At 40.5% G+C, this 144179-nt stretch overlaps 5 protein-coding genes across 5 annotated transcripts in view; 4 read left to right on the top strand and 1 right to left on the bottom strand.

Annotated features, from left to right (window-relative positions):
* Window positions 1-2550, top strand: part of ttc39a (tetratricopeptide repeat domain 39A) — a gene marked incomplete at both ends in the record, with an annotated part of 28980 nt that extends 26430 nt beyond the window's left edge. The window contains 5 exons of the mRNA XM_083888694.1: window positions 107-227; window positions 702-813; window positions 1341-1455; window positions 1718-1834; window positions 2436-2550. Of these exons, the coding sequence (XP_083744820.1) occupies window positions 107-227; window positions 702-813; window positions 1341-1455; window positions 1718-1834; window positions 2436-2550 (580 nt within the window). The remainder of the gene's footprint in view (window positions 1-106; window positions 228-701; window positions 814-1340; window positions 1456-1717; window positions 1835-2435) is intronic.
* A 2853-nt stretch (window positions 2551-5403) lies between these two features.
* On the top strand, window positions 5404-20406 carry rnf11b (ring finger protein 11b). Its single transcript, XM_083887524.1, has 3 exons — window positions 5404-6090; window positions 16334-16503; window positions 19006-20406. The coding sequence occupies exons 1-3, from the start codon at window positions 5968-5970 to the stop codon at window positions 19175-19177; spliced, it is 465 nt and encodes a 154-aa protein (XP_083743650.1). The 5' UTR covers window positions 5404-5967; the 3' UTR covers window positions 19178-20406.
* A 9569-nt stretch (window positions 20407-29975) lies between these two features.
* Window positions 29976-31947, bottom strand: cdkn2c (cyclin-dependent kinase inhibitor 2C (p18, inhibits CDK4); the record flags this gene model as incomplete). Its single annotated transcript, XM_083888197.1, has 2 exons — window positions 29976-30329; window positions 31816-31947. The coding sequence occupies 2 exons, from the start codon at window positions 31945-31947 to the stop codon at window positions 29976-29978; spliced, it is 486 nt and encodes a 161-aa protein (XP_083744323.1).
* Window positions 31948-42185: 10238 nt separating this feature from the next.
* faf1 (Fas (TNFRSF6) associated factor 1) lies at window positions 42186-99495 on the top strand. The gene is made up of 19 exons (XM_083888641.1): window positions 42186-42465; window positions 45057-45125; window positions 46693-46739; window positions 48944-49209; window positions 49301-49392; window positions 50765-50856; window positions 57559-57664; window positions 63038-63124; window positions 72435-72530; window positions 72633-72756; window positions 73161-73224; window positions 73316-73397; window positions 78001-78155; window positions 82793-82929; window positions 83015-83103; window positions 86303-86383; window positions 87077-87154; window positions 90867-91082; window positions 98564-99495. The coding sequence occupies exons 1-19, from the start codon at window positions 42406-42408 to the stop codon at window positions 98645-98647; spliced, it is 2025 nt and encodes a 674-aa protein (XP_083744767.1). The 5' UTR covers window positions 42186-42405; the 3' UTR covers window positions 98648-99495.
* Window positions 99496-114208: 14713 nt separating this feature from the next.
* On the top strand, window positions 114209-115962 carry dmrta2 (DMRT-like family A2; the record flags this gene model as incomplete). Its single annotated transcript, XM_083888094.1, has 2 exons — window positions 114209-114674; window positions 115073-115962. The coding sequence occupies 2 exons, from the start codon at window positions 114209-114211 to the stop codon at window positions 115960-115962; spliced, it is 1356 nt and encodes a 451-aa protein (XP_083744220.1).
* Window positions 115963-144179: the final 28217 nt, after the last annotated feature.

The raw sequence follows: 144179 nt of genomic DNA, 5'->3' as shown, positions 1-144179 counted from the left end.
CTATACAAGTATTTTTTTTATTGATTATTGCTGATGCACATGTGCTCCAGTTATTCAAAATGAATGTCAGTCATGTGTTTGAATTGACTGGTTTTTTACATTTCAGGCAAGTTCCAGGACTAAAGCAGAAAATAGCTGGCAAGTCTTTACCAACGGAGAAGTTTGCTATCAGGAAAGCCCGTCGCTACCTCGTAGAAAACCCCATTCCTCTCCCTGCTCCTCCACTGGTCAGTCCTGGATGCTTAGGATAATGTTGTTTTTCATGCATCTTTTAGAGTTTGGCACATTAATTCTATTTTAGAAACCTATTTTAGAAACATCAGAATGTTGTTGTTTGTCTTGCCCTGTATAAGAAACTCTGCAGGCTGCCCTATAATTCCAAAGGGACCAGTAAATGACCATACTGTACCGGTCTGACCAGTACATGCAAATTACTAGACATTTGGAAGAAAAAAGCAGAGGTGTGAAGAGTTTAGATGCAAAGGAAGGGGAAAAAAACAGGAAGTAATGCAACAACTGCCATCAAAGCCATTTAAAACCACCCGTTCTTGTCGTGGTTGGTGGTTCTGTCTGTAAAAATGATTCAGTGAAGTTTGGAGAACTCTATCTTTGATACAGACTTGGTGTGACAAGAATAAACGTTGTTCAAGACAAACAACAAATAAAGCTGAGGTTTGTAACTGACTGTTTTTGTTTTTCAGGAGATGATGTACATATGGAATGGCTATACAGTCATTGGAAAACACAGAGAGCTGACAGAGGACATGCTGAAAACACTGGATGAGGCACAGGCTAAACTCGACAACAGCCAGAGTATGTATATACACTCCTTATATCCTTTATTTAACCAGGTAAAGTGTCATACACCTATGTACATATTTCATTAAAAAACAGACGTTTGCAGCTAGAATAGTCGTTTACCACATTAACAATGTATAGAGTGTATTTCTGATTCATTTAATGTTATATTCATTGACAAAAAGTGTCTTTTGTTCAAAAAATAAGGACATTTCTAAGTGACCCAACACTTTTGCACAGCAGTTCAACAATTAAAAAAATAAAAAGATGCACAATATTAAGAACAACTTGAGAGAGGCCACCAATAATTTGTTGTGTCACAGAATAGCACGAGTCGGTGCTCGGGTTCTATTTGCGGCTCTATCTTTAAGAGCATTTGCATTCAGCAAGAGTCCTTTAAATATGATATAAATGTTAACTAATGTGCTAAATCTATGAATCTCTGAGAATTATGTATTTACTGCATATGATTATTTCTCAAGAAAAATCTGATTTACTGCACTTTAAACTGCATATTTACTCCTAACTGTGGTGTTTGTTAGGGACTGAGTTCACCATAGATGATCAGTGCCTGCTGAGTCTGCTGAAGGGACTGTGTCTCAAACACCTGGGACACCAGGAGGAGGCTGAACACTACTTCACCCTTGTGCTCTGCAAGTAAGCCTCTCTCTGCTACACACACACACACACACACACACACACACACACACAGAGCCCGAGAGACAACTACAGCCAGTATATAAATACACAATCCACCCATAAAAAAACAGACGTGCTCTATTTTCTTGCAGTGTGCCTTAAACAATTAGCCTGACCATATTCCTGTGCATCGTCTGATGAATGAAGACAGTTTTGTGTTAGATTGTTGATACTGTCCACGCTCAGTCATGTGACCACTGTGCTTTGACATCATCTGCAGTGAGACTCAGATCAAATATGACCACTACCTGGTTCCTAATGCTCTGCTGGAGCATGGTCTGCTATGTCTGGAGCAAGGCAGGAACAGTGAAGCTGTCAAACTACTAGAATCAGCAAAGTAAGTTTTCACACAGTATACATACACGTAGTGTACTTTGTGATGTGTTATCATTCTGACATTGTTTTATTCAGCTATGTCACACCTTTTGTGTTTGTAGCTTTCTATAAATCTTACAGTGTCATCATGTCTTGAAAATGTATGAATCCCATGAATTCCTTATGTGTTTTCCTGCTGAACATAAACCAAAGAGAAAAGGTAATGCAGATAAGATAAGAGAGTCCTTTATTTGTCCCACAGTAAAGATAATAAATAATAACCATGCATTAACAAGAAAAGTACAATATAAAAAGATATTAACACTATATAAAAAAGTTAAAGTTAAATAGCATAGAATGTATAGTGTACATAATAGATAATTTCCAGAATATATATAGTATGGATTAGATATTTACATTATAGACAGAGATTGAGCATGGGAAGCATGGGTCTTGTGTTTAACCTTGTATAAGAATAGGCAAACCAAGGAAGAACAGGACAGGACACAACATTTGCATTACCCTCTCTGCTTTGTTTTTGTAATTCTTCATTGTGAACGTGTAAAATAAGAACTTTATTAAGGTTGGTGTGACTGTAAGTGTCTCATCTTGTTCCGTTTCAGGCAAAATTACAAAAACTACTCGATGGAATCTCGGACACACTTCCGTATTCAGGCTGCTCTGCTCAAGGCCAAGGGCAATGGGGAGAACGACAACCAAGTTGCTTCCAGCCCATAACAGGCAGAGGAGGGCACGCTAGAGCAGAGACGGCCTTCTCCTTTTTGCAGTCTCTTGCAAACACTTAGCCCCGCCCCAGCCAGGCCACCAGATCAGGCGGGCGATTTGTTTCTTCATCAGGAGGACATTCTTATTTTTATCAAGAGTGCCAACTCTTCAGACGACTGCAGCTCTATGTGGCCCTCACTGGCTTAGCTGGGTTGGTATGGCTCTCTTCCAGAGCTGACTTACGATGACATTCATTTCCTCATGTGATTTGAAATAGAGACAAGTTGAGAAATGTGCCTATATTTTAAGAAACATTGCTTCTAGCAGGCTTATTTGTCCAGCAAAGTGTGGCCACCCATCAGGGAGGCACTAGGGTAGAAAACACACTGTGTAGAAGGCCGTAAATAGCACCCCAGGATAACAAATGTGCCCAGTTCAGGTCACTGGATGTGGACCTGATGAAGCCAGTGTCCCAGTCAACCCTCTGTAAATGACTGACACTAACTCCACTCAACCAGCAGCATCATGTGGCGTTGGTTGTTACCGAGCGCTCCCACTTATTTTAATTTAACTTAACTTAACTTAATTTAAATTAATGATTATACTATAAACATGACTTGAATAAATTGGAGATGACACATAATTATAAGTTGATAATAAGAAATAATCACCTTGACACTTCAAATTATCCACATTCTTTGAGAAATATGAGACTATTTTGCACTGTGTCCTTAGATATAAATTCTGAACGTTGGATTAATGTTTTTAACACTAAATTATATGTGGTCTCTCGTAGAAAGAGCACATTTTATTCTTCAAAGTTTTGTGAAACACTGAAAAACAAACAAACGAACCAACAACAATCTAATGGGACACTTTCTTTCCGTCTACTTTTGAAGACTTGATCAACGGTACAAGCCTGCTGTATTTATGGTTCTTGCAGAAAGCTTTGTAAATCAGCAAGCCATGCAAACTCTCCATGGTCAAATAACGCCTATCAGACTTGAAGTGAGAGTTGTTCTTTATATTTATATTCTGTAAAATGTCAACTTGTACACATATTGTCCTGTTTTGAGAGGACAGATGAATGTGTCTTTTAGAAAGGCAGACTTCCTCCTTTTCTCCTCCTGGTGTGTGGGACGGGCTCCAGCAGTACTTGAGCTTGAACAAATAGGCCATTCACAGCGAGCAGCGAAGGACTGCATGCTTGTCTGCCTGTTGCATCCTTAGTGGGTGAAGACTGAAGACGCTCTGGATGGCAAACGACCACAGTCTTCCTGCTTTGTGAACATCATCTGCTGCTCATGTATCTGTCATGCTAGAAAACTTGAACGTTATAACCACAATCCTGTGTCAAATAATAATAATAATAATAATAATAATCTGTATACGAACAACTACTTGTGATGAGAGAGAACTGCTGATTTATCCATGAGTAGAGTAACATGTGGGATTCAAGAGAGTGAATGGGCATCAGTTTCTATACTTTTAATGGTGGAGGACGTGTAATCTTTTCACAGTTATGACAACAGTCGTCTCTGTAATATTCAAATGATAAATCATTGTTTGTTTTCCAGTTATTAATTCAGTTTTTCTGAAAGTTTTTCAGTTTTTCTCCCTTTACCCAAAAAAGATATTAACCAAATTTACTGGGAAAGATGCTGACAATCAGCAAATTACACTGGGTACAGCTACTACTGAGCAGAGTGACATTCCTGTACATACTGGATGTTTCTATTGTAATTTAACATTAAATGATAGTAAGCAACTAAAAAAAAACATATCTCCATTTTGTTGTCATGTCTTTTTTTGTTATTTGTGCACAACATACAGAAGCACTAAAATAATTTTTTTATGGGGGAATGGGGAACATGGTTAATATTTCATGTGTGACTTGCTATTTTGCTTGCAAACTCACAGTCATAGGAGTCATCATGATCTCATGATTTATAATGATCCTATTTAAGATTCTTGTTTTTTACGTGTCCACTAATATATATGTAACCTTAATAACCTGTTTGTGTAACATTATGCTTTTTTTTTTAGAATTAGTATCGTTTACATAAATACACACACCAGTGAGAGTGAATTTGACCTCTGCATTTAAACCCTTTCTGGGTTTTGAACCAGGGACCCTTCAGTTATGAGCTCGATCCATTTCCGCTCTAAGAATAGTAACATTTACATGTTTCCACCATATCTGTAAGCAAGAAGATGTTTACACATATGGAGATTCATGTGCATTTCTTCCAACATCCAGAAGAAGTACAAATGTTATATGAAATAAATATGAATATACATATTTGTGAACATCTTCTAAAAGCTTACAGATACAGACCAAATGAAGGAGGAATCTGGAGTGTAGGCACCAATGCTATTATAATGTAATGTATACTTTAAAGATTTTAAAGCATTTTTGACGATTATTATTATTATATCATTTTGTTGAGGATAATCATGACATGACATTTTCGCAGTGTCCTGTGCACACTTGCAGTAAATAATAACCTGCTTTTAGATCACATCCTATGTTTACCTTTCAAAGTGACATTATTCCCAGGACATCAGAGACGTGTTGCATACAAACGTGGTCTCATTCACAGGAAATGAAGTCATCATATACGGTTGATAGGAAAGCCAATGGCAGCCAGAGAGGACAATCTTCACCACAGACAGAACATTACATTGACAAAAACAAGAATGACATTTGAACCAATCGACAAGAAAAAAGAGTAATTGGTCGTGTACTGTTTGTAGGCCAGCGCTGGAAATAGCTAAACTGGTCAAAAATTACAATTCACAGCCTCGATTTATCGATTTTATCTCTATGTTTATGTTTTAGCAGAAGGATAACGTGATCACGAATCTGATTGGCTGTTGGTCGGAGGATCCCGGACCTCATGAAAGCTGTGTAGCTGTCTGGTGGGGGCGGGGGCTAGGTATTGCTACGTTATTAGCTTTTGTCGTTGTTGGGCAGCTGGAAAGTCCCTGACAGCAGCAGCAGTAGAAGAAGAAGAAGAGGAGTGTACAGTCTACGGCTTCTTTTGTCATTTCTGAAGACATATAGACATTTTCCTCGATTGGCTGTCCCCGTGGACTGAAAACCTTGCAAGTTAGTTTCAGTTGTGTTATTTTCCATTTTGCTACACGAGTGTTAGATGCTCCCCTGCGAGTGCTAGCTTGCGTTAGCAGGCTAGCTCTTTGTGTGGCTAGCTGCTAGGTGAGGGATGTCTTGTTGTTGTTGAGTCGAGCTGCCCTCCCGTCGTCAGGGAGAGGAGATTCATCATCGGCGGTGTGTGGAAATGAAAACACATCCTCGACGCCTTCTCGGTTACTGACATTATCCGAAAAGTGGACCGTGAAATCCGCTGCAGGTGAAGCGACAGAAGAGCGAGAAAGAGGGGGATAGTTTGACCGAAGAGGAAGGAGATGGGAAACTGTCTGAAGTCTCCGACCTCGGATGATATTTCTTTGCTACATGAATCTCAGTCAGACCGGGCCAGCTACGGAGACGGTGCTGACCCAGACCAGGAACCACCACCCCCCTACCAGGTAACTTTAACCAACTGTTAACGGCAGCAGTCTGTGACCACTGACCACCACGACTCTATTTATATCTACATGTAACGATATGACATCGCGATAAACAAGTCCAGGTAAGATATGTATTGCGATTTTGTGATAGTAATAGGGGTGAGCATTTATTTGATTTCAAATCAATAACACTGTTTGATGCAACATGATTAGCAAATATCACATTTTAGACGATTTTTCACAAACACAGACAGTTGTCTGTCTTTAGAGAATGCTCAAGGATGACAACTAAATGAGAACCAGAGCATGACATGGCTCTGACATTTGGATTCAGCGAACTGTAACCAAGCACATTCAGTGCAAACCATCTACAACAAATATTTTGTGCTGGTCTGCACATGAAAACTGAAAATCTCTCAGTGACATCATAGAGACAAGGCACTTCGAAGTTCTTATTTGTCAGTCAAATACCTGAGCAGATGTGAATCCATGTTTATGTTGCTACAAATATGTCATGTTTGGGATACAGTGGAGTAGATATGGAATAATAATATATGATGCAAATGTGAATAATCCTTCCGTTGTATCAATAAAGTCTTTGACAGTTGTCAGTTTTAGAGAGTGTTCCTGGATGAGCACTAACTAACAGATGGCTCCACCCATTTTCATATAACAAACCCAAAAAGTACACAGTATATGTTTTGTGATTATAACTGTACGTTTGTGAATCTCAGTTTTTTTGGTCAGGATAATTGTGATTCATGACATTGCATTTCTTTCCCTATTCGTCCCATGTCTAGTTACAACAAACATCAGCTGTTTACAGATCCAGCATCACCTTTGGCCAGCAATCCAGTCCATTGACCTCATCCCTTCATGGCTTTGACACTAATCCTCTTTGTTATATCCGTAGGTCCTTATTGTGCCTGGCATTTCCCTCCAGACATTATAAAATGTTTGTCCTGTTATACACAGTGAAATTGTTTGACATCCGGTTGTTATCGTTCATGAAAATCTCAACTTCCATTGTCACGTCACCACTTTTACTAAAACTGCTTGCTGTAACTCAAAACATTTCCAAAACAAAGAAGTTCCTTTCCTAGTCTGACTCTGAAAAACTGGTCCATGCGTGTATTTCCATCAGTACTAGTATGCACACTTTTAACTGGCTGCTGGCACTGAACAGAATTGATTTCAAAGTATCACGGCTCGATTACTGAGTACAGAAATATTCGGAGAATGAAAACCAAATCAGAAGAAGGTGCCCTTAATCATTGGGGATCATTTTAAAAACATAAACTGTCATTGCTTACAATTCTCTATCAAAAAGGGAGTGATGTTGTTTTCTCAGGTGCTTCCCTGACTGATCTCATCCAGGGCAGAAACTTTGTCTGGTGTCCTTATTTCCTCGATGAGACCACACACAAACAGACCATGTCATGTTGTAACTGTAAATATAATTCATGGTGTTATGGCTCTCGCTGTGTGTTTATGAGGCCGCTGGTATGTGTTATGCAAGGTCCTGGCAGCGAGTTTGCTTGTTACTAGGTTAAGCCAAGCCTTATCTGTAGATTTAAGATACTGATGCTTTTAAATTAATGTGAAACCAGACGTAATCTCAGGGCTAGGGGTGATGGGAGGTCGATACAGTGAAATATCACAATATTTCGCTGGACAATATTACATCACATTTGAGACACCAAGTACCGATTTTTTTACCTAATTTTTTAAATGACGTAACAAATAAACATACATTGTTATTTATTAGCATGGTGGGCCACGTCATTAGTCAGTCAAATACCTGAGCAGACTTGGTCCTCGACATGAATCCATGTCTAGATTGCTACAAATCTGTCATAGTTGGGATACAGCGGTGTGTAATTAGGTCAAAGCAGCCATTTTTTAGTCTCATAGAGGCGATACGGAATAATAAATGAAGCAAATGTTAATAATAGTTCCTTTGTGTTGCAGCACAACATGGTTAACTAACTGGTTAACGCCTGTTTATAAAGAGCTCTTTTAGACTTGCCAGAGCTTTTCTCCCTGGTGACCACACTAATCAGCACCTTCACCAGTCTGAGACCACTGCACACCTTTTTTATGTGCTTCCAGTTTGGCTTCACAGTTTTGGGAGCGACGTGGCGCTAAGCACTCCGCTATATGTTTTGATTGAACCTGAGAGTGTTCATTAAAGCTATCACTATGGAGCTGGGTCATGCTGGGTCAATGCCAGGATGCTTACTGTGACTGCATCTCTGTCCTTCATATCAGGGAGTCGCTACAGTGTAATCCAAAACAAAGACAATAAGCTCCAGCTGTGGTCAAGTTACAGAAAATTAATACTGAAGGTTGGTAATTCTACCTTGGTATTCTTATTTATTTATTTTCTCCAAGCCATTACTGCATATGGAAGGAAAACAAATATAAATAAGTCATAATAATTAACATTACATCATTTAAAATTATTATTAAGTTATATTAATGGAATGATGGAGATATATCACATAGTCTGTAGCTGAGGATTTATTTGGACATTGCATGGGATTGACTTTATCGATTCATACATGCATCCAACGTTGATCACAACACCAACATATGGAGGCAAACAACCATTAGTGGTCACATTCACACCTCTAATGACTCATCTGGCGGCATAATTAATCATCGCTGTAAAAACGAATAAGCTAACTCGCAACATGTGCCCCAGTCTCACTGGAAAACCTTGCAACTTATCCCTGACTAACTGTGAGACACTAGGGAGGAGGCAAATGAGACTGTCCTGATCGCTAATGTCCGCAGATATTGTTTAGAGATTGTCCTGCTTTATATTTCAGTTTCTGAGTTTCTTTGTTATGAGAACAAAATGTCTACTTTTTAAAAAATAATTTGCCATTAATTAAATCATTTTGACCTATTTAATAATAATAAAAAAGGCAAATACCTTTCCTGATTAGTCGGCCCAACTGGTACCTCTATTTTGTTAGTCTGACTAAAACTGACTTTTAAATACATGAAGACTTGTAACTAACTTGGGTGAAGTCCAGACTTGTACATTTTTGGACTGGTGAGGAGAATAAGTTTCTACTTAAGTAATTCAATATTTTTGAAATTGGAAAGTAGATTGACTTAAAATAGCACTTGATATGGTACCAGCTGGTACCCACCTTCCATTGTTTTGGTCTGTGGTGAAATACCAATACTAACTGGGGCATGATGTGTTAGACGTAGTAGTGGCTGACACACTTCTTATAATGAATCAATTCCTCTATAGCTATTGTCCTGTAGCAGTATTTTACCCTTAAGTGAAGTTAATTTGTGATGTTTGCTGAGCTCAACAATGAGCTCCTCCCATATTGATCCTCCACCCACATTACATTCCACCTTGTATTGTACACTGCACTGAGGGGTTCTTGGGATGCCACAGTCTGCGGTGAATCAGAGGGTGGTTTCCAGCATCTGGCTGGGTGTATCCGCTGTCTGGCTTTACTCCGTGACACAATTACATTGTAAAGAATATAGTCATACATATATACGACTTTCAGGAGTTTCACCTCATATTTCTCATGTGCTGTCTAATTTATGTATAAACTAAAATATATGTAATTTATTTGTCAAATTCCATTTCTTGTGAAATTAATATGATGGAATTATGTTAATGTGTCGGATGTGCAGTCCACATTAGAAGTCTAGGGGGGGAAATTTGGTGGAGGACTGTAAACCTGTGAGGGGGGTACCTTTGTGTTTTTTTGCTTGTGTGTGTAGATTTGTGTGTTACAGTATGTGCTGCTTTCAGCAGGTTGTGTGGCGATTTGGAAAGCAGCTGGTGAAACGAGTGCTGACTCATCGCTGTGGGACTGGGCTTTGGGAGGTCGTGGGAGGGGGTGTGTGTTTGGTCCCGTTTAGTTTGACACAAATACTCTCATGCTGCTGTTACATTTTTGGTCGGCATTGACTTTGAAAGACTCACAGTGGTCATGTGAGTTTGCGCATAGCTGATCTTGGTCTTTCTTAATCCACTTTCCTGTGTCTTTTGTTAATGTTACTTAAGCGTGAAAAAAAGAGGCCTACATTGTTAAAGAAATAAAAAAGAGAAGAAGCAACTGCTTCTGTATTCCAAAATGAGACCAAGCCTCCATGGGTTTAGTAGGCCAGGGGGTAAACACCAGATGACGATCATATTAGTCTGTCAACCAACTGCATTGCAGTCAAGATGTGAAGGTTTGCAGTCAGTGCTTTTGCTTTGTGCTCAGCCAGCTTAGTCAAATAAAATGGTATGTTTATTTTGATGTTTGTGTGTAATTAGCGGTCAGAAGGGTTTTCCTATCATCGTAAGAACAGGAACTGTATTGTTGTATTTTCTCTTCAGAGGTATTCTCAAAATCACATTTAGAAATGTTTGCCACTGTTGTCTGTGCATTCATATTCATCCTCACCTTTCCTATTAGAAACACATGTCCTAATAGTAACGGACACATTGAGGGTGGGGGAGGGGTGGATGTTGCTCTTGAGTGCTCACTACAGGTGTCTGGTTCACACAGTTGAACTCTTATCTTCCTCTGACTGATCAAAAGTGCCAAGAGGGTTTTATCATTATTAGTGAACGTGAAAGACGTTAAAGGTCAAGTGTGTAAAATGTTGGGAAACATTTTTTACTTGAAATTAAGCTTATTACAAGTGTACAATCACCTGAATGTATGAGTTAATGTTTTTTTATTACCCATGAGTGAGCCTGTATATTTATTAAGGCTACATCTACTTGCTTATTTTGATAGTTGGCTAGTCATTGATTATTGAAACGATAAAAAACAACTCGTCACTATTAGCTGTCACCTTTTATCTGAAATTCTGATGTCTGTTTGAACATCGTATGGGAAAGTTCAGACTCTATTCCAAACTGCCTCTCTCCTTTGGAAGAGGACATCCATAACTGTACTTCCAATATTTAAAACACAACTCAAAACCAGCTTTTCATAACCGCTTTTAATGTATGGCGTATGTCTCACTTTTGTACGTTTATTTTCACATTTTGCAGAGGGCGCTGTGAGCACAGCTTGTCCTGCATTCGTGACCTATATGCTTATCTGAAGAAGACATAATTTCGCAGACAATCACAACTCCAAATCAGTGGCTGGCAGTCTGACAACGTCATGCAGAGTATCGGCTCAGCCTGCTAGGAACCTCGCCTGAGCAGGTACTAAAGAAAGTACCAGGTCCCAGATACTGATCACTAATGGAAAAGCAAAAAAGAAAATGCTGTGCCAAGGCGAGTTGAGTTGTGCCGGGACCATGTAGTGGAAAAGCAGCTTAATACACTGGACCTTTAAGAGTCTCTTTATATATATATATATATATATATGGTAAAGACTATTATTATTGGTCGATATGTCTTAGGTTCAATTAGCTTAAATTGAATACATATACTACTATATACTACTTAGCTTATGGCTGCTGGTTACGTTGAATAATGTACTTTTTTAAAAAGTACATTTTCCTCTTCAGATGTTATTATGTTCAAGCACCACTAGGAAGGCTTTGTGTGATCTCTGTCTGAAATGTGTGCAGGTGACGACAGGTCTTGTTCAGAGGTTTCGTTACTCGGCGTCCAGAGAGCTTAGATTTCAGTTCCTACAAACGCCTCATGTTTCCAGTATGTGCTAAGGTTGCACACAAGGTACAGCCGCATTTGGCAAGTAGACATTTCACCTTTTCCACTGGGTGTGTTTGAGGATAGATTTTTTCAAAAAAGCAATTAGGTCATAAGAGAAATGTCCAGTCATCCTACGGTGTGTCTGCAGGCTCTTTTCCACACACACACATTAGCTCTGAAATGATGTGGCTGCTCTGGTATGTCGGTGTCATGTCAGCACAGACGGCAGCTGTGGCTCACATTGTTTTCCTGCCTCAGCAGTCTGCCAGCTCAGGACTAATTTTATAAACGCTTATGTCATGGGTCAAGAAGGAACAAAGCAGTCATGTCCCCAGACCACACAAGCATGAGACGGATTACATTCTTGCATATAATATACTGTATTTTCATTTTAAATACAAGGTGACTCACTCTCTCATAAGGTGAGATTAAACTTAAACTAATGCAGTGCCCGTAGGAAGTATGTAATCCTACAGTGAGGCCTATGCACTTATCCATACAATTAGACATGGGGTGGAGCTCCTCTGAAACTTGTCCCCTTGGAAACAGTGAAGTGCTGCGATACACGTCCTACTTAGTTTAATTAAAAAATCTTCAACTGTCGAGCTATTTGGACTAAGGTAAACTGTCGGGTTAGGCTATAACACGCATAATACATTAACAAACATTGTTTGTTACCAGTAGGCTATTTTCTACAATATCGCAGGATATTTCACCAATATGAAGAAAGCAGTAGGCTATTCCCGACATGTAGAACCCCAACCCTAACACCCACTCACGGTAAAACTATGTTTTGTCTCAGTAAAATCCTCATCAGTCCTTAAAGTTATGAGCTTGTACACGACGTCTGTACAACAAACACATATTAATCCTGACGGTCCCCTTGCCTGGTGTAGCGTGATAAATCAGCGAAAATTAAAATGACCTTTTAATTTAGATAAGATAAAAATCTTAGGTCGATCTGAAGTAGACGGACACAAAATGGGCACAATCTACAGTAATTTGTATAAAACAGTAGACTCAAAGGACAACCCGAATCTGTCAGTGTTTCCCTTTGGTGAGACAAAACCAACCAAAATTCTATCATTTAGTATACAGACAATTCAATTTAATCTCCAGGCTAAAAACGTTGCATGAATCACATGCTAGTCATTTCCTCATTCAGTTAGTCTGAAGGCTGTAGTCGGCATGCACAAGAAGTGGGCTTTGTAGTGGAAGTGGTATGAGAAGTCAATTGTGTGATTGTTCGGGAATTCACAAATGTGAAGAAGTGAAGGAGGAGTCTCCAAACATCCAGTAGTCACTCAGTACATTTACATGAAGTTAGTCCGACTTAAACCGGCTTCTTAAAATACATGTGAACATGTTGGTCCAGCTGAAACTGTCGAAGATGGACGAACACACCCAGATGATGTGGTTGGGAGTTGAATTACTTCTTCATGTTTACACTCACTCAGACTCAAATTCGCCTACACGCTCTGTGCATGCTCATACTACCCACCCCTGGGCTTTGACCTAGAAATAATAGAAGCCATTGTATACAAGAAGAAGAAGAAAATAAAAGTGAGAAAAATGGCAACATCCAGGGTACTACTACTACTAGGAATGGCAGATCCTGTGTGTGAATGTTAAAAACCAGCACCTTGCATGGATAAACGCTGAACAAGTAATGTTACTTATGAAAGGGGAAAATCTGTGTGGCTCTAACTCACTGACTCTCCTTCTCAGGACCACGTGGTCAGTTCTCATAAATAACAGGCATCAGGCTGTGGGGAGAATCGAGGCTGCTATTGAACTTGTGGGCAGAGAGTGCCTCCATATTTCATTTTCCCACTCCTCTTTCCCCTGAAGTTCAATCAATTAGTGTTGGATGATTGAAGACAGAGGTGAAATGCCTCCCCACTCCTACTATTTGTCTTTCTTTCACTTTCTCCATTTGTATCTCTGCTCTCATTCCTGCGTCTGATCTTCCACTCCCTCCCCTCTCCCCTTGAGTAGCCCTGGCCTGGCAGGCTGACAGTCTGTGCTGCTGCCGTGTGCCAGGGTCAGTAGCCGACAGCGTGCTTGGCAGAAGAAACCGAGCTCTGTACTTGAGCTCGGCAATGCACCGCCCTGCAACCTCCATGCCCCGCTAGTTGCCCTTTAACCCCTGCGTCCTCTCTCTCTCTCTCTGTGCCTCACACTCCATCTCTATGACTGTGGTCGTTCTGGTCAGTCTGAGGTCACTTTAACAAACAGTTGTCGCAAACCCAGCTGACACAGTATGAAAGCAGGGAGATGGCATATGATCATAACACTTCTGACCACTGTCTGTTCACCATTCTGACCTGCTTTTAGACTGTCTGTAGCTTGTATCCCTGCCTTGCTGCATCTTTATCCTCCTGACTTGGGTAAAAGGGGTGTGGCAGCTGAGCAGCAGACTGCCTCCTCTGCCACTGTTCTGCTGACTCATGGCTTAAAATGCTTAAAATGTGAATCCTCCAGGATTTTTAATGCAAATTAGGAATAGTTTAGGCATAAGCCATACTCCAAAGAATCTGCTTTTATACAAGCATTTCAACTCCGTATGAGAAGTAATCCATACTAAAAATGGATATCATGGTACACTAGGCACGTGGGTGGTGGAGTAAAAAGGTAGCCGTTTCCCTCCTCTGTAGTTTAAATTTCAAAAAGTTGTCTTAATACTAAGAAACGTTAAATAAACACAGGTATTTTTGTCATTGGAGCAATGAGCACAGTCGAGGTGATAATGCAGGTAACTGCATTATCATTTCCAAGGGTGTCTGTTTGTGCCCATCCAGACTAAACCAGAGAACCTGGAGAAAACCCACGCACATGCAAAAATCTTGTCGAAAGAAAAATAAATATTTTTTTCACTGAATTTAATGTGGAATTTAGTTACTCGGCCTCATTCGCAAAGAAAAAGCTTGTACTTCCTTTCCCTTCCTCTGATCTGGCTGCTCTTGACGTAGACGCGTCTACGTGAAGCGTGGGCTCATCGAAACAGAGAAACCGTTGGAGTGACTGTATGGGGCTGTACAAGAATAGAGGGAAGACTAAGGAAGGAAGTGGATGAGGTGCAAGCACAGTCATAAACCACAAATTGAGAGAGAGCTGAGTGAATAGAGAGGAGAAAAAATTTTATCAGAAAATCAGGAAATAAAAGCATGTCTACAGTTAGTTGTTTTAAGTTGAAAGCCTTCATTTGTACTCACTGCAGCTAACTATCTCCTTGATAACTCTTTACTCCCTCAAACAGTTACAGTGTCTTTAGTTTTCTGTTTCCTCTCATATACAACACTCACATTTCAGAGGCTGAATTTAGTCATTACTTGCTTGAAAAATTACCTTTTGGGCTGCTTATGATTATTCGATTATTAATCGACTGTTAAATTAAATGTGAAAGACTTTTGGTCATTGTTTAATCAATTAGTGGGTTTTTTAATAATTAAAACAAGTTTCTCTGATTATTCAGCTTCTTCAATGTGAATATTTTCCGGTTTCTTTGCTCCATATAACAAAGAAATCAAGTACTTGAATAGTGGTGAACAAAATCGCCAGATTAATCCATAACGAAAACAATCGTTAGTTGAAGCCATAAATTGCACCCTGCACTTTTAATAGATTCTCAGTATGAATTCTTTGTCTAAATGTTGTGTGCTAGATTTTTTTTAACAATCTTAAAATTGTACTGGATTTTTTTTAATGCTGTATTTAGATTTTATTTATTGATGCAAATACAGTCTGATACTGAAACCCTGTCACTCACTCACTTTTTATTTGATGTTACTTTCAATACACCTCTGACTTTCTGTGTTGTGTGATGACAGATGACAAATGATGTGCAGGCGTTGGCTGCTTTAAAGTTCCGTACATGCCAGTGTTCACTTTCCCCTCTTTGTTTGAGGAGTGTTGGATTAAAACACTAAGGAGGTGCTGGGATGAAAGTGTGTTCATGACAAGCGTTCAGAGATTTGTCCGTGTACGTCCTTCGTGACACTTAAACTCTACACGTGATGAATTCATGCCTTTCTCTCTTTTTGTTCTTGCAGTTTTCAGCCAAACCAGGCTGTAAATGTAAAATAAAGAGGCCATGTGTGCCGCTGCTACACCAGCAGATGGACCAAGCTGTGGGGAAACACTCCCACCTACTGTTTGATGTCATAATCCTGCAACAAAGGAGCAAATATTGTCAACTTGTAATTCATCATTGATTACAGCAGTCGATCACTAATATTTTAGCTGTAATAATTTTTTATGGTATGAAACCGAGGAGGGATACAAACATTAATTCCTGCCTTTGGAGATATTATAGTATTAAAATTAAGATTACTTTTTCAGCCAACAGAACATGACTTTTCACCGTAATCAAAGCCTGGCTCGACTTCCACCGAAAGTGCTTCGAAAAACATGTTCTGTTTTTGTTAACACAATATACAAGTAGGGTAATTAAGACTGGAGGGAGTCTCATTTAATACTAAAATACTACATTTGTTTTCCCTAAATGCTGACATGTTAGAGCAGCAGACGGTCTGGACAAAGGAGAGGTTTTTTTAAGTACTTGGAAAAACTGGCAATCGATTGATTGTGACTTCTTTTTCTGACTTCCTGCAGGAGCAGATCCATGTACCCGTTTATCACCCGACGCCAAGCCAAGCCAGACTGGCCACTCAGCTGACAGAGGAGGAGCAGGTTCGCATCGCCCAGCGCATTGGACTCATCCAGCACCTTCCAAAGGGCGTGTATGACCTCGGGCAGGATGGCTCTGAAAAGAAGATTAGAGAGTGAGTGAAAGCCCTTCGGGTGATCAGAATAATCAGAGGATGTAATCTTTTTATACTGAACTAGTGCAGTGCCCGTAGGAAGTATGTATTCCTATAATGGGAGCTGAAAAAGATTTTTCAGTTATGGTAATGCATAATAAGGAATGTCAATGCTAACATAAAACAACCTGTGCAACCTCATTAGGCACAACGCACATTTTCGTTTTTGATTAGCATCAGTGTAGCTAGCTGAAAACAGCTACAAAACAGCTAGCTATGTTAGCGTAACACATTATGTTAGCCCTACGCTAATGCTAATCGTAGCCTCGCTAGCTTACCTTTGGAAACAGGTTTGCGAAGTTAGCCGCAAAGTAGTACCTGCCGTATTGGTGAATGGACACCTTGTCGTTTCAGTAGAACACCATGTTCTGCGTTGAACCATGTAAAAAAAATTCTCACCCACTGTGAGCACAGCCTCTTCACTCCCACCTCCCTGCTCCAGACAGCGTAGCTGCTGCTGATGAGCTGCTGCCTGCCTGGTGTAGCGTGATTAAATCAGCGAAAGTGCAGCATGATAAATCAACGAAAATTTAAATTCCTCCAAAAAATGTGAAAATCAATCTAACCCATCGGGTCATGCTCAACCCATATCCAAAGTCTTAGGGCGATCTGACAATGTGCCTGTCACAGACAGACACAAATTGCTTTATAGATAGATAATACTTCACTGTGGACGTCTGTGTTTTAGCAGGGTTTTGAAAATCTCATCGACACTTTGCCCTTGATGTCATTTTCATGTTTCACTTTCTTCTCTTTAAGTCCTGTGACGGTGGAATTAGACTACGATGGTGGGGTAACTTGATTGTTTAAATTACAGGACATTGCTCTGATGACATCTATTTTCATTTTAAATCATTTCCTGGTAAAAGAAAAAAGAAAAAAAAACTATCAGTTTGCAGCATTTCCCACAGACCAGCCCACAAAAATATGGAACTATTAGAAAAAATTTTTTAGCTATTACAAATCTAAAACTTCTAAAGTACCAAGATGCTGCTTGTAGGAGGAAATGAACATGTATATCCTTCTTCGAGTTATTGTTTGTTTGTTTGAGAGAGAGAGAGAGAGAGAGAGAGAGAGAGAGAGAGAGAGAGAGAGAGAGAGAGAGAGAGAGAGAGAGAGAGAGAGAGAGAGAGAGAGAGAGAGAGAGAGAGAGAGAGAGAGAGAGAGAGAGAGGAGAGAGAGAGGAGAGAGAGAGAGAGAGAGAGAGAGAGAGAAGAAAAAACAGAATACATGTTTTTAAATCACGCTGAACAAAGAAATGACAGAATCAGTTTGTGGCGGTCAGTGTTGATTCTGTGCGGCGTGCACCACACAATGATTTATGTATGAGACGTCCTTACACTCCATATCAGAAATAATCACGGCCCGTTCTAACATGTCTAGTATTTTACCCAGTGCTGAGTGGTAAACCGGTTCATACTGGAAACTTTTTTTTTTTTTTTTTTTTCATGATGAAGACGTGACTGTGGTAGTAATTGCAGCAATGAGCACTTTACTTTCGTTTTGTCACTCCTGCATGGCTCAAATTTGGTTACTTTTCCTTTTAAAAATGATCATTGTGTCAATGAAAAAATGACATTTTTATAAAACAGTGCGTTTTGTATGTAAAATCTTCACATTGTCAGGCCCTCTTTAAATAAAAGTTGTGACAGCCCGGATGTATGCAGTTATATACACACACAAGTACATGTGAGTTTTTCATGACAAGGGGACATTGACTTACATTCATTTCCTGGCGACTTACTCTATTTAACCATAATTACTACTAGCCTAATCCTAACCCTGACCATAACCCTACCCTCAACCTAACCTTTTTTGTCCCTACAAGGAAGCCAAGTTCCCATAATGTGACTGTGTAAACTGTTTTACATCCCCACAACATTAGTAATACATTGGGCAATACATTGGGCACACTCAATATTGTTGCGCCTTCTCTTCAGCTCCTTCTTTGTTCAACCACACTCACATAAACACACACCCAACTGGGCATCCCCCTCACTTGAGCACTCACTCATGCTCATGCATAAAAACTGACTGTTGAAAAATACCCTGATATAAGTTTTTGGTCATGTCGCCCAAAAACTTTAATCTCACCTGGTTTACCATGTTTACCAAAGTTAACAGGAGGCTGATTCTGTCATCTGCAGTTGTTTACTTAGGGTTTTGTTTTTATTAAACTTTTTTTCCTGAGACAATGAGGTGAAAGCCAAACTGAAAGTTAACAGCGCCCCCCCCCCCCCTCCCAAATATCTCAATAGTTGACCGTCCATAACCCTCATAAGACGCATCTACTAACAGCATGAGTAATGTTATGTTTAACTTGCACAGCCTTATGTCCAACATTTTATTATGAATGAAAATACAACCTTTCAAAATGGCTTCATATGAACCCAAAAGGCTTATGTATGAAATAATGACCATGATAATAACCTGTGTGTCTGTGTTTCTGTGTGTCTTCTGCAGATGCGTCATCTGTATGATGGACTTTGTGTACGGAGACCCTATCCGGTTCCTGCCCTGCATGCACATCTACCACATGGACTGTATAGATGACTGGCTGATGAGGTCCTTCACCTGCCCCTCCTGCATGGAGCCTGTGGACGCTGCACTGCTTTCCTCCTATGAGACCAACTGACATGCGCACGCACACAAACGCACACACGCACACACACACACACACATATACAGTATGCACACTGTATCCTGGATTAGTAAGGGGGGTGCTATTAACGCTGTGTTCATGTAAAGAATCTATGGTGGTCTATCATGTTTGAGCATCTGTGCACATGGGCATGTGCTGTTTTTGTGAATGTGTGCATATACATACGTTCCTTAGTTGGCCTGCTGGACAGGTTTTATTAAAAAAAAAGAAAAGAAAATAGAAAAAGGACTGATGGAATGAACCGAGCGTTGGTGTTTAGGATGAGCAAGTAAAGGAGCTAAAGACTAATGTTTACAAAGGGCCTGCGTGCGATAAAATATGTCCTAAAGGAAGCGGAGGGGAATGGACGAGGGATAACTGGTAAGATTAGGAAACCTCTTCAGAAATCTGCTTTTATAAATGTGAATAGACATGCAAGCGTGCCCAGTAACCCACTTCCTGTAATATCATTGAAAAATGAACTGTGACAGACTGCAGGAGGAAAGGCGTGAACGACTGCTATTCTGAAGACTTAATTAGCGTCACGATCTGCCAGGCTCTTGTTGCAGAGTCAAAACCTGCTGCAAAGACATGCTACAGACATGAAGATATGTGGTTTTAAAGACTGCTAGATGTGGACATGAGATCAGATGGAATCACAGCACCAGAGCCTCCAACTGTTTGTCTCTCTGTACAGCTCTCTCTCTCTCTTTCTCATGAGAAAATTAAGATAGTTCGGTGGTTTGATCGATTGTCCAGTGGCTTTGTGAAATCTGTTGTGTGTTCTGTCAGTTAGCATAAGGGCTCAGTTGAACCAGTGTTTACTAACGACACAGACGTGTTTGAGGCTAAGCAGAATACAGCGATGTGCTTTAGTCACTAATGTGTTGGATATCTGACGAACTTTCCCAGATTATTGACCAAAGCATGACGAGACCAATTAACAGATCATTAATAGAAAATCAGATATATTTGCACTTCTTAATCAGACTTGTGTCAAGAGTTGACCATTATGCATTCAGTAATTATGTACAAGTGAGTTGTTGTGTGACCTGTTTGACCTACATTTTCACTCTCGTTGCAAAGACGTGTTTCAGGAGTGGATGCATAATTTATTATCGGTGTCATTAAGCAAACTACTGAATTAACTCCAATGTCTGTGCCCCTGTTGCTGTCCGAAATCATGTAACTTCGTGGACACGTCGAGGACAAAATTAAAAATATACACAAGGTTGGACTCATTTAGTGTGTTTGCACATACACTATAGAAGTATCACTTCATTCTGCTCTGTTTCAAAAAATAAATAAAATGGTGCATCAAACCGTTTCAAAAGTCCAACAGTTAATAAAGTAAACACCCACAGGGAAAATAGTCGGCAGTAAATGTGACTTGTGACTTAGCGCGTTTATCAACCTGATGTAGTCGGAATCATCTTTTAAACACGTAAAACTGAGGCTTCAGTCTTCATTTATCTCCTCGCCCGGCCGATGAAAGCACAAAGAAATACAAATGTTCTGTTTTACTTTCCTTCACGCGGCTGACTGTGGCCTGCAGGTGAGTGGGTGAGTGAGAATCGATGTTGAATCATGGGCTCCAGGTACTGCAGCTTCCCCCCACAGTTCAAAAACATGCAGATTAGATTGGATTTAGTAGTGAATGGTTGTTCATCTCTGTATATGTTTGCCCAGTGATGTCTTGTTCAGGGCGTTCCCTGCCTTTAGAGCCGTACGTCAGCTGGGGTTGGCTCCAGCCCCTCTGTGACCCTCATGCGGAGGATAGACGCGGTAGAAAATTGATGGATGTTGACTCATTTAAAGGTCTGGTGTGTAAGAATTTGTGATATCTAATGGTGGCAATGATATGGGGGACTCCTCTGCTAACCCTTTAATTTCCCAAGTTTGCCAGGGACCCACAGTGGCCTCTGCACACCAGAAAGGATGCTGTTTGGGCTGCTGTGGTAAGATGTAAATAATTCAAATTAAATAAATTGAATAAATTATTAAAATTAAATTATTGCACAGTGTTTGGTTGCAAGGGTTAACCATTTTTTTTTTTTTAATCTAAATGTCATTTTTAAACGGTGCAAACTCAGCAAATGGTAAAGGCTACAGTAGATTATTCAGTGTTCTATGCCAGTGTTTCCCAATCTTGGTCCTCGGACACACACTGCCCTATATGATGTGGGTGTCGGAGGACCAGTTCTACGCTAATTTAAAAAAGGTTTAATGAATAAATAAATGAATGTTTTTGATGTTAACATTTGAAATCTATAACATGACAGTGAACAAAATCTATTTACAGTTGCGAATTAACCACAGGTTTTTGTAATCTTGGATCGAGCTGCAGACACTGAGGCCTGATTTGTTTGAACACTGGTAAAGATGGACATGGGGTCACTGGTTGCAGAGTTCTAATGAACAGAAAACAAAACTGTGTGAAACAATAGAACAGCCAACGCGGCAGGCCTTTACACGACAATGATGAGTTTGAAAGTGCTGCAGTCGATTAGAGCCAGATGTGAAAGATCGGGGCTGTGGAGTCACATTTGAGTCATGCTTGTGCTCTTCCTCAAGCATTGTTACTAACTGGGAGACCTTTGAGTTACTCTCTTCCTGTGCTGAGCTCACTCTTCTTAGAGATGAGACATTTCTCATGTTCTATCAGCAGTAATATGTGACAGCTCTGCATCACCAGATCTTAGAGAGACGTATTTGTTAAAAAATAAAATGCGTGTTAATGCTCTTTAGGGTGTTTTTTTGTTTGTTTTTAATGTTTTCTTTGTTTGAAAGTGAAAGTTTTTTCTCATGTGAGTGGGCTACATTTGTGATTGGATCCTTTTGTAAGCATAAATATACATATGATATGTAGCTACTGCAGCAAACAATAATAAATAGACATATCAGCAGATAATAGTGAGTTTGATTTGCTCCCTGTGTGGACACTAAAATGTCTAACTGTTATTATTATTATTATAATACCTGTACCAAATATATAGCTTCAGTAATAATTAGGCTATTCTGACATGTCCTATATTAGACATTATCATTTCACTGATATATTAATTGCTAATTTCTTCGTTATCATGGCTTTGAATTCAAACAGTGTCATATTTATAAACGCTGCACGAGCACTCTGCCCTTACTCCTTCACCCATTTTCCAACTCCATGCTATATACATCTGAATGCTAATTAGTGCTAACTTGAATGCTAATAGTGCTGGGCCGTTAGCGCCGTTAATGTTAACGCATGACGTTTTTTTTTTCATGACGACTGACCGGGAAAAGACACGTGTCATGACGTCATGTTTACGTGACTCCAGATTGTTAAAATGAGGCTTGGAGGTAACGCTAACGTAACGTTTTTTTGAGTCCAGGCACCGTTTACCAGTTAGCTGCGTTAGCTTTAGCGCGCTTCACAAATAACCAGCGTACCTGTGTACTGCGTATGTGTGCCTCTGTTTTTAAACATTAGCTTTAGTTTATTGATCCATTTTAACAATCACACGGTCAGTCGTCATGGAAACGCGTTAACGGTGCTCCCAGCACTCGTTGAAACATTACCAGGTGATGTGTATTTGTGTAATGAGGGAGGGTGTGGCCTAAAGTCATCAGCATCCTATATGAAGGTGTGCATAATTATCAGGCAGCGCCTTTACCTCAGACAAAATGGGCCACAGTCAAACAGTTTGTTGTAAATAGTCAACAAGGTCAACAAGAGACGTGTGGAGAAAACTGCTAAAGACTTCGGTGAAGCTACCAGGAACTTGTTAACCTCTAGTGGTGTTGTATTCCAGCAATGGAACCTAGCCGAACGTTACGAGGCGTCAGTGTTTTTGCTTTGCTTAGTCAGCTCTTGTGTTAGTTTATGTTTAAAGTCACGTTAAGTTCATGTCACATTTGGTGTTGGGTTTGATTTTCACTTCCCCTTTTATTTTTGGTAAACGTTCATGTCTTCCTGTCGCGCTGTCACTTCATCTGCTTTGACGCACTTCCCATAATTCCCTCATGCACTTCACCTGGTGATCCTTAAGTATTCACTCGCACCTGCCCTTGATTCCCTCTTCCCTATCTAGTGTTCCCAGTCCCTCAGTCATGTGCCAGTGTGTCGTTTATGCTTCAAGAGTAAATGTTGTGTCTCGTCTGGCTCGCTCATTTTTTAATCTTTATTAGCCCAGTGCTAATATTGTTTTATATTTTCAACTTCGAAGACGAAGAGCTCCTGTGGCTTTGTTTGGTTCTTTTTGAAAGAGAAACAAAGAAAAGCTTGGTCTTGCCTCCTGTCTCGTGCATTTGGATCCAAGCAGAGTATTCACCTCCCTAACACTGAAGTGTCCAGAAGTGAGGAAAACTGAAACACGAGCACCACTCAACAAGACTCATGAGACTGGCCAAGAAATGGACAGACCAGATGTTTGGATCACTAATGGACGTCAGGCTCAGCAAAGTGGAGGTGGGCAACTGTTCAGGTATGAACTGCCATTATTAAGGATGAAGTGGTTGGAGCTTTTGAGGGGTAAATGTGGACTTCAAATCAACTTCCAAATCTTCTGTCAGTTTTTAGATGATGCTTTCTTCAAGCAAATTGTACAGGGAAAAAAAGTCCACCTCATTCAAGGAGGCCATGATTTGTATGCAGGCCATTGATCCATCACATGCATCCAAGTGCATCCAGGAAATGCCTTAAAGGTGACAGAATATTAACATGGCCATGAGATTTACAGTGAGGTAAGACAATAAATAAACCTCTTTGTACAGCATTTGGGAGGCAGTGACATAATGGAATAGTACAATTGTAAACACTTTTTTTGAGTGAATTTTGAGTTTTTATTCTTATTCTAATCAATAATATTTAGTTGCATAATACTTCTTTGCACTAATAATTGTGTACAATTGTCTACTGAGAAAGAATGTGTCTACTTGTATTTGTATACACTGGATGAAATATTCAGGTCAACAGTAAAATGAATCCTCAGGGTTAATTAGTTGTGTGTGTGTGGTTTAATATTCATTTTCTTATTTTCATGTTAGGTTTTTATCAAACTAGTGCAGTGCCTGTAGGAAGTATGCGTTCCTATAGTGGGAGTGAAGAAGATTTTTCAGTTATAGCCAAATTATTTTTGAGTTGATTGAAACAGCAGCAGTACACCACTGCAGCTGCAGTACACCAGCTCTTCCAGCGGGTTTGCGCTGCTGCTGTTTCCCTGCTGTAGCTGCTGATGTAGCGGTAGAGGCTGTATGTTATGTGTTTATACTTTTCAGTATAACACCATATTCTGCGTTGAACCGTGTGAAAATGTCTCACCCACCATGAGGACATGAAGCAAATGCTCTGAAACGCACACAAAAAGGACAAAGCACAGGGTTCATTGCTGAATTTTATTTATGCTTGTGAGCCTTTATATCCACATTAAGAAGCAGCTGTGATAGAAAGTGAAGAGATGGCATTGTTTTTGTATTACTCGGTTGACATTTTCCATAGACTAGACCAGAGGTGTCAAACTCATTTTCACTGAGGGCCACATCAGCATAATGGTCACCCTCAAAGGGCCAGATGTAACTGTCTTACTGAATAAAGGTAACTAAATGTAACCAAATATAATGTAAAGTAAGGTAACTACTCTGTAACATATTGATAAATAACTTTCTGTATTTACTTTGCGGGTGACGCAATCGCCATGCATTGTGGGAAAAGTAGTTTATGGTCAACGCGCGCCTTAAAGCAGACCTATTTTAACCCAGATTTTTTAAGACCAATTAATCACTCGTGGGCCACATACAATGACGTGGCGGGTCACATCTGGCCCCCGGCCTTGAGTTTGACACATGTGGACTAGACCAAATGTAGTCTTTTGAGATGAATTAGTACTTTTTCCACCTTCATTTAAGTGGTGCTCTTGTTTTACTTTTTTTTCACATTGAACAGGAGCAGAAAAACAAAGAAAGGCCTTTTTTTAAGGATACAGTTAGTAGCTTTTGTAACTTTTTAGATGAATGAAAACAAACTGGGGCCTCATCAGAAGTCTGTACGTCATCTCAAAGATCATTATTGTGGGTTAGGGTTAGTTCAGTCCATCTCTGTATCAAGTGGACAAACATTCGATCACCATTTAGTTTAGTTTTTCAGTGAATTTCTACACAGTGGTCAGTGAGGGAGAATGAGACGCTGAGAATATTAGATGTTCTCCATTCTCATCCGTGTCAGACTGAAGTATGTCAGCTGCTCAGTGTGGCTTTTGAAAAAGGAAGCACTCGACTTTTGTTTTCTCAACCAGTGTTGCCACTGAGGATGGATTTTAAAAAGCCATGTTGAATAGCCTGCACCACTCTGTGTCTGTTCTTGATCACTTGTTTGTCTCCAGATGAAAATATAGATTAGTGTGTAAAGGTCAACTCAAAATCATAAAAAATAAGGGGGATTTTAGATGAAAAAAGGACCAGTGTATATAAAAACGAGAGAGAGCAGAAAGCAGGAAACAATGAAACTCGAGTCTTTTTCTTCTCTTTTTCCTCCTCCTCTCTATATCCTCGAATCTGCAAGAGAGGAATCAAAAATGAAGAAATAAATAAGTGCAAACATACAACATGAAAAGAAATGTACAAAACATGCCACTCACACATCTACTGTATAGAAGAAACAGGATTGACATTTTATGAAGCAAAGCAGTGCAGTGCTTTGTTTTACAATATAATAAAATGAACCATAATGTGGGGTTTGCCTTTAAAGAGAGTAACACAGTTTAAATAAATGCATACATGTCATATTAGACCAACTTGAAAGCTCTGAAACTAAGATGGGATCATTTACATTGTTACAGCAAAGACAGTAAAGATAAAGATAATAAACAAACATTACCCAACAATATATTACAGAAAGATATTAACACTAAGAATATAAAAAGTGAGTTAAAATAGAATGTGTAATAGTTGCAGAATATGGACTTGATATTTACAGTATAAACAAAGGTTTGACATGGGAAATTATAAAAGTATAATATTGCATCAATGCAAATGTACAGTGTGTCGCACGTGGAAGGGAAGAACGAGGAGTCTGGTTATGTGTGGTAGTAGAGCGCGTGTTTTAATCTTTTTTTTTTAATGAATAACGGCATGAATTCCTATTTAAATGTGCCACAGACACTAAATTATATGCGCTATAATAATATATAAGCACCACAAACGGCCGCTCACAGTACAATGGCCCTTTGTTCACATTCAGTTCAGTTTATTGTCCCAAAAAGTAAACATGTCTTAATGTACACACGGACAGCACAAGATACACAAGGCCACACGACAAGGAGGTAACTGGTAAATATTTAATATAATATTACACGCGCAGAAACACGAGTCTCTGCGTCAAAGCTGTGCATGACAGAAATGTTAATGTGCGAACGTCAGCAGTTAATTCACTCACGCACACACACACACACACACACACACACACACACACACACACACACACACACACACAGGAGAGGACGAGCTCATGAAAGCGAAAAATGAAACTGCGGCCTTTTTGGTTCCGCAAACACACACACACGTTTTAATCACATTGTGTACACAGTGTGTACTCAAGATATTAAAAAAACAAGCAGAAGTAAAAACGCGCGTGCACACACACACACGTACACACACACGTACACGTACACACACACACACACACACACACACACACAAACAATAACATAATAAAGACGTTATTTTTATTGACACCACAACGTCATTTATAAATAATTAAAATATCATTGGCTGCGCGTGCGAGGAGAGTTTCTGTGACTTTCTGAAGAAAAAATGGAGGCCCAGACACTCGGAAACGGATCTAGACAGAATCTGAATAATAAAATAAAACATTTGATTGAATATAACTCATAAGTTATTACCATTAAAATGTGTTGCTTCTTCAGGACATTATCTGGCAGCTGGTTTAGAGATAAGAATTGAATGAATTGGTTGGGGTTCGAGCGAGAAGTGTGTGTGTGTGTGTGTGTGTGTGTGTGTGTGTGTGTGTGTGTGTGTGTGTGTGTGTGTGTGTGTGTGTGGGTGTGTGTGTGTGTGTGTGTCAGTAGCCTGTCTGCATCAGGCCGCGGCCTCAACCAGAGGGCTGCCGTGTGCAGGGCAGGATTATAAGCTTATTGTCAGTTTTCCTGTGTCAAAAACGTTGTTGCGCATAAGTTAATAATAAATTCAACTTTGTCCCCAATGAAATGCCCGCAGTTTTCATTTGATGAGCGCAATTTCCTCTGTAGACACTTTATATAGCGTTAGTTGTGTGTGAGTAGTTGGTTCTGCTGGATTCTGCGCGTCCTTTGTTTACAGCTCGGTGGGTCACAGCTGAGATGGCCCTGTGTGTGCCATGGTGCAGGCGCGCGTACAGCGCACACTTCAGCTTCCGCAGTGAGGCCTTCTCTTCTCTTTGGCTGATTTGAAGCAAGGGCGGGCACTGCACAGGTCTGAGCTGCTATAGGCTAACGTGAACTCATCCACGGACTGTTGGCTTTTAACAGCAAGGGTCACAGAGAAGTTTACGCACGTGGAGCGTACAGCGTCATTCTTCTTTAAGAAATGAGCGGTGAGTTGAATTAATTTTTTTTATTCTGAGTGGAATTGATAATTCCAGTTTACATATTGTTTGAATTATAGTGGACTTTCTGTAATGTGTAACTGGCGATACGTGTGTGGTTGTGTGTTGTTTCGATCCTGAGGATTTTCTATATTGTGAGATTTTGAACACTGCCAATTGATGGTGCTATTGATATGATAATATCAATGGCATTGGCATTGTCAACAGTACTGTGGTCCCCTTTCTAACTTACTGCTGTGTTGTATTGTGAGGGTATGAGAGTAATATGTGGTATTTCTGGATTGCATTATAAGATTTTCCTGCATGACCCCACCAGAATGTCCAAACCAAAATCGCCCCTGGTGTGTGTAGTCGTTGACTTGATGACTGAATGATTGGTTGACTAAAGCCACGCCTTCTGATCCATTTTCCATTACTGTGTGTTTATTTCCTGACTCTGTCAAATGGAAAGTAGCACTGAGTGTGACTATAATCTATATAGAAACATGAAAGTATACCACGCGTTCATAGAATATTTTTATGATGACTGACGTATAGTATTATAATCATCACCATGACACCCAGGCTGACCTGATTGGAGCTGACACACTAAGCGCTATAATGTAAAGTCATACATAAAAGGCATCAAAACAAGTTACAAAACCAAACTAATCGTTGTTTATTTATTATAAATCTACATTATTAAACATTGTTTCCTGATTTTAAAAATCTGCTCTCAACGACCATTACTACAACGTTTATTTTTAGTGATTCATATTTTAATGGGGAATTTCAATGAACATTTAAGACAAACTAACACAAAAAAACATAAATGAGGTAAAGAAAATATAAATAAATGGCAAAGAAGTGGCATAGAAAAAAAAACGCAAATATAAATAAAATGAACAACACAAAAACCACAGCCTGCAGCTGGTAGAAAATGCAGCTTCTCAGTGTGTATGTGTTTCTTTAGAGGTTACAAACAAGCAGGTACGGAAATGTACTCATTTTAAAGCAGGGGTCTCAAACTCAAATGACCAATGCGCATCTATTGTGGTCAATAGAGGGGGCCGGTGTAGAGTGAACAAAAAGTTCAACTGTTCACAATATTGCATCACGATATCACACGTATACGTAGTACTACTATTTATGATGCAAAATTAATGTATTAATATCAAAAGACATTTATTTTACATTACAATAATAATAGTGTGGACAACTGTAATTCAAATTCCTACCAGGAGCCGTTTCGGCCACGGCCATTCGTGGCTCGGGCCTAACAAGTGTATTTATATATGTAACTGAATGTTGTATATGATACATTTTATAATGGGATATTTATGACCAAATGTCTTATTATTACTCTTATAAAACATTGCTAGCAAACATATAATATAGAATATAATATATTCTATCACCTCACTGGCAGCTGTGCCTCAGCCACACACTGAGGCGGGGGGCATGTAATCAATTGGGGGGACCGCGTGTGGCCCCTGGGCCGCCAGTTTGAGACTCCTGTTTTAAAGGTACAGTGCTTGTACCCTGATAGGTTGAGCTGAGTAGTTAAGCGTCTGCGTATTCTGAGTCATATAGCCTACTGCGTATGTCACGCTCATAAATAACATGGAACATGGAATAACATGACTCACGGCCAAGAATGCTATCGTAAGATGTAAAGTAAATATTAGAATACACACACTTTGTTTCTGATTCGGGCAACTTTATTTATCACTGGAGGTTTGAGTCCATTCAGAGTGATTCATTAAAAGGTCATTTACAGTGACCTCTGTCACAGACCAAATGTGATGAAGGCTGTTCATCACATTTTTTTAACGCCCTTTCGGTGTGATCTTTGACGAAGCTCCACAGAATATACATTACAAGAGTGAAGTTGTTGACCGTGTCTAACCGTGACAGTGACCGCGCGCTTCCTCAGGTCAATCATTCATTCTGTCGCTTCCACTGGTCAAGATGATCCCTCACGGTTTTCAGATACTTTTCACACATTGTTATGCATTTGGTGAAATAAAGTGGACTAGTATTATATTGTATATAATCGCATTGGCGCCTGGATTCGGTTGTATGTTTGCTTTGTTAAAAATGGTTTTTATTATTCTGCAGAGGCCCATGGCCTGAAGGGCCTTTGGGTCTTTTTCTTAGATGTAAATATTATATTATGTAGTGGGGAGAAAACAGCTATATGTATATAAATGATAGTCTACTCACGTGCAGAGCTCAGATATACTCGTCGATGTACGTGGCTGTGTCCAAATCCCCGTAGAAGAGCGCCTCCTCTGCGGCGGTGCGTCCCTTGTTGTTGCGGGCGTGCGGGATCTCCGTGTGTCCGATCAGCAGTTGCACCACCCTCAGACGACCCTCTGAGGCGGCCAGGTGCAGCGGCAGGTTACCGTCAACGTCCACCAGGTTCGGATTCGCTCCGTGGTCGAGCAGCAAGCGCACGGCAACGAACCACCCATCGCGCGCCGCGTCGTGGATGGCGGTGAGGCCAAGGACCGGGTCGCGCACGTCGGGGTCTGCACCCGCATCGAGAAGAGCCTGAATCACGCTGTCGCAGCCCAACTTAGCCACCTGCACGTGGGACAATGATTTACAGCAGTTAGTAAACATGTCACTGGTATTAATTCACTGTAATAATATTATCAATAATAATAATCTACATCTGTCAATCAATTACACCATTATACATGTATACGCATTATTTGTAACAATTTACACCACACATTTGTGTTTTATTGTGAAATAACTATACGTGTGGTAATTATAGAAAAACCTAATCAGTTAAATGCACCTTTTAAACATGAACATACCGTTAAAACACTAAACTATTACCGTGGAATTAAAATTATATTTCAGTGTAGCAGTTGCAGTTAACAGTCGTAGTTTTACTGTAATTTACTATAAAATGATTCAGTGAAACACTGAAAAAAATGCAGCATCTGCAGCTCCATAAGTAAAAATCCACACAGTAATAGAAAAAAAATAAATGATTTCCGCCTCTCAGATTACACCAGACTATGAAATAGGGATTAAAAACAATATCCAGAAATGAATAAATTGCTGTAATATGATTTATCTCTGCACCAGACACTGTAAGAAGATTGTTATTACTAAATGATTACATGTGGTGATAATGGTAGTAATAATAGTAATAATAATAATAATAATAACGTGTTATTACTTGAATTGGCCTTCATCTAAGGGCACAGCAGCAGCAGACAGCTCTGCATATGTCCACCATTTCCTGACATACCACCATTTGCTATCCTGCCTGTCTTCACATTTCACACAAAATGTCCTTGCAGCCTTCTATTTTCTTTATCAGAACAGCAATAACATCAGCTCATAATTTTATCCTCCTAAGAATTTCTCTTGATCAAAAGCAAAATCTAAGATGGAACCAAACCACAATCTGAAGCTAAAGAGAAACTAAAGAGGGAAAAAACATCTTAGGTTTCATTAAAAAAAAATCAAATTCACGTTTATAATAATTAACATAATATGTTTAATAGCACTAATAACTTTATATTGCGCCTAAAACAAAGATTACAACATGATTTGGCAACAAGGCAGAAACAAAGAAAAAGTCAGAGGCAGACTAACCACACAGCAGAGACAGCAGAATACAGGATCGATTAAAAAAAAGAAGAAAAAGCAAGAAATTGTATTATTACATGTTTATGACACTTTTACACGGAATTATCAAATATACATTTACACTCGAACCTATTGTTTTGCTGAGTAAATGTCTCCATCCAGAGAGTACACTTACATCAGCTATGCCACATGGGCAAACTTCCTCTCTGAAACCTGTCCCCACATTTCTTTATATGAAAACTACTTACATGTCATAAACAACATTGAATGGATATAGCACTTATGATGAACCCATATATCATATATCATCAAACATAGGATCCATAAATATATTATTATTAGTATTACTATATACAAATACTTATTAATAGTATTATTACATACCAATGGTGCACAAAAAGTTGCACTACAAACATCAGGAACGAAACAAACTAAACATTTTTGTGACTTGGACACCAACCTGCAGTGGAGTTCTCCCAAATGAGTTCAGTCCATTGACATCTGCTCCATTTTGCAGTAAAAGCAAGAGTTGACGGAGGTTTCCATTGACAGCAGCAGAGCAGAGTCTGTCAGAGAGTGGCACCTGAGCCATTCTTCACAACAGATAAAGATAATAATGCAGACAAAATGTCGTTGAAATGTTGAAGCCAAAGAATCTCCTCTTCTTCCTCCTCCTCTCCCTCCTCCCCGGAGAAGGGGAAGCCAACACCTTATTGGGAAGTAGACAAATGGCAATTCCTTTTTGCAGATAAAACAGAAAGAAAGAAAGATACGCATAATACGTGGCTATTTCCCTGCTGTTTGATTTCATATAAATAAAAAGTAAATCATGTCTTGAGAATTAGTTAGCATCAAACTGGAGATGAAGAGTGAATAAGCATGTATTTATAGCACGTCCTTATGTTGTTTTTTTCTTATATAAAGAGGACACGTGCAAGTGTAATCTATGTAGCCGGTGTTTAAATGCATATGGATTCATATTTGACTCCAAAAAAAAAAAAATCCCCAACAACAATCCACAAGACACCGTCCTCTATGTGAGATTCAAATCATAACAGTAGGTCAGCAGGTGACACACGGAGTTCGACGCGGAAATGACAAAAACACAGACAAATTCGATGGATTTCGATCGATGAACTGGCGATGAATGTGCGCAAAATGTCAAAGTGATTACATTATTACATTACATGTCATTTAGCAGCGTTTTCATCCAAAGGAGCAGGGAGCAGCCGAGCTACGCCATCAAAGTGATGTGCGCTTCATTCATTGTCACTTCCCGCTCACTCCCGCTCAAAAACAACAAGCCAAAAGCATATGATATGATGAAAAACGTGCGTTGACTCTTAACCCAATCTAAGTGGCGCTCAGGCAGACGAGATCAGACCGTTTCATTTCCACACGTAGCCCTAACCACTGCTGCTGCTGCTGCTGCTGTGTCCGGCTACATGAAGCCGGCGTGTCCTGCTGATGTTGGTCCTCATCACGTCTTTGTTCTCTGTGATAATCCAGACAGCAGCAAGATCGCAGTGTAATCCCCCTCGAGCTCATTTGGGAGGAAGAAAGTGCAGCTGTAAAAGACACACGCGTGTTCGCTCTCATAGCTCAGCGGTGGTGTATTCAAATTATATTTGAAATACATGATGGGGCGGGACGCCGTGTCAACGTAGCTTTGTGAGTGGAAAACAACAAAAAAGATATACAACACGTGACGCTGTGACACCGCTGTCAACTGTCATGAAAGGTAAACGTCCAAATTTAGACCGGATGAGATGACTGTACAATAACACTGTGCCTGAAATTGATTCATCAAATATTTCACTCTGGAAATTGCAGTCAAAGAGCAAGAGGGACTTTTTTTGTGTGTGGCGTCGTCCTCATTTTGACTCGTCTTTCCTCATGTCGCCCCCAGTGGCTAAACTGGGCCAGTGCGTGCGTGAGGATATAAAAAGCCCTCATTGATGGAACACAGATAACTAGGGCAAAAAGTGATAATAAGGCTCAATCCTCCTTCTTCTCCCCAGTGGAGTTGGAGATATTGATGAATGCACATGAAAGTGAGCATATACACTCAACAAAAATATAAACACATGAAGAAAAACTTTTAGTTATTGTTATGTGACAAAACAGAGTAACTATCCAAAAATAACAGTACAACTTCAATAAAGTGGCTTTAATTTGCGAGCATTAGGATCAATTTCAAAACAAAAGTCCTGGAGAAATGGCAGGAAGAACACAATGGAGGTCGATGATCCAAATTCACCATTAGCCTCACACAGAGCGGACATCACCAGGTTGTCGATCGTGGCCCGGAATGATCGTGGAATGATGCACATTCAGTTGTGTTGCTGTAACCAATTTGGGTCGGCAGAAGAAGGACGACAAGCATTCTGCAGTTTCCACAGCTTTTAATTTTATTCCAACCTGCGGACAACAGTCCTGTACAAAATGGTGTCACAACAACACATCCAAAGGAAACTACAGAAACAAACTGTATAATGTCAAATGTATAGAGAGTGCCATCCTGTGGCCAAACAAAAACATACAGCATTCGCCATGTTTAAAACTTGTAAAAAGAAAAGAAAACGGATCCTCCCAGTGGCATTGGCAGCAGTTAGTGGCACCTCACTGGCAGTCCGTGACAGCCTGAGACAACTTCTGATCTTTCTGTGGCATTTACTCAGTGTTCAGAAATGCCTCCTTTGACTCGCTGCCAATAAACGCGGGGGCCACATTTGTTGTTACGACAGTCACTTCCGCCATGGATCATGATGAATACAAAATAAAAGTATTAGGGAAAAATCAACTACTTGTTTACTTATTTTAGTGTACAAAGTTTTACACGATTTCTCTGTGTTTTGTACTTCTTAATATTATATAAATATACATTCATATCTGTTCCATAGCGCAAATGTGAATGTAAAATAGTATACATACTGTACAATTCTAATTCTTATATTTAGTATTTCCCTGTGTTTATATTATTCTTATCCTTTGTTACCTTGAGCAATGACAGAGTGACAATGGACACTGACAGTGTTGGAAATATTACTAATACAAAATACAATTATGAAATATTTTAACATAACAGTTGCTATGCAGTGCCAAAGCCTGCCAGTATTATTAATGACAATACCGATGATATTCAATGAACATAAAGAGGAAAATTGTACTTGATACAACTTGGTATTCAACAGTATCTAGTTATATTATGTAGGTTGGAGGAAGTCAAGCTTTTACAAAGACACCTTGTGGTCGGCTCTGGCATTCTGTGGCACTGCAAAGCAACTGTTACTTTAAAATATTTTCATAATTGTATTTTGTATTAGTTATATTTCCAACACTGTCAGTGTCCATTGTCACTCTGTCACTGCTTAAGGTACCAAAGGATAAGAATAATATAAACACAGGGAAATAAACGTTATATAAGAATAGTACAATATGTACACCATTTCACATTCATATTTACGCTATGGAACAGATATTCATGTATATTTATATAATATTAAGAAGTACTAAACAGAGAAATCGTGCAAAACCATGTACACTAAAATAAGTAAACAAGTAGTTGATTTTTCCCTAATACTTTTATTTTATATTCATCATGATCCATGGCGGAAGTGACGTAGTAACAACAATGTGTTGTGTTTATTGGCAGCGAGTCAAGGGAGGCGTTTCTGAACACCCAGCGGGTGTCAGGAAATGCCACGGAAAGGCCAGAAGTCGACTCAGGCTGTCACGGACTGCCAGTGAGGTACCGCTACCTGCGGTGCTGCTGGAGAAAACCACAAACCTGCGGACGACAGTCGTGTACAAAATGATGTCATCCGTCCTTTTTTTGGCTCACGCCTAAACATACAGAACAGAACTCGTTACACACACGTACGCACACACACACAACTACAGTCTCCGTACGTAACTTACAACGGGGCAGCCGAATGGCGCCAATATTTGTGACATAAAACAGTATCGGAAACACTAAAAACTAGCGAACACAAGTAATGAACATATTTACATTGCCCGTGCATGTTTTCCTTCACACATTTAATTACTTTAAACCACATTTACATGAAAATGAACGGCGGAAACTCGCGCCCGAACTCACCCTCTGCCTATTTTTGTGAGAGGAAGAAGGGAGGAGCTACAGAAATGTGAAAGACTACGGGAGCTCAGGAGGGACTAAAGGAAAGCAAAATGTTCTCTCACAGGTAAAAGGAAAATAAAACTATTTAAAGGAACATATATATATAATATATATGTGTATATATATGTATTGGGTTGCACAGGGGCAACTGAAGATGAAATATATAAATGTAGTTCAAAGAGAACTACTAAAACAAAATTTTAATATAATAGTCTCTCCATGATCAAGTCCTCCTTTGTCAAAATGATAAAGGAAAAGTGTACACTTGTAAAAATGTAAACAAAATGGTGTCTCCAACTTGAGAACTAAAGTGTGAAAAAGGTAAAAGTTCACATTTTTGGAAACAAAAAATAAAACTCTACAAAAACGCTACTTGTATGACTTCTTTTCAGTAACTTGCTAAACCCTATATGATCTTGAACATGTACGTTTATAAAGGGGTAATACCTCAAAGCAAATGTGTGTCATGAAAAACATTTTTATTCTGCTAAATTAAATGTAAGCACAAGTCAATGTCTTGACCTTATTCTGTACTTGGATAAAGATATACTAAGTATTACACTGTAAATAATTTCTGTGAATTTACGGCAGAATTTCAACAGTATTAAGGTGTTGAATAAACAGTGCTTTACTGTTAATATTACAGAACATCAGTGAAATTACAGCTCATTTACTGTTTTTTTTTTTAACAGAACTCTAATGTATTCCTATTTTACAGCACTTTACCGCTAAAGTGTATTAGATAACAGTATCATTCATTATTTTTGGTATTCTGGGAAGAGCATTGCCTGAGCTACACATGTGAAGCTATTTACCTGCCATTCCTGATCCATCTCCATCTTATTAATCATTTGGTGAGTAGCAACTTTATTTTATTGATTCATATTACATGTTATATTATTGTTTGATTAGATTAGTTTTGATACGTTTTGTTTGCATTGATGATTACAGCATATGCACATGTGAGAATGATTTTGGTTAGCAGCGAGCTAAATTTTCAAAGTAGTCAAACAACACAAGGTGACACGATCCCACTTTCACCACACAAACCTTCAACATTATTTATTATTATTGTTATTATTTGGTTTTCCCTGCTGCTCCATGTTCTCTCTCCCTCTCTCTCTGCAGGAGGCGTGGCCAGCCTACTTTCTGTGAAGACGCTGGTGATCAGCTCCACCTGTGCGGCTCCGCCCCAGCTGCTCCTGATGAGCAATCAACTGCCTTCTTAAGCCGGAGCCACCTGTTCACCAGCGTCAGATCGTTGTTTGCTACCAAGTGGTATAGTCGCTAATCTGTCTTTGTAAATCATTCAATTCCAACTTCCTGGTCTTACCTTACTTGTCCTCAGGTCACCACGTCTCCTGCTACCCGAGAGACCCGGATTTCTGTCAGCGACTTCCACCTTTCTCCTGGTTTTGCCGTCGCTCGACTCCACCGTCGTCTACTCACCTCCTGCTCCACAAGTGGCGCGGATTCCTCGTCAGCGACTCCCTCCTTGCTCCTGGGACTCGTTCGCTTGACTCTGCTGTCGTCGTCCCTCCTCACCTACTCCAGCGACATCTTCAACTCTCTCCAAAACACCAACTCAGAGTGAGTCTGTTCCGAGACGGAACCTGCACAACGAACTCAGACACTCGCTCTGCTCCAACTGACCTCACTCGGCTCAGCAATACCACTGATACATTCGCCTATTGCATTATTATTTCAAACCTGTAAATAAATATATTCTTATCCATTTACACTCTCTCGTTGTCTGTCTCCTCCCGGGTCATAATTACAACTGTCGGTTCTTTATTAAGAACCTTATCATTACGATCTGACCAAACATGGACCCGGCAGACAGCCCGTTATGATCGGCTGCCATGAGAACTTGTTATCTGAAGTAGCTACCACTGTTCGCGAGCTCGCGCTAACCTAGCTTCGTTTGTACTACAATCACCAACCAGTCAGCCATCGGCTAACGCTACACCTAGCCTAGCGGTTACTTCCGCTCCCATTACTCCCTCGCTCCCATTACTCCCTCTGTTTCTCGTGAACCATACGTTCCTATGCTAAAGTCGCATCATCATCATACTCATTCATCTGCAGTCACTTTTAACGTCTTCTCCAGTGACTTACGAAGGGTCTTCGATCATTCTTTTCAAAGTAACAACGCCGCAACCAGACTTATCAACCTCAAACAAGCAAATTCTTCGTATCCGAGCAGCTGAGAGCGGCTGGAACGACCCTGCGCTGAGAGCTATTTTCTTCCGTAACCTAAACAAAGAGATTAAAGACGAACTAGATACTTGTGACGAAACTCTCTCTCTCAAATCACTCATAGACCTAGCTATCTGCCTGGATAACAGACTCTGAGAGAGGAGACGCGAGAAAAGATGTTCCTCACTCTCACCAACTGTCACCTCCAAACATCCACCCGCTCGTTTCTAACCCACAGTCTCACCATCCACTACACTCCACACTAGCTCAGAACTTATGCAGCTGGGCCGGGCTCGCCTCACTCCATCGGAGAGACAACACCGACTGAAGGCTGGTGCCTGTGTCTACTGCGGACTTCCCAGTCATCTCCTTGCATGTCCTGTCCGCCCAAAAGACTAAGCAGCAGATGCAGGAATGCTGGTGAGCGGAGCCATGTCCTGCTCCTCTCCAAAGAGAATCACGCTGGCTGGTCAGATTCTCTGGGCGCAACAGTCCATCTCCCTCTCCTGCCTCATAGACTCTGGTGCCGACGAGTCATTCATCCACCAGCGAGTCGCCGTCCAGGCAGGCATTCCCACCGTCCTTCTCCCCAAGCCGAAGATCATCTCGGACCTGGACGGCAGAACCCTGGCCGAAGTGAGTCACCGAACCGAGTCCATCACCCTCATCTTATCTGGTAACCACTGTGAAACCCTCCAGCTGTTCCTCATCCCCTCCTCCTCGGCTCCAGTCGTACAGGGGTTGCCGTGGCTGGCACACCACAATCCCCAGTTTGACTGGGCCAATGGACCGGGCAGTGTCTTCACTCTGGTCGTCCCGGTCCACTCTCCCCAACAGAGACTGCTGCTGAGCCTCCTAACCTCTCTGAGGTCCCTCTCGATTACCACGATCTCACTGAGGTGTTTTCAAAGGACCACGCACTCTCTCTACCACCTCATCGTCCCTACGACTGTGGCTTGCTTCCCGGGGCCACTCTTCCATCCAGAAGACTCTATAATCTCTCCCGCACTGAACGACAGATCATGGAAGACTACCTAAACAAATCCCTGGCTGCTGGCCTCATCCCTCCCTCCTCCTCTCCAGTCGGTGCTGGGTTCTTTTTTGTGCAAAAGAAGGACGGATCCCTCGACTATAGAGGGCTGAATTAGATCACGGTCAGGAACCGGTACGCCCAGGCCTGTTGCGACAAGGCAGGCAAATCAAGCCCCAAACTCACTGTCAAAGTGCATTGGGGCAAATGGATAATTTCCTGAATTTAAAAAAATCGTTAAAGTTATTCCTTAAGAGGTTTGCAAATATTTTCAACGGATCCTTGTTCAGGGCGATGCCGACTATTATGATGGTAAATTTCAAGTCATTCTGAGGTACTTTTTGTTTTTGAGAAGAAAGTCAGCTCACTGTGCACCCGAGGCAAATTGATTGTAACGGCAGACTATAGATGTCTGTGTTGATAGATAGTTTGAAATAAAACCAAACTTGCAATTTGAAGGATTTATGTCTCAGCAGCAGCAGCAGCAGCGCGTCATACTTCCGGCAGCGGCGGACTGATTCCGCTGCCGGAAGTATAGTGCTGAGAAAGTAGTCCCTCAAAAATTCATGCGATGCAACGCAGATATTTACATCGATAGTCTGCCGTTACAATCGATTTGCCTCGGGTGCACTGTGGAGTCGGTATGAGTGTTTTTAATGCCATGCTAACTTGTATCATTTAATAGATTATTGAAATATACAAATAATACAAGCTAAATAGTCATTTAAGTGTGAAAGTATCAGTATCAGTGTCAGTTTACACTGTATTTTTCATTTACAGGGCAAAACTGTAAATTTCAGTGACGGTAAAAAGATTTTTACAGTAACATAATGGCAACCCAACTGCCAGTTCTTTACAGGAATACTTCTAACAGTGTAGTATTAATGTGTCTTAGACTTTTGTTTATACTTTTCAATACAAGCCAAGTATACTTCACTATACTATCCTGAAGTATATAAAATATAGTATATAAAAAGTAAATTTCAAGTATATTGCCTCAGTTTCAGTATAAGTATACTCGTAGTACACTTGAATAAATTACTTTTTGCTAAGGGAGTATCTGTGCATCGACATCAACTGGCTCTTCAAGAAAAGACCATAATGTCTTCCACTGCCTTCAGTCTGCAGGCTTCAACTGAAGAGCAGGGGAAACTCAGAGTTAGTTGAAAAAAACCTGCTAGCGAGCAGGTTAGGTTCACGGAGTATGTTGCCAGTAACTGAAAAACCAGTTTCCCTCATCTCAGGGTTAACTAAGTCAGAGTTTTCACTAAACCTGATTTCTGAAATGGGCCCCAGGTAGAGTGGCAGGAGTGCAGGGCCGGCCCTATGCATTTTGCTGCCTCTAGGTGAGATTGGGATTAGATCATGTAAATTTGACATGTCACTCTCTCTATTTCTTTTTTCTGTCTTAACTATTATTATATTATTGGGTATGTTCATTTGTTCATTTCGAAGTAAGGCACCCATATATATGTATAGATTCAAAGAGTTTTATTGTCATTCCATGGATGGATGGATAATCATAATATCTGCATATTTTTTACAGTCATCCAGCACCCCTCCAGTAGATGGTGCCCTAGGCAACTGCCTATGGCCTACGCTGAGACAAAATAAACCTATCAACTATATGAATAATGTTCACAGGTCAAGTATTTTTTTTTATGGCTTTTTATGTTATGTTATGAGCGAGTGTTTAATTTTAGACAGTAAAGGCAGTAAAGATTTCCTGTAGCAGTCCTTATGATAGCAAAACTGCAAGAGTCTGTTTATCAGAATCAGCTTTATTGGCCATGTATGAGGACACATACAAGGAATTTGATTCCGTTTTTTCTTTGCATGCCGTACAATAAACATAACATAACTTGACAAACATTCAACTTAAAAGAACAAGGACAACAAAGAATAATACATTAAGAAATGAGTGACGTAAGAGTGAATATGGAAATAGTTCAAGCAGATTGTGTCTGGGGTGTGATGGGATGTTATTATTGTTCTTCATTTGTATATAATCATCTCTTTCAAAATGCAAATACACCGCCTGTTTGGTTTGCCAAGATGGTGAACTCCTAAAGCTTTGCAATAAACATATATAAACAGGTGATCTCAGGCTACAAAACCCAAATTGTATAATTGTAAAGCAATTATACACTCATAGAAATGTACTTATGGGCTGCTCTGTGTTCAATTGCTGCTAAAAGACCCTCATTTACCTTTATGAACAGCAAATGTATAGGCTATTGCTTTCAATTTTGGGGTTGGTTGGCATGCAGGTTTAGTCTAATATGATGCACTTTCTCCCCTGGGACCTCCTATTTCTACGCCTGTGGACAATATTGCAGTAAACCAGAAGTTGTGAGGATGCGTGTGGATAGATGTTAGATTAATATTTGTTACTCTGACCTACGCATACACTTTTCTTTTGGCCCACAGACCAGGTTTATCCAGTCCTACAAGGACAATAAAATAAAACAAAATTTGCTGCTGTTTGCGTGCAGCAGGATATTTATTGATTTTAAAGTGTAATCACAGAAGGTGCAATGTCTCACATTATATATGCACTTACTTCTGCACAATTATGTACAGACTTTCCATTTCTTTCCTTTCTTTTAATTGCATAGTTTATTTTCTTTATTTTCTCTGTGGACAGTAAAGGAAGAATTTCATTGTACAGAAAAACATGTTTCTTGACTGTAAATATGACAATAAATGCTTTGAATCTTGAATATCTATATGAAGAAAACAATGGGAGCTCTTCATTACAGATGAGGATGTGTGTGTTAAGGACTCACTACTGTTTGTTACAGGTTTTCTCATTTCATTATAGCTTTTGACATTTAAACATGTACATGTTGTGATGCATGTTGCATACAGTATTAGGGGTGGTGGGTTGAACTTGAATGAAAGATTGGTTAAAATAAAATGCCCAATGCTTTATTTCTCTACTTTGCCTATACCACTCGTCGTGTTTTTACCCGGCATAATGACAATAAAGGCTATTCTATTCTATTCGTCAGCATGGCCCTCTGAAGAAAAGTGTTGCCCACCCCTTTCAAAATAACAACACCAATAAAACTTGTATGACAAAATATTAATTATGAATGTAGATCTTTATTCTGGAAGGTAGCACATTTACATGATTAAGACTTGCCTTTATGTTATGTGTCCTTTTATCTCATATCGTCCGTTTCATAATCAGTTTTAACCTGCTCTTGTGTGACAGCTAGAAGTCAGCACATCCATTTATAGTGTTCCTATTGTTATTATTATTTCACCTTCATATTTAGAATTCTGAATTATGTGACTTTACTTTGTTCTTTATAGGTGCCTTTGTACTTATTTTTTGTGTGTCCTGTTTTTGGTTAAATTGTACAGTGGACTTTTTACTCTCCATTCCATCCTCTTCGGCTTTGAGTTGTTACGACACCTCTTTACGACAGCCGTAAAGCTGGATCTAGCTGACAATAATGATACGAGATAACTGAACAGTGTAACATTACTTTACAGAGTTTTGTCCATCTGAAGCCGACAAACCTCGACACGATTTAACACATTTAAATTGCCAACTTCTCAGCCGTCGCCACGTGAAGGCAACGCGTTGTATTCGTGTTCAGTGTCTCTCTGTGAGGAGAGAAAGCAACGAGTGCCAGTGGAAGAAGAATTGCTTTTAGCCAGTCATTGCCATGGCCTCCATAAGCGGCGACAGCAACATGGACAGAGAGATGATTCTGGCCGACTTTCAGGTGCGTCTCTTTTGTGTGTCCAACGTGTAATGTGTAGTTGTTGTTGATATAGTGTCCGGTGTTGTGAAGTGACCACGGGCGACTTGTCAACAACAGTTCACGCGACCTGACCGCAGTCGTAAACAGTAGAGCTGAGCTCTCTGTGGCTAGCACGCAGAGCTAACTGACTGACTGACAGCTTGCTAACAGTCTCAACGCAGTTTTTTAGCCAAAGCTCGAGAACTACAGAAAGCTTGTTTAGTGTGGTCACTGAAAACGGAGCAGTTGTCTGTGGCCTCACAGGTTTACATAATGTACCTGCATGACAACTATCAGTGTTCCAGTAGGCGAATAAAGAGAGCGACGGAGCTCATGTTAACCCTCAGCTTATTTATATGTAGCCTGTCAGTATTTTTAATCCACGCTTCAAACCGTTTCTGTCCAAAAAACAGCAGATTCATAAGCCGTTTGTTACGCAGAGCGTTTGTTTTGACTACTGAGGTGTACCTACACTTTGCTCTGTTGTATGTTTGGCTTTTAATTATTATAATCTCATGTATTGAGAAAATATCTCCTCATTATGGGTTTAGATTCATCTGACATTTGGTTGGATTTACTTGGCTTTAGGGCTGAACGATTTCAGCTTTTTGTCACCGTTTTCAATGTGGTATTACCTTGTTTTGAATGTAAACTCAATACTTAGTCAATTGTCTTTGAATAAACAATGGGAACTGTTTTCAGTATGTAATAAATTAAAAACAAATGCTTGGTGAATCTACACAAAATACCAACAACAATCTATGTATGTAATCAATCTATGTACTGTACTACAATGATACATTAATTGTTCATGTTGTACATTATTTAAAAATTGGGGTGGCACATTCATAAATAGAACAATTAAACTGGGATCTTGTTGTTTAGCTCTACTAGACATTTTAGCATGTACATGATTTTTGAACCCTGCCTTAATAATCATTTAAAGTGCCCCTGCATTTGCATGCATCGTATCGTCTGTCTTGTGATTTCTGTCTCGTGTTGAATTATGTTAATGTTTTTATGATGATGATGATGTCTGGCTGCAGTCAGTTTTCTTCCACTGGGATGATGCTGCCCTATCTTCCTGTTCAGCTTAGTTCCTTTGGATAATAGGATGAGAGAGGATGTGGCATTAATTTCAATGAGGACAGGACACAGTATAATTTAATTTAATCAGTCCCTTCAACACATCCACTCAATCATTGAGTCATCAAAACTTTCGAACGCCAGTACATAGAGCTAAAACTTTGTCAAGTTCACACTTAAACTGGAACAATTTCACACCACTTCTAAAGAAGGCACTATATTTTTTAAGATGTGTCGAAGGAAACAATATTTATTAAGCTGACATTTACACAGGTAGCACAATTGTGATGGTTAAAGTAGCAGTCAGTCTTTTAGGTGAGCCACCCACTGTACATTTTTACTGAAGCTACCTACATTGAATTTTGTAAGGACAAAGACTTAAGACAACAAAAGTCATTTTTGTACACACAGAAGTAAAAATATCACTGTACTTTGAACGATATAGATTGTACAAAGGCAAATGTAAACTTCCAAACAATCACAGTAAAGACATTATCTATAGTTTGAATTAGCAATCCTGACCCCTGGACAACAGTATGACATGCATACAAGGAGATTTCTGTTTTTTTTTTTGCTGGTCTTCATACTTCAGGAAAACAGGAACAAGTATCAAGAAAAATGCCACTTACCCAGTCTCTGTATCCTTTATCATCTATATAATATCATCTATCAGCTATAATACCAGCTGGCACTGTTAGCATAGCAGGTGCTTGCATCTAAAACTGTCTTAAACTGCATATTGTCTCATTTCCCTGCTTTTCAAATTATGCAGTCTCCATTCATTCAGACAGTTACATAATGCTTTTTTTTACTTTGGGTCCTCTACCTGAATTTAAAGTCTTCTGTAACATAGCATAAAAGTTAGAATTGGTATGTCTTGGATTATGTTTACTTCCACCATTCCACATTTCACATGTGTTAAACAGATTGTCTGGCCTGTCTTGGTCAAGGTGTATTTTTCTGTTCCTAAATGTTATCATCATGTCTTTAGAGATTTGGACATTGGAAACAGCCAGAGTGACATTATCCCAGCCCTGCAGTGACCCGACATCTTCAATTTTCTGATAAACTTTCCCTCATCCTATTTCATAGAATGCTAACACATTCCCAGCATGTAAAATAAACAAGATGTTCAAGTTAATTAGGGTTGGTTTCTGTACCTGATATGAAGTGATCACTATACAAGCAGCATCTGATGACAGGACTGTGTGACGTCAGCTACCAGAGCTCCAAAGCTTGGTGGTTTCCCTCTCTCCTAACATCTTGGTTCAATCTGAGGTCATTGCTGGCTTTCTTTTGATTAAGACAACATTGAAAGATCATGACTCTTGTCCTTTGGACTACAGCCATTTTTTTATTATTGGTTTCTTTTGTCTGTTTTGTATTTATTTATGTAAATCATGTTTCATATATCTAACTTCAGCAGGGTCTGATGCTGTGCATTCCAGTCTTGTAATCCCTCTCCCTTTTGTTTTTTTCTTTCACAGGCATGCACTGGAATTGACAACATAGCAGAGGCAATCACCCTGTTAGAGCTTAATAACTGGGATTTAGTGGTAAGTTTGTTATCTGTAGGCTCTGGACTTTGCTATTTAACGGACAGGTTTGGTCTATTTAGAATGAATTTGAAGAGTTTAAGTTCAAGAGGGAATAACAAACACACGATTGGCCAAATGTATTCCTTTATTTTAGCATACAGCGCGTCTTCTGCAGTGACTGTGAGAAAGAAGGGGCATCTTTGAGAAAGAATGTTATGTCAAGTTTGTATGAAGTCTGCATGAGTCTGGAAAACACTGAGCCCTTTACTGTGAAGTGAATACTGGAAGGGGTCAGTTTATATTTAGATTGATGTTGGCAGGCAGCAGCGGTCCTGGCAGTGGTGGGACAGATGGAGGGGTCTGGACTCACCACACCTGCAGTAGTTTTTGTAAACATTCAAAACAAAAGTGTGTGTGTGTGTAACCAAGATAATGATGTACAAAATGAAAACCTCAATAGAGCACGCGTGCACTCCTGCCATACACTACATTGATACATTGATGGTCAATGGAAACAATGAAAACACACTGTTTAATAGGTATAAGTAAGTAGTAAATACACAGGTGTACAAGTGGCTTCACACACTTAAATTCTTACATCAAAATGAACATATGAAACTTGAATTTTTACCAATACATTGGTCTGTGTTTGGTATGTGATAAACACTATCACATACCAGGCCCATAGTGTGCAAAGATAATGACTGGTTGCTGCATTAGAAGTCAGCCGGCCCAGCCCTAACATGTTTCTTGGAACTATCTGTGGTGGCTTTGTCAATTATTTAAATATTTCTGGCCAATTCCTGCAGGATGACACGTTGCATTATTGTGGTATCATTGGATACGGAGTATGAACTCTTCATCTGTCAGGTTGCATGGGTTAATATTAGTTGCTCACATTTGTGTTTTGCCTTTGCAAATTTCCTTTATTCCATACAAAAATAAAAGGTTAAAAAGATTAGAGCAGCTCATAACACTGCACTCTGTTTGCTTGTGTAGCATCGAAGAGTGGAGAGTCTAATGTCCGTTCAGACGAAATTTCAGTGCAAAGCTGACTGTGCTTTCTGTCGTGTTTGTTCTTTCAGCTCAGTGTTTTGTTTTTTTTCTCCGATCTTTCACTCGATTTTACCTCAGGCTCTGTTGCATTTTGATAGGCTTGGGTTGAAGCCTCTTAGCCATCAAATATCATATATTCTCTTTGTCAGTCTCACGAATAAGATGTTACACAATCACCCAGTATACAAACAGTAAAAAACAAATATTACAGGTTAGGTTCCACACAGACTGGCTTATTTATTTGGGTAACAGTGTTCCTACATTGTCAAAAGTATTTAATTAAGTTAACATTTGACCCAATTTATATTTTTTCTATTGTTGTGGAAAAAAACATTTGATAATTTAGGACCACTAATTTTGACATGAAGTATATGCAGCAAATTTAGGACATATAGGAGTTCATGTCATTTTAATAGCACATGATGGACAGTAGGTTGGTATGTTCACACTTCAGAAGGATCTGAACACAAAAAGCTTGACCAAATGGCAATAAATTGTGATGTCATGATTTACTTTTGCTTTTTCACAGGCAGCCATCAATGGAGTGATACCACAGGAGAATGGGATCTTACAAAGGTAATAACTACTGCTGTCAAACGCTGACTGTACATCAAAGAAAATGTATCACCTGATATTTCAACAGCTAATGAATACAAGTTGTCATCATATATATTATTTGTGTCTTTTTCTTTGTATTTAAATGCTGTGTTGTTCTTTATGTCGTCATGTGATGTGGAAGAAGTAGAAGATAATTTTTCCATAGACATCTGAGGAGTATTTGCTTGACCTACTGTAAGAGACACCCGTGTCCATCTTTTACAGCTTCCAAAGAATAAATTAAATGTGACGCCAAAGGCTGATGGTATTTCAAGTAATGCAGGCAATTTTATTGTTTGTTTTATTCAGTCAAAGTAACCAAAAGTGGGTATCGTGTGTTTACTTGAATAGGACTGAAAAAAAATGTAGTAACACTAACTTAGATGCAACTGAGTGTGAGGTTAACACTACTGCTCAGTTTTATTATGCTGCTGTTTACGAGAGAAACAATATAAAAGACACTGCAACTGAAAGGAAACTTTCTGGCAAGTGTTGAGTTGTACACAGTTTCTGAATAGATGTGGTTTCTTTAAGAGGCTTTTTTCCCTCCACTGTCCTTCAACGGTTAGTTGAAACTGAAATTAATGCAGCAAGCTGATCTTAACCCACTGGAAGTGGCTGCTTAACTGCTTTATTTTGTGTACACACTTGTGTGCATGTTTGCACATGTATGCACTTTTGTGTGGTGCAGGCCCTTTGGCCATGAGAATATTGCTGGCCTTTTTTTAAGCACAAACATTGGTATGAATGAAGGCTGGCTGGCAGGATAAGTAGCAGCCAGCGCATTTTCTAAGTTGCTGGCACTGGCGTGGGTAGGCTGGCGTTACCCAGTAAACAGACTGATGAAGTGACCTGAATTTGGGCCAGTTGGAGGCTATGCCAGTGCTCATTTAAAATGCATCCCCCTTTCCCTTTGCCCCCTCTGTAGGAAGCTGAAAATTAAGAGGAGCTCACCTTGATAAAAAAAATTAACCAGAAGTCAAAACATCAACTTTTTAGACAGAATATAAAAGCTGAATCCTCTATTGATCTCCATGGTCAAGAGACATTGCCTGTGAGGTAAGGGCTCAGCAGTTTAAGCTCCATGACCACACAAGAGAGCACTGCCATCGAAAAGTAGGGCAGCAGGATTTAGACCCAAGCAGCATCAACGGACAGTCTTAACGGCCTTCAATGTTACCATGCCAACTTTAGGTGAACATGGACTCAGGATCCCTTTTACTTGCTTATGAAAGCTCTTGCCTTATAATTCAGATGGAATTAAGAATCCTCTTGGTACACTGCTGTGTTTTTCCTGTGCTTTTCTTTTTGTTTTTTTTATTTTGGAAATAAAAATGTGCCTCGACGTAACCTTTCATATTTGAATATAAGGCCTTCCTCTCCATTCATTGTGACATGGTTCTAATGTTTTCTGTTTTGTCAACTGTCATAGTGCTTTATTTACTCTTTCAATGGCAAATACATCTGCAGTTAAGGGCCTTTGCTTTTTCTACCTTGTCAAGCTTTCATATGGTTTACAGATGGTTTTGTGTCACCAAACTGGATTAATGTGTGTTTTTGCATCAATTAACCTATAAAAATAAAAATCAGCATAGACTATTATACTATTTGAAGATAAATAAAGTCTTAACCTGAACTTATTATACTACTACTAACTACTTGGAAGTGTGTTTGTTACTGGAGTGGCTGGTGGAGGAAACTGTTATAGTGTGCAACCCCTCTTTGGTTGGATTACGGTCCCACCCATTGGCCCAGTGTGTATATGAGGGGTTTTGCTGCTGTTGACGGTCGACCTACGCCTCAGGACAGTGGCCTCTGTTAGGTAGCAGGCCAAATGAAATAGAGCCTTTGTTAAAACTGCTGACTCTGGCAGCCAGCGCTTGCATGACATTCGCTGCTCACACTTCAAGTAACAAAGGGCACACTTTGTTCATGATCAGCAGACAAAAAGGCATGGTTTAGTCGTGTTGTATGACATGGGGTCATACACTGAGCAAATATTAAAGAGAAAATGAAACCGGGGAGGATGAGAGGGAACACATTTATTTTTCAGACTTTTTTCTCTATTGCTTTTTCTGATCTTTTGTTTTGTCTACCATCATCTATTTCCTTTACAATGCTCAATGAAATAGTGTACCTTATTTCTTATTTCTTATTTCTTATTCTCTCACACTTCTGTACAGTAACTTTTCCAGTGAGGCGAGCCAGGCCAGCGTATATGGACCTCTTAGCCAATCAGAAGCAGCCGATGCAGCGGCAGGCGGTGCGGTCCCTCCCCCCTCCTCTTCATCTTCATCCTCCTCTCCCCCATCATCCTCGACTTCAGCGTTTTGCCCCGTCAACCCCACCTCCCGCCTCGTTGTAGAGCGGCAACCCCGGATGCTCAACTTCAGGGTGGAGTACCGACAGCGCACTGTAGAGCTGGTACTGGAGGAAGGCAGCACAGTTGGTGAGCCACATGCAAATGCACACGCTGATTGACTTACACTGTATTAAGATGCATGATACACGATGCATAACTGCATGACTTTGATTTACAGGAGAAATCAAACAAATCCTCTTGACAGAGCTTGGGGTTCCAGTGTCCAAAATGCAGCTGAAGGGATGGAAGAGTGGAGATGTGTCTGATAGCGTGAGTTAAGCAACCATAAAAATGTTTTACAAACAAACGAACAGGCAAGTTGATCTGTAGTCTTCTGACTTCTGCCTGTGTCAGCTTTAGTCAAGACATACTTAAGCATTACATACACACATTACATATGCCAAGGCAGCAGATTATTGCACACTGCTGAGGATCTCGGATGAGTTGAACTCATTGACAGCTTGCTAATATATAAGATCAATGATCACAGAATTTGACAGACATAAAAACAAAAGGTTGGTAGTGCCCTAAGACGTTTTTGTGGGAACAATTACCATCCTCTTAGATATGAGTGTAAATGATCTGAACTATCAGTACATACATATGGTACATATTCTTTCTTTCACACTACCATCCTAAACATCCACAAGAGTCTTCTTATACCATTGTAGCCATGAGGAAATCACAGCTACAATTAAATTTAGTAATACTGGGGGTGTTCCTGAAAACAAAGTGACCAATAACTCACAACTCAATAATCAAGTGATGCAGAGCAAAAACCTCCACTCCAAATCCTCTCACAGTGTCGTGTGAACACATATTATTAAGGGATGGACATGAATATAGAGTTGTTATATGATTCTTAAGAAGTCAGAGTCATTTAATGTGACTATTAGTGATTATATCAAGAGAATGAAGGCATCGACAAATCCTGAGTCCTTCCAGTGACTGTGGAATAGCATTTTTGCTTGTAATAGTAAACCTTAATATTAATTCCTTCAATAATGTATAGTACTGTGCCAAAGTGTTAGCCTCCATTAGATTTGTTGTTTTTGCAATGCTAGAATGACAATACAGTATAATTATTTCACAATCACATTATTGGAACACAGAACACGTATGCAGGTTTTTTTAGTTTTTTTTTTTTAGAAAACACAGCTTCCAGATTAAGGTGTGAAGTATTAAGTGTGATCTACCTGTACACTTGAACAATATCATGACCCTGAATTGGTAAAACATGCATTTGTCAAAGTGTTTCATGTTGACAAGTAGGTATTTTACGCCAGGTTTATTCAAGATATGGTTGAGCATTATATGCACATGTTGTATGAGTTAAACATGGACATGGACAGCTCGCTAATATAGAAGACCGACTTTCAATAACATCGTTTTCATACAGACAGAAACACATCAAAGCTGGTGGTGCCCTGAGACTCTTGCGTAGTACTTATCCACAGCTCTCTGTTTAATATTTTTATTGGTGTGTTTATAGGAATAACAATGGCACTTACAGGACACATTGGTGTTGGCATTAATTTAGACATAGTCTGTGTAGAATGACTAAACTGACCACATAAACATAATAGATAAGAGAAATAAAAAGTGTATGTATATATGTTTTTTTTGTCGTGTGTGATATCAGACGGTGCTGAGAAGTTTACACCTGCCCAAGAACAACAGCCTGTATGTCCTCACCCCAGACATCGCTCCCACTGCCAGCACCAGCAAAAACAGGTATTTAATCCATTTTTTAAAAAAAATTTTTACTCTAAAACCTCCCCTCTTTCTGTTTTGGTGCACAAAACATACACTAAAGAATATTACTGGCGCTGACATGGGTGTAGTGTGCAACACTGAACACCAGGTGGCAGTCTATATCAAGGTTTATTATACTAGCTGCCTGAAGAATCCAACCAGCACATCCCAGTTTCATTGATATATTAAGAGACATTTGACCTGCTGCTGCATACTCATTTTCTCACATCCATTGTGACATTTTGAGAGAAGTGTCTTCTGGCACAATCTCTGTGTGTTGTGTAAATAGTAATTTTCTTTCCCTACTTTTTTATTATCTATAAGATTGACATTGTTGCTGGCTGCAGTTTCTTTTCCATCTTAACGCTCAGAGAGCATGTATAAGATATCCACACTTCATATTATTTGTTCTTCTCTTTATTTTAAACCCATCCATCTGTCACATTAATGATGGGAGCCAGTATCAATAGAGATTTGTTGAATAAAACTTAATTAAGCCAGCTTTCGTTCGCCGTCCAGAGGTTGTTCTGTTCATCTCGGTGAGTGCGTGGCAGTATTAGCAACCTTTCTTTGTGAAATGTCAGGCAGCTCGGTGTCAAGTCATAGCAGTAATACAATCGCAGGTGGCAGCTGAATGCGCAAGTGTCCTTTCATCAGTGTCAGGTAAACATTATTCAAAGAAGTCATATTCCTCCCTTATTTCAGCAGCTTATTGTCAGATAACCTGGAACCTTTTTAGTTTTTAATTCAAGATAAGGGCACTGGACATGTAAAACTCAATAAATATTTTATATGAGGGTCTGTAATTCTGTGCATGGGGATTGAGAGAGAGAAATAGAGAGAGACTGTGCCACTCCAGAAAATAAAGGAATAGCTCATGTTTTTAAATTCTTCTCATTATTAATCACGACTGATGGAGTGTTATCCATGACTGAAAAACAAATCAACAGAGAACAAGTAGGTTTTAAAATCAGAGTCTTAAAAATATATTAATTTTGTAGATGGTAATTTTATTTATATACATTTACTTTCATTAGATGTTAGTTAGAAAAAGACACTAATTAGAGCCTTGAATATATATAATAATAATGATAATAATATCAGATATTTTTAAAGAAAATCAAAGGGAAAAACTCCAGTGTCTTTACTTAACTTGGTAGCCAGCAACGTAATTTGTTAAAAAGACAGCTCTCCATTTAGATTCTGACAATTTTAACAAAATTATGAAATTTTAAGTGTAATGAAATAGCTCATTATTGTACTGTCTTACTGGTCCTTTCAAGTTATTTATAGTCTCACACATAATGGCCCAAGTTTGTTTGTTGACAATCGATTATAAGTAAAAATTACACTGTAGCTCTCCCCACATTTCCCTCTGTTAGCAGCCAAACAAGCATCCACATGTCACCAGCACACTTGTAAAAGAAGTCATTTGGCAGTTTGCTGCTTTGTCAGCTAGTTTTGCTAAGTGGTAGTTATATTGTGTTGGCAGCTAATGACCCACATGTCCCCAGTCTTCCCTTCCTCACTCTCATTTCTCTCCCTCTCCCTGTCTTTTCCTGGTCTTCTCACCCTCTCACTAACTGCTGTGTCTTTTTAGCAGCACCGTTGCCATTTCACCAAGTGTCATCGATATCATTTTGGGTGTCAGGAGCTCATTATTTTGTGTCAGCTATTTTGGTGGAGGACAGTTGGGGCTGAATGGAGTGGGTGGGCTCTAGTGTATGTGCACATGCATTTGTGTATAAATGTGTGTGTGTAAGGTGACCTTGCTATCATACAGGGAGAGGATAGGTGACAGATCACAGATTGTTCGGAGGGGGGGGCAGGGGGTTAGCCCCATGTTGCGGGACTAGGCAAGCTGTTAGTCTGCAGAAGAAAATAAAGTGTGGTCACACCGTATATCTGCAGCACATGAAATTAACAATGCAGTGTGCGCACAATTGTTGCAGTAGGCGGAGATATTACCAGAACATTCCTCAATCTAAAGTTTTCAAGTAGGTTTAGCTCTCATTCTCACTGTCACAGCCACTCGAGGTGCGAGGGCTAAATCTGGTCTTTCCTGTCCCTGAGGTTAATGTATTTTGTAGATTGTATAGGTTAAATAATCAACAATTATACAAAAATATTATATTATGATGAAATGAATGATCTTATTTAATATCACTGCCAACAACTGTAATCACGACAAATGCTAGCCAAAATGAAAGTCATTACTTGGTTTGCATGTGACAGATTTAAAAAAAGATAGTTCTATGCACTTGTCAGGGTTATTTACCAGGGGTTAGACCAGGGTTAACACAATTTTTAACAGCTTGCATGACATGATTGTAACTCATTGACGTAGAATGTTGCTTTATCTTCAGACGGTATAGGGATACAGTTTGGTGTTTATACTGTAGGTAAAATGATTGGAATATCACTGTAATTATGTGTTATGATACCAATATTATCTTCTATTGTAGGAGAAATGTTTGTATTTTCTTACTGTTTTTCAAAATAAAAATGTTTTATGGCTACTAATGTTATTCCCTAAAAATGTAGCCAATGTTCTTGGGTAATCTTAAATGATTCCTTTTGAATTAGGTTAATGAAACTACAACTATACGACCTGAACTTAAATTGCAAATGTGCGCTTGTAGCCTGAGACACATAACTGATTTATTTGCTTCAAAGTGTTGCTGAGTAAAAATGCAAATGTCCCATAAATAGTCAGATCCCTAGCAATTACTTTGACGGGCTTGGCTCTCGCAACACACACAGACACACACACACACACCCACACACTCCGAAAAGACTGATTAAATACTGCTGAATTGTCATTACGATCCTGCTAAGTAAACTTCTCCTAGTTTTCTTGTTTGATTAGAAATAAATCTTCAGGCTTTGGGAGATTTTTGTTTGAGCACCAATCGATCTCAGGTAGTTATTTAGTTAGAGCTGTGATGTGCAGTTGGCACGTCAGTAGTAAAGAAGGTTTTTCTACGTGGTTATGTTGATGACTGACTGTGAATACAGGCGGGTGACGAGGAGGAGCTAATCTCCTGCATAAATGATGAAGGCCTGATGAATATTTCAATGGAACTGGTTTTCTCCCCCGTTTATTCTCAGCTCCAGCTCTCGGCAAGCATGTTTGTCAATGAAAGGTTATTTTAATTTGAACTCTCAAAGAAATTTCAAATTGCAAAAAAATATTCATTAGGTTTTGTGTGTTTTTATCGCAGCCTCCTGTCCCCCTCCACATCTCCCTCTGTGTGTCAGCTATGCTGTAGCAGATACACAGATGCTTGAGGGAGCTAGCCATCAGGCTAGCTAAAGCATCCCTAGTGGGGAGTATCTAATGGTTAGCATGCTAATTAACTTTGGGGACAAGATGGCAGACCAAAACCGAGCTGATCGTTTTCACATCCTCCTGCTTTGTTGTGGATGCAAAATGTGGAGGAGGTAAGGTGTGTGTGTGCGTGCTTCATGACCTCCTCTGCAGGTGCAAGGTGATCACGTTAGCATGTACGCTCTTGGTCAGTGTGTTTTCATGGGTGTACTTGTGTCTCTTAGCAGTTGTAACACGCATTACCTTAATGAGTATGCATGAATGTGTGATATTATTGTGAGGTGTGACAGTGTGTGTGTGGGCCTGTGTGTATGGGTATTTGTGTTTTAAAGGCATGTCACATTATGTGTGCACATGCGTCTCTCTGTCTGGCAGTGCTAGTTTAATAAGAGTCTGCTCTGTGCCATGGGGACTCACTGCTTAGACGAAAGGCTTACCTCAGAATGAAACCAATCTGTTTAGCCTGCTCTCCTCCCCTGCTAAACGCTCCATTTTCTCTGTCCATAAAGTTAAATGACATTTTCCTTCTCGCACCTTTATGCCATGTCAAGTACCTCTAGAGATGTTCTCGGCCGACCTTGGTGTCACTGTGTGTGAGAAAGAGACCTCTAAAGGCAGAAGCAAACACTGAGACATCCACATTTCAACCCTATACCGCTTGAGGGACATGGTTTTATCAGAAGACGGCAGGTTTGACAACATTAATGGTGAAAGCAGCCTAAACAAAATGATATTACACTCAAAGTATGGGTGTTGTGCTTATATGTGAAATACCATGCCTCTCCACGTGATCTGATTTTTCAAAGTAAATCTCCCAACACATCGAATGGCTTGTGGGTCTACCATAAATGACTGATAAGATCTTCCTTCTTTGCTTGATAGGACAGAGTAACACTTCCACACAGTTTACCCTCTATCTCTGTCTATTTAGGAGTCTTGCTGCCTGCCAGCAGTAGCTCGGGACTGTGTCCAAACATAATCATGATATTAGCTAGATCCTTATTTATGTGTCCCTACCCCTTCCACTTCTCCTCTCTCTCTCTCTCATTCTCTCACTCTCACACAAACAAGCACACACATCTCTCTCAACCTTCTGCTCAGCCCTATTACATATGCATCCATCCTTCCCACTCCACACATTTTCCAATCTTCCCCAGTTAGCTACAACAAACATTACATTTACATATTGATTTCGCAGTTTTAGTCAATGTAAATATGCTGTCATTACAGTAAATTTGAGCTTCTGTTAACATAAGCTCGTCCAGATCTGCACAGATTAAGGGTGTGATTGCATAATTAATGTGTGTGCTACATATTAATTCCAACATCCCTCTCCTTCTCTCAATTCTTCCTCCTCTCCTTGGGTTCTGAGCCCTGATTAAGTGGCTGCTTCGGCCCTTAAGCCTCCCATTGATATTCAGCCTCACAGACCCAGCGTTTGCTCAAAACGCTACTTAACCTCACAGCTTATAGTAAATGAAGCTTCCAAAAGTTTATTCTCCCACCTCCTCCCTTGTACGTGAAGCACATAAAGTATCGATGTTTGCATCAGTCACAGACATTGTCACTGTCACTGTGGTAAGATACAGAACCACTATGAAACCAGTCTAGAAACTCTGCCCCCTAAGGCCTCTCGGACAGGTCACGTCTCTGTGACTCGAGCTGCTGTCAGACATATGCATGAGTTCTGGGGATTCTGCCGAGATTGTGCCAAAGGGCTGTAAGTGTGAATGCAATTTCTGCGGAATTTGCTTAAGACATTCTTGGGAGATTCTCCTGCCAACTCCCAAGTAAAATCTCTGGTTAATGTCCACAAGACAGAGTGGATTATTAGCCTTTTTTGGGTAAATGGAGTGGAAAGGTGGGGAGAGTGTTCTAAAACATTTGTTATGATTGATCAGGCTGGTCAAATCATTGATTTAGGTGGCCGTTGAGACATTATGATATGTTATTTTGGCTTTATTTTGTGTTCATTTTTGTGTGATGTATCAGGGATCTAATCAGTTTTGATTGCTATACATTTTTCATCATGTTTCAAATAATGCAGATAGAGGAATATAGTTTCAGACCATACATCCTATATATCTGTAGGTTTCTCATACATGCCTGCAAATATAATGTCTATGAACATGTAATAATCATACAGACATTATTCTTATGTCAGTTATATAATACAGCAGTATTCCACAGTAAGCACTGATATCACTGAAACCTGTTAGAGACTGTTTTGTTTTTGTGGTCCTAGATAAAACACGCGAGGCTGACTTCCTCACTCATTGGGACTTGACAAAATGCTAAATTCCTGGAATTGTTGTCTCGCGGAGCTCCGCTTTGTCCATTAAACACGCGACGGTGCTGGCGAGGGCAACAGTATCTGAAAACCGGAAGTCTGTGAAAAGTTCTATTCTTGGCTCCACAGTGCAGCACAGAGTTCTACACAAACTTTCAGCCTCAGAGGATTTATCTGTCCAATGGATACATGATATATATGATGGCAATGTGCCTGCTCGAGCGTGCAAACGATCACCTTTCCAAATGCTAACTGCTGTTAGCTCCCAGTAGCCTGTATGTCATTTCCTGTCCCTTAAATTTCATTTTACTTTTTTTTCTTTTTTTATAAAAAAAGATACGACTAAATAGAGCGTTCTGAAAAGGGCTGTTTTGGCAAGGTGATTGAACTGCTGTGGTGCTTTATCCTTATGGTATTTTGACCAAAGCATGTCACAGACATGTTCATTAGGATACCAGGGAACTATGTAGATTAACTTGGAAAAATAGGATGTAATGTGGGACCTTTAAATTTAATCAAGTTTTCCAACAGGTTTCAAAAACAAGTGGGAACGTAACTGTGGAATCATTAAAAAAAAAAAAAAAAAAAAAAAGTCAATGCTATCAAATTATACGGATGTGGCCAGTTGGCTCTAGCGCTGAACAATACCGTATGTCACAGTTAGATCTGCTTGTTAGCTAAAGCAGACTGATGGACTCCATGCTTTCAGTGTGCAGGTGGTCATAGCTGTGGTAGCCTGCTGTGCTGAGCACAGCTCTGGCCAGGCTTGTTAAGACATAACCAGTGATGTGGGCGATTTGCCCCCTGAGGAGGCACCCACCTCCCTGTGGGCCAGCAGGCTGCCACTAGTTGACAAGTTTCAGCTTGCCCTTTACTTGACTCAGTCGCTCATAGTGATAATGTTTGTTTGTCTTTCTCCCCTCTTTTTTTCTGCTGTGCAATTATTCTACCTCTCCTCTTAAAAATGTAGTTTCCTGCATCACTTCCCAGCATTTTCTTTTTTGTCTGTGTTTATCTGTGTTTCTCACCGTTTCATTTTTCTAATTTCTCTTCCATTTAGTGCTCTTCAAGATTCGTTAAACCAGAACTTCCTGCTGGTCATCAGCCACCGTGAGGCCCAGAGGGACTACAGCCTCAACTTCCCCGGCTCCAGAACCATACAAGAAGTATGACACCCACATGCACGTAGACACTCGCTGAGATGAGAAAGCTCTTAGTAACTCACCCTCAGACTCTCATATACATAATATTATTGTACCTGATTCTGGTCTCCAATAAAACAGCTTTCATTCCATTTGCCAAACATTGCTAGTCTATCTCAGCCATCGATTCATTATTCATCACAAATGATCACATTTCCGAGCACATAATTACTCTCACAGCTGCAGTCTGGTATAACCCCCTCTTTTTCTTCCCACTCTGCCTACACTGCGTCTTTCTTCCCCTCTCTCAGCAGTCTCAGCGGTCCAGGAGGCGGCTTAAATAACTGAACATTGTTTGATCTAGGCATGCAGGAGCAATGGAAAGAGACAGAGTCTATTCATTTTCCTCATCTGAAACTAAACAGTAGATTTGGCAGCCTGTGAAATATTTATAGTTTCTTGTACTTGACCCATTGTGAAACCACTGCACCTCTCTGTTTGTTGGTTTGTGCTATTACAGCTGCAAATGCAAGACTGATTTAGACCAAGGTGTGCTTGCTTGCCTATGGAGATAAGTCAGCATGTGTATATGTTAATGTGAGTTCAAATCAGCAGTACAGACAAACACACACAGGGGTATAACTGGCCTGTACTGCACCCACCCACCCACCCCCCAAGCAGAGGGAGACCTGAGCAGGCATCATTTATTATTCACAGTGGGTTGCCTGCTATCACAGGTGAGAGGAAATGAGCTCCCATAAGACTGATCAGAGCCAGTCTTGATTTAAAGTAATCATCACTTCCACCAAATACCATATATTGGATTGTAATTGTGTGTGCATTTTAATACCCTTTAGTTTGGTTAACCTTTATGCTCTCCATGTCTTACATTGACTACAATGTATTTACTATCGAGCCCCACTGAAAGGTCTTTTGCTCATCACTGCCACTGTGGCTTGGCCCTGGATCCTCGATGTAGGTGAAGATTACACTAATAATAATAATCAGCCTACTGGCAGGGCTTGTAATTGTGCTAATTGAACAGATTAGTGCAACCAACATCTGAACCAGAGGAGGTAGTTCGCCTCCCTGGTCTCAGCCTCTCCTCCCTCACTTTTTCTCCTCCCATCATCTCTCCCCTTTTCTCTAACTCTCCTCTCAGGCAGATGGTTTTGATGAGCGCCCACTGTGAACCTTAAGTGTTTCTGCTGGGATTACAAACACTGGGGAGGGGTCCCCGCAGTGTGGGAGGGGGGAACCGTGGACTCAGAAAAGAGGCAAAGGACTGTCGGCTTGGTGGGGGTGCTGTAAGAGTACATAGTGGATAGTGAAGGGACAATGTGGGCTTAAACAGGCCTCCATGTTGTGGTCTTTTCCTTACACATGCTTGTCTTTAGGCATCTCAAGGCCCCCTGCAGTGAAAATGAGGCCCAGAACTTTAACCTGCATAGATCTAGACTCTGTTTGCCCCATGTTGATCAAGCGCTCTTTATATTTACTCTTTCGCTAGGGAGCTGGCTTGTTTCCTTCTTTATTGCTGTCATAGGTGAGGAAATGATGCATCGTTAAATCACATGTCCAGACATGCAGGGGCTGTTTGAGATGGTTTAGTAGCCAGCGTGAGCTACAGGAGCAAGTTTAATTACTACAGTCTATTGGGTCATCATCAGTGACCTCAGTGATGTGACACTGGAATAACTTATGCTGTTGATTGTAAATGAGTCGGACCTCTACTTGAGATAAAAACACAAAAATGAGGGTAGTCGTGTATTTTTCTCATCATAAGAAGATTGAAGAGTGCAACAAAGAAGTAACACCATATTCGGCCCGTCTGACTCCCCTTTCTCCTCATACTGTGTCCACTCACAGACACATATGGACTCCACTACAGAGCGCCTTTTTCTCCCCATTCTCCCCTTTGTCTTAGATGAAGACTAGCCGATGGTCCCTGCTTGTGCATATCAATAGGGAAAGAGTCCTATCTTCTTGTTTGTCTTTGCCAAAGGCTCTGGCTTTGCCTTGTGGCTCTCGGAGAACGGCCCCTACCCCTCCCATTCGATCCGTTCATTCTCCATCTCTCTCTCCCAGCATACCCTCTCTATCTTCTTTCTTTTCCATCTCTCGAGCACAGGGGTGTGTAGACTCTGATTGGCATTACCAGACAAGAGTGTGAGGGTTAGTTGCTGGCTAGCTTCTCAGCTAAGCTGGAGAGCAAATGTTTGCCAGGGAAGTAGAGGGTAGAATAGGGACGGCTTCTGGGTCCTGAGCTGTCCGTGACCAGACCAGTTGTCCTAGGGATTTCCCTCCTTTACTGCCCCCCAGGGCTGGGCCCGGGCCCCATCCCTGCTCCGCAGCTGGGAAACGTATATAGGAACCAAATGCAGGCAGAGCTGAGAAAAAGAAGGCTCGATCGAAAAAGGAATGAAAGAAAGGCATCTGGTGCCTAGGGGAGACGATACGAAAAAGAGTGAGGGAGCTTGTGACTGTTAACTGGAAACCTTTCCTCTCCTTTGATTTGCTTCCAGCCAGGGATTACAGGCAATTGGCGTTTACAATGATTGGATCATTAATTTTGCTGTGAGGTGTATTGCCAGCAGCTGAGCTTCACAGCCAGTCTTGCTAATGTAGTGTATAAGTGGCTCTTACACCTCTGCCTCATCTCTGCTGCACGTCCAGCAGCAAACAACTCAGCAATGCTGCATTTGTCAGTGCGAGAGTTTTACTTGAATAATCTTCTCCTCTGTTTGAGTTACTTCTGTTACACTTAAACCTCTTTGTGTACATGTCAGGTTATTTGATATTTTAAATGAGCTACTGGAGCCACCATTAGTATGATATTCTGCTTATTGAACTACACAATCCAGTATAATACATTAAAGTACAGCTCAAATTATTTAGTCACATATTATTTAGCAGGTGATTGTACATAGGAATTTGCCATGTACAATTTATTACTTGGTGTTAAGGATAAAAATATAGTTTTAATTTGTTGCAGTGTCACTTCATATCATGGCTGTTTTGGCAGACAGGGGGCAGCATGAGACAGTACTGTTGTCTCTTGTGTTTTCTGCTGTGTCCAACACATGCAGTGCTTTGTAGCTGAGAACCACAGAAAAGTGTTTGGCTACCTGGAATCTTCAGTCGCGTGCAAGCCATTGCGTTAACCTGCTGTTGGGTTTCTACATATTATGCATTTGCTTTTCTTTTCTTTTATTTTTATTTTTATTTTTATTTTTATTTACAAGGAGAGAGCAGTGTAAAGAAAAATGTCAGATGGGTTTGGTGGGCAGGCCTGCTGTGTTTCTGTATTCTATGGTCAGATCGGGTTGTCTCCTCTGCCAGGTGTGTTTTGCTGTCCGTCTCCTCTCTCCTCCTCCACCACATCTCTCACCTCAACTCTCCCTGTGGTTGGCGTTCGTTTGTTGTTTCTCTGATGCTGCTTTAACCTCTGACTGCAGCCTCTTCATTACTAGTGTTAATGCCTCTCCTTTCCTCCCTTTTTCCCCTCTATTCATCGACCGGCCAGCCGGTCACTCAAATCCCTGTAGTCCGGCTGGTCAAACATAGATATTACACTCTGTAATAACACTGGCCACCCTCTCTGACCCCAGACTGCTATCATGGCCATAGCTTCTCTTCATAAGGATAGGTACCCGAGCAGTGAGTTGTGGGATTTACGATGGAAAGACAAAGGATGGACTGAACCACTCATTTATTATTGTTCTTTTATTTTTTTTTCCCTCAGCTTGTTTGTACTACAGATTGCTTTGCTGTGCTGTGCTGTGCTGGAGCCAACACTAAACCAGTGAAGAGGATGATTAGTTTCTTGAGAGATGTGTAACTTGGATAAAATATATACAGTTGATAGTGGATGAATTCAGATTTAAGTATTCCATCCTGTGTCTGTGCTCTCAGAAACTTACACCAGTACATATGCACATGCAAATTGTCAGAATATGTAAGTGTCAAGGTGCCCAAGCAAATTGTGCTCCATGGTTCAGTGTTTTGCAACCTCTTTCCTGCTTTGCCTGACATTGGCTTTGACTTAGTGTTTGCACCGTTCTTTATGTTTCCACCTCCATGATCAGTAGCTCTGCATACCCAAGGATCCATCTCTCCTCAGTGCTTTTTACAAAGACAGGATTTGACCTGTGTGTTTGGAGGGATCTTTGATCCACAATAGATAGTTTTCTCAGCATTTGTGTCCAGCCCTGCAGGCTTGAAGGGCGGGATCCTGACGAACAAATGGATAGAATTCATGGCCGCCAGCGCTCAGACGCCGACATGGCTTTGATCAGCTTCAGCAGGCGCACATCAGGCTGGCGTTAGGGCTTTAAACCAACAGCCCACTGGACGGTGCAACACAGGGACTCTGCAGGACAGGCTGCTAAACTGTTTAAAAGCAAGGAATGTTATTAAATGACGCAAATGGAGCATCCGCACGTGAATAGGAGAAGAGAAATACTGTTCATTTCAGAGCGTGGGGTTGTTGTTGCTGGGCATTAGCTGTGGCATCTGAAGAATTTTGATAACAATGGCTGTCTCTTTTTTTTTGTATTTATTTTTCTACTCCATTCTCTTCTTTTGACTCATCTCCTCCTTAATTCTTTGGGGTTATCATCATGCTGCTTAGTAAAGAGTTATTTGATTGTAAATTTGTATTTTCCACTATGAGTATAATATTTTTTTTACTTAGAAAGGAAAGAGAGTAGTTTGTTGCTATTTGTTATTTTATTTTACCCTTAAAGTGACATAATGCAGGATGTCAGCCTTCAAATAATATCTATAAGTTTATTTTGATGATACAAAAACTTGGGTTAATGGCATCTTGGTCTGGATCGCCTGTATTCGCACTATGACACTATTATGTGTAAATTGTTTGTCATATGCATTTAATGTATTTGAGCTTGCTGTGTTATTGAATTTATCTAATTTTCTTGTCCCTCTTATTCATAAATCAAGTGACTGGAACAATGTGCACACAGAAGGTTTTATAAGCCGGGTTGAAAAAAAAACTAAACTACACATACTAAAGTACTATTGTCCTTTTGCCGTTTTTTCGGGGGGTTAGTTTTCATTTCTAATATCTTTTAAAAATAAAACAAATCATATTTGTATAAAATGCTATAACACAGGCCACTGTACCTGATCTGAAGACAGCGTTGTTTGTACATTAGCAGTCCTGCTTCAGAGTTCACTGGTATCGTTGCACAACAAATGCACGTTACCCCCAACAAACATTACCGTTTACAAACTGGCGGGACCCTGAGAGCAAGTCCTGCATTGTGTTACTGAAATAATGATGTGACATTTTTTTTAGATTGTCTCTATAGTTATAATTAGTGAATAATGATAATTATTATATTTATTTTAATAAGAAATATTTGATCTTTGCAGGTGAAGAGGAACATTTCAGACCTGACCAACATACCAGTCCGGCATCAACAATGGGAGGGATGGCCTGCATCAGCATCCGATGACTCTGTAAGAGACGCACACATGCATGCACAGAAACCCAATCAAAATTAACACTTATTACCTTGACACAGTTTAAGAGTAAAGTCCCTTCATACTGAACATATTATCATGGATCCAACACTGTGCTCCTATAGATGATTAGTACAGATGAAAAATAATCTATGGTTTACAGTTTGTTAATTTACATTAATTTAATATTTGTAAGAAACATTCAGCGGATACTGTTCCACATGCTGTAGCTGTGCCTTTTGAAATGCATGCCACAGCCATCTGTCAGAATCATGAGAGTAAGATGTTGAAGCTAATTAAGATGTCAAAGACGATTCCCATTCCGTGTCCTCTATCTGTGGACATTAAAGCTCACATCATTGAGTCCCGCTGACCTCTCCCATCACAGGGTCACTCTACTCTGCTATTCAGTCTGCCCACAGTCAAGCTGATCAGAAGTGTCCCTCATACAGAACCTTGAGGAACCTCTGACCCCTTTTGTCTCACCCCGTCTTTGACAGCATATGTGTTCCCATGCTAATTGTATGGGATGGTTTATCATGCTACATCGAGGAGCTGTTGTGTACACATTCTTGCGTTAACCCCAGCTAACGTTTTCCTTTTAGATCTATGTTATTGCTGTTTGGTCGGAGTATTGGTGTTGACTTTGTTTCTTTTTTTTTCTATAAACGAAATCAAAATGTGTTTTGGGTGAATAGTTTGCACTCAGATAGTGCTTGACCACAAGAAAATACAGGTGTACATGCCACAAGACTTGGAGACGATTAATTATAAAACAATCTTCCAAACCACCTCTGAAGATGGCCAAGCACACATTGTGACCAAAAGAAACACAGTTCCCCTCCTCGGGCCCAAAATAATGGATGTTAATTAAACATTATTTAAGTGTTAGTTAATTTTAAGATGAGGCCTAAATCAAGCAAACACAATCATGCAGCTTTACCAGTGACTGCCATCTTTGTTTATACTAATTCTTCTATCTTATTTGTTCGTGTATTGTAATATTTATAAATTTTTTTGGGTCTGTGCAAACAAGAGGAGAGTCCGATAGCTGGAGGAGTCAAACTTAATGTGCACACTGGAGATACGTTAATACCAGGTGTAAATGTAAAACCTGTATATTTTCCAACTGTATAGTTTTAATACTCAGAGTAAAGCTTTTAGGTTTAAGCAAAGAAAGCAAATATTCTGCCGCATCAATGTGCAATAAATTCAAGACATTGTTTTATATTTGTGTTGCGGGCCTGCAAGCTATAGCCGCCAAACAAACATGTATAAAAAAACACAGATAGAAATTTAAAGTTAAGCAAATTATGCATGCAGGGGAGATGAGAAGCCAAAGAAGGCACAAGAAGATTTTTTTGGGTAAGTAAAGATGATCATAATCATACTAAAACAGTGTTAAACAGCAAAGCAAAACCACTTTAACATATGTTTACAAGTTCTAACGCATTACACAGAAATCAAATAAGTGTCTTAAATGTTTGTTTTTGATGTACACGCTGAGTGTAGTGACGTCAGTAGATTTGTAGTTCAGTTACTGGTGATTCGCGATTGTCCTGTGAAACTTAATAACTTTATTCCATTTTTTTAATTGAACAGTGTGTGTTTTCTTTCTTTGACAACAATGAATAGAAATTGTGTTGTGAAGCTTTGAGATAATGAGTTATTCATTTCCTTTACAATCTAAAATAAATTAGGATTTCATATTAAAAAACAACAACAAAACATTTTCGTACACTCAATTAACACTTTATTAGGAATATCTATACAAGTGTGCAGTCAGGCCATGTTACAGCAGGACAGTGCAAAACAAAATCATCAGTACACAGATTGCTGATTTCTTGGGATTTTTTTTTTTTAATCCACAGTTAACTATAGATTTAACTTTATTGAAACTAAAAATGTTCACATTGAGAGCCACCTTGTTGATGAGAGAGTTTAATGGGTGAATTGTCTTGTTGAGAATGGCTAGGATAAATTGTATAACCTGTGGTGAGCAGAAAAGTAGTGTCAGAATGTACAGAACTTAGAAACTTGAGGTGGATGGTCTACAGCAGCAGAAAACTGCCACCATAGTCCAGAGCTTTGCATCACTACTAGGATTTTTCTGCAAAAAGAGGCCCTCTGCAGCATTTGTATGGTGTCCTTTCATGCACAGTAGAGGAACATTTATCATGAAACAAACGACACTCTTTAAAATGGTTTTATAAAACAAATTTGATTTGTTACGTTTACATGTAGTGGCAAATTATTATAATTTTCTTTGAAAACATCAATTTTTTATTTTTTTTGCATCTATAATTTTTTATTGTGAATCTCAGCCAGTTCCCGAGGTAGCCAAGGATATAATAACCACAGATCGTGAACTGGTTGTAGCTCATTGTGACACTATAGGCCCTGGCTAACACACATCTGTAGGGTCTGTGTTTCCTGGATGAGGAGATATTAAAAAAGCACAGAGACAGAAGTGTAATAATGGCCTCCGCTCTAGCCACCACTCTCTTATTGAAACGTCTGAAGGTATTAACAGAGAAAGCCCTGGGCTTGGCTGGCCTAGCATGCGGGTAGGGAGCCAGTATTAGTGTCTAGCTCATTAGCCCAGGCTCATCTCCTGAGGTTTGGGCCAATAAACATGGCAGCCAGAGGCCCCAGATTACACTTAGCTCTGCACACTAGCCCCCTTGCAGTGGAATCGATTACTACTTAGCTTCATTTTTGCCTTACTGCTTGTAATCGAAGTAGTTGCTTGCATTTAACTTTGCTTTTGTATATTTGCACTTCAAATCCACCTGTCTAACTACAACATACTGTTGTCTATGGCTATCTCAACACTCCATTTTGGTAGTGTTGTAAAGGTTCATGTCATTCATGTCAAGATTCTGATGATTAACTTTAAATTGAGAAATAAGTATTTTCAGTCTGACTCCTGAAGCCATTGACTTTATTGTTCCATGTTGGTCACAAGTAGGTCACAGGGACAATGAACAAAAATATAGATTTCCATCATTGTTCTTCTAACGGATCAGCCAATTCAGGATATCACTTCTTGTTATTTGAGTTGTTGTATTGTTAATTAAATAATGTCATGTATTGTTAAACCATAGAAAATCTGTGCATTATAAAGACATTCTCACCTTTCAGGGAAACAAGTGCTTACCTGTTGCATCACCCTCCCTGATGCAGTCCACTCAATGTGTTTCATTGTTTATTGTGCTTTGGATCATTCAGTTGAAATTGGATCAGGTTGGATAATGCTCAAATGAACGACAAATCAGTTTATTCAGAGTACTGTGTAAATGGAGTTACATTAAGGAAGCCGAGCGTAAAAGGAAGTGTAGTAAAAGCAGAATGCAAGAGGAGGTGTTGCTCATTTCTAGGTGACAGATTAAGTTGACCTCAAATATTATTTGTAATATTTTACAGTGTTTATGAAGTCCAGATAAATGGCAACACTATAAAAACCTAAACAACATAAGTGTACTTTCTTTGAGTATCATCACAACAGTCATGATAGTCCTGGAAAAATATACTCATCAGACTACACTACAATTTAAACTTTTCTTTAAGGAGGTTAAAGCTACAGTAGGCATGATTGCTGGGCAAATCTTTTGAGTGTTGAGTTTCATCAGCAGATTATAAAAATAGTCAGATTTTGGGGTCATTGCTCTTTGTCCTGAACTCCTTTCATCAGATGAGCATGAACATTGTGATATTGGCAAAGCTCTTCTGAACAGTGATAAAGATGATGACGATAGAGGTATCTGTGATAGATGACCATCAACAACAGTACATGATGGTGATAAATAAATACAAACATTTTTTTATTTGTGAGCTTTACAAGCTCTTGCTCCTGCTCATCTGTAAATTCAGTAGACATGTAAAAATGAAGGTCTCTTCTCATCACAGTTGTTTTGACTGACAGTTTATCTTCCACACCTGTTGGAGTGATTGACAGCCAGTGGGACATCCCTCTGACAGCCTTCCTTAATCGTTGATATTTCTGCAGTGTTTCCTGTGTTTGCTAATGTATAATGCTGTGGCACCTCCGATAGGTGTGTTGCCTTGTAGGCCAGCAACTCCCTCCATTTCCCTTATGACATTAATGTCATACCTCTGCCTGGTGGTTTCCTTAGCAACAGGCCTCAGCTGTAAGCTCAGGCAAAGCCCCCATTGTGTGAATGGCTGCCTTCAGGTGACATTCAGCACTGAGTTAGTTTTTCTTTTGCTTTCGTCTTAATGAAGTGCTTCATCCAAACCATACATGTTTTCACCTTGAAATGTAATAATTTATATTATGGGGATTTGCTTTTTGGCCCCATAATGTGACTGTATAATAGATTTATGTCCCCACAACATTAGTAATACCTGGAACACTGTGTACGAGCGCTTGTACGCGAGGCTCATGCCAAATGGAATGGAAGAGATGCCGCCACAATGCCCAATTACACATCCCACTGATCTAGTCGTCATGTATTTATGGCATCCTTAGCCTCCAGCTCTGTGTTTGCATTTGGATGTATGTGTATGTACACTTCCTCACTGACACACTGTGCAAAACCCCAGATACTAATTACAAGAGTCATATCTTCAGCAAAGCTCAAAGGAGCCTGGACAGGGAAACCAACCGGAGTTTAGTGTGGGCTGTGCTTCCTCTCACTGTTCCTCCCTTGCTCCATCAAAGAGAAAGTGGGCTAAGGTGGTAGTGTGTTTGTGATTCCTGTCAGTGCAGCTGTCAGTAGTAATTATCTCACACTCACAGCCAGACACCTAATCCAAACACTGAAGAAAAAAATGAAACACAGAAAGAATGGAGGGAGAGAATGAAAGGAAGAGAAGAGAAGGGGAATGGGGGGGTTTGGGGGGAGGCTGGTTAACAGAGAGAGAGAGAAAATTCTTTCCTTGTATCGGCCTCTGAATGCTTAGAGCGTCAATGCAAGTGTTAATTAAAAGAATCCAAAAAAAAGAAGAGCCAGTTCCTTTGTGTGGAGATGTGGGAGAGGGTCAGTTGGGTGGGTTAACCTCACCCCCCCCCCCCACCCTTCGTGCCCTGTGGGGCTTTAGCCTTGTTTCCACATTTTACCACTGAGCCACCAAGCTGCACTTGTGTACCTCAACATTGGGAGAAGCCATGGGGTCAAAGTGACGAAGTGCATTGAGAGCCTCTCGACTCGTTTTTTTTTCTTCTTCTCCCTTTTCACCTCCCCTCCTTGAATCCATGTCAGCCCAAACCCTCCATGCTGTCTTTGACAGGGGAAGCGATCGACTTTATTTATACACTTTAGACTTTATTAGACCCTCAAATGAAAGCCTCTCATTATGAGGAGTGGGTGTAAAGGGTTTATCGGGATCCTCCCTGCAACCACTGGTGAGATTCATGTATTTGACTGCACACTTGAGGATCTGACAGAATTTTCTTGGGGCCATTCCTTCCCAAGCTTAAAGCCCAATTTATACTTCTGCGTAAAGTGCTCTGCGTAGGCTACGTAGAGACTCTGCGTCGACGCAGAACCTGTCGAAGAGCCTCTGCGTCGTCTCCGTCTGCACGAAATATTTTTTAAGTGTCCGTCACTCCGTCAAGGGACTACGGAGACGGCAAGAGCTGCGATTGGTCCTCAGGACAGGCTGAGCTAAGCTGCTCTGTGCCGGCTCTCGGTGCGCTCCGGGCGTCCTGACAGAGGCGGAGCAGATCCCCGCCGATAACGCCGCTGCCGAACTATAAATACGTCATATCTTAACACACACAGCACATGTTTAGACTCTAAATGGCCAATTTCTCGCCTCAAATTATCTTTAAACTGCGTTCCGTGACACAGAAAAGTGAGAAACGGCCACTTTTTCAACAACAACAGTCTTTCTCTCTCTTTCTTTCTCGGACGCCATTGCTCACTGTAGCCAGAAGCACAACAACCTTGCGCAGCGACCCCTACTGATCGGGCGGGAAATTGCAGCGAGTGTCCGTCACCACGACGCAGAAGTATAAATGCTCGAGGCGTCTCCGTGGTGACGCAGACGGATAACGCATACGCAGTCGGAGAAGTATAATGTGGCCTTAAGGCTCAAATGCAATACTCACATACCCAACCATTAGACCTGCCACCCATTAGGCCTTCAATGAATTTAGCTGTTTTTTAAGTAATTGTTTCTTTCCCCTCTTGTTAATCCTAACCCCGCCACCAACTTTATTTATACTGTTGGCCGAATTGTTTTTAGCCCATTACCTTAGCCATTACCATTACCACTACAATTTTCTGGAGATCAATGAGTGGCTCAGGACCAAGGCTCTAAATCATTTAGGGTTAAGTTCCATTGGCAGAGGCGAGGTGTTCTTCATCATAGGTGTTGGTGGGGATACTGTGCTGTCCTTGAAATAATCATCATGGTCAAGAGCAGCCTTGCAACTAATTGGTGATTGACTAGGAACACTATCTTTCTTGTGTTTTCTGTGCATACCTTTTGCTCCGTGGCTGTGATTTGTCCATGGTCTCCTAGGAAGAGTTTTAATAGAGTGCTGAACAAAAGTCATATTATTTGTTTTCATTTCCGACTCGTTTTACCTCTACACTTATTAAGATGTTGAGGCACTGTTGACTGTTGGTCCCTTTCGTGCTGATGTCACTCTTGTTTTGTGCAAGTTCATCATTGTATGTCAGTCTAGCCACTGTGTGTTTTGGAGAGTGTTCTTTGCTAAAGACAACATGGGAGAGATATACTCATCAGGATATTACTCATTCTTGAACTTTCAGGGCAGATACTTATTCTTTTCTCACGTCTGTTCTTGGTTACCAAGCTGGTGGGAATGTAAAAAGACTGTTGTAATTATAACTACTTTCATTATATCCCCGTAAAGCTGCTAAAAAATGATCAAATGTTTGTCTCCTGAGGATCACTGGCTGGCAGAGTCGCCACAGCATATACATACTCAAATCACACAGAGAACAGATTAATTATGAATTATGTATAAAGTCACATTATTCATGGTTCAGAACAAACTCTTTCAAAACAAACCAGTTACTGATTTAAGTTTCATGGCTGTTGATATATATTCATATATCAATTATGCATAGTTTCCAGTTAACGTATTATATATATATATCATTGAGCAACTTAGGGTTTTAAGGCAATGAAGCAAGTTTGTCGGCTCTATCTCATTTTGCACTTTAAACACTTCTACTCTATTATAATGTTTGTCCACAATTTTACAGACGTTTAACAAAATCTCAGATGATAGATAACTGTGTATTATCTCAGTCACCGTGAACATGAGATGCATTTGTTTGGGGAGTTTTTTTGGTATGTTTTCCTGTTTCACCTAACTTACTTTCCAACACTGAAAGAGATAAGGTAGCGTGATTGTTGAATATGTCGATGTAATATAATAGACCAGGGGATTTACTATCAGATATTTTGGTTCTTATCATTGCCAGTTACACAGCAAGATTCAGAAGTGAGTCCATGTTTCTGACAAGGTCCAGTGGTTACACTGTTCTCCCTTGTTGCAGAAGCTGAGGCCGGTATAAGGGGCCACTTCATATTGAGTGTGACTGAGGGAGAAACTCCCTGAAGTCCCTTTCAGACTCAATTGGCGTTGCATGTAATCGTCTCCTGATTCAAACGCGTCCAGCTGCTCTTTGTGTGTCATAGCACCTGACAATAGAGCAGATCACAGGACCTCTGCGGGGGACGAGCAGCTTCTCTGCCTCTTATCACACCCTGCCTGCCTGCACTGCCTCTGCCCTGCTGTTTTGAAGTTCACTCTCCCATAAAAGTATTTGCATCTGGGCTTTCCTCCTTAAAAAGTGAAGTGAATGTGAATTAATCTATTGTTGCACTCCTGTGATGAGCCTTGGTGGATTCAGGCCATAAGTCATGGGTGTTTGTTTACCGGTCCTTTTACTGGTCAACTTTGTTAACAATGGGTGACCACAGGTTGATAAAAACATTTAGCTTTTTTTTTTATGAGTTCGGTCTTTGTAACAGGATAGCACCAGAGAGAGGCTTTTCACTACATCCTGCAATAACCTTACCTCTGCTGTCGCTCATGTCATGGCCCTAAATGTGGATTTCCACTGGGCGTGTTACAGCCGCGGCACGTCAGCGGCACGGTTTTGCTTCGTCCTCTGCCCGGCGTCAATCCCCACCGGGTGCGTTACGGCAGGGCAGCGGTGCCTTGGGAGCCAGCCGTATTCACGGAAGATCACGTGATAATCCTGAACGTTCACGAGATCCCGCGATAGACTGTGTGTATAAAGGAAACAACAAAAACACAGCTTCTTTCGTTCTCCGATGTGGAAGAACTGTTGATCTGGTGTCATAAATTATTTTATGTTTCTCCACTTCAACTATCAGTCTCTCGTCGTACATTATGACTCCCCGAGATGCTCTGATTAATTGATTGTTGACCTGGTAGCACCGGTCACGACGTAATGTTGATGTGAAGTTTTGATGGATTTGGCTATATGACCTGCGTATTGTGTTTTATTTTGAAAGGGGGGCGGAAGTGTTTTACTTTGATTCTGTGTCGGACTTGCTGTCTGGTGCGATCTGCTCTTTTGAGCTTGGCGTGACTCAGCAATGGCAACGGCAAAAATAGAATTGCTACCTATCGATAGCGCTGCGGCGTGGCATGCTGCTTCTGGGACGCTGCTAAGACGCGTTGCAGCGCGTCCGTTGGAGATGCTCACATTGATTAGAATGAAATGATCAGCAACGGCGACCGTACCACTGACATGCCGCGGCTGTAACACGCCCAGTGGAAATCCACCTTCCGGGTCTGAGCTTTGAATATAATAATTTCATTTTCAATATGGGCAATATGGGCAAAAATAATATCTTGATTTCTTTGGATGTTGATGATAATGGTTATTAATCAAAATGCAATCTAATGTTGTGTACAGGTTATATCAATGGACACTGTGTTTAAGGAAAACAACTCTTATTTCCACAGCTTTAAAACAATAATCACAGTATTATCGTAGATGATATATCCTACCCCTCATCTTCAGTCTTTGGGAACTAATTATTCAGGTTTTCTCTTACTGCAAACCATTGTCACATTATTTTTTTGCTGCAGTTGTACTTGACATCTCACTTAGGTCTCTACTGATTACAGACATGAGAAATGATTAGTCTTAAAATATCATGTGTTACAGGTACAGGCCAAGCTTCTACAGTGTGTGGTCTTGTCCTGATTTAGAGTTCAGTCTGTGCTATGGAGGAGTCTGTTAATCTATATATACTTAACTGGCTGGCCTTACCTTGAAGAATACATCGGATTTCACTCTACTGTTATGTTTCTTGTTTTCAGATGACACTAGCTGTTTCTGGAGTCAGCTATCCCTGCCATCACCTCAGTGTTTGTCGGAGGTCCTCCACAGCGAATGCCCAGGAGCCCACAGAGGAGGTATATACATGCACTCCTTCTGTCAGTATCTGTGTTGTGCATTTCTCTCATTTGTTAACACCTCTCTTTGTCTGAAAATTCATGATAAAATAATGTTTACAGTGTGCCGACGTCCATATGATCAGTGACAGTGAAGGTGATGATTTCGAGGACGCGTCAGAGTTTGGTGTGGACGATTCGGAGATGTTTGGAATGGGCTCCTCAACCTGTCGGAAATCTCCTATGAGTATGTTCAGTGGAGCCTTTGATAATCATAGAGTTTATCTCTTTAATGTCTCATATTGTAGTACTTGTAATTCCATGTATTTTAGGTCCCATGTACAAAATTCATACGAAAAGTTATGTCAACACCTAGCTAGAGTAGTAGCATAGGATCTATCCACTATCCTGTGGATGGTCTGGCCAGACAACCAATAAGAGGACAGGATCTGAGACCAACACAAAATGCCACGTTCTTGTTATAGCTTGAGATGGCAAACTGTTTTTACTTTTGATATCAAAACGTTCTAAAGAAACTATAGAAAAGTATAACCTGGGTTGTTTTAAATGTTGCTTTAACATTGATTTAAAATCCGTGCAACATGAATCTAAAACTTGACCGTGCTTTTTATTTTTAATTCCTCATTACAGTGCCAGAAAACAGTGAGAATGAAGCTGATGCCTTACTGCACTTTACTGCCGAATTTTCCTCAAGGTGAGCCATGGTATGAAGTTTTACAAGGCTGGAATGTAGCAATGTGTTTAATTTACTGTTCACGTGTCCTTTTCCATACGTGTGTGTGTAGATATGGAGAGAGCCACCCAATGTTCTTCATTGGCTCTTTGGAGGCAGCATCTCAAGAAGCCTTCTATGGCAAAGCCAGAGATGTAAGTAAGCTATTGAACTGTTCAGAGCCTGATAGAAAGTATACCTTGTCTAAAACACATTGTTCATTTAAACTTTTTTTTACCTCTGAGGTTCTGATCTTACAAATGTCGGCTTGTCCTTTTTTAACCCTGATGTTTTTCCTGCCCGGTGGAGTCAAGTCATCGCTTTTTCGAAGCAGTTTTCTTTGCCCAAGACAAAATGGAGAAGATTGTCTGCCCCACACTGTTGTGTGGAGATGGCTTTATAGCCACATTGATATAATTTCATCAAAACCTCAACAAATTTTCACCCTGACAGCTGCGGCTTTATTTTTAGCTGTTAATTTTTTTCCCTTGTTCCTCAGCTTTTGTCCTTTTAGGGATGCTTGTATCAACTGACAGATTGTGCGGATTACAGCCTTATTAGACTGTGAGGACACTGCAAGATGTTAGGGGGGTTCAGATCACCAGCCACACACAGAGGAAGGGAGGGTGCAATAAGTGATACAGTGCAGATAACGGAAAGGAACGCAGTGAGAAAGTTTAAGGAAGGCAGTGTGTGTGGAAAAAAGGAGGAATAATAGGCAGGGGAAGTTACAGCATAAGGTTATGGGATATAGAGAGTGTGAAATAAAGATGGAAAAGAATCTAAAGAGGAGCTTGGCATCTTGCCTGCTTCTCAGCAGAGTTCCTCAATTAAGCCAGCACAATATGGCCGAGGTCTCCCTGGTGTTCCCACACACTGTATTGCATTGTTGTGCTCTACATAGCACAGGGGCAAAAACAATATTCATTTGCACTGTATTTTATTTATTATTTTTAAAAATTCTGATAGAGCTTTATTTAGCCTGCCAACTGTGAGAATGGCTTTATGGAAGCAAAAAAAATAACGTGAAAACAGAAGCTATTTGATCTGTTCTGTGTTTGTCTTGTTTTGTCACAAGCATCAGAGACAACAGGCCAAATCATGCTGCTTTTCATGGTTACATTACACAGTAGCATATGTGCACGATTACTCTGCCCCCCCCCCCCATTCCATCCATCTAACCAATATCTACCCATCTTTGCTTTATGCCTCGACTTGAAAAGAAATCTACTTTTTGTGTCCTCGTCCTCATAGAACGAGAGAGTCCACTTCATTAAGCGGATACTGAAATAGGTCAAATTTGTCTGAAGGGGGGACTACTCAGTGGGTTTCTAAACACAGGAATCAGTCTCACTCTCTCAAAGCCTGGGAGAGGCTAATCACTAAGCAAAACACCAAATTTGATGAAGTGTTTCTGAAGGTGTGTGTTGGGGGAACTGTTGAGATTGACTCAATCCATCCTTAATGAAAATGCTTTGGGCTGCAGAGCTGAGCTGAGCTGAAACCTCTTGGGGATCAGTGGTTAGTCAGAGTGTACAGAGAGATAGGCCACCCATCACTAACCACGATCCTGGCTAAATCCCCATCAACGCAGTGGTTAATCACTCTAACCCCACTCTCCTCCACTCTAGACTCATCTCTCCTGTCTGCCACACACAAGGCCACATCAAAATTCATAGCCTTGCTCGAGAGGGGAGTTTAGGGATTTATCACTCTCAAGTATCTGCTTTAAAACCCAGAAATAGCCTCCAAGAGTCGAGAGAAAGGAGCACCAGAGAATCCGACTGGCAAATGGCATACAGATATACATGCAGCTATCGGATCAAATCAAAAGCTACACTCTCTTTAGTTGTTGACTGCACCTGAAATGATTGGTTGTGTGTGTGTGTGTGTGTGTGTGTGTGTGGGTGTGGGTGTGGGTGTGGGTGTGGGTGTGGGTGTGGGTGTGGGTGTGGGTGTGGGTGTGGGTGTGGGTGTGGGTGTGTGTGTGTAAAAACACACATCAAAAATAATGCAGGAAAGAAATGTAAAAGTATATAAAGTTATCCTTCTTTACCAGTCATCATTAGCTTTAACATGCAGTTTTTAAAGTGAATTTTAATTCAATAAGTGTAATCACGCTTTGGAAAAAGTCAGCATCAAATTTGATGCCGTTTCTGTTCATTAAGAAAAAAAAAGAAGTGTTTTCAGCCGCATGTGGAGAATCTCCTGTGTGGCTGGGCATCAATTTAAATGTGTTTTCCCACATTGTGTGCAGGGTCATTAGATCAGTCATATGAGCTCCTTATTTTGAAGTATTTGCTTTTCCAGACTGAGCCTGTCATTTGTAGAACAGCCACTATCAGGACCTCGCTGCCCTTCACTCACTCTGTACCTTGTTGTGTGTGTGTGTGTCCGTGTCTTATTCAGTGGTATCGGGTAACTCTAGTGTTAAAAGTGCCTTCGTCGTGACAGATGTTATCTTAATAACATGCGTTTATATCAGTTCTTCATATTCCTGCTGGTGAATGATTATACCTAAGACGGTACAACACTAAGCAACTGTGTATCGAGATATTAAATTCAGATGTTTTTTTGTCATAACGTTATTTATTAATGAAAGAATTAATTAATTCATTCATTCATTAATTAAGATCAGACCATGATTACTGAAGTTAAGCATTTTTCTTGTATTATTTTTATCATTAAACAGTTATAGTTTATCAGATGGAGGGGCAAAAAATCGGTTAAATATATGGAAAATGTTTGATTCTTTATTTGTTATCGGCCCTGTTTCTGAAAATCTGCATCATCGCCAGAGAAAGATCCACATCCAGCCCATAACCCAGTGTGATTGTTGTTTATTTGTTTGTTTGTTTCTCCATGACATTAAAATGAATCGCTGTGGTTTGTGGATAAAACAAACATTATTTGTGATTTTGGGCCTTGGGAAACACTGATATTTCACCACTTTCTTTTCATTTTATAAAAAAAACAGTTTGTCAGTTAATGAAGGAAAAAATGACATTAATAAATAATTAAAATAATTGTTTGTTACAGCCAGTTGCTCTGTGGGATTAATAATTAAAAATAGTGCCTGTACATATTTTAAATCATCAAAAATGTTGAACTCCCTTCAATTCGTCGAGAAAGGTTATTAAGAAACATCCTTGGTTCACCATGTTTGAAACAAATTCTGCGCGGTGAAGACCCGCTGACTCCAGCTTACTCAAAAGTGCACAGCGCTCTGCAGTGTGAAATCTTTTATTTTCTTTTGCATACACAAAGCAAGCTTAGATTTAGGTGAACAGGTGTGAGGAAGGGCTGTGGGGTCACTATCTCGCTCAGGTCGGACCTAGTAATTTAGCTGAACTGAGGGATTTGCTCCTCCCTGCTAAGACAGGCAATACAAAAGATCCGACTTGAAAGTGGAGAGGCAATAGAGGGGGTATGGACAGTTTAACGAAGATGAAGGAGTTCAGTTAACCAAAATGCCCACTTTGATTAGTCTTTATATTTACTCTAATTGAGCATGCATGTGCGAGTCCTTAACTTGTGCCGAGCAGACCAGTTAAGTTTATGCATCTGTGCATGCATGTTGTTGGTACATCAGTATTTGAGTGTGCATCTGTGTTTTGTTTTTTTTTCTTCATGTTGTAAAACTCTCCCTCCTCACCCTCATTCCTCTCTCAAGACTGAATTTGCTTGTCTTCTCAGCATGAGTGTTTAATCTTTTCAGGCTGTTGAATCGGCCCACTGAATGAGTCCCCAGCTCCTTCTCTCTAGTAGCCCTGGAGATTATTCTAAAGCACTAATCGCTGAGCAAACACAGCAGTGTTCTCCCATTCCCATTCTACACAGGCCACAGTATAGCACAACTTCTTCTTTCAGTTCCCTTTAATTTTTATGCCCTGTGTATATTTTTTTGCTTTTTGGCCCAGGTAGCCTACATTACAGCTTCTGAGAAACAGATCCCCTGACTCCCCCTTCACAGCCGCGGTTAAAAATGAACCAAGCAGATACTAAGAGAGATGTCTTATTTGTTCTTTTATAGCTAGAGAAGTGACATGTAATTTAGAGAGCATTATTTCCAACATTGTCCCCTGGAACCTTTTATGTTTGTGGGTGTGTTTGTTTTTTAATTAGATTGTCAGTAGGGAGAATCTACCAGGCTTATATGATGGTGTCAATATCCTTGGATTTGGAGCTTCGTCAATATTGTCTGGCCCTGCCGCTACTAACCTGAACAGGCTGCTGGCATTTGGTGTAAAATAAACAGAGTGATTTGTCTGTTTTGTTTTCTCCATATTTCCGTCGCCTCCATGAGAAGTTTTTTATTTACACCAACACACTACATTTGATTTTGCGTGGTATTTGCCTGTTTTTTTTGTTTTTTTTTCTGTGGTCTTTAGAAGTCATGTTGGCTCTGCACTCAGTGGTCTTTCATGTAATTTTATAGTCCTATAATGTGGAAATAACTGTGATGAAACACCAACACAGATCAGAGATGAATGGATGTTTTCATTTCAGAGATTACAGTCTCATCAATGATTACTTTCTTGGGGTATAGGCATGCTTTAGCTCTGTTATTCCTGGAAGATCACTTTAAAAAAAACTGTGCACCCATCTGTTTACAGCCAGCCATTTATTCTTTTGCTTGAACACTAAACCCACCTACCTATAAAATCAGTCTGTTGCCAAAGCCTTTATTCCTGGCAGGAAAAAATGTCCTCATCCTCAAAACCTTCCATTTATTTGTTTTTATTTCGTTCTCCACAGAGAAAGCTGCTGGCCATCTACCTCCACAATGACGACAGCGTCCTCAGCAACGTCTTCTGCTCCCAAATGATGTGTGCCGACTCCATTGTCTCGTACCTGAGCCAGAACTTCATCACATGGGCGTGGGATGTCACTAAGGAAGCTAACAAAGCCAGGTACATTACCTTTTTTTTTTGTGACCAGTGGCATAAAACATAAAAGTAACAAACAAATAAATATTGTCAGTATTTAAAAACTAAATGAAACGGCAGATAATTACTTCATGTAACTCAATAATTGGAGTTTGATCCCTGTGTATCTTAGTGCCTTTATTAGAGGTGTGTGATAGAGGTAGGTTATAAATACTGATGCATAAGAGAATAATTAAGTACTGCACGGGCCGCACACAATAATGGGAACACTCATTTAAAATACAACAGACAATCAACAGAGAAACTTTTATTATGAAAACTGCCAGCAGAGACAAGTTGTGTGACGTCTCATATACATCTATAGCGAGCTATCTATGAAGAGCGTTGTTTCCTGCCAGAGGGCGTTACATTGGTTGTGTGAGGTCAGCTACCAGAGCTCTTTATCTACCTCTATTAACTTTTATCTGTATTATGTCTGCCCCTGTCAAAACTGCAGTTGTGTTTACTAATAGGTCGCTCACACCGCAAACATTAGATATAGATTTAATTTGTATGCTGAAGTTTCTATCATTTAGTTTAGGTTGTCAGATTAAATATTGAAATCAAGAAACAAACCATTTTATAGATTACTCAGATCATAATAATACAATTATTATCACATTATTTTGTGAGTCTTACCCCGGTGGTATCCCTTGCCCTTTGAGCTTCATAATCAAGCCAGTGAGAAAACTAAAATAAACTGCCCTTTAAACATTGAATTTATTCTCCAGCTTTCGCACAGATCCTGGCACCTGTGTTTAGAATTGCCTTCTCCTCGCTGTAAAGTTTAGTCGAGCAATAACTGAACCCTCTAAGCCCTCACTACATACTTAATCCTTATGTTTTATTTATATGTGACTCACTCGCAGGACGGGTGGACTGTTTGCATAAATACTGAGGTGTATCTAATAAAGAGGATATTAAAGAGAAAATTAAATGTTGTCAGTAAGAGAGCAGCTCGAGTGTATAAAGAAGAAAATGCCAGATAACCCTGTTATTTTGTTTATTTAGTCATTGGTACCCACTAAATGGTCTTTGCATTGTTTTTGCATTGGTTTTTAAGCACTTTTAAGACCACAATTTTGATTGTTCTCTTATTTTAGTGTATGAAAAGTTTTTAGACGATAATATGAAAATTGACAGTATTTTTCACGTCTTTTAGAAATAATGTGGACATGTTCCTAATTGCTGGCATTCAACTCTTACTCTATTGCTCACACTCTGTATCTCTGTCTTCTCATTCTCTCTTCAACTTCATTCTCTTTTTGAAACTCTCATTCTTACAAAAGGCATTGCGTTTGTATGGTGAGGCCCCCGATTGGCCAATCTTGACTAAGCTGTGTGAATAGAGGGTCAGTGGGAGATGAAGGACTCCCTCCGAGTCCAAAGATCTCTATCTCTCAATTTCTGCTCTAAAGTCCCAGTGTAGTTCCAGCAGCCTGTGTTTCTAATTGACAATTTTTTTGTGCAACAGCTGTTTATAAAATGTTCTGCCACTGTATGAGTACTGTTATTGCAGTGTACATTTTCTAAAAAATGTTTTCACCCACAATAATTCAAAAATACATCTGGTCTCTTTTGTATCAGTGACATCCAGATCCCCTGCGTACAGTTGAATCTGCTACTTATTACACTATGCCAACTGCAAACTTCAGCCTCATCCTCCTCTCATTTAAAAGAAAAAAAAATGTATTCTCTCTTTCACTACCTCAACTCCTCCCTCTCATCAGAACCTCAAGATTTAAGCCTGCCCTCGGGTAGCAGCCATTTAAGAAAGACTCGCACCTTGACCTCAACCCTCCATTATTTCTTTTAAGGAAATTCCCTCTTTCCTCCATTCCACTCTCCATTCTCTCCCATTAGCCTCCTTTGCTTTTTGCCCCAGCTGAGCCTTTTTATTGCACATTAAAAGGCAGGCAACATCTGGAGCTTTTCATCGCACACAGCCAGTCACAGCTTTGCTTCTAACGCATGCATGCACATGTGCACGCTCACTCGCTCACACATAACACCGCTTCCCCGCATTCTCACGCTCTCTGGTTGATCCAAAGTGACTGGTGATTGGCATCAGTCACACAGGCTGTTAGAAGGGTATTCTGATTGTGGTTGATGAACCTGCTGATATTGGAATGTGCCTGTTGCTTTGCTCTGTGTATTCTCACAGGCCGCCCAGTTAAATAATTAAGTATGCAAAAAATGCAGTTCCGCTGATTGGATGATGAGTGTAATTGTCAGTCACCCATGGGAAATGAATCTGATAATGCTTTTCGGTGCTTATCTCGTCAAATGCTCTTTTTCAAATATGTTACCATCCCACGTCCGAAACATTGGCATTTATTACTCTGGACAAGTGATGTTAACTTTGAGTTACATCATATTTCAATAATTTAGTCAGTCATAATAACGCAAACTGATTCACAGAAACTCACATTCTCACATTCCTACATTGTATTTGTTACCTCTTTATGACATTGACCATGTCAGGATGGGTAGTCCACTATGGGGATCAAAACCTGGTCCTACTGAGACGGAACCTCATTCCTGTAGAACTGGTTAAGTAAAGGGCTAAGATTTAATAGTTTTTGGTTAAAGTTATGGTTAGGATTTTACTGGTAATGGTTAAGGTAAGGGATATTGCTTTGTTTAAGGTGTCTAAAGGAATGGAAGTCAATGCAGGGTCCTAAGAAGAATAGCTGCACAAACCTGTGTGTGTGTCTTAATTTCTTGTTTCATACATGTTTGCACATCATGGTCTTCATACATCCTACTGGCCTATTTTAAAGCTCATTGAAATGAAATGTTCTGTATATGTAAAATGACTGTTGCCATGACGCATTTGTTCCACACGAACAAACTCTTTACTCTTTAACGCCTATGTGAATCGATCCTTTACCTCTTGACATCCTCCTACCTGAAAGCGTTACTAGTAAACAAAATGTAATTTTCAAATCAAAACCGGTCCATATTTTTGTCTGACATAGTGAGCTATCAAAGCATCTCGTTCCAATACTTCATTTTCATACAGGTTACTGGTTTAAAAAAAAACATAAAAAAATTCCTGCAGTGCTACTGTACTAGTAAGACTCATTAGCTGCTCAGTCGTGAAGCTGTCACTCACATCTTCACGGTCTACTGTGATTTGAAAAAATGTCCAGGGAAACATTAACATTAACAATAATTATTTTAGCTGTCTGAGTGTGATGGAGACAAGATGACTGATAAATTAGATGCTGTCAATGTCATTTAACATCAGATTCTTAAACACTGTAGTTGCAAGGTCTGAGCAGGTGTTTCCTCTACATGTAGATCGTTGCCCCTCAAGGTTTTTAAAGGCCACGGGTCTGGTACAGACTCGGCTACATTCTTTACCATGTTATGTTATGGCTGAATGAGACTGTGATGAACTGTTCACCTTAGCTCCTGGAGTAGCTTGACTTCCTCTTTACCTCAGTATTGTGTCCATACTTGAAGTTATGGGTGGATTCTTAAGTGTTTCATATCCTGATACAGAGTGAGTGACAGTGGATATGTCGTACTTCCTGACTGAGTAGTTTTTATGTTGTGGTGATGATATTAACTGCGGTGGACTGACTTTCTCAGTTTTGAGTAAGAAACTAAAGCAGGTTGGTTTGTGCTCATGGAGATGTAAGGTTGGGTTACCCTTCAAGTTGGTATCCATTGTTCTCTGGCCTTTCATTACAGGTTAGAGTTTCTCTGTGGGCTATTGTTATGGTCTGCCTCGGTCATGGTCTGAACAGGGACAAATGTCAGGACAGAATGATCAGTGGGATTTAGGATGCCCAACTTTTTCACTGCAGGAAGCAGGTCACTCAAAGGTCACTATTATCTGACGGCATCTTAAATTCAGTACTTTGACTTCAGCCACATTCACTATCTTCAGTCCATATTTTTAGCGTGCTGTGTAATATTACTTTAAAAAGTACCACAATAAGCTCAAATACTTGATTTCACAGTTTTGAGAAGTCTGCAAGTAGCTCCTGTGGCTTTGGATTCATGTTTTAATGAGTTACACCCCCTTTCAGTCACCATCCTTTCCCATCTATCTTCTTCTTCTTCTGACCTGCTGTCCCTCCATCCATTCCATTACTTCTCTATTTTACCAGCCAGTTATTAAAGTAGATCTTATTAAAAGGCAGGAGAAAAAAGCTAATCTATATTTGCATTCAGTCTATAGCAATTCATTAATATTATGACATTTACAGGGAGCTTGGCAGCACCCTGGCTGCCTGCTACCCTTTTCCCTCTCTGAAATGTTAATTTAAAAAGTTCTGTCTTTGTAATGGAATAAGAAATCCTCTCTTGCCCTATCAATTCTGGATGTCTGGTGAGGAATACTAATTCATCTGGGGTTCCAATTGAGTTAGCTTGTCAATCTGATGGAATATGGAAAGAAGGAACAAATGATTAAAAGTCCTTTTTGCCACAAGTATATTTATATTTCTGCTAAAGTCTGAACAGCTGAAGAGTACACCTGTCCTTTTCAGTCTTTGTGTATGTTGCATGTTTATTCACATATTCACATTCATGTTGTATGGCATTTTATTTCAAATCCGGGCTCTGGAAATTGTAGTCAATTAAATGGAAATAATTTTTTCTTTCAGACTACTCACCATGTGCACGAGGCACTTTGGTAGTGTTGTGACACAAACTATACGGACATACAAGACAGACCAGTTCCCCCTGCTCCTCATAGTAATGGGCAAACGCACATCCAACGAAGTTCTAAATGTTATTCAAGGTAATTTCAATCTTATAAATGGTGCAATAATGTCACATTTTGTCGATATAATTGTCTGTATCTGATGTTTTTGTCTTATCTGTAGGCAATACAACAGTGGACGAGCTGATGATGAGGTTAATGGGAGCCATGGAGATCTTCACAGCACAGCAACAAGAGGACATCAAAGACGAGGTAAAGTCTGAACTAGGGCTGGATATTCATCCTCTATACATTTATCATCTTCTGTGGTGACCCCTAGAGATAATGAAGAAGAAATAAAACTAGTAATAACAAAACATTTAATGACTGTAGCCACATTTACATTCATTGGCTTTGGTGGAGCTGGTCTTTCCAACATGTTGGGACAGATCGAGCTTCATTGTTGGGACTGTGAGAAACGTGTAATGACAAGCAGAGAGCACTTGATCACTTCACCGCATTCCCATTTACTTGTAGTAAAACTACAGTCTTTGGTCTTTGAAAAGGTACAGGACTCGGGACCATTTCCCATTCACAGCACTGTGTTGGGAAGACTGTGTCGTGTCTGTCGGCTGCTCTTTTTTACTTCAATGGAAAGTGGACAAACACCACTGAAGGAAAGAATGATGGAAGAGTGGTGATGGACTTTAAAGCCATAGACATGACTCTGGGGCCATGGATGAGAGGCAGGACCCTTTTCCCCTGACCCTCTTAACCACTTACTTACTGATATGTTTACCCACCCAGAGACATCAAACAAGAGTATGAATAACACGATTAGTGTATTTGTCCAGGTAGGTTTTCTGTCTGTTATTCACATGATTTTCCCAGGCTGTCTTTTTCTCTCTCATTTGCATAACTTAAGTTGAAACATTTGACCAGTGTTGAAAACATTGTCTCCTCAGACTGAGATTTCTGTTTTAAATTATTTTACAAATTCAATACTAATAATATACACTACTGTGCAAAAGTATTAGCCACCATTAGATCTGTTGTTTTATTAATGTTATTGCTTTTTTATTGGAACACATCCATAAAATACAGGAAACATATATGCAGTTGTTAAATAAAACATTTCCATGATAAAAAAAAGCAGCTTCTACAGGTTAAAGTGTCAAGATTAGCACTCTTTAGTGTGACCTTTAATGTGGAGTGGAACCCTAATTACTGCTGTTGGTAAAACCTGTGTTTGTCCAATTTCATGTCGACAGATATTTGTCTATCACACCAGGTTTATTCAAGACATGCTTGAGCATTGCATACACAAAAACAACAAAGGCCTAAGGACTTTGCACAGCACTGTATGTGTAAAAAATATTTTCCATTTGTAATTCTTAATATCACTTCTTTCCCACGTATCACACATGTGGGCGTTTTGGTCTGTGCAGTTTGCCTCTAGTCGTCTTTTGTGTTCCCACACTTTGTGACATTGTCTTCTTGACTACTGTATATGTAGATGACAGCTGTCACAACATATGAGACATTCTAAGTCCAGTCAACCACACAGTCTCTCAAAACAATACTAATGTGCGACTTAGTTATGGGAACATTGATGAAGCAATTAGTCTTGTCACACACACATACACACGCACAGCCTGAGAGCTAAACTTCCTCAGGTGGGTCACTGACTATTGACAGTTGTCTCAGAGTTGATTGCTACAATCCTCTTGCCTGAATCACACACAAAATAATCATTATGACAAAAAGAAATGAGAAGAATTTACAGATGAGTACACGTGTTAATTAAGGCTGTGGGGTTGAATGTAAGTTCATAATCGTAAGCTAGTTTCTTTTTCTCAACGTTCTATGGAATGTCATGTTAAATGTTAAAGAGTACAAATGATGATAAAAAGCTGAATTTTAGTGTGATTTTTCTTCTACATTTGACAGGACTTATCGCATCTACGCCATGACCTCACCCATAAAACTGCACTTCTCCTGCCGTTCATTGTAGCACCTCTCAGCTTTGATGAACTTCCATCTTTCCAAATTCCCTTCCCTCTTCCTTTATTCCCTTCTCCCTTTTCCCCCCATCTCGCCTCTCCTAAGGCGAACTCAGACATGAACACAGACACCCACCCAACCCAGACATTCCACTTTGACAGTGACTTTTGTTGTTTGTCTGGAAACGAAGCAGCTGGACAGCCACGTTGTGACTTCAACCAACCTCACTGACTAGCCAGTCATTCCTATGGTTGTCTGTGTTTTAGCTTTGTCTTGTTTATGAACCAACTGACGACTCGTCATAGGTTTTGCTGTCTACATCTCTCAGCGTCGCAGCCATTTTCAGGTCACTTAACAAGACTTTCATGTGAAGAACTGCCAAAAATGACCCAAGGCTCATTTGCAAAATACTTAAAATAAGAAACAGTATGGTTTTGAGGCCCCTTACCTTTTTGAAGGACAGCAAACATTTAGTGAAAATACGCCAATAAGCCATGATTCTTACATTAAAACCTCTTCTCGCAAAGTTTGATTAAATGTTTGACACTGTGAATGTCTGAGGTCTGACCTGTTGATAAGAGAGTGCACCTTTACCATCACACGATGACGGCACACCTCAACCCGCTTGGCCAGATATAGCTATAATTGTTTGAAAGAAGCTGCAAGAAGAAAAAGTATGAGACAATTGTATAGTTACATATTGCTAAAGCAGATGGTGCATTTGAAAACATTTTTACAACACCGCAAAATGACTCTCAAAGAAGTAGTGTGCAACTTGTTTGCGTGACTCGGGGTCTTTCCATTGAAGGTCACCACTTTTGATGCCTTTGTCCTCGTCTTCCATTCTATTACAGTTTCCTTTCAATGTTCATCTGTTATACACAGACCAAAAGCACAAATGTATCCTTTGCATTTTCTAATTGAATACAACAATGCACACTGTTCTTTTGCACAGTCATTGCTAAGCTGCACAGTAGTCCTCTGATCATCACAATAAGCTTACTTTGCCATATCCGGACTAGCACCCAGCATGGGTTTTCAGAACATAGAAAACTAATGGCTGTGCGCTGTTAACACAATGGCCACTCGTATTTAGTCCTCGTCTTTATAAAACACTTTGTAGCCACAGCAGGTAGAAAGAGAAAGGCCGCCTGTCCCCTTCCCTCTGTACAAACAGGAAGAGAGAGGCATAGTGAATGAAAGAGAAAGGGATGGTGAAACTGAGATGAGGTAACATAAAAGAGGCTTGGGCTCTTGTAAATGACAGCCCCGTCACAATGAATTCCCCTCTGGTGCTACTCTTTCATACCTGGTGTTTGTATGTAACCACACTTGACATGCTTCATTTTCCTTTCCTCGGTTCCTTTTTGCTCCCACACCCACCACGTCAGCTTAGATGTTTTGTTCCTGTGTATCCTTTATTATCTTGTGAGTTAATGGGCTGCACTTTCTCTCCCCCCCTACTCAGGACGAGCGTGAGGCAAGAGAGACGGTGAAGAGGGAACAGGACGAGGCCTACCGTGTGTCTTTAGAGGCTGACCGTAAAAAGGTACTTTAAACAACATTGTCTTCTTGTGTCGCTGTAAGTTGTTATCAGTTGAAGTATTGTTTTTAGTGGCTCTGTGTGTCTGTTTGTTTGTTTGTGATTCCGCACTTGCCAATATGACCAGCAGAGGCCGGCAGAGGCTTGTTTGCGTGAATGGGATGAAGTCTGCCATCTCTGATTGCCTTGTTGTTTACTGTGTCACTGTGCGATTGACATAGCTGCTACATATTAGTGCATGTACATCATCTATATAAATATATATTTTTTACATTTTTTTGTTATTTTTTTTAAATAAAATGACATAAAAGCTTAGTGCTTTTGTTATGATTTTATTTTAAATGGGAATAGCCCCTTCCTTGCTCGTTACCACCTTCTCATATTTGAGCATCCAGCACTGTATTTATCTGTTGTATAAAGCTGTTGTAATGCCACTGAGGGCCTAAAACTAAGACAGTATCTATGTGTAATTCATAATTCATTGTCCCAACATCAGTCCATCGTAGCTTTATTAGCAGTTTTTTTAATTACATCCTTAATTATCAGCTCATTGTTCAGTTCTGTGCTCAGAAAGTCCTTTTGCTAGGATCTCTTATATCAAGTAACAAGCCATCAAATCAAAGGGACACTGCAATACTGGTCCTCACCACTGCATCTGACTCTGTTCGGTTTTAAAGTTACTTCTTGTCATTTTTTTAGCGAGAAACTCAAGAGAGAGAAGAGGCCGAGCAGGTTCGCCTGGAACAGATGAAGAAGGAGCTGGAGGATGAAAAGGAGGTGAGAAGAAGCAGCATCACATTATGCAAATTTGTCAAATTAATACTCCATTATAATCATTGCATAGCTTAAAAGAGAAGTTTCGCAAACTCATTTTTTAATCAATGCTCCTGTCACTTATACGATAATTAGTCAATTGGTGGTTTCGGTGCAGCCTGCCTGTCAGTGAAGCGTTTGCTGTGTGGATCAACAGGCCTGCAGCTATTTTTTAGAAAGAATAAATAAAAATTGTAATTACATTTAGGCCTATCCCTGTCCCTGTTGCCTGACATACACGTTTTTTTTGTTCTATTTAATATTGGTATAGCACATTGCCCCATTCTGAAACCTAACTGAACAAAAGAATGAGGCAAGTCATGTACACAAACATGCACAACCCAAGTAAATACACGCACTCAATGGAAAACAATTATTGTACATGAATGGGGGGGGGGGGTGAACACACACACACATACACATACATACAAAGAGTGACACACTGTCACGCATGCAGGAAAAACAATAATTGTCTGTATGGACAGCGCCATTGTTGTAATACAGTCTATAGTAATACAGTGTAGTCCTCGCTGATTGTTGTTTACACAACAGCAGAGAGCGTCGGGGCACTGAAGGGTATTAGGTGACCTGCTTTGCTCAGGTGATTTGTCTCTTAGGTTAAACAGACAAGAACAAAGGAGCTCCGGACTAGACCTTCTTAATTATATCACTGTAGTCCACTGACAAAACTGTGCATGCTTTTTTCTGTATGCTTTTTTAATAAGGCAGGCCACTATGGCCAGCTCAGATCAGTTTTCACTGCCCAAGTACCCGAGTTTCTATTGTGTTTTCTGTGCTGATACACTAGTGTTGTGCTACAGTTTGGACATTCATAAATACAAACAACGGCAAATTCTACACAAGGAATTCCACATGTATTTTAGCAGGAAACTAAATAGAAAATGATTTCATTTATAATGTACAATTTTAATGTGATTGTTTTTTGTGCATATCAGTCAGTTCTGCAAATGTTGCTTAGGAAACCAAAAAGGTTAACAATAAATCTAATCTGACCATTATTATTATTATTTGCACCAAATGAAGTTGGAGAAATCTTATAATGTGTTTTTTAAAATAGTAGTTTTTAATTTGCATATTTGTTTTAATTTTATTCCATTATCAGTGTAGCTCTTCATCCAAGCCAATTAAAACCAAACCAATTAAAAAAAAGACAACATATTGTGAACTATTTCCCTAAATAAATTATGACAAGAGAAAATGTATTGGACTATTTTCCACTCCCATTTTATTTTGAAAAGGTAAAAAAGCCATTTCAAACATACTGCATCTGTATAATAAAATAATCACAACCCTTATTTTATGCATGCGTTATTTATAAAAATTGTTGTAAAAAATTCTGACATTTTATTTGGCAGCTCCAATAAATATCTCCCATGACCCATATGTCATTCATTACAAAATCCTCAGGAATACTCCTTTTTTTTATTGCTCTAACTACATTATTTCATTTGCTAATTTTTGTCCACAAGGACACCCCCAATTATACGCAGACAATATTTACGTCTGTATCTGTTTTTTGAACTCGTCACACCTTTTTGTTTTTGTTGTTTATATTTTTCTAATGAGGAAGTAACGAAATAGTGTTTATGACAGAAATTGCAGACACAAAAAAACACGAGTTGCCACCAGAGAGAAGACAATGCAAGAGGGAATAATGCTTTCTTTGTGATTTTGTGCCTTTGTGCAGAGAAGGTTGAAGGTGGGTGGGGGTGGTACTGTGCGTATGGGGTTCATTTACGTGTGTGTTGACATAACTATTTACCTCCTTCGTGGGGTTCTTAGCATACATGGCTATCAGATGCTCTTCTCCCGCTGCCCATCATCTGTTTACTTTCAGCGGTTAGCCAAGTGGAGCTGCAGAGGCACACAAATGGACGGATAGATGCATGTGATTACTTGTGTGAAGTAGCCAGATCCGAAGGCTCAACCAAACGCGTGTCCTGTGGTTTCTTTGGGGACGCTACCTCTCACTTGCAAGGGTGTTTATGCTTGTGTCTGTGGTCAACTGTCTGCATTTATAGCCCCCACCACCACCACCACAGCAGCACACTCCTGTTTGTTATGTGTGTGTGTGCCTGCATTATTTTGTCCCTGTGGGCGCCTTTAACTCAGTGAGCATCAGCTCTTTTACCTGTGGGAGCTGATGGCGGAGTGGCACGCGCCCTACCCTGCCCACCCAACACCCAAAGCTGCTAATGAGCGACTGTTGTACACTCTTATGAAATATAATTGCATTATGGTGTGTAAATAAAGCCGGGGCGTGTTGTCACAGCATATGCTCCCAGGCTGGCCAAACAGGAACAACAAGCTGGGTGAGGAGGGGTGAGGGGCAGAGGCAGAAAGAAGAGGACGGCTCGAGGGAGTCGCTGAAGCACGGGTTTTTAGAACACAGGAGAGCTGATTAGCTTTGCTGTGCAAGATGACTGTCGATGGTTTTCTTTGTACTTGATATACACCTCCCTGCTTGGTGGTGTAGTCAGTGTAATCAGATTTAGTCTCTGAAAGATTACTTATTATCTCTTATGATACAAGACGTTAAAACTAGCAGTTGTACAGCGTAATATATTTAACAGGCTTTATCTCAGATTTCCCTTAGTGAGCAACAACTAGCTGAGCAACAGTAAGACAGCATGTACGAGGAAAACTCTTGGCTGTTTTGAACATTCTGAAATGCTACTTGGCAACACTTGGAGTTACACCAGGCTGTAGGGAACAGGGTGAGACTCAGGACACCTAATTTAATAACATTCTCAGGACAAGAAGATCCTTTAATTAATGTGAGGCAACAGTGCTGCAATCAGACTCTGTATGCAACTTCTTGGCTTCTCTTTCGTACTTATTTGGATAGTGTGTCATCATCTTCATAGCTGCCAGTGTTACCGTTAAGTCTTGGGTTTAAATTTTCTATAAACAGAGACAGGGCTGCAAATTTATAATTAAACTTGATTAAATCTCTCTTTTTTCTTGAATGAGGGAGGACTTTGTAAAGCTTCCTGGCTTCCCTCCTCTCCTACACAAATCCTTTTAATTTTATTATTGTGTGTCTACTACAGTGTTGTCCCACAGAAATGTACATAATACACACAAAGTATTGCGGGGGAGCTGCTGGTGTGCAAACAAGCTAAACTAGCATCATGTATTAATTAAAAGCCATTTTGTCTTCATTTTCATATATTTTACAACTTTTTTTCTGGTTTTATTTAAATAATAATTGAATCAAATTCATTCATTCTGTGTGAGCCGACTGTGAAGAAACTATTAAAACAGAGAAAATCGTTAGTGACATTGTACTGCTCATAGCTTTGTTAGAAAAAAAACCTCCAGCACCAGTGATGACAGCTGCACCTCACCAGCACCTGTATGTAAACATCACTGCCCTCAGTCAACACTGGTGCACTAAAGAGCCGGGAGTTATGCCGTACATTAGTCCTTCTTTTCTTGACATTTTCTTGATTATTATTCATGTATTAATATGAAAAAAATAGAAGATTCATCATCTGCCATACGTATTATTTTTTTCATAATTAAACACAAGTCAAGTGTGGTTTATCCTTTTATTTATGTTTACTACAAGTAAGTTAACCTTTCAACAAATCAGCCGTTATCATCAGACATAAATGAAGTGCATACTGAACTGACCATGCTTTTCTTTCAGGCAATCCGTCTGTCATTGGAGCAGGCTCTACCACCAGAGCCTGTCGAGGATTCGCCAGAGCAAATCAGCAAACTGCGAATTCGCACTCCGAGTGGCGAGTTTCTGGAAAGGCGTTTCCAGGGCAGCTGCAAGCTTCAGGTCCTTTTCGACTTCGTGGCCTCCAAGGGTTACCCCTTTGACGAGTTTAAGCTCCTCACCACCTTCCCTCGTAGAAATGTGAGTGGCGTTTTCCACTTGTAAGAACACCGTACGTTTATGTGATGAACTTGGAGGCTTAAAGACTTTATAAATCAGGATAGGGGGAGTTTAATTGTTCTTTTGCTTGATTACAGTTTTGTGCCAAACACTTTGTAAAGTCACCCTGGGTGTAAACAGCGGGTTATGAAGTGTTCTTGCCTGTAGCTTGCGTCTCTGCTGGCGACATCCACAGCTGTAATTGGCTTTAACATTTTTGAGCTGAAACTCAGGAGGCAGCTGTGAGTGGAGAGCAAAAGGGACAGCAGTTATAGCAATATGCTGTGGCTATTTGGTGATTTAGTCTTTTCTTTTATCATTATTGTTTGCTGTGTGTGTGTGTGTGTGTGCTGCAGCCCCACTGCGTCACTGTCTTTGTTTACTTGTACCTGTGATGGGGCGAGTTAAACTGGCTGTTTATCCATCCACCTGTGCACACGTATTATTCAGTGAATATTAATTAAGAATCAGTCCGTTGTGAATACAGTACACTGTGACTGTGTTAGGATACAGTTGTCAGCATTAACAGTCGTATTCTCTGTGGCTCCTCCGATGACGCGCGGCAGCCCTCAGTCAGCTACAGCCAGTCATCAGAGGGCTTGGTCGACACGCTCTGTGCAAGCGAGCTAATGAGCACTGTTTTAACTACCACTTTAATTAGCGATGCTGCTGGAAACAAAAATGGGATTTTCATTAATCAAGACAAGAGTGCATGCAGAAGAGTGGTTTGTGGTGCTTGTATAGAGGTGTGTGTGCATGTGTGTGTGTGTAGGCTTGCCCAGGCAATGTGCCATGACAGTCTGTAGAGACCACTGGGACACAAACACCTCAAACTAACACACACATTAACACGTAGCTCACACTCCTCATTTCGTCACAATCACACAATTCAACACATGCACAAATATTTTCAAGCAAACAAATGCCCCGCTCACAACTTTGTCACTTAAAGGATTCACAGTTGTCTCTTTTATAATCAAGAGTAAACATGTGTTTGAGACAGAGATAAAGATGTGTCTGCGTCGCAGATGAAATTCCAGCAAAAACAGGATGGGAGGATTAGAGGGGGAGAGATGTAAGAAGAGGATGGTGGCTGCAGAACCCGTCAAGAAGTGTACAGAGAAGACAAAGACTTAAACAAAGAAAAGATTTAATCAGAGAAACATTCTGTAAAAGACGAGGATAGAGAAGACAAGTGGGGAAGATATTAAAAAGATAGTTCCAGAAAACAGAAAGGCGAGAGATTTGGGAAAAGAGAAGAGTGAAGCAGCTCAGTTGTAGTGCCAGTATGAGGCTGTGAACACAGGCCCCCCCATCTAATCCTCCAGCTCTGTGTTGTAATTAAATGAGAGGGAGCATAGAAAGCCTCCATCCCGTCCAGACGCTCTCACTGTTGCTCTGCCAGGATCAGAGGATAGAGGATAGACCACTATTGCATTTGTAATACTGCACAACTGTTGAAACCTTCTTTCCCTTCACGAGTTTTCTGTGGCTTTGTGGAGTGTCACTCTTTCTTTTGCTTTTTTCCCCTCCTCGTCTGCCTGCTGTATTTCGTTTCTTTTCAAGTCAGCTGTAACACGCATTAGTGGATGCAGGCAAATCCAACATGAGAACATCGAGTGAAGCTAATTCAAATATTTTGGACTCAAACTGCAGCATTATTGACCAGGAGATAGGGCTGCGTGGGTGGACAGCCTGTAAATCTGGAAGTTTATTCTCATTTGTTCATCGTTTTTTTCAATAACTTCAGCATTCAATGCCGTTAACATAATTTCCTGTCTGGAATATCAAATCTGTCAAATTTGTAAAAAATAGACAAAAATTGTAACAATAATAGAACAGAGGTTACAATTTACTACAGGATAGTGAATGCATCACACGTGCAATTTAAGCACAGTCATTTCCTATGCTTGTGACAAGATGGGTATCATTTATTCTACCGTCCATCATTTTTTGGGGAGAGGTTCAGTGTACACGCAACTAGAAAAGCACTCAGAGAGTGCAGACCTCCGCCAAGGCAGCTCAGCCCCCCACCATAATAGTGATAAAAATAGTGATAGCGTCTATGTATCCTGCCCAAAATGTAATCACTTGTTCCTGATCCCATTGCGGACATTTCCTGAAAATTTAATCCAAATCCATCTGCGACTTTTCAAGTTATGTTGCTAAAAGACAGACAGACAAACAAACAGCGGCGAAAACGTATATCTCCTGGCGGAGGTCAATAATCAAGAGAGTGTGGAAACAAAATAAGGAACAGGCTCTCAAAAGGTTGTTGAACAGTTTTGAGTACTTTGAGATGAAACCTCACAACCAGTTCTGATTCATGCCTTTCTCACCTTCTTGTAGCTTCGCCAAAGTGCCTATTAGTCTCCAAGATTTGGACCCGAATGTTTTCCTCAACATTTGGTATCAGCGGCTTATCTCTTCAGCACTACAGCAGGCCTTACACTGGCATCATTTGTACTAGGCTTAGCCGCGCTCAGGGAGCTAACCCTTCCTCCGTTTTGATGATTGTCAGAGAGTATGGAGGAGGGAGGGGGGGATTCTAGTGTGTCAGTTTTCAGCTTTTAATTCAGGAATTTTCTCCTTTCTTTCTTTGAATTTTGTTGAGAACAATCCACCGCTGAAGGCCCTGAGGTCTTCTTCCTTCAGCTCGCGGTGAGCATGTTTAGACTGCCGCTTTAATAATCAGCAATCAGCTCTTCCTGGCCAGCCGCTCGAAGACACCCAAACACTGTCAACCCGACGTATTATTTTTCTTAGAGCGATACTGTACTCTCTTTCACCTTCTCTTAATCCTTCTTCCAGCTCTGTGAGTGAATTTGCAAAAACGGTTCTTAGACAAAACCTGAGATGCAGAAAAAATAAACAGTGGCACAGAAGAAGCTGTGCGCTGTTTTCAAATAGGTTTTACATCTGTTAGGTTGATGTGTTTGGGTTTGTTTTGTTTTTCTTTTCCCCTACTATCACAGGAAGAAGGAAGGTGGTTTATTTAAAAAGTTTCATTCAGCAGTTTCTCAGGCCTGTTCTTATAATCTCAACTCGACACTGCTTCATAGCAGACACCCTGCTTCATCTCTGGAGCTCAGAAGAGTGTTTGTTTTGGGCCACATACACACACAGCATCCCCCTCTCTCTTAAAACATCTTTAACTTAGACTTCATATAAAACGTTGACGTAGTCTGTGTGGTTAACTCGGAAGTAAGAATATATTCAACTGCCCCCAGGGGGCGACTCGACTGGTGAGGAAATCTATGGGGAAATTAGTGTCGTCTTAATGGTCTCAGTGACATTAGTTAGAATTTTTGTACATCTGAGTTTAACACGTTAATGCACAAGAAGAACACATACTGTAGGAGCTTGTTGTTAGAAATAAAGATTCCCGTGCAGATACTGTAAAACTGGACTTTTTACAAATTATTATTCGAAGCACGATTGTTTTGTTTTTTTTGTTTGCTTTTTAACTTAAATTGTTATCCGAGAGAGAATCTTTGATGTTTAAAAGTTGTTCTCCGAGGATCTGGGCCCCCTCCTCGGCTTTAGCCCTCTCCTCCTCTTCCCTCTAGCTTTCCCTCCCTCTCTCCTTTTCCCCTCCTCTTTCCCTTTTCTCCCTGCCTCTGTACATCCCGGCTTGCTCCGTCCCCCGTCCCTTTGCAGTTATACTTTTGTCTTGATCTCAAGTCTTTGTATCCTTCTCTTTGTGCATTCTCACATTTCCCCTTCAATCATTTCTATATTTTAAGCATGAACTTGTTTCTCTTTACTTTACTCTCACTTCACTTGCTCTCATTTACTCCTTCCCATTCTTCATTTTTCTGTTTTTCCTCCCTCCTTCTCTGCCCCCCCCCCAGTCTGTGCGGCACATTTCTTCCTTTGATGTACCGTATTCTGGTCTGTTCTTTTCTGTTCACGCCCCAGCGCTACGTGCTGTCAGCACTCCTGGCAGCAGATAATGATCCCCCACTGCTTTTGTAATTGGCCAAATAAACACTTGACAACACTAGTTTAAAACAGACAAGTTATTTGGTTTTAATTAACATAGCAGGGCCTGTAATGGCTTCATTAAAAATGCGTTATTTCAGCTGCGCGTTTGATTATATTGGAAACGGACATCTAGAGGGCCTGTGTTTATTTTCCCTTTCTTCTCTTTCACGGCTGAGCGTTGCTTAGTGTCGCCTTCTCTGTTATATCCGTGTGTTTTATTCATTTGAATCGAGTGACTTTGAATTGTGGTTATTTATTTTAAACTTCACATTAAGTGCTAATTATGTGGGTTTTTAACTGTCGTGGAAAATCTGCTGAATGAAATTGACAAATACATGCACTGATATCAGCCGATATCATTATTTTGTTGAACCGTTGTTTTTTTTTCATGAGGAAAGAAAGATGAAATATTGAAGATAGTGGAGAAAGCACCATCTGTCTTTTGCAGTGGGTCTTTCCCTCATTTCTCTCCTCTCTACATGGCCGCCCACCCTGAGTCTGCTTCTCTACAGTGTTTCTTCCTGTGAAGAGGGAATTTTTCTCCTCTCGCCAATTATTTGCTCACTGTGGGAATTATTAGATTTCCCTCTATAGTATTTTAGAGTCCCAGCCTTACAGCTGTAATGTGCCTTGAATGAATGCTATATGAAGAACTGAATGTATTTTTCTTTCATTGTTTAGTGCTGAGCTACAGAAAGACTTCACTTCATTCACTTGAGAAATCGTTTCCCCCAAATGCTTCTGCACAAATGTTTAGTCAGGAAAATCAAAAATTAATTTCATTGTCTACATTTGTCAGACAGTTCCCTAATTCACTTGATTGATTTGATCTAAATTTGCTGATGGAAATGATATTGACTCAAGGTTAAAAGCAAACCGCGTGCCGAGAGCGAGATTGTGTCTGTCTTATGCATGTATGCATGTACGTATGTATGCATGGCCGTGTCGGCACAAGAGGAGAGAATATGGCTTAGACAGAGCAGAGGAAAAACAACAGCTTTGTTTGTTGACAGATGCCTCCATGCTTATGGTCTGTTAATTGGATGACAATGTAAACAATCACCGATGGCGCCCGTCTCCTGTGTCAGTGTGGCATCTTGTTTCCCTACTTTCAGAGTCAGATGCTGCTCTTCCCCCTTAGTCTCTCCCTGGTGCACTATGAGCACAAACTCTCATCCCAATTTCAGTCAGTGCACACACACACATCCACACACTGTAACACGCACACACACACACACCTGCTCCACCCCAAAGCCTCATTTACTCCTACCTGATGCTGTGGTGTCATAACAGCCTGTCGGGTTCATTAGCATGGCAGCCATTTGCGACACGCTGCTCCTGAGGTGGGAAAAGAAACGCAGCAGCCCTGTTGGTCGTTTCCACCCACCGTTGGGATGGAATATGTTTGCAGCAAACACACACACACACACACACACACACACACGCTCATAAAAAGTGCACACACCATTTTACTTCTCCTCATGGCGTCTCGCTCCCTGCTGTGCTATGAGGCAGTTGACTAGGTGATGGGCATAAGGTTCATGTGGCAGCCCCTCCCCGCCGGCGCCGGGCTCCTCGGGTCCCCGCTGAGAAGTCAAGAGTCTAAATGACACGTTGAAATTAAGACAAGGAGATGAAAGACACTGAGTCAAAGGCCGCCAAAGTGTACACGGTGTGACATTTCCAAACACCCTGGGGAGATGGCTAGGTGGCCTGATGCTGATATATCCTCCTCACCTTTCCTTAATTTATCATTTCTCCTTGTGGTTATTTTTTTTATCACCCCTTTTCTCAGTCTTTGAACACCCTCTTATTTTAACCCTAACACCAGCAGACGTGTAGATTGTCGTAATTATTTTTGAGTGTTTCCCATCACTGTGTTCTCCAACATAACATTGATGTTGATCACAGTGTAGAGAGAGATTGTTCAAAGTAATAACAAATGACGACGTCTTTGTTAACAATCTGTCTCTCCAGTCTACACTGCAGTGAACTTATCCATCTTCTACCGCTTTATCCTCCACATGAGGGTTGCGGGGGGCACTGTGCCAATCTAAGCTATATTTTAAAATAAACAAAATATTATGTACCGTACATGAAATAGGACAACAAGAAACTATACTTTATAAACATGTCTAATAATAAAACTGTGTAACCTAATAATTGGGTCAATACTTAAAAAAAAAAAAAAAAAAAATCAGAGAATGTCGAGTAATTTCCCTCGACTGATGATTGATCATCATATCATTTGTATTATCTTATCATTTGTATCGTAGCTGAAGTTGGTTGTTGACTCCTTGGCCAGAGTTCACAGGCCTGTCACTGTGCTTGTTGTGAGGTCGACCTTTACCACGCTCGGCCTGCCCTCTGACCTTCTACCGCAGGTACAGCGAGCTGGTTAATTATCCTGCTGTGAGGTTAGAATAGGAGCCCTAATCAGAGTGGTTGATGCAGCAGTCATCAGTTAAGCCCTGGACACATCTCGGTGTCACACCAGCTCGCCCGTTCAGCCCAGGTGTTAGATTGGCCCGATGTAACACAACCCGTCCAGTGATTAGCTCACATAAGCTAAGAGGCCCACAGGGGTGGTGGGTGTCAGAGAGAGAGAGAGAGAGTCAAGATTGTGCTGTTAAAAAAAAAACAAAAAACAAAACCGGTTCGTGTTGGCTAACTCAATCAGCTCCGTTGTGGGTGGCACTGAGTTATTTCTCTGCTTTTTGGACAATAGCTGTTGTGCTGCGTGTTGAAAATGGATAAATGTGCGTCTCCTCGACGCCGTCGGCTATGTTCCTGCTTAACCTTTGTGTGCAGTTCCCTCTCTGCTACTCTTGCGTCTTTCTTTTTTCCCACACGTTAATGTGCACACACACACACAGGAGACGGTGCTTTTATAAAACACACACACACCCTGTACTGTTCTGTAATCTGCATCAATGTGTTCTGCATTGGAAATATAATGGTCCTCTTTATCACAACAAAGTTCAAACCACTCAAACACACACACCACATAGAATATTTCAACAATATTATTTGATAATATTTAAACACATAACATGTTTTACAGTATTGTGTTCACAGAAATGTGACTAAATCTGAAAATGTAATTTAAAAAAAGATTATATATGACTTATATATTTTATCTACCACAGTCTTTGTCTAGTTTTCAAATCAATTTACTGAGCTGAGCAGTTTAGCTATTATCTGTTCAGGTGTTTGAAAAAAGGACATTCAGATTAGATGCACGTTCGAAACACTGAGGAATACCTGAAAGAGTGATTTCATTGAGTCGTCCAGTAGCAGGACGTTTGTTTTATTATTTATACAGCAAAAATGTTACTGGTTGTATCTTTTTTTTTTTTAACCAGATCTCCGACCAGTTATGGAAGTAACCATTGCTGGCATTGAGCTAGTTGGTCAGAAACAGTATAACGTTGTCCCCGTCTCCCACCTTGTGTCTCTCTCTTGTCTCTTCTCAGATCACACAGTTGGAGCCAGTTTCCACTCTGCTGGAGGCAAAGTTGTTTCCACAGGAGACGCTCTTTCTGGAGGCTAAAGAATAGGACGTGGCCCTGATAACTGAGAGGACTGACTCACTGACTGATGTACTGGCTGGACACACAATCGTCACAGAGCATGACCCCCTTCCTCCCCGAATCTGGGCTGACAGTACACACACACACACACACACACACACACACACACACACACACACACACACACACACCCCTAAACACTCATACATAAAAAACAACAAAAAAAAACTGGCATGCACATCCAGTAACACATATGTGCAAGTAAGCTTCTCTGCCCACGTCCTGGTACATGGTACATGAAAGCCTCGTGTCCACATAAACAGAATCACAAGCACACAGCCAAATATTCACCTTACCCAAGCCCTCTCTGCCTCTTCTCTCCCCTCTCCCTCTCCTCATACACTTCACAAATTCATGCTCCAAGCCACTCTCATGGTTTCCTCTCACAACACCAACAATACAATAACAACACCAAGTGACTGAGTAAAGAGGATTACAGAAAAAAAACACACACACAAAAAAACAAACAAAAAAAAACAGTGTAAGGACTTGGCCCCCTCTTGTTTCCACATCCATCACACCAAGGCTGCTTTTTTTTTTTTTTTTTTTTAAACTTGTTTTTGTGTTTGAAATTTAAAAAAAATGAAAAAGTATGAAAAAAAGAATAAAACGAAATAAAAAATAAACAGCGAGAGATGTTGCCCGCACCCTCCCCTGCTGTCCCCTTGTCCATCTCTGCACCACTGTCTGCTGTCAGGAATGGGACGTGATGGGTTAGACATCCACAGAACACTCGACACTCTCAGCCCCCAGTGGTTTTAACATCCACTGCTCCACAAAGCCAACGGATTGATCGGTTTTCTGATGTTTTTTTCTTTTCCTTTTTCCCCCCATTGACCCTTTTTAAGTTTGATGCTGTATTAGTTTTAGTTTGATATACATTATATAAAATATATGAATATGAACATCAACCTGTCTCATTCGCGAATCTTTTTGTGGTTTATATATAAATATGTGTATGTGTGTATATATATATATGTATATACATGTATATATGTATATGTATGTATATATATATATGTATATACATGTATATATGTATATGTATATATATACATGTATATATATACTTGTGTGTGTATGTGAACATATATGTATATATACGTGTATATGCTTATATATGTATATATACGTGTATATGTTTATATATGTGTATATGTTTATATGTATATATACATGTGTATGTGTATATGTATATATACATGTGTATATGTATATATATATACATGTGTACATGTGTACATGTGTATATGTATACGTGTGTATATGTATGTATACGTGTGTATATGTATGTATACATGTGTATATGTGTATATATACGTGTGTATATGTATATGTATGTATATATACGTGTGTATATGTATATGTATGTATATATACGTGTGTATATGTATATATACGTGTGTATATGTATATGTATATATACATATGCATAAAGTTATATATATGAAAGTCTCGATCAGTGTTTCCCCAAACTTTTCTGTATGGGGACCCACTTTTTAAAGATGACAAAACCATTGCGGTCTAAATTCCAAATATAGTAAAGGTTTGTTGGCCACAAAAACCTCAGAGCACACTGAGTATATATTTTTACTGATATGGAAGTTGAGGCCTACGCGTCGTCACAGCTTTAATTGCTACTGGCAGAACTTTTGCATTCTCCTCTCAACAAATGTTTTAATATTCTAACTCCCCTGCCACATGGTGATATCAGCCTCGCTGCAGCTAATTTCCTGCCTTCAGTAGGGAGAGATCACGCTGGCTTAGCCCTCCATCTGTAGCAGGGCTCCTGTCAGCTAAAGGCAAAGTTTTAGAACCCCAGCAGAGCGAAGCGCCACAAACTGATTCTGCCTCTCCCTCATCAGTTAACAGGCGGGAAGGCAGATCAGACTTAAGTGACCCAGATACAAGTAGACGGGACAAGGATAGAGTCAGAACAGGCCTTAAAGATATAAAAATACCATTACATAGATTATATTTATGTACTTTTTTGAATGTTCACAGTGGAAACTGACAGACAGGATGACATGAACTGTCCTTTAAATAATACTAGAGGGATGGAGTTGTTATCCTATTATCCTATTGTTATTAAAACAATTTATAATGCTACGAAGTTCCCGAGGGGTTTAAAGTTACGTGAGCTGAAATAGATTAGTTTGACGCGTTGAATCTAGTTATAAATGACAAGCTTCCACTTCCACAGTCATACAATTCAAGTCACTTTATTTGTACTCTGATTGATTTGTTTTGCAATCTTTAAGAGTGAGATAAAAGTGCCCAAGGCCTCTTTAATCACTAATCACTTATCTCATATATCTTGCGTTTATTTAAAACAAGGTCTTTAAATCCTCTTTAGGATCATCCATCTGCTAATGTAAGGTACGCTGTGTGCGTCAAAACCCGGGGCTTCTCGTGCCAGTGTATTACGCAAGAGCGTGCATGTGTGCGTTTGTCAGTTTCTCAGTTGCCGTCTTGTTTCTCACGCAAGGAATGAGTCGAGCGTAACATGCTCAGTCAGCCACACTTCCCCAGGTCTGACCTGACAGGCAAACGTTGCTGAAGGCGCTGTGTGTGAGTCGATGAGACAGAAACACTGCATGACACATCCTCTGAGCATCTATCCCCGCTTCGTAAAAACTATTCAGACATGTTTTCTTTATTTTTTTTTGGAACCGAGACTGCAAAAACATGTCAATGTCAAAATTTGACTTGCAACTTTTGACATTTGAAAAAGTGAAGAAAACATTTGCCACAACGGTTTATTCTTCATAGTAATTAGGTTCTCATGAGCCAAAGAAAGATCAATGTGCTAATTGTGTAAATATCTCAATGAAGAAACACAAGCAATGCTCTTTTTTTATTATTATTTTCAAATTCAAAAGTCCTTCACCATATTGATGTGTTGTGGCAAATTGCAGTCTTTTTGAGAGACCTCCGATGGGAAGAACATTGCTGTGGCCTTGACTCTGTTGAACAATGGAGGGAGGAAGAAGAAACACTAACACAGGTGCTGTATGAATAACAGGTAACAGAGTAACAGAAATTTGCTAAAAGCACCTGAATCTACTACTGATGTCATGTTAAAATAATGTATAGTTCAATCTCCACTTGTACAGGAAACACACAAATCTCAATGTTTAACTCACCATCGATGCGAGTTCGGTGCCCGTTTTCCTGAAGACAATGTGATCATAGCGTAGAAGAACGATGTGTGTTAAAGAATGTCCAGTCTGCTGGTCACTGCCCCAGAGGTTTTGAAATCCTGTTCTGAACGACTTATGGGCCTCTTCTCACGAGATTCGAGCGACCTTCCAGGTCCTGGAAAGGCATGTTAACACTTAACCAAAGTGTTTACACTATTCTGATAACAGGCCAGTAAGAGTACAAGGGGAAAACAGTTCAGCAGCTGGACAAACCTTTTGACGCAGCCTATAGGTGTTCAGTCAGGCAGGCTAATCTCCACCACTTTAATATGAAGGCCGAGCAGGACTCGCTGCACTTGACCAATTACTGCTGACAGCTCTGAGTCCCACAGACTCAGACGGGGTGATCCACAATCCAGAGGAGTCAATAAGACGAGGGTCCCCGCTGCACAGATATTCCTGTAGGGTGGCTTCAGATGATTTGTGAGAAGATGGTGGATGGAAGTGTAATGAACTCACTCTTTTACAGTAAGTCGAGCTCTTGTTACTCCTCTTTCCACCTTGAATATTCTATGTTTTAAATCCAAAAAGGTTCGTTCTAGCTCACAAATGTATGCTGCGTTCCTTTTCTTTGCTAGTGTAAGTTTGTTTACCTTTACAGTTTCCACTGCACTTCCTGCTCATAAGTGTCACGTGATGATGTTGTGACCTCCGGTGTCATATTCCAGGTTGGAGTTGACGGTGAATATCAGCTGTATCACACCTGGAACTTGGTGTCACGTAGGCACAAACCCCCCCCCCCCCCATCGCCTGACCTCAGTCAGATAACAGCCCATCCCCCTACAATCCACCCCGGACGTCTTGATGCCCACCAAGCAGCCGTACACCTCTCGCCTCCAGGGTGGGGTTGCACCGTCGCTCCGAAGGTAAACAAACAAACACAAGCCAAGAAAAGGAATGTCACGAGTATAATTTATTATGTTTAGGAGCCGGATGGACTCACTTCCTGTGTGCGGTACGCGAATGTCACCAGGTGACACGAGATCTGAACAACTAATTTGTTTATGTTTAGAAGTTACTAGGCCTTAACTTGTCAAATGTCTGTGACTCCAAGGCTCTGCTGTCTATGTCTTCATCACACAACTAAGCAATATTATGTCCCCTAGAGGAACTATACACAAGAATAGTTTATATATATATATTAATATATATATATATATATATTTAACTTCTTTAATGAGGATAGTGCAGGTATTAAGAACACACATAATACACAATAACAATTTTAGGAGAATCTGCAAAAGCTTTGTATCATTTCAGTTTTTAATCCACACAGATTAAAAGCCATAAAGTGCTAATTTTGGAAAACTGGTCACAGAGTGAATACATTTCAAAACGCCACCCTTGCATTAATGTATATACAACAATCCACAATGGTGGTGTTTTCTTGGTTCTTCGTTGTCTTTCTGTTTGGGTCGGTTCATTTTATAATATTATTATATTATTTCCTTTGATCGCCCCTGGGTATAAGCTGCATTCACACCAGCCCTTTTTAGTCAAACCCCTAGTTAATTTGCTCGAAAAGTCCGGTTCATTTGTGGAGGTGTGAACGTGCGACAGAACTCAAAATAAAACTTGGGTCTTGGTTCGCTTCAAGTGAACCAAATGCAGGAGGCGGACGACAACGCAGGGCGTTGTGGGTAAACGCAACCAAAACATACGCGCATACACAACAATAGCCGGGAGAAAAATGCTGAGCCCATTGTTGCAGCGTAGATGTGTCACATAAAATGACATAAAAAACATGTTTTGTTCTCATCATTAAAGGTGCATTATGTAATAAATCTAAAGCAACTGGCCATAAAATTCTCCTAATATGTCACAGAGACTCAGGAATAATGTTCATATAACAAACTGAACTCACCAACAACAACAGTACAGCCAAAATATTAACATTTAAAAAAATATTTTGCACACTGCAAATCATGTTTATGTTTTGAAATCATGTTTTGGCATGTGGCGTCACCTACTGCCGTCAGTAGAGTCTAAGCTGCCGAGCGACCACGGGTTGCCAGTTACGCCAGAAAACGAAACCTAAAAGACCTCGGTATTTTGAATTTGAATGTAGTAACTGTTTTTGGCCACATTCTTACATATGGCACCTTTAACCAACAGATGAGCAAGTTTTCTTCTTCAGTGTTTGTCTCGTCTTCTCCTTCAGCTATTCTTGATGCAGCGCCCCTTCAGGCGAGGAGGAGGGGAATATGTAATTCAAAAGTCTGGTGGACTATTAGGTGTGAAAATGAGTTCTTTACTGTATACTTGGAACAAAGGAAGGAAAAAGAGAAAGTTCCCTTTCTGTGTGGATGAGGCCTTAGATGCAGGGTTGCACAGTACAGTGGGGTCCAGAAAGTGTGAAAAAATACTCTGAGGTTTTTGTGGCCAACAAACCTCTCCCTGACTCAGGGCGAGGGAGAGGTCGGCGCAGGCTCACGAGCTCAGTGAGCGTAAAGAACCAGGTGTGATTCTGCAAAGAGACAGACAGGTGCACCTCTGCTCATCTGTCACTGTGCGTCTTCCTCCCGCTCATGCACATAGTGCGACTCCTCTCAAGTGTGAGATTACGGTTTGTAACACGCAGCGTTTTTTTTTTGCTTTGTGCACAGGCATGCTGATCGTGGTGAGAGAGAGATTCGGAAATGCCTCTCTCACGCCTGACCAAGCTTTAATTGTTGTCTTTCAAGAGTCATTAAGATTTTTAACTGAGAGGGGAGAAGAATGACAGAGGGATTAAGTTAGAATAAGAAGAATTTGACTTTTCTTATCACATCACCTGATATGTTTTTGGACACACTCAGGCCTCTGCACAGAAGGAAGAATATTTGATTTATCAGAATGAACATCTTTACAACCTTTATCGAAGTGAAACTGGTTAAGTGTCCTACTGATTCCTGATAACTGGCCATTTGTCAAGCAGAAATACCAAATATTCTCTGGTTTCAGCCTTTTTCTTTTTTTGTATATGAATATCTTTATATATCTTAATTAATTCAATTTCTAAGCTAAATTATTAAACAAAAAGAAAACTCTGGGCTCGAATTCAGCTTCTTATCTTTAACTCAAATTTATTCTACCTACAACAGAAACAAAATAACTGACCTGTCTGTTAAATCACTTCTCTTTTTTCCCCCTCTTACTTTTAAATCAACACAATTGATGTTCGTTAATGTGCAGCGTCACTATTCAGACATCCCTCAACACAATAGGTAGTGACTTTAAAGGCGCCATATGTAAGAATGTGGCCAAAAACAGTTACTACATTCAAATTCAAAATACTTTTTGAATTTTTTTAGGTTTCGTTTTCTGACGTAACTGGCAACCCGTGGTTGCTCGGCAGCTGAGACTCTACTGACTGCAATGATTGGTAGACGGCAGTAGGTGGCGCCACATGCCAAAACATGATTTCAAAACATAAACATGATTTGCAGTCTGCAAAAGATTTTTTTTAATGCAAATATTTTGGCTGTACCGTTGTTCTTGGTGAATTCAGTTTGTTATATGAATATTATTCCTGAGTCTGTGACATATTAGGAGGATTTTATGGCCAGTTGCTGTACATAATACACCTTTAAATATACTTTTTTTAAGTTTTAGTCAAGGACGTGTTTTTGGCCTCATAATCGTCAGACTCTGGCAGCAGCAGTTAGATAGACCTCCTTTTTTTTTAATACAAAACAGACCAAATAATGATTTAAAGAGACTCCATGTAAGATGCCGGCTGTATACAAGAAGTTCATCTTAAAACGAACACTGTAATCCACCCCTAGGAACGAAATCTACAATTAAAATAATTGTTGTTACAGCCACTAAACACAACTTAAAGGTGCCATATGCAAGAATGTGGCCAAAAACAGTTACTACATTCAAATTCAAAACACCAAGGTCTTTTAGGTTTCGTTTTCTGACGTAACTGGCAACCCGTGGTTGCTCGGCAACTGAGACTCTATTGACTGCAATGATTAGTAGACGGCGGTAGGTGGCGCCACATGCCAAAGCATGATTTCAAAACATAAACATGATTTGTAGTCTGCAAAATATTTTTTTTAATTCAAAAATTTTGGCTGTACTGTTGTTGTTGGTGAGTTCAGTTTGTTATATACACATTATTCCTGAGTCGCTGTTACATGTTAGTAGGGTTTTATGGCCAGTTGCTTTAGATTTATTACATAATGCACCTTTAAAATGTATATTTTTCAGTTTTACTTGAGGCTGCTCTATGACTTGTTAGTCAAACTTTGGTCGGATGTCTTCATCAGCAGCCGTTAGACGTGACACAGGGGGGACAAGGAGGTGTCTCGTGTGGTAATGAGATTACTCTGTCGGCTTCCAGGGACACAAATTCAGTGGTGGCAACATCAGGTTTCTGTCGTGATCCTCTGTGCGACAAAGGAGCAGAGCGTCTGTGATGTTTAACCAGCTCCACCGGGGTCAAGAATGCAGGGGACAGAATTCCTGATACTCGTCGTCGTTGTCTTCCCTCCCTTCTTTTGAAGTGGAACCCAGCGAGATCTCCGAGCGCTTGCGGCTCCCCTGAATCACAGGATCTCCCCTTGTGTCCCAGACCGGCCTTAACCTAGAGGGGTCACCCCTGAGTTTACTTTCTCAGACGCAGGCTCTGCCCAAAGAAACAGAATCTGTGCAGCTTAAACTGTTGGATGGACACAAAGGGAGGGTCATCTCTGCCTCGCTGTCTCTTTCTGCTCACAGCTCTGTTTGTTAATGACACAATAGACGTGGAAAGACTTTGATTTTTATCTCGGAAAACAAAACACACATTCTCCTCGCAACCATGTTACTAATCTGATTTAAAGAAAATATAAAGCTCTAAATGCTTCAAAGGCTGAGATGTATGGGTCGAGAACCTCATACCTCATCCTTAATGAAAGGCCTATTATTCAGCTGCTGTTTTGGTGAAACAGAAAATATAAAGGTCTAATTTAAACAATTATGATATCATTAGGGAGGGAGAAAATGCACAATACAAAGGGGATTCAACAAGTAGCTAATCTGATTTTATAATTGGCCTCCTTATGTTCTAAGTACTCGCTACTGTTCCTGTTTCCTCTTAATATGTAAACCCGGCACATACAGTGAAGCCTATGGAGCACAGCTCATGACACTGTTATTGTTTAATCTCACTGATGACGTCACCACTGCAGCACATCTGTAGATTATCACTTAAACTGTTGCTCAGTCAAACAATTAAAGGAAAATATAGTCAGGACTCACTGCTCCTTTTTTTAACTTGTTCAAATATAAAATAAATGGGTACTTGATATATATATATTTTTTTTCTTCAAAAAATAAGAAAGGACATTATTATTATTATTATTCGTTGTAATGATTGTAAAGAGAGTTTATCTTGTGGTTCCTCGTTGTTTACTTAGGAAGGCAGCTCTCTCTTTCATGCATGAAAGACCAAAAAGACATTTCTTTTTTTTTTGTTGATATAAGAACAATGTCGTTGCTTCAGGGGGAGTTTTTGTTGGAATCTCATTAAAAAAATAAGAATTAAACATTTAAAAATAGAAACATAAATGGCCCTTTAGTGTTAAACAAGCATTCGTTTCTCTGCAGATTTTCGTTTTATTCAGCTGTGCTCATTTGAACATACTCAATATTGTTTAGTTTAAAGGTTTAAAATCTATGTTTTCAACAGATGCTCAGTGGCACGTGTCTCTCGTGAAGATGCGTTTGATGCACGAATGAAAAAAAAAAAAACTATATATAAAACAATTTCAAACAAATAGAATCTATATTATCATAAAACAACCGCAATAAGCTGCTAATACAAGACTTTTACATTTCACCACTGCCTAGGGAAATAACAACAGTTAATTAAATCATAAACAATGTATTCATTAAATTATAATAATGAAATACGAAATTAAATATGTATATGTATATATATATATATGTGTGTGTGTGTGTGTGTATATATATGTATATATATATGTATATGTATATATGTTTATATATGTATATATGTATATATGTATATATGTGTATATGTGTATATGTGTATGTATGTATATATATATATACCTGGTATTTGAATTAAGGGCGGCATGGAATAAAGTAATAAATGGGCCAGTGGGGTCCTGAATGGGTGCAGTGGCGTGAAGGAGAGTAATTACAGCTTCATATTAATTGTGTTTTTTTTTTTTCTCTTTTCTGACGAACACACACACACACACACACACACACACTGAAGCGAAGCGGCGCTGACATCTAGGAGGGCCGCGTCTTTGTGCGGAACACTTCAAGTTTCAAAAACAAGGCCAATTGAAGCGGCGCAGCTCAAAGCCGGCGCCATTGTAGGCGAACACATTGAGTTTTGATTGGGGACAATGGTGTTTCTCAAATTTCGAGCAAAAAGAAAGCCATACTCCATCTGTGATCTCAATGAGCGGCTATTCATGAGCTTCCTTCTTTTCTGCGCCATTCGTTGGTGGAGAAAAGGAGGCAGATGTGGAGGGATAGAGCAGGGGAGAGTGCATTTTAATTGGCTGCAGTGTGTGCGTCTCTCTCTCTCTTACTCTCTCTCTCTCCCCCTCACACACACACGCACACACACACACACACACACACGGGAGTTATATGCCACTATAGGCCTTGCAGAAAGAGCCCAATAATCTCGCTGTGTTGATGAATACTTGTAGCCCATTCATTAAACAAAGATAATCCCTGCCAAACTAGCTCGAGGGCACAAAATGTGTGTGTGTGTGTGTGTGTGTGTCACATAGAGCTGGCCATCAGTTCTGGCAGAGAGGGACCCTTCAAATATTCATACGCCATGGCAGAGGGTTATCCCCCATTTACCAATAAGTGTTATTCTAGCGGTTGAGGGGGTGATGATAAAGCCTGAGGGGGGAGGAGAGAGAGGGATGAGAGATGGAGGAGAAGAGGAGAGGAGGAGAGGGGGGGGGGGGTCATCCTCTCCCCTTCCTCTCTTTCAGCTCAAGTGCCTCTTCAGCTCAAATGTAGCCTCTATATGTATGTTTGACCTTTGCATGTGAGGCTGCGAGAGCTCACACTTCTTCACTTGATTCTCCACTCCACTGCTGCAGGGGAATGTGTTTTCACTAAAGAGGAAGAAGAAGAAGAAGAAGAAGAAGAAGAAGCACTTTCGCACCTGACATCGATTTAAGTGCTCTCACTCGATGCTTTATACTATTGCACCTTCTTTCAATCCACTTTGTCAAACACATTGATGGATAATTCGAGATTAAATGAACCTTATATAGGTGCAAGACGTTCCTTCAGTGCTGCTCTTAACCTTAATGTTAAGGTACTACTCAACCATTTGGTCGACCACACTTTAAGTCACTATATCTCATTGGAATACGCATCAAGCTGAACTCACTAAGACTTAATGTGACTTGTTCTGAGTGTTGTACTTTATTAATTATGCAAACCAGGTTTATTATGAACAGAGGTCTCAACCGTTTGGTAGAGGCCTGTATCTGTAATACTGTAGGGTCTAGTTTCACGTTATTGTTATCATAAGTAAATAAAATGATTAAAAATGCTTTTGCTTTTTTCTTGGTGCGTACCTTAAAAGCACATCAAGTCTAATTAAATGCTGCCTTTTAAAGTGCATTATTATTTCTTACTCGCTGTTATTATTACACCCTGTGTTCATTTGCAGCATAACTGGAAAAATAAAGGTCAGATTTGGATTAAATGTTCCGGGAATGTAGATTATGACTCACTGGAGAAATAAGTTATTTTGGTGATGATCCAAATGGCAACATATGAGTGTGTTACTGACACTGTGGGAGACTGCGCGGCATTATTGGCGCATGTTTGCGCTCTCCGAGTGCTTTCTCTTATGCTCCATGTCCTTATTTAACGCATATTTATTGCAGATTCTGGATTTACACGCTTCCTTTTGTGCGTGTGCGTGTATAAAGCGGGTTACAAACCCCTGCGCAGCGGTGAGTCCAGCGTGTCTCCAGCCCTCGCTGCTCCCCTGACTCTGCCTTTAAAGGAATGCTTTAAGCCTGATCCGTGCGCGCATAGGAGCGGGTGTGAAGTGGCGCAGGTTTAACAGCGTCTTGCCTGAAAAGCCCGGGCCTGTGCTCGGTGCGCCCGTCAAGCGTGTAAATAGTTGAGTGAAAAAAAAAAACCCCTCGCGTCTCTTTTCTCCGCGGCCTCTTGTCTAACTGCTACTCTAACCTCTGCCTCAGTGTGACAGAGCCGGCTGCTGCAGCGGGAGAGCGCGGGAGGGGATCCGGGCCCATGCGGGTCTGCAGGCGGGGCAGAGGCAGTGGGAGAGGCCGCTAGAAAGAAGCACCGGGGTGCAGGGGCAGCGGAAACATGCTGCTACATATGTTGGGTCAAGCATGGCCTTTGTTTTGATCTTAAAAGGGTGTTAAAAACCCACTCTCCCTGTAGCCTTTATGAAAGAAATGAAAGCAGCGCGGAGCTTCTTTTTTTTTTTTTGATGCACACGCCTAATGAAGTGGTAAAAAGAATGTTGGATTTTCTAAGTGCTCACAGTCACTTTTAATAGCGCGGGGGGCATTTTTAATTGGACCAGGAGGAAGAATAGTGAGCTTAATCCGCCGTCATAATGCATATCTTTGGGAAATGAACATTTCGCCAAACAGTGACCGTAAAACAATGAGTGGACTGAAGTTTACGCGCCAGTGAAACCACAGTCTGAACCTGAGTCTGAACCTGAGTCGGTGTTAAATTGTTCGGATTAATTCAGCCTTCACGTCTCTCTGTGGACAATAAATAAGTAGCAGTGCAATATTTTATTCCTGCTACTATTTGATGTTGTGTAAAGCATTGTATAAAGATGGATTGATTCATTGGTTGATTATATAGTTCAATAGTCACCGTTTAGTAACTCTGCAGTTAACCAACTATAAACTGGCAAATCTTGCACTTGTTTACATGCAGATGTTTAATAATCAAGTGTTTTACAAAATGACTGCATATATATGCCCATTCAAATGACGGCTCGCGGGCCAAACGTGACCCAAAAACAACCTCTCAGAGGCCCAGCCAGTGGTCCCACCAGAAATATCGTCCCTCAAATATTCCTACAGTAGCACTGACCATGATGGGGTCATGCGACAAATATTTATCTTTATTCAGAGAAACTAATGCTGTTAATATAGTACACTTTTTTTTTGATTTTATGCACTTTGAGTTGCACCACATGACAAACTAATTTATTTTGAAATTTAAAAGACAAGACAGCTACTACGGTGCACATGTTTTTGTTTTTATGCACTTTGTGGTGTAAAAAAAAAAAACCAAAACATTATTGCAACTACCTTAGATGCTGTTGTACAGTTATTTTATTAGTTTTATGCACTTTTAAAAAAATAGACCTTTCATGCATTTGCGCTGGTTTTAAATTTTAAATGAGGTTTGAAAATGTGGCCCAACTCAGCTGTTTTTGGTGCTTTATTTCCCACATATTTAACCCTTTAAGGTACTACTCAACCATTTGGTCGACCACACTTTAAGTCAATATATATCTCATTGAAATATGCATCAAGCTGAACCCACTCACACTTAATGTAACTTGTTCTGAATGTCGTACTTTATGAATTATGCAAACCAGGTTTCTCAACCGATTGGTAGAGGCCTGTATCTGAAATAATGTAGGGTCTAATTTCACGTTATTGTTATCATAAGTAAATAAAATAAAAAATGCTTTTGCTTTTTCTCTTGGTGCGTACCTTAAAGGGTTAATGGGGGCATATGATTGCGCACCACCAGGGGTCCGTGTGTATATGCACGTCCCTGCTGGTAGATGTTTTTGAAACCACGACTGAAATAAAAACTAAAAACAAAGTACCTTATTCTTTGTTGTGCACGTGCAACTTCTCGCCTTATTGATTTGGGAGGAAACTCTACATTCTCCAACCATCACACTCTCGGCTGCAGCTGCAGTGACAACACGCTGAGCAACGACAGGCTGCAGGTGAACAGCACGGCCCTCGCCTGTATTTTGCCTCTCTGCAGTTTGCAACTATCGCTTTACCAAACAGGCGAGTTCCATCCGCCCATGCACATAATTACTTTGAATGTCAAAAAGATGTAGTTTTAATATCGTATCCATTAGCCTGTTGGCGAGGTAATTAAGGTGCAGATGACAGCGGCGAGGGAAACAGATGGCATTTGCTTACAGTGATTCAGAAAGTAAACAATACGGCTGGTGAGGGAGCGAGAGAGAGAGAGAGAGGGGGGGGGGGAGAGGAAAGAGAAGAGGGAGATGCACATGCACCGAGCAGCCATTTCACTCCTTTCTCCATCAGCTCCAATAGACTATTATTGTTGATCTTTTTTATATATAAATAGTTGTTATTCTTCAGGAGAGCAGAGGACAGTTGTTTATTTTAAACAGAAACACAAACACATTTTTTTAAAGGAATTTAAATAAAGCTGCATGATTTCTCTGCAGCCCTGGGTGAACAGGTGAGGACGCAGGTGTTTGGAGCGCGCGCGCTGTCCTTTTGTAGCTCTGCATGTGCGCGAGCGTCACTGTTATGGTTGGTCTTTTTTAATAAAAGCGACGGCAGGAAGAGTCGCGCGTTCACTGAGGAGACGGAAGAGGAATCATTTTGAATCCGTGCTTTTTATTCTTTTTCTCCCTCTCTTTCAATCCTAAAATGTTAAAAATAAATGATGATAATATAATTATTTTATTTATTCAATTTTTTAAGGATATTGTGTTTTAATTAGACTGTAAATGCATCGAATTTCTTGTACGTTATTATTATAAAAACTGTTCGTTGCATTAAGCATTTAAATATTATTTTAAACGTTTATTTATATACTTCTCTATGCAAAAATGCAAGCTGTACAATAATGCTAATAATTAATAATCAACAATAGCCCTTATTGAAAAATATTCAATTAAATAATTATAATTATAATAATGAAGTTGAATAATTTGCTGTAATGATGCACAGACGCGGATCAAATGTGTCACGACACGGAGAGTTGCACCGATGAGAGGGAATACATCGTTTTATCAGAAATAACAGCACAAAATATGGAGTTAATAGCCGTTATTAAAATCTTTTTTTTCCTTATAAATTAACTTATGTCGTATATTTGACATTTTAAGAATAAATATACTGTTAAACCAAAAAGCAAGGCAAACGGAAATTGCGCGTTTAATTCATGACTCCACGAATTCACAATTTAATTTCGTGAATAAATCGTTAGGTTGTAAATTGCAATAAAAATATTTGCGTATTTTAAACTCCAACGAGATTTCGTTGATGTGGCGACCACAAGACGAGATCATGAATAATTTGGACACTAGTGTCCCTTGTAAACTGCGCGTGCAAGTTCTATAGCCACTCATCTGCGGTCAATCATAAATAACCTGCTGCAAATAACAGACTTTCTCTGTCACAGAAAAGCAAATCTAAAAGCTCTGAATCCATGAAATAAATGATAGGTTACTTACCCTCCATGGTGGCGAGATTACACGCATCAGCTGCGTTTGGGAGAGAAATAATGTCTTAAATTCATCTGTAATTACTTGCATAAACGTATAATAATTGTTAAGAAATATTAAATCAAAGTGGGCGTTGCTAATGACACAAATTGTCCTTCATGTATAAGGGTAATTAGTTTGGCAACATGCCCATTCTATGATAAAGCTGCTGCACCTCACAATAACACGGGCTATTGTTGAAAACCTATAAATTTCTTTTTTTGGGGGGGAAAATTCACTGCATCGATTTGAGCTTTCCGGGAACTCCCTTCAGATTCTTAACACTTGATATTTGGAAAAAAAGAACTCAGGCGGACACAGTTGAAAAAAAAGAGGAAAGCCAATCAGATTGCTCCTTCCCCCTTTGGCCAATGACAGGCGCCACATTGTTGTCAAATTTGTCTAATGAAAACGGAGGCAACAATAGAGGAGAGAGGGGAGAGAGGATCTGTATCCACTGACTAGATCTCAGGAGGAAGTTAGTGTCTCAGGCTGCGGTGAGTAACAACCTCGGCTCCTCCTGGACACTTTTCACTTTCTTCTGGGGGAGGAATGGTCGCTCCTCTCTGCTCCTACTCCACTCGGATTTAAAGTCGACTGTATCTGCTTCTCTTTGACAGACTCTAGGACACTTTCCACCAGAGTTTTGATCATAGATCTTTTCTTTTTTTTTTTCTCGTCAGTATAGACTCACAGGGTTGACTTCACCTGTTGACTTCACCAGAGATGCTGAGCTGAGCAGATGCGATCGACTTCAACGATTTAACACAGACGACGACAACAAGAAAGTTCAAGAACAGTGTTGTTTTTCTGCTTCACAGTTCAGTGACACCAGTGAGGATCACGGTCATGGATCTGAGATCGGAGCTCCCCACGGTCTCCTCTGCCTCTCATGTCCACGCAGCTGCGGCGGCGGCGGCGGCGGCGGCAACAGTCTCCATCCCGGTGTCCATGGCCGGGAGCCTGCTGCGCGGCCCTCCGCTGCTCCTTCGCGCCGCAGACAAGTACCCGCGCACGCCGAAGTGCGCCCGCTGCAGGAACCACGGCGTCGTGTCCGCGCTCAAGGGCCACAAGCGCTACTGCCGCTGGAAGGACTGCATGTGCGCCAAGTGCACCCTGATCGCCGAGCGGCAGCGGGTGATGGCGGCGCAGGTGGCGCTGCGGCGGCAACAGGCGCAGGAGGAGAACGAGGCCCGGGAGCTGCAGCTGCTCTACGGCACCGCGGAGGGACTCGCTCTGGCCGCCGCCAACGGCATCATCCCCCCGCGTCCGAACTACGAGGTGTTTGGATCTGTGAGCAGCGAGAGCAACTCAGGTGAGAGAGCAGTGATGGAAACATCCAAGTGCAAGAAAGAAAGTGCGAGAAAGTCGTGCAACAGTGAAAAGTCACTGGTTTATTTCACTTTTAAAGACCTATATATTATATATAACTGATTTCTGTCTAATAGTAACACTTTCTTTTGGTGAAATATAATGTTTTATTGTGACTGATTTGTCTTCACAATTTAAAACCAACTTAAAATCAATGGTATTTTAATATTGAAATACTTCCTGCAGGTGTTTTGGTTGTTATGGCAGCTCTGTTGCGCCTTCCTGAGGGCAGTACATCACTATTAATATTGTTGTTATTTTTTAAAAGTGAAGTCCAGATAATGTCTATAACTTTGTCCTGATACATTCCTCAAACTGTGAATGTTCTGCTTCAATGAACAGATTCAAGCGTCCAGAAGTACGAGCTGTTTCCAAAGAGCCAGCACTCCGGCTCTGCCACGCCACAGCAGTCTGTGGGGAAACCGGCGTCCACTGAGAGTGACTCGGCCCCGGGCATCTCTTCTCCGGACGGCCGACACGGAGGCTCGGGCTCGGAGAACGGAGACAGCGAGTCTTTCATCAACTCGCCGGTGTCCAAGCCTTTGAAAGACGGAGGGGAGACTCCCGGCTCGGTCAGCTCTCTGGGCTCCGACTCCGGCTCCGAGACCGACAAAGACGAGCAGGAACCGTCTCCTTCCTCTGCGGCCTCCCGGCACATGAACGCCATCGACATCCTGACCCGGGTTTTCCCCAGCCACAAGCGGAGCGTCCTGGAGCTGGTGCTGCAGGGCTGCGGTAAAGACGTGGTTCAGGCCATAGAGCAGATCCTCAACAACAGCGACACGCATGGAGCCAACAAAAGCGGCCCGGAGGAGACGTGGACGGCGGAGAGGATGCTCCAAAACGCCCAGCAACTTGCACCGCCGTCATCCACGTCCACAGCCGCACCGACGAGGCCCATGTTACCGGGAGCCATGACGCTGAGTAACCGCTCTGCCTTCTCGCCTCTCCAACCGAACTCCCCGCACTTCGGCGCCGACCCAAGCACCTACCCTCTGGGCACACACCTGGGACTGAACCCGCTGCGCCTGGCCTACTCTGCCCACAGCCGGGGACTGGCTTTCATGACGCCCTACTCCACCACCGGCCTGATGCCCACTCTGGGCTTCAGACCCCCGATGGACTACGCCTTTAGTGACCTGATCAGGGACAGGACAATGTTACACAAAGAGCAGGGCTATGCCGCAGGCCTGTACGGGCCTTTGGTCAACAACACGCCGGATAAGCAGTGAGGCTGCTGGACTGAGCACACACACACACACACACACACACACACACACACACACACACACACACACACACACACACACACACACACACACACACACACACACACACACACACACACATCCCGCTGTATTTGTAGCCACAAGTGTTGAATGTTCTGGCTTAAAATATTGTGATGTGTTTGGGCTACAGATTTACTGTAAATTATAGGATTATCTGACTTGTAGTCAAGTGGTGAGAGCGGGAAAGGACTCACTTATGCGCAAGTTTCAAAAGTGATTTTATTTGACGTTTGGAAGACATTCCCAACTGTATAAGTCTGATCATTATATGCCACCAATAAAAAATAACATGACATTGAAAAGATATTTATAGACTACTCAATAAATGGTGAAAATGTAAAAACCCAGGTGCACAAAAGGACTTAAATTAAAGATGATTTCACTGTCAGATTTAAAAGAAATAGATATAATTTACTAGACTTATTAATAAGAGACTTTTTTTAAAATAAGCCCAACAACATCTGATTGTAACTGCGGTGAAAATACAATTTTAAATATGCATTTCTCTCTCACACACACATTTGATAATAAAATTAAGTTATTAAAACCTGTAGTTTACATATGTTAACCCTGTCCCCCCCCCCCCCCCACTGTAAAAGTTGAACTAATGTTTTGTAAATGACAAGTCTTTTTTTTTTTTATTTCACCTATCTCACATTGTTTACTTTAATTTCCTACTGCTTGTATTATATATATATGTATATATATATATATACATATATATATATGTATATATATATATCGCATTTGGTAACGATGAGATGATGACGCTAAATATATGCTATATTTGACTTTTCATTTCTCTTTGTTAGTCGGCTCCAACATTTGTTTTTGTTTTTGTGACAACGTGCTGGGTCAAGTCAGTTCCTCTTCGAATGTTACAAGCTGTGCTGTCACATTGTATGAATATGCTGGAAATAAATGTTATTTTAAAGAAAACTGGAGACGTTTATCGGTATGATGAGCACTGGAAATAAGAAAGAACTGAGGTAAGAGTAAAGGGCTTGATAGATAGATAGATAGATAGATAGATAGATAGATAGATAGATAGATAGATAGATAGATAGATAGATAGATAGATAGATAGATAGATAGATAGATAGATAGATAGATTTGTGTACAGCAGACACAAAGGCACAATATGTCCTCCCTGCTGTTATTATAGACTAAATAACCAGCATTACACAATATTTGGTAACAATATTGTAATAGTATATAATAACCAAGTTATTGTATGGATATAACATGGACAAAACTGTAATATTATCTATTTATTGCCACATTACCGAACTGGAAATTGTATAAGATATAAAGCAGTATTACCTTAATTTTACCTTCCCATAACAAAATTATTACAATTGTATATATTGCCACACAGTTACTGCTCTGTTGAACCAGTCAGCAGGCCTTATCCAGCTTATTATCTTCAGATTATTATAGTTGGCGCATCTACAATTTGTTATAACATGCCATTATTCGATTAAGACCTTCTAATTAAAATAAATAAATTGTGCTGTTTATACGAAAAAAAGTCATGTTCATCGTAAAAAGTAAAAAGTAAACAAACCTCAACATAAAAGAAAACATAATGAAAATCTGAGTCACAAAACACGCTCGTTCAGATCAGTGAGTAATAACATTTAAGACATTCAATATCATCTAGATTTATAATAATATATAATCACACAGATAATAATAGAATGCTGAAATCTGCACGCTTTGCAAATATTCACAGTTTGCAGAGTTACAGACATACATAAACATATTATAGGGTAGGAATGATTACTGTCCCAAGTAATTAAACGATAGTATTAAAATAAAAAAATAAAAAAATAAAAAATAAGAATATTCTTTTAATCGTAATTTATGTCTAGATCCAATGAGTGCGGCTCCTAATAATACCACTGCTGGTTTACAGATGATTTACCGGACTAACTGAACCTCTGCTGAGACACTCTCCACTCACTGACAGCAGAGCATTTATAGAGCAATGCTGCCACCTGCAGGCCAGATAACGTCAGCACCACTCAGTTTAATTTGAAATGCAATTAGATAGATAGATAGATAGATAGATAGATAGATAGATAGATAGATAGATAGATAGATAGATAGATAGATAGATAGATAGATAGATAGATAGATAGATAGATAGATAGATAGATAGATAGATATAATAACAATAGTAACACCACTACTACTACTACTACTAATAACAATACATTTTATTTGCAAGTGCCTTTCTAACTCTCAATGTTGCTTTATTAAATAACAAAATAAACCACACAAAAGTTAAGATAAAATAAAACAAAGACGAATCACAAAGTTTCACAGTGATTGATTCACTTCCTTTCTTTCCTGTTAATAAAGTATTTTATTAGACTAGTTTTCACTCCAAATTCCCTCGGGGTACCTGCTGCTTCCTTCCTGTTTAGTTCCCGCCTCTGTGATGACCACTTCCGCCCTAATTCGTCTCACCTGTGTCTCCTCATCAACGGCACCTGTGTGAAAGCCTTTTAAGCCTCGTGTTTGGTATAGTTCGTGTTTTCCGAGTTCATCCTGCTCTTGTTTTCCTCTGCTGGTGGAACTTCTCGCTGTCTCGTGTTTACATGGACAACTGCCTGTCACCACATCGGCCTGTAAGTCTGCTTTATTTTATTTTATATATGTGTTATACACGCACTGTTCACACATGCCTGCGCGTGGCGTGATAAATGGAACTTGGGCCCAGAAATCTTTGTACTGAAGCAATGTTGACCCCTAATGTGGTGTGTAACACAGGCAGCACCTCAAGATGGCGCTCATGTCTAACAAATGGTGTCTATATAATGTTAGTATGTGACGAATATCTGTCAGGCCCACTAAACTGCTAATTAAGTGGTCATCATTGTTTCAACTCCTAATGTAGTTCAATATCTGTGCACTTTGTCATTTATTCAAAACCACTTGATTAATATATATATATATTTTTTTTTCTTTTGAGTTGCACACATTTTAACAAAAGCCTGATAGTTGGGACCAAATGGGCCTTTTGTACAGCAGCCATTTTGACTGTCACTGTAGGAAAAACCATGTCAATTAATCATAATGGCTAAGTTCCATTTAGCTTCATCATGCTGGTTCACTGTCACACTGTTCATAGTCGACCTCACTATATCGGTAACAACTGTGTTTTCTGTACATGACAAAATGGCTGCACGGTTTTTGTATGGGTGTATAAAAGCTGTATAACTCAGGTTTACTGCCTTCAGATTTAAGTTTTGCATGCTGCAGTGCCCTCTGCTGGCAGCTGGTGTGCAACGCATCATTTTATATTGTCACAGCCTCTGCCAAAACCTGAACAGGATTATCTTTGTCGCAGCCTAATTACAGATCCATCATTGATTGTGTTTTTCTGCTTGGTTTTAGTGTGTGTGTGTGTGTGTGTGTGTGTAAACCCTTTTTGAATTCTATATTTTAGCCTTTATATTTAAAAACACTGCCTCCAAAATGACGAGGGTTTTAGCAGATGCTACATCCTTGCCCTTTGTGACCCGTGTGTGTGTGTGTGTGTGTTTGTGTGTGTGAGTGAGACACAGACGAAACAGTCTAAGGAATTATGGAAAGGAGGAGGCTGGAGTGGAAATTCTGGTCTGCAACAATGAATGCACAACGATGTTTTCCACGCGCCTTTCTGTGTGTTCACTAATGAATAATTAGACACAGGCAGATAAATAGCCACAGGCTCCCATAGCGAAGCAGAGAGAGAGGGAGAGAGAATGAGAGGGAGACAGAGAAATCCATTTAGGTTATTACTCCATACATAAAAACCCATTTTCATTTTCAGAGACGCCGTTTGGTTTACCGTCAGAATAACAAATAGATAACGGCAAAACAAACACTGAGACGAAAACAAATGAGCACATTCTGGGGCTGAATTTAGAGTCTTGCGTCTTACAGCTCAGTGAAGTCACAGTAAAACAAAAGTCTTGCAGTGCTGCACAATGCACTCAGACATTTTACTGCTGTGCTGGCCCAACAACAAAAATCTCTCGATTAAAATCCCAGCGTTATGGAGGGAAAACTAAACTCTTCATATTTATGCTAAAATCCACTGATCCATATCAGAAAACCAGTTTTATTCCAGAAGTTAATCCATAACCTTTTATTTCACCTCAAACTTAACCCAGAAACCTTTAAAGCACGACTGCCTTCACATTTTTGATTAAACACAGGTTTATGCAGCACATCCTCACTATAAAGTGAAAGGTTTCTGAATGTGTTTTTCTTTTTTGTAATAACGGAGGGTAGTTTACCGTTTCACATTTATCTTTTGTGAGCCGTTTTAAGTACAGTGAGTGAAAATGTGAAATAAAAGCACAGGGTTGAATGTGTGAAGGGCCTTGTATGTGAGCAGTCAGGTGAGGAGTATTGAACACTGGTGTCTTTACGTTAATAATGAAATACCCTTGGACTGTATTGATTCAGGAATCTCATTCCCATCTGTCCTTTGAAGGGTCCCTTCATCATTGTGGCCCAGGGGTGTCCTTTACCACCACCACCACCACCCCCTTTAACCATAATGCATCAGTCCACATTCCCACATTATTTTAAGTAGGTCACATCCCACACCAAGGCTACTACTGACACCTTTTTTTCTCGATGTGAAAGGATACTGCAGGTTATCCAAAATGAAAATCACAGATCACAGCTGTCTGTTCATTTATGAAATTCTCTTGTTTGCATAAAAAAACCCCACTCACATTAAAGCTGTAGTGCGTAGCTTTTAAATATAAACATATTGTGAGCAAAACAAAAAAGTTATGCGTTTATCAGCTACTCTTGCCAAGCGAGATAGCCAGACAACTGCTTACGGTTGGATTATAGATAGAGATATAATATAATTTAGAGAGCTATGCAGCGCTGGGGCCACAACAATATTTTTGGTCGATTCTACCCACAATTCACAGTTGGGCACTAGATGGGGGGCAGTCGGCATGGCGAGTTGGCAAAGAAATCTGTTGGTGTGTGAGGGTAACAGACCCGGTGTTTGAATATTTTGAGCCGACTGGACAGCCAATGAAAAAGTGTAGGTGGGACACAGGAAGTAGCGTCAGGAGATTGGAACTAGTGGGAATATCAAAACGACGACTGTGCAAACAACAGTGAGTCGATGTCATCTGTTTGTTTACCCTTGAAACTGTAGCTCTCGTAGATGTGATTGCGTTCGCAAGAGTTTGCTCGAGAGTTTGATGCGTTCAGCTGGCTTCAGTTGGTTTGACAAAGCATGCAGTTTGTGATCCCTCATCAGGTGCAGTCGTTAAATGTGTGATCTTTCAATTGCCATAAAAAAAATCTGCTAAAACCAGTCGGTTAATGTCTTTTCGAAACTTGTACGTGTCCCCAGCCAAAGGACTGAGGAAACTCTGTCACTGTCCACCTCCTTGGCTAAAAATGTCCCCCGCTCTCCCTCTCTCTCTGTGCTTGTCTCACAATGCTGCAGCAGACAATGTGGCATCTCTGTCACTCACTGCAGAAGCTCAGTTCATATCTGTTTTCACTTCCAGCAGCTTGTGCTTGAGCTTCAGGTTGTAACCAATGAGAACCTATTGGATAAACACCTTCAGTGTCTTTGATTCGTTGCTCTGGGCCTTAATCTTTCAGAGAAGCAGCAGAGGAAGCTCACCTGTCCACACTTTTGAAGGTTATGAGAATGCAGTTGGCACCTGCAAAGAAATCCCAAAATATGTTCAGCGCTGCTGCGGTGGCTCATGATAAATGACACCAGCCCTTCTGCTCACTGCATCGTATTGTCAGCCCAAATTGGCTAAGGTTTGCAGCTCTGAATCCCAGGGAAACCTGGTGGCCATGTACTGGCCTGGTCTCTGCTTAGATTAATGTGTTGTGCAGTTATTGACTCCAAGAAGCCAACATGTTATGCTGTGTACGATGGCTTTAATGTATATATCAGCCTGACTCCAGGGGCCTGTTGCATGAAACCGAGATAAGGGATTAAGCTGGGATATATCAGTTATCCTGGCTGAATTTAGCCTCGAGTTACATGAAACCAGTGGTGCATAAGTTACCATGGAGACTTATTCTGTGCAGTTAGTCTGGTCCAGACCAGGCTAAACAAGGATTTGTCACTCTGATCAGAGATAAATGTGATTTACAGTCATTTATGATCTTCTGGATGTATTTGACCTCTGTTTTATTGGCCTGCATTAAAATATTACAATGTGGTTCAGTCAATGTTATTTTAATTTGATTATTTTTTATGTTTATATGGATTTCATGAAGACTGATGTTTCTATTGCTGTTAGAGGTTTTATCAAAAATGTTTTTTTATGAAAAATTATTGCAGTTGATTCGAAATGGCTGAGGTTGCAAAGATTCATGTCATCTGTGTTTCTCTATCTCCTTGAATTATGAAGTATCACACTTTCATTGGAGCAGTGGTTAGTAAGTGAGGAGCTCATTTGCAAAAACAGAGAAGGACGTTTGTTTTTCAAAGTTTTATTTGAAGGATACCTGTTTTATTATATGAAACTCTAGTGTAGTCGTAGGCATCAACCTCAGTTTGATTTATATTTACTATTATTTTGCTCAAATGAGCTCTGTTAATATTATAGCTGGGTACTTTTCTACGATTACATGTTTTTTCATACTACAAACCACAAAACTGAAGCCTCGTGTGTACCCAACATGGGTGAATGTTTCATTTAAGGTGCATTAACGTGCATCCTTTAACAGAGAATGTAAAATACGGAATAGACAAAGACACGCAGTCATTTGTGCAACGGACTATTCCAGGATTTAAGTTTGCAACGCTACATTCAAGAAAATGCACCATATGAGCTCAGTTAAAACGGAGGATATAGAAAATATAATCTTAAAAACTTCTAGATGTGTCACTGACTTGTAATTGGGGGAACAAAGCCTCTTTTGTTTCCACCTCTGGACATCTGCTCTTGTACTGTGCGAGTCTGCTGTGTAGGTATAGGACTATTGTGAGGGGCGGATAACTTAATGACAGAAAGTGACTCAAACTGCCAGAATCAGACATGACAAGTTCAAGAGTAATGCTGCACTAAGGTTCCAAACAAAAAGGTTGCTGGTGACAGCAACCTCCTAGTGTTGCTTTAATAAACTGTTTAAAAACTGTCTAAAAAAACTGAAATGTAATCAAGTGACCTACAGTAGAGTTTTTCCCACAGAGGGTAATCCAACCTGGGTCACATTTATTCCTCTGACATCCAGAAGACTCTTCTGCAGTTTGTCTAACATGACCTCAGATATCAATGAATTGTCAGAGGACGTAAATTGTCAGTAAACTTTGCTCTAACATGTTTATTTGTAACAATAATCCATCAATTCATTACAGTGCAAAAACCTTAAATTGACTAATATACTAATATGAATAGGCGAGAGAGCAGCAGCAGTTGCCAGTGAGTTATCTGTGCTCTGCAAGTACCCAGATGGCCTGAGTGTATTTATAGTGTATTGTTTAAATCTGCTGCTGTTGAAACCACAAACACCACAGGCAGTTTGTCTCTGCAGTTAAAAAGCATAAAGCTGACGCTGTAATGCAAACACATACCTACATGAAGTTTTTAAAAGCAAAGAAAAAAACGAGAGGGTTTCTTTTGTTTACCCACTTTCGCAGTCAGTGTTATTCCAAAATCGGCTCTGCACATAAGTGACCACATAAACACCCGATTTAAGTGGCAAGAAAAGCAAAACTGCAGCCACTATTTTTTTTTCCTCTAGCTGCAGCAGCAGAGATGATAAAGTAGCAGGTATGTGTGCAGTGAACCTGAGCAGCGTGCACACGCTCTGCGATGTGTGCACGTGTGGTTGGCACAGAGCTCACAGAGGCGCTTCATACCAGTTTTAAGGATAAATGGACGTCAAGCTGTGCCGACACAGCATGAGCGCACTTAATCTCCTCAAGTGGAGAGTGTCAGTCAACACTGGCAGACCAGAGAAGGTGTGCTGGAATGTAAAGAGCTGCGTCTGTGTGTGTGTGTGCATTGTATTGTCAGTGATTTCACTTTGCATATTGTTTACATACTGTTTTTTGTTGAGTGTGTGTTGTGGTTTGGGTGGTGTGTGTGTACTATATGCTTTGGTGTGTGCATCTTGTTAAGAACGAGCTTGTATAAATCTAGAAACACTATAACACATCTATCTATCTATCTATCTATCTATCTATCTATCTATCTATCTATCTATCTATCTATCTATCTATCTATCTATCTATCTATCTATCTATCTATCTATCTATACTGAATTGTATTGCTTAATGTTTAGAAACAGAGGAAACAAGTGCATCAAAAATAATAGTAACAGTAACATGTGTAACACCATTAATTTATCAATATGCATTTGATATCGACATATTAAATAGTGTTGCCTGTACTTGGGGAGGAGCTGATGCACACAAAAACTTAAAGAGACAATGGTCAACTGTGAAGCAATCTGTTAAATATAACTAAAATGTTCACTACAAACATGTGCCGCTGCTTCCATGTGAGCAGACGGACCAGACCAACATGTCAGCTGTGTGTAAGATAAAAGGAAAAAGTGTGATTTTTATGAAAACCTTTTAAGAAAAAGCAGCAACAGTACTTTTATTTCTTCCCCTTATAGTCTTGTTCTGGTAGCCGCACGATAACTGTGGATACTTGATGGTGTGATATTGGCACCCTATCAAACATGGAAAAAGTGGTAACAAGCTATTCTTAGTCGTAGCTTGTGCGTTTCCTCAGTAGCTACTTGCCAAAGTTTCAGCAACAGCTGACTGACTGACAGAAGTAGGTCTGTGTGAAAAAGAGCTCTTCCCTCTCTGGCTCTGTTCCTGGCAAGGCCTGCTCCTCAACATCCTCTTCCTCACACTCGCGGAGGAGAGCTGTTCCACTCCTCTTTTTCCTTTCTTTTTTCTTCTGTCTCTTTCTTTCTGTGTTTCAGCCTCTCTGCTCCGAGTGAGTGTAATCGAGTGCCGATTAAACTAAAGCCTCTGTTTTCACTCATGAGCACAAATATACTCACACTGACTTGCACACACGTGGGTTATGCACTTGGACGTGGATAGGAAAACACACAGACAAAGACTGGCATGCAAGGATCTTTATGCCTACACACACACACACACACACACACACACACACACACACACACACACACACACACACACACACACACACACACACACACACACACACACACACACACACACACACACACACACACACACACACACACACATAATGCACACACCCTTTGGGAAACCTTACACAGTTATGGCTAGAATGGGATTCATTCTCAGCCTTCAACAGCTCATTAACTGCATATTTCAAATTGTACGTTTCAGCAGAAAGCATTGATGAGGAACAACGAGAATGGGGGCTTTGGGAGAGGTCGGCATCATTTTAATGCGAGTTCAGAATTTATTACCATATCACATATAGTGCTCTGTGTGTGTCTTCTATAGAAAGGGGAGAAATGGTTTAGTTTACAATTAGACATAGAGGTTGGGTGTGTGTGTGACATAAAATACACACTGACAAACCCAAAACCTCCCGTTAAAAGATCAGAAAAGGCTAATGTAAACAAAGCCAGTGCATTTATAGAATAGCTTCATGTTGACTGTTTTCCTAACATTGTCATTCAGGCGTCCTTGGCTTTGCACAGCAAATACCAGCTCTCCTGAGAACATTTAGCAAGAGGAGTGCAGAACCTGAAGAGGAAAAAAAGCTAAATATATCTCCATCTTCAGGTGCATTTCTCTCTTTAATCTCAGTTGAGAGCTTTCGACTTTTCCTCATCATTTCATTTTGACTGGGGAGAGAGAAGTTTGTGATGCAGGCAGAGCGCGGTGCAGAGGTGCAGCTGCAGCAGGCTTCAGCTGATACGTGACCAGCTCATTAAAGTTTCATTGGCTCTTTGTTTCCCCTTTGGGTTATCCTTCACAGACCAGTTACTCTGACTCACAGGAGCTCGGGCCGTGCCCACGCATCTGTGCGTGTATGTGAGTGTGCCCACAAGTGCTGAGAATATGTGTTTGCCTTTTATGACACACCCCCTCCTGGCAGAGCAGAAATTTATCTTGCACACACACACTTACACACTTAAACTCCCAGCATTTGTGTTGTGCATCAGTTCTACTTTCAACTGATTAAACCATTCAGGGATAAAATGGTAGAAAAGACTGTAAATGTCTTCTCTGCAAAACAAGACACGCACTCCGCACTGAGTCATTTAATCTCACATTAGCACATTCCTTTCTTACCAGTGTTTTATTGGACTATGGGAGGTGTGATAGGTTAACAGCATTGTTAGCGCAGCCTGGTGGAGTAGACACTTTCCAGCAGGTGAAAGACCTCATGTTGCACAGCTCATATGGGACCAAAAAGTGATTACACGCATTACTTTTTTACCTGTAACACCCACTTAGTGTCAGACCTGCGGAGCCTGAGTGAACCCTGAAGTTTGCACTCGGGTTTGCATTGATTTATCGTGGCGACTCCAGCTTTGAACACCTGCTGATGCACTTCAAGGAAAACGCACACATTTTATAAACGGTTCATATCCTTGACCACAGGGTGGGCTTTTATGGCTATCTGTGAAGGTTCTCAGTCATCCACGTCATAGTAGTTATCTGTTAGCAAGTGACATGCTTTAATGAAGTTTGAAGATGTTTTATCTTTTATCCAAGAGGCTTTAAGAGGCTGAAATCTCTAAAGACAAACATATCTAGTGTCTTTTCGGCTGACTTTAGTTACTTTTTATTGACAATAGTTGGTAACACTGTCCAACAATCTCCAAACACTAGACAATGGTTTTCCTAAAGTAGCGTATTCTCTGTCTACACAGAAACGCGTATTCACCTAAACCCGGTTCCGTGTGGACGTGCGGCCTTAGTCCACCTCCTCTGAGTGCTGCTTTCTCCAGGTGCCACACGTTTAAACAGTGGTTGTTTAGTTTCCCCAATGTAAAGGTCAGGACGATCCTTTTAAAGCCTACGATTTGTTTTAGTTACTACTTTACTGATTGCAATGCTTCGATGTGCATTATCTTGTTTAAACATACACAGCTTTTTGATCTAATGAAATGTGTCTGAATACAGGATGAACTAACAATCATGCTCCTCTCTGGATAAAAACTCTGATACCATTTCCACTTTTCCTCCACTGTCATTAGGTCAAATTTATGTTGCTCTTATTCTTCATATTTAAGCTCTCGTAAAGTGATAATACTCTCACAAGCCTCAGTTGTACGTTGAACATGGAAAACATTATTCCTGCTTTGCTGTCAAGGTCCAGGGTGTAACATTAAGGAGGGTTAAATTGAATACATTGCCCCTAAGTATGCTTGTTTAAGTATATTATGGTTTTAAAATTGTTTGTTTATAGGCAAGGGCAGTGGTGTAGTCTACGTGATACACAGGTACACGACATTTACCCATTACAAAAGGGCCGGGATTTCCATATAACCAATTAAAATGCATATTAATACGTACCAACGAACATAAATTGCACTGGTGGTTAGATTTTGCAAATGAAAAGTGGAGATTAATGTCGTTTTCTTTAAAAACAATAATTAAATGTAATAAAATGTATCATGTGCATACACTTCTTTTTTTCCTCACTTTACTGTCCCTACATGATAATACAGCACAGTTATGAACACGCAAGCACGGAGAACTAAAAAAATGAAGCAAGCAACGCGAAGCAGAAGCTTTCCACTCTCTGTCAACATAAAACAGATGCATGAACCAACAAAGAAGAAGAAAGGTGTGAAAGAGTGTTTTCATCCTTTCTGGTATGTGAAGGCCACAGTAGTTTCCTGAAAAGTGAGAAGAGATCTTCAATTGTTCCACTACTGTTCGATGTCACTCTTTTGCACGGGACCTTTTTAAGGGCGTTTATTTTTTATTGGGCTTGAAATACTGCGAGCATGGCCTCCAGTTTTTTTCTTGTATTTTCGAAAATGAATCATAACAGAAAACTCTCTGTCTCTGGCTCATTGAAAATATCCTTGAGACTGAAATAGAAAGCTTTATTGTCAACGCACTGAAAAACTGATGATGCCAATCGCACAAAAACACATGCGCGCAAGCTCACTCACACATTGTTTTAAAATGAGATTTAGTAAAAATACAAATGAGGTACAAACAAGTTGCAAAAATTAAACTATATATGGATTTCTTTTCATAATTATCACTGGGGATGTAAACAAGCGTGATGAGCAGAGCATGCTGTAATGTTGGAAAGACTTTCCTCCCTGTTGGTGCGAGTGTGATCAAATTAGGGGATGTTGCATCTCCTCAGGGTCTTGGCGAGCGCCATGTACTTTTGTAAAGTGTTTTTGACAATTCACTCATTTAGCCAGTAGTTATGTTTTTGAAGGTGGTGTTTGTCAAGGAGAACGTTATCAAAGTGGCGACGTTCTCCTGTGATGCTTCAAAGCTCTGATGGATGTCAAGTGTACATCATACAGTGTGGGGGGGGGGGGTGTATTAGTGTGGAAAATGAACTTAATACACACACACACACACACACACACACACACACACACACACACACACACACACACACAAATAGACACACAGAATAAAAGGAGTGTTGTTGTTTTTGTTCTGTGGATCTTTGGAAATTGAATTGATAAAAATGAAGACAGCAGGAGAAGTGAGAAAAAGACGAAGAGATGAGGAAGTGGGGCAGTCGGGGGGAGAGAGTGGGAGACTGGACTGGAGAAATATTATTGACACCCGTTTTCCTTCCCCCTTCTCCCCCCACCCGGATCCACCCCCAGTCTCTGAACAGCAATTACACCTCTCCAAATTATGATCTATACTGGCAGAGTGGACCTGACCAAGGATGGAGATGGATTGAACTCCATGTCCTCCTTTCTCCCTCTCTCTCTCTCACTCTATCTCGCTCTCATTCTCTCTTTCTCAGGTTTGCCGATGTAGACAGATGGCATGGGGCTCCTGGCCTCGGCCCCTGCAGATTGATTATTGATCAGGAAGACAGAGATGGATCGAGGGGAGGAGAGGATGCTGAGAAGCAGAGAGAGGGCTCTTGGGTGTTGGGGAAGCAGAGGTGGAGAAGTGGGAGTTTTTTTTTCCAAGGAATTAAATGTTTTAAAAGGAGGTGAGGATAGCAGGACGAGGAGGGGGAGGAGTGGAAGGTGAGGAAGTGACCACGGCAAAAGTTTTCTTTCGTTCAGCCATCACCTTGAGAGAGCTATTGACTAAGCTCCAGATTTATAGCCAAAATCTAAAGTGTTGTGGATTCTCCTCATGATTTCCAAGTCATAGCTCATTCTTTGTCAATAATTGTTCCACTTTCACTTTGAAGAGATGTTAAATCATTGCGGCGGGTGCACAAACAGCATAACTAAAAAGTAAAGTAAACTTTTTTTATAAAAGAAGAAAATCCTTCGGCTGAGACTTTGGTGGGGCATGCAGTTTGAATTTAAGGGGTCACAGGATTTATTTAGCAGATAAAGAATCACCTGAGCATTCGTTTCTCTGGGATAAATGAAAACGACAGCAACAAAAGGCCACATTATACTTCTCCGACTGCGTATGCGTTATCCGTCTGCGTCACCACGGAGACGCCTCGAGCATTTATACTTCTGCGTCGTGGTGACGGACACTCGCTGCAATTTCCCGCCCGATCAGTAGGGGTCGCTGCGCAAGGTTGTTGTGCTTCTGGCTACAGTGAGTAATGGCGTCCGAGAAAGAAAGAGAGCGAAAGACTGTTGTTGTTGAAACAGTGGCCGTTTGTCACTTTTCTGTGTGACGGAACGCAGTTTTAAGATAATTTGAGGCGAGAAATTGTCCATTTAGGGTCTAAACATGTGCTGTGTGTGTTAAGATGTGACGTATTTATAGTTCGGCAGCGGCGTTATCGGCGGGGATCAGCTCCGCCTCTGTCAGGACGCCCGGAGCGCACTGAGAGCCGGCACAGAGCAGCTTCGCTCGGCCTGTCCTGAGGACCAATCGCAGCTCTTGCCGTCTCCGTAGTCCCTTGACGGAGTGACGGACACTTAAAAAATATTTCGTGCACCCGGAGACGACGCAGAGGCTCTTCGACAGTCTCTGCGTCGACGCAGAGTCTCTACGTAGCCTACGCAGAGCACTTTACGCAGAAGTATAAATTGGGCTAAAGTCACACTCAAAATCTCACTTTCACATTGTCTCGATATCACCTCTGAGTGTAGGCTTGTTGTGTGTGAGTGCCTGCCCTTGCATTTGTGGGATGAGTGGCTGTGAGCATGCTGATGTGTTAGGAAGGTGAAGCTGTCTCTCCTTGCCAGACAGATGGCTATCAGCAAGGCTCCAGAGAGTGAGTGCTGCTTTACAGTGGAGCCAAGAGGTTAAGCTGCTATCTCCACTGTCTCTCTCTTATTTTTTTCCCCCTCTCTTGCTGCACCTTTCATCTCGTGTGCATGCGTCTGCGTGTGTGCGCGTGCGTATGCGTGTATGTGATTTACTTTCTTTGCTCTCCTATGTATGAATATCTGTGTGGTGATAAAGGAACAGAAGGAGCCTGTTGGCTGGTACGTGCGAGTGTGCTGGAGGCAGATAATGGAGGAAATAAACAACATGCAGGCAGCTGCCCAGCATAGAGTTTACACTGGGTGCCATCACTGATGGCACTTTCTGACTGTGTGTCCTCCTAAAGTCATTATTCAACTTGAAATGATTATATTCATCTTCCAGTAATTACCCGAGTGCACTCGAAAAGCACACAATTTTGTATGAACTAATGCTGGTTTTAATTGTTCTTCCTGTCATCTTCCTGCCTCCTCTCCCTGGGCATTCCAGGTACAACACGTCCATATGTGCCACAGCTCCAGGCAGTATAAGAATAGAGTCTCAAGAGGAAGCTTTGCATGGGCGCCAGGGAGGGAGAGGACTGGATGCTTGTGGCTTGGACTGGTACAGTTTGCCCCCTGGAGGTTTTATTTAGCCACTTACAGCCTGGAGAAAAAAACAGCTAAATTAGGATTTGCATGTGTCTATTAATGTGTGAAATGTTTTGATTGCACCACACATACTCCAAAACACGACACGCAGTCGAGTAAAGCTGCTACAGTCAACAGTGTTGTACTTGTAATGGGTCAGATGACTAAAGCCTCATTTGTTACATATGCTCTAGGTAAATACTCTTCTAGGATAATCACCAAACATCTCCAGTCAACCTTGCAGAGCATTTTTGCTGCTCAATTGTTTTGTGGCCACAAAAAGTACTGTTATTTACTATCAAAATTCAACATGATGCTTTTCTTCTACACAGTTCAATCACGACTCAACTCGGCTTGGCTCGACTCGGCTTGCTTTTTCACTAGAGATAGTACCTGGTGCTTTTAAGGGTTCTTTCACACCCACACCAGATGCTGTAGTTTGTTCGCCTAGGTGTGAATGTAATCTCGGTCCTTTGGTGCGCACCAAATCAACCGGTCCGAGACCTGCCTGAAGGGGTGGTCTTGGACCACTTTATCCGCCCTACTTTGGTACGGTTCCTCTGCTGTGAAAGCAACCAAACCAAATGGGACGAAACGGTCGAGTTTAATGCATTATGGGTATGAGATACGGGATAAACCTGGATTTCCAGTGACCGCGGCGCTTACGTTCTGCGGCGGTGACGCGCCCGGTGGAAATAGGGGATTAGTCTGGTTCCGGTGCGATGGTCTTCGCGGTCTATTTAGGTTAGTTTAGAACTATGCATTATGTGAAAACGTCCGTTTGCTACATTATAACATTTTTCTGACTGGTGTGGACCAAAACAATCAAACTATAGGTGTGAAAGCGCCCTTAGTACCTGCTCTGGTGAGGTTCCAAGCGAGCTGAGCCGATAACTAAAATATGACTTGTCATTGAGTGATGAGCGCGATGTCGAACACAGGAATCAAACCGAACAATGCTGAACTGTAGATCAGTTAAAAAGACTTAAAAATCCTGGAAACGTTAACGTTATTCTCCAACATTTAACAAGGAAATATCTGTGTATCGGTGTATTTAGCGACAGCATTGCCAAAAGCCAGCGTTCTGACAAATTATGCTACCCATCCATATGTGCTACTTAGGATTCTACGCATTATAATTAAAACCAAACATTATTATAGAATATAACAAAATATGCTCCCTATATTCTCGCATGCAGTGAGTTGTGGCGTCATAATAAGTGATAGGGAATATTGGCCTATCGAGATATGCTCCCCGAAGTCATTAATCAAGTATCAAAACATGCTCTCCCATATTCTTACACTACATTTATCTCCGTTTGTAAAACCAAAACACACAAATAAAGATGTCATAACACAGTGACAGTTATACATTAACTGGAATGCTGTAAGATGGCATTTCTCGATAGAGCAGCACCGGCGATCATGAGCGGAATCACAACACCCTTCTGTCGTGTTTTACTTCATCGACTGTGTCAGACAGTCTGTGCTCTGCTCATGCAGGAAGTACTGTTTACTATTTAAAAAAAAAACAAAAAAAACTTTTATTTTACAACAACTCAAGTAGCAATACAGTACTATACTACAGTAGTAATAAGTATGCAAATACCTAAAAGGGAAACCCTTTCTCAAAATGGATGATAGACTGTGATCCTTTCAAATAATGTTTCCAACCTTTATAAAATTGATTTGAATTTGAATGCAATATACAAGTCAAATATTCCAATTTGGCTGTTTATTATTAATCTACTGCAAAAAAAAATTCTTCCTGCACAGTACAGTGTCTGATTTGTTGTCCTGACCTGATTCTAATCATTCAGTGCACTGAAAAGAACTGCTCTGCTCGTCACTAGCTTGCGCGTGTCGCGTTTAAAATGACATCATGGCAGTTTCGCGCATCCGTGCTGTGACGACCCTGCCCATGTCGCGGTTGTACTATGGAATAATGGAAAACGGCATGCCTGGTACCCAAACCGAGACCAGCCAAGTACAACCGACCCTGTCCTCGGGACACACTGCCCAGATGTTTCCCTGCTCCAACTAGGGTTGCCAAATGAAATGAAAATAAGGGGCCATGACCACCACGGAGCCGACTAATGTAGGACATCTAGGCACGTGTGTTGTAAGGGTGTCGGGGGTTTCTCTAGTAAAATTTCACTATGGAGAGTACATGGCGAGGGAGCGGAGCGACCGAGCGGAGGCGGGTTGGTGTGGAGCATTTGAAAATTTTGAGGTAAAAATGGGGCATTCTGAGGCTTTTTGAAGGACCATTATGGTGACTCATGAAGTAAGGCCAAGTAACTCAAAACATTACAGAACTCTGTATTACAGAAAACATCTACTTTGGGAAGCAGCTGGGGGAACACATGAACAAGAAATGTCTTTATTGGCAAGAGCAATATAACTGGGGATGCACCGAAAATCAGGAAACGGTTGGCCAAAACCGGAAAACCGAAATAAGTTATTGTGCTAATTCTGTACCATTGTTTTTTTATTTTGTTATGGCAGGGACTTTGTGTACTTACCTCACTAAAGACAAGGCATTGCAATTATAGTATATTATATTATAGAGTGCGCTCCCTCATCTGGTGCAGACGGACCTTTTTTTCTGCGCACCGCACCTGCACTGTGGCTTCTCTCTTTCTCTGCTGCGCTCTGCGCTTTTCCTCCAAGCGATCTTTCCGTATCAGCACAGACTGGATTATTTCTCTACACGCAGTTTTATCTTTACATCCAATAATAATCTATATGACGAGGATCGAGATCTTAGTGTTAACAACTCTTAACAGCGCAATTTTCATTGTTTTCACTCCGTGGTCTCAATCTTTTGGTAGAAGAGCTTTAGTTTAGCTGTAATTAAGGGAATAACCGATTAATCAGATGAGCTGATGTCTTTAGTTAACTGTGAGCAGCACCGATGTGTGGCTTCTGTTGCTAGGCAACCGTGACAGCACGCGCACAGAGAACCGGAGCCGGGGCGGCAGGGATCCTGCGTAGATCCCGCCACGACAAGTTTGCTGGCCTTATTGTTCCCTGTGTTTTATTTTCATCTTTATCTTTAGTGTCGATGTGTGTGTGACAGACATGTGGATTGGATATTTAAGGAAATACGGAACAAACCGCATCCCGTATTGGTTCAATACGGGACGCAACATTTAATTGCTAAATAAAGGACAATTCCGTATTTTACAGGACGGTTGGCAACCCTAGCTCCAACACACCTGATTTAAATAAACGACTTGTTAGCAGACTTTTGCAGAGCTCTTTGACAAGCTGACCATTTGAATCAGGTGTGTTTGTAGCAGAGAAACATTTAAAACATGCAGGGGAGTGGGTCCCCAGACCAGGATTAAGATAATGAGCTAGTGGCACATTAACTATACCTACAGCCATATACTGTACATGCTCCTTCAGGAGATGGTGGAGACCAAAACAGAGGTAACACTACTTTTTGTTAGTGCAGCTTGGGTTAATAAAAAGCTGCTGAAGCAGGGTCAAATCAGATTTAGAACTAGTTTTAAACTGACAAGAGCAACTTGTCTTTATTTACTGTTGAAGGCTGAGTAAATGTCACATGTCATTGGTGAAATACCCAAAGGCACAAACCCTTGAGTGACAGGACAGTGTCAGGCACTGCACCGCTGTGCCGCTCAGCTACATTTTGATATGATATATAATATTTATGAGACAAGTGTTTCACTTTACCGCTGTCCGTGAAACATGCTGGTAGAACAGCTCTTTATGATTTAGCTGGAGTGTGTAATGCAAAGTGACATGTAGCAAGTTAGTGTTTACAGCATTAAAAGGCTGCTTTCAGCCACATTACACATGCACATCTCCAGGCTTGGGCTGTGTGGCAGTGAGGTTAATGAAGTTTCTCTCAGCTACGCCACAGAGGAGAATTATCTAGTGAAGTGAGGAGACGGCCGACTCTCCTTCTGAGCGTCAACAAAGAGTGGGGGAGTCCTCCGTTAATGACGAGAGACACAGGCTGGCCATATTTAGCTGTGTTATGCAGCGGTCTCACCCGGATTTGGGGAAAAATTAAATTGGCCTCAACAACACAAGCAAACGAGTGCAGACAATAAGAAGGAATATGTGCAGAAACGCATTCATACACAGTTGGAGGTTTGTAGATTCGCCCAAGTCGCAACCCGTCAGTGAAAGACGGTGGGAAATTAGGTGAAGCGAATGAGAAAGTGAGTGGCAGAATACAAGTATAAAAGAAATGTTGTCTTCTCTTATATCAAAGAGCACGACCAGCTGTGGGTTTACCAGCTTTCTGGCATCAACAACAACAACAAACAGACAGATGCTCACACACATGCAGAGAGAGAGCGAGAAGAGGGGCATTGTGAACAGTTGAATTCCATCACATAATGTTAGACAGGATTGAAGAGCTGTGGTTTTGAGTTTGTGTGCGTGTGTATGTGGTATTGATTCATAAATATAAAATGATCTGACTGTGTGAGTAAAAGTGAAACCTGGTACATTTACACGACATGAGAAAAAATAGAATGATCGTGTTAGTCTGACTAAATCTAGACTTTTTAAACCAGGTACCGCCAAATACTAACAAGCTGAAAAGAGATATATTGTCTCTTAGCTTCGTAGACACACACATTATGTAATAAATCGTGGACAACAGAACAGTAACTAAAATGTTGGTTTTGTTTTGTAAATCAAACTTGTACACGTACTTGGTTCAATATTTTTGACCCTTCATTACAGTCAGGAGTACGGTGGCCCTGAGGTGCAAAACACAAAAGCAAAATCACAAAAACCAAGTGCAAATCAAAAAGCACAAACGCAAAACAGAAAAAACACAAATGCAAAACAAAACGCAAACAAAAAACACAAATGCAAAACACAATCGCAAAACAAAAAACACAAAAGCAAATCAAAAAACACAAAAACATTAACTCAAAACAGAAACGCAAATAACAAATGCAAAACCAGAAAACACAAACATTAATTCATAATAGAAATGCAAATCATTGTGGTTTCCGTTTTGAGTTAATGTTTTTGTTTTCTGCTTTTGCGTGATTTGCGTTTGTGGTTTTGTGTTTTGTGATTTGTGTTTTGCACCTCAGGGCCGCCGTACAGGAGTAAACAACAAAACATAGTTGAACATATTAAGCTGTATTATGTTACAAAATTGTAGGTGTAGGAGGTGTCACTTCCCTGCACTTGTGATGCATGTTTTCCAACAGAATAAAACTGTTTACTAACTTTCATATCAACAGCAAACAAATTGTAGATATGCTGCTATTCATCTGGCCCAGAGATACACCCACCGTCCGTCATTTAATGTTCACACCGCCATGAAAGAAATGTGCCTTGCAGATGCCATAGTTTAGGCTAACGTGTGTGTGTGTGTGTGTGTGTGTGTGTGTGTGTGTGTGTGTGTGTGTGTGTGTGTGTGTGTGTGTGTGTGTGTGTGTGTGTGTGTGTGTGTGTGTGTGTGTGTGTGTGTGTGTGTGTGTGTGTGTGTGTGTGTGTGTGTGTGTGTGTGTGTGTGTGTGTGTGTGTGTGTGTGTGTGTGTGTGTGTGTGTGGTTCAGCACTTCTGCTGCTTGTACCTTTCTCTCACACCCTTTACTCGCGCCCCTTCTCTCAAACGTTGGCAGAGATGAATGTCCTTGATAGAAGTGTGTATTGTCTCACACTGAGTGGTGAAAATGCTGAAACACAGGAGGACAACCATATCCTCTCTGTCTCAGCATCACCGTCTCCCTCGTACTGTATATAGCCTTTCTTTTTTTTGACTCCTGCTCTTTTTCCCTCGCCCTTCCTCCCATCTATGATGTGCTGCCGTAGAAGGAGAGTGGGGAAGAATGGGAGGTGCAGATGCTCCTCTGAATAAGAATTCAGGAGGAGCTTGATATTGTCAGCGAGCTTGATGTACAGAAGGAGAAGAAAGACGGGGAGTAATAAAGAAAAAGGCATGAGCAGGGAAGAAGAAAAGGGTAAAAATAAATTGTGAATAATGCATATTGCTGGCCTCCTAATGCTTTGCTGTTTAATACCGACCTAAATCCCTCAACTTCTCGTAAAAACTTCAACAATTTCGCAGTCGAGTAATCTTCCGATTTAATAACCTTAAGCTTCCCTAGCTCCATAAATCTGACGTTCTTACGCCTTCCCTCCCCCTTCCCTCCTCATTCTCCCTCCTTCCCTCCTTCATTCCAAGCCTCTGTGCATTTTATCTCCATAATGGCACAAAGCGGCGCAAGCTGCCTCGGTGGGAGAGATAAGAGAAATTCCTGCCCATATTTTAATAGCTTTGCTCAGCTATCTCTTCCTACCAACTCCTCGGGAGCTGCCAGCCACCGCACTCACCTTGGCTGCAGCTTGCCAGAGGAGAATCCTACAGAAAGGCATGACTGTTGAGCGCCTGCTGCTGCTGCTGTGTGTGTGTGTGTGTGTGTGTGTGTGTGTGTGTGTGTGTGTGTGTGTGTGTGTGTGTGTGTGTGTGTGTGTGTGTGTGTGTGTGTGTGTGTGTGTGTGTGTGTGTGTGTGTGTGTGTGTGTGTGTGTGTGTGTGTGTGTGTGTGTGTGTGTGTGTGTGTGTGTGTGTGTGTGTGTGTGTGTGTGTGTGTGTGTGTGTGTGTGTGTGTGTGTGTGTGTGTGTGTGTGTGTGTGTGTGTGTGTGTGTGTGTGTGTGTGTGTGTGTGTGTGTGTGTCTCTCTGACAAAGACTGTGGATGTGTGTGTGTTTTGGAATGTATGCCTGAATCCATAATTATGTGTGTATTTACAGTATATAGTATAGTAGACTCTATGTTACAAATGTTATCCTCTGTGTATTTGACGACTTTTACTGTGCATTTTCCTAAAATTAGGAATGGAAAAACATTCAAAATCATCCATACAAAACCAGCGGATTAGATAATTCATCACAGAATTTGCTGTGATTAAGCCCGCCTTTTTGTCCTAATACTGAGGCTTGTAAGAAGCATATGTAAATTCAGACACTATATTGTTTAAAAGCAAACCTTCTATGTCTAGTTCATACCTCGTTATGATGCCGCTCTTTTGTTTTACACAGTTATTTCACAACTGTTACCAGGCTTTATCGGGCCAAGTAATTGTCATTACTCACATAAGCCACTGTAAGAGCGACACTCTTGTTGCTATGTGAATGATTTCGGGTGCAACGGCGGATGAGTGGCAGAGAAAGTCATCTTTCAAATGAAAGGTCAAGGGTTTGATTCCTGGCTTTTCTAGTCTACATGTCAATTTGTCCCTGGGCAAGACACTTAACCCCAAGTGGCTCCTGATGGCAGTGTCAGCATGTGTGAAGATGTGATGTATGAATGTGAGTGAATGGCAAAACTGTAGTATAAAGTGTTCGTCAAGAATAGAGCAGTGTTATATAAATACAGACCATTTACTTTTTCTCCAAGGCCATCGTCCTCTGCGATGCTCATTACTCAACCCTTTAAAACCGAAGTGCACTTTGCATTGTGCTATCGGAAAAAGTCCAACGGTTTCTGAAAGCTGAGAAGTTGCATGTGAAAGCCAACATTGTGGTTATTACAGTAATTTCACTCGCACTTTTGCAGGAAGCCGGTGAATCAGCGTCTGTCGCCAGAGAGCTGGAAAAAACGTACATAGTTTCCATTTTTGAGACAAAGACGCAAAACATTTTATTGTAAATGTTTTATACTGTTCAAAATCTGCTGTTCATGTACAACTGCAGTGATTTTTTTCACTAAAATCAATTTATTTTCATTTTAAATTGTTAATACACTATTTTAACATGCACTGAATTCTAAATAACTGCCAGATATTCAAAGTTATTCTGGAAAATTTTAAAGAAATCACTTTTGGGGCTTAGGTGTTAAAAGGTTAAACATTCCGACACCATACAGTGCATGCTGTACCTGTGTGAATATTAAAACTATTACATTATAGTTATGTTATAAATCTATAGTATTGATATACATGCTTATGTGTATGTTTAAAGGCTCTGGATTTTGTGTCATGATGATGATGTAGACACCTGCATTTTTTAAAAACACAACAAACCGCTTAGTGTCATGCAAAATTACAGGTTTCAGCTTTAGTTTGTTTTCCTCAATGTCATTTCCCCCATTTTTCATTCATGACATAAAGACAAAAAAAGGCCAACTGGGAACGACTAACTGCTATGAGTAATGGTTCATGTTGAGCACCCCCTGTAGGCCTGTTGTACGTATAAACTCATTTTCTCCAAAATTCTGTCAGATCATGAAAGCTGGAATAGTTATTTTAGTTTCTAATGCAATTAGAAGAAAATGGCCACTCTGTGGTTTTCACAGGTACACTGCGAACCATCTTTGATGGATCTGGATCTTCCTGGGAGTGATAACATTTAAGAGTGAAGGACATCAGTGTTCCTTAAGAGTTTTGGTCCTGTGGGCTGAGCCAGGATGAAGGTAAAGTGTATTTTGTCTCAACAGGATTAGCTCAGTAATGGCATTGCTACCTTTAGGGACCACTTACAGGTAAACCCAACACCTGTTTCTGGAGATCAGGGTCTTTATTCAATTTCATCCCCAGCACTAAGAAATTAATAAAATCATCAGAGAGAAATTGTGTTTTATATTTTAGGCACTGCCAATGTTATTATCTAGAGTGCTTTACAGTATAGGGCGCAGGTAAATGAGCTGTTCTCATATCTGAACAGGACAAACAGCAGACAGTGGACACAGGTGACTGAGCTGTTGTTTTCCCACAAGATAAAACAAATATTGGATAACGCTGTAGAGAACGGGTACATGACTTATCATGAATTCATGCATGAAGAATCATGGTTTATTATTATTTGATGAACTATCAGGAATTCACATGTATTAAAGGACTCATATTATACCCTATTTCTCCAAGTTAACCTAGTTCCCTGGTGTCCTAATGAACATGTCTGTGACATTATTTGGTCAAAATACCATAAGGATGAAGCACCACAGCAGTTCAATCACCCTGTCAAAACAGCCCTGTTCAGAACGCTCTGTTTAGTAGTATCTCTTTAGGTCCACCTTAAAAAAAAAAAGTAAATGAAACTTAAGGGACAGTAAATGACATCAGCCACAGAGGCTACTGGGAGCTAACATCAGTTAGCATTTGGGAAAGTGATCATTTGCAGGCTTTAGCAGGCACATTGCCGTCATATAACATGTATCCACTGGACAGATAAATCCTCTGATGCTGGAAGTTTGTGTAGAACTCTGTGCTGCGCTGTGGAGCCAAGGATAGAACTTTTCGCAGACTACGCTGATTTCCGGCACTTGTGACGTCCCAATGAGCACGGAAGTCAACATCGCATGTTTCATCTCCTGTACTAAGACTGAGGAGGACCACAAAAACATGAGTGAGTCATCTTTTCTCACACTTTGCTGACTGATAGGACCTCAAATATAAGGATTTAAATTATTAAAAAGTTGCATAATATGGGGCTTTAATGGTATTTCATGCCTGACTTTGTGGTGGCATATGACATTGGTTATTGCATTAACTAAGTTGCTCATGAAAGTGACTCAATAAGCACTTGTTACAACAAATGACAAAAGAACCTGAGTGATGGAATGTATATAACAGTTGGAGCTTGTTGGTGTGACTACACCGATTTACACTTCAAAGGGAAAAGATTAACATAGAACATTTTCTGTTGGAAAATCCTATTACATTGTTTAGATGTGTGCCTGCCAGAGATGAGCTCGGCGCACAAAAGCCCACGTGTTCTAATGACTTTTAATACACCGAGGTGTTTCTAGGAATATGCACGTCTGCTGTCGGAAATACAGTAAAATGCCTGACCACTATTCCTGACAGCAACAACTGCTGGATATTTTGGAAGGGGGGGGGGGAGAGGGGAGAGGAACATGCTCAATTCCATCACACCAGGAAGTGTGGGCTGCTGCGTTTTGATAGGCTGGTTGCCAGCAAAGCAGAGCGACTGAGTGTGGCGCTCACACACTTTGATGATGCTGCAGCAGAGATGCTTTGGGATCACACACACACACACACACACACACACACACACACACACACACACACACACACACACACACACACAGAGTATGTGTGTGTGTGTATTCAGCAGCATACTTGAATGAACGTCTAAATGTCTACAACAATTTGAAGCATTTGTGTATGCGAGTGTGTGTGTGTGCTCTTTTCGGTTGTCCCTGGGTGTTTTTCACCTGTGTGTGTGTGTGTGTGTTGGGCTTGTCCTAGAATGGATTTTTCTGCATGTAAACAAGTTTGTTAATTCTTGTGAATCTGTGTCCTTCTTCTGGTGTAAAACTACTACTACCACACACACACACACACACACACACACACACACACACACACACACACACACACACACACACACACACACAGTCATGTAGCTCAAACACAACTTGATACTTAACTGTGCCACGTTCACTTGTTTGCCCAGAACTGGTGAGAGTTGGAGAGAGATCCACAGAAACAAAGACGCAGCAGCAACAAACACAGCTTTGGTGTGTGTTTGGGAGCCAGAATTTAAAGCAGGCCACAGACACAAGCGCAGTAGTCTCAGTTGCCATGGGGACTCCTGGTCCTGACAAGGATGATGTTCAGGTTCTTAAGAGGTCACAAATACTATTGTGTAAAGACAACAAACCAAGAAGGGGGATTTGTCTTTGTAGTGCGCAAGGATACATGCTCTTGTGTGTGTGTTTGTTACCTCTTTATGACCTTCTCTGGCATAAACGCTGACCTTGTCAGGACCTGTCGTCCTCATGGAGACCACATCTTGGTTCTGATGAGTCAGAACCTAATGTCTGAGGAACCGGTTCAGTTACGGGGACACAGTGATGGCGATAGCATTGTCGTGTCATAGTAAGTAGGTCACCTGTTCAGATCTCTGCTCGACTGAGGGCCTTTCTGTGTGAAGTTTGCATGTTCTCCATGTTCTCAATGTTTGTCTGTTTCCTCTCACAGTACAAATAATGGCTAAATTAGGCTAAATTGACCATCAGTGTGAGAGTGGATGCTTGTTTGTCTCTATACATTTGCCCTGTGATGGACTGCCGACCTGTCTCCAGCCCCCCACGATCCTCATGTGTAGGATAAAGCAGTAGAAAATGCATAGATGTTTAAGTTTGGGGCTAAATTTTAAATTGTGGTATGGTTAGGCATTAACTGGTTAGGATAGACATAAGGCTTTGTTTAGGCTGTCCAAATGAATGGAAGTCAATGCAGTGTCTTAAAAAGAACAGCTACACAAACCTCTGAGTGTTACAGAGAGAAAGAAAGTGGGAGAAAAAAATGGGAACTAAGGATGGATTAAATTCTGCAATTCCCAGTGCCCAAAAATATACCACCTCTCTCTCTCAGTGGTTTGGCAGTTTCCGCTGGCAGTCATGGAGTAAAGAGTATTTGCCTGCAAGTCACTTGGCTTTTTATGTAATAGCCGATTGCAGCGTTCCATAGAAGAAACTGTGGAGATGCAACTGAATTGAGGAGCGATTCTGCTGGCTGCAGCTGCTGAGGCTCATGTCAGGAAGAAGGTCCCAGAAAGTTAAGAATGTGTAGAGGGGTTGGGGTGGATGTAGAAAAAGAAAAACTGTAAAACCTCTCGTCTGCGAAAAGCCATATTTTCAAAAGACAGACGAGCTGTAGCGTTAAAACCAGTGTGATGCAATTTTAGAAAAATAAAGTATTTTTTAACAGTTTTATTTATGTCACAACAGGAGAATTGCTCACATTTAACGTTTACATATTCAAATGTATTTTTATTGGCGACTTTTCTCCTGTGAATTTTTAATGTGCTATAAAAATCTTGTCACTCTGATGATGATTCAGCTTAAAATTTTCAGTTTAAAATTATTTTTAAAAAAGTGTAACTGTGTGAGGCACTGACACTGCTCCCTGTTGGACTCCTGCACAGAGAACCACCACTAGACGACTTGGACACATGCAGGAACACACAAAATAAACAGATTTTTAAACACTTAGCATAGGGCTTATTTATGATTCTACATCTTCTCAAGTCTGATATGTGAATAATACTGTACGTTTGCCACTTGTTGTCTTGTTGTTACACATCCTTTGAGTTCTGATAGCATTACTCTCCTGTACTAAAGTCTGCTGGTCTACTGCTGCCTTGTTTGGTCATTTTGTGTCATTTTGGAAAATGCAAATTAAGGATTTCTAATGTGGGAGTCCCCTTTCTGGCAGCCATGTTTTCACCGAGGGTGAGCATTCCTGTCTCACACTGGTTCTAGGCGCAGTGGTCATGTATAGCTCAGTTGGTGCTGACTGTCAGAACCTTAGAATTGAAAGTATGATTTTATTGTGGAGCTTTTGGTGTTAATCTGCTTTTGAGACGCTACTTGCTCACCAAATGTTTGACTAGCTACATGGTGAGATTCTGGGTTTTTGCTTCAAAGGATCTGTCATTTGATGAAAGCCCTGAATCTCCCAAAAGTGGGTTCTTCATCTTCTTTGTCTTTGTGCATTTAGCAGAAAGACTCTTGATACACAACACAGGAGGACACACTCGGTCCCAAAGTGCCCATAAGCCTCAGTGTGGAGGCCAACAGTTGCACATTGTGTGGCTCAGCGAACACTGTCAAACACAGTGTGCTTCATGTGTCTGCTGTGGTGTTGCACTGCTGATGTTTGATGGTCCAATTACAGAAAATGGCCAAGAGACAAGAGAGCTGTTTATCCAGTGTGTTTTCGGAGGGAAATCCAGACATTAAAGAGCCACAGATAATGGTGCATAAATTGTGAGGTTTTAACATTCCCTGCTGATATTTGTGTCCGTTCTGTCCGTTAAGTCCAGATCAGTTCTGAGGGTGAAGAGATCACCGAATATGAAACATACATTTCTATTCAGGAGGAAAGCTTTGCTTCAATCCATGTGCGGTCTTTGAAACGGGGGAATTTCAAGACATTTGTTTGAAACAGATATGTTACTCTTTAACCCCCTAAATATGAGCTTATTGAAGCTGAACTCCAGAATCCCTATGAGTCGATGAGAACTCGATAATGAAGTATTTTACCTCTAATTACATCTTCAGACACATGGTCACATTTGGACTCACAGCAACAATATTAACATGAGCTCATCTTGGCTGACGGGAACTAAACTACTTTGTTCAACCTTCATCAACGTGAGTTGAATTTGTTTGTCATAGGTGTTTAGGTTTTTTTACTTAAGTAGTTTTCACATAACATTAAACATT

Source organism: Microchirus variegatus (assembly GCF_963457635.1).
Source record: "Microchirus variegatus genome assembly, chromosome: 4".
NCBI classification, from domain to species: domain Eukaryota; kingdom Metazoa; phylum Chordata; class Actinopteri; order Pleuronectiformes; family Soleidae; genus Microchirus; species Microchirus variegatus.
This window is presented reverse-complemented; position numbering and strand designations above follow the sequence as displayed.

What these genes read in the sequence shown, in the direction of transcription:
- rnf11b (XM_083887524.1), top strand. Translation starts at nt 5,968, where the DNA reads ATGGGAAACTGTCTGAAGTCTCCGACCTCGGATGATATTTCTTTGCTA. An exon ending in AACCACCACCCCCCTACCAG is followed by an intron (nt 6,091 to 16,333) that starts GTAACTTTAACC and finishes GACTTCCTGCAG; the next exon opens with GAGCAGATCCATGTACCCGT. An exon ending in TCTGAAAAGAAGATTAGAGA is followed by an intron (nt 16,504 to 19,005) that starts GTGAGTGAAAGC and finishes TGTCTTCTGCAG; the next exon opens with ATGCGTCATCTGTATGATGG.
- faf1 (XM_083888641.1), top strand. Translation starts at nt 42,406, where the DNA reads ATGGCCTCCATAAGCGGCGACAGCAACATGGACAGAGAGATGATTCTG. An exon ending in GAGAATGGGATCTTACAAAG is followed by an intron (nt 46,740 to 48,943) that starts GTAATAACTACT and finishes ACTTCTGTACAG; the next exon opens with TAACTTTTCCAGTGAGGCGA. An exon ending in AAGGAAGCTAACAAAGCCAG is followed by an intron (nt 78,156 to 82,792) that starts GTACATTACCTT and finishes TTTTTCTTTCAG; the next exon opens with ACTACTCACCATGTGCACGA.